This window comes from Oryctolagus cuniculus, chromosome 3, assembly GCF_964237555.1.
Source record: "Oryctolagus cuniculus chromosome 3, mOryCun1.1, whole genome shotgun sequence".
NCBI lineage: Eukaryota > Metazoa > Chordata > Mammalia > Lagomorpha > Leporidae > Oryctolagus > Oryctolagus cuniculus.
In genome coordinates, this window is record NC_091434.1 from 95130745 (window position 1) to 95274923 (window position 144179).

The following is a 144179-nucleotide window of genomic DNA, read 5'->3' on the forward strand; positions in this document are numbered from 1 at the left end:
TTCATCAGTGAATAAATGCAATGATTTTCTCATAGTATTAATAGTTTGTGGTTTTTCATTAACTTGAAATATTGAAAATTGAGCTTGTTTCTTCATTTATTACAAAGACAATTTGGTCTATATAGTGTTAAGTCATTGCCTTCATGAAGAAAAAGGCCTAAGGATTCTTATTCTGCCACTTTGTTGACATCACCCTCTTGAGTTCTGTGCAAATTTTAATATTTCCTGTGTTAATATATCCTTTTCTGTCTCTCTTTTTCTAGCATAATGGTGGTCTGGTAACCACCGTAACCATGAAAACCAGAAACCTAATGAGTCTAGAGCTCCCAAAGTCCTCATTCCCGGAGAATTTTTTTTATTTGAGATGTAAGGCAGTTTCTTAGAAACCACCACATGAAGAACTTGTCTTTATTTGCATTGCCTTGCTTATTACTAAGTGAAAACAGCCTTTTATCAATGAAATTTGTTAAGAAAAAACATATCAGCAGCAATTTTTGAATATTTCAGCTGCCTGGGGTAGCATAAACAGTTGCAGTAAGTAGGAAGTTGACCAAAAAAACGTAAATTGTGGGCCAGCGCTGGGGCTCACTAGGCTAATCCTCCACCTGTGGGGCCGGCACACCGGGTTCTAGTCCCGGTCGGGGCGCCGGATTCTGTCCCGGTTGCCCCTCTTCCAGGGCAGCTCTCTGCTATGGCCCGGGAGTGCAGTGGAGGATGGCCCAAGTACTTGGGCCCTGCACCGGCATGGGAGACCAGGAGGAGGTACCTGGCTTCTGGCTTCGGATTGGCACAGTGTGCTGGCTGTGGCAGCCACTTGGGGGATGAACCAATGGAAGAAGGAAGACCTTTCTCTCTGTCTCTTTCTCTCACTAGCTAACTCTGCCTGTCCAAAAAAAAAAAAAAAAAAAAAAAAAAAAGAATTCGTCTTCCCAATCATTAGCTGGCTATGAACTTACCAAAGAGACTTCTGTGGCCACAGGTTGTAAAGATTATAGACTTTAAAGAATTATTAGAGAAATTTCATTTAGCAAGCAAGTTTCAGCAACAGAAACAACTTAAATATTGGTAACAACAAAGAGCATCAACAAAACATCTTACGGGAATCAATCTGATTCCAAGAGTTGACACTGTTATTTGCATTCCAGTTTTCAACAAAAATGTCTGAAACATACAAAGGAAGAGGAAGATATTTATAATATCTTTTTATTATAATATTTATAATACTTTTGTAAAGTAAATATAAGCTCATATGTATATTTAGGAATTATATTTTCATAGGAAGAATGGATTGGGAGTCTGATACCTGGCCTGAATAGAGATTACCATAGGAGGCTGATTGTTTGTTGGGACACTTTATGATTTGTACAAAAAAACAATCCTTGCTGGTTGTGCACCTCCTTCTCTCAGCTTTCCATAGCATGTCATTACTTTTCTCCCAGAAGACTGTACCTTTGCTTAACACTAGGTAAGTTTTAGCCCTTCTGTCCTGCCTTTGCATCTTAAACTGAATGTGTATGTTTCCCATGTTTTCATTTTTCAATCTGTTTTCAGTTTATTTCATTAACTAAAGCTACAGCCCTCCAGAGGAGAAAAAAAAAAGTAAATCTAAAAATTCTCTATGGTGATCGCTAGAAAAATAAATAAAAAATAAAATAAAGAACAGAGGAATTTAAATTGTATACTACAAAACATCTATTTAATATCAAAGAGGAAAATAGCAGAGAAAATGATAAAAAGAAGACAAAATGACAAATGCAAATTTATGTTATCAATCATTATATTACATGTAAATGGATTAAACATTACAATCAAAAGTCAAAGATGGACAAAATTGATAAAGGCACTAATTTCTAGCTACATGTTGTTTATACATGTTTTATAATCAAATATACCAATGAGTTGAAAATAAGAGGATGGAAAAAAAGGTATATCATGAAAAGAGCTAGAGTAGGTAAGCTAATATCAGAGAAAATACTGTTTATGACCAAAAGTACTTAAGGAATTTTATATGTATATATAATTATAAATAGATATCAAATAATCAAATGTCAAATAAGTTGGAAAAAATAGCAAGTATAAGTCTATATGTAACTAACAAGAGAAGTCAAAAATATATGAAGGAAAAACTGACAGAATTGGAAGGAGAAAGAGATCATTTCACAATAATTGCTAGAGGCTAAAATTTGATCCCTTATTTTCAGGAATGGAAAAGAAAACTACATAGATCAAATGAAATGATGATCAATGCTCTCAGTCATTATACAACTGTAAACAAAATTTGCATCAAGTTACCACTTAATACTTCAGAATGGATAAAATAAAAAAATTATCAAGTGTTGGTAAGGATGTAGAGAAATTGAATTCCTCATACAACGTTGGCAGGATTAGAAAATAGTACAATCACATTGGAAAACACTTAATTCCTCAAAATGTTAAATAGAGTTACTATATGAGTCAGAAATTCCACTCTTAGTCATATAATCAAGAGAATTGAAAACATTTATCCATACCAAAATATGTAGATGAATATTCACAGAGACATTATTCATGATAGTAAAAATTGAAACAAGCCAAATGTCTACAAATAAAATGATATACAAATGACACACAAATGTGGAATATCCATATAGTGGAATATTACTCAGCTATAAATAGAAATGAAATACTGATATATAATACATTAGAAACAAACTTTGAAAACTCTATGCTAATGAAATAAGCCTTCTCAAATGTATGCATGTTGTGTAATTCCATTTATATAAAATGTCCAGAGAATGAAAATAGAAAATAGATGAATGTTTGTTAAGGGATGGAAGGGAGGGGAGTGGGGAATGATTCTAATAAATATGAGAACTTTTTCTTACAGTGATAAAGTAATTTGAAATTAGATAGTAGTGATGGTTTCACTACAATGTGAATACATTAAAATATCTAATTTTACACCTAAAGGTGTGAATTTTGTGGTATTTAAATTATGTTTAAAATAAAGCTGTTCCTAAAAATTTTTCATGTGAGACTGAGACTTTCACTGCTAACTCTTGTACAAGGAAACATTAGCTTATGAAATAAGCAAATTTCTCTGGTAACACAGTAAGTACCAGTACTTATTTTCTATTAGGGAAATGATTACAGTTATAGCAATTATACTGTCAATGGAATAATAACATAAGGTATTAAAATACTTTCTCCTTTTTGCCCCCAAATGTATTTCAGTGATGGCTTTTGTTGTGTAACTGAGTAGATTTGTATAAATTATACGACGTAAACCCTTTCAACCACATTTGGAAAAAGGCTTGTAAAAAGCTTTAGCTTATCTCAGTCGATCACAAAAATGAGCCAGCTGTACCTCTTGTTTGATATCTACTTCTCCCACACCCATTTCTCAATAGACATCCCCAAAGAGTCAAGAGAGATATTTCTGTGAGTCAGGCCCAATAAGCAGAACCAGGCCAAGTTCATGCTGCCCAGAAAAATTATCTGAAATTCTCTCTTTTTTTTTGGCATCTTTGTATGATTCCTATCTTGGGAGTATAAAACTATGTGTTCCAAATTCTAAGAACTTTTATGTTATTAAGGAGAAAAACGGTCTTGGCAAGAAAATCTGCAAGTATGACGATGAATCCTGAAAGAACCTGGGTGGAGCTCAAGGAAGGGAAGAGAAGTCGAAACCTAAATGTAGGTCTTCTTGCCACCGAACTACCACACACTTCTTGGGCTTCCTGCTTTGAATAGACTTTGACTCCCAAGCAGACTCAGCATCTGCTTCAGCAGCACGAAAGCACAACTTCGTGTCAAAGTTGGTTTGGGTAGCATTTTGATGCAAGTATGTATTTGTTTTTTAGGTTTGTGTATTTTTTTCTTAATCATTTCTGAGTCAATTGTTCAATTAAAAAGTTGAAATCACAGGGACTGGTGTTGTGGCATACTGAGTTAAGCCACTACCTGCAACACCGACTTCCCATATGGGAATCAGTTTTAGCCCTGGATGTTCCAATTCTGATCTAGCTCTCTGCTAATGCGCCTTGGAAAGCACTGGATGGTGCCCAAATGCTTGGTGCCCTGTCACTCACACGAAGGCACAGATGAAGTCTGGCCTAGCCCTGGCCATTATGGTTGTTGGGGAATGAACCACAGCATGGAAGATACCTCTCTTTGTGTTTCTTTCTCTGCCTTTTAAGTAATAAATTAATTTTTTAAAGTTGAATTCACAATGAAGTTTTTCTAGAATTTTTGTTTCTCCATGATCCCCATAAAATCAATGATAGAATTCAGTAGATATAGCCAACGGCCCCTCTTCCTTATGTGTTTTATCTGCCCTCTCAGCATGGGTCCTGGTTTTGCTGCTGATCCATAACATACAGTCTTAAGCTGTGACCCAAGGTTAGCCAAAGTTAGTTTCTAATTATATTTTGATTCTTCACATCAATTTCTCAGCCTTAATCCTTTCTCCACCAGCGTGCACAGTGATCATTTTGGATTTCTATCAGTTGCTTTAGGCTTCTATGCTGAGGCCTCTCCTCATGGATTCCTGACATCACCCAAAACCATCTCTATTTGTTTTAATGCGTTACTATTAAAATCTTGTTTTTATATAGCTAGTTTGATACAGAATGCATATAGATATAATGTAATACATGTATATAATAATAAAATGTAAATTATATTTATAAATTATATATATGCATATTATATACATATGTTCAGAGTTGACTATAAATTTGAAAAATATCATTGTACCCTATAGCACAATAGGATAATTGGTGTTTTCTGATATGGAACTGAGCTGAAGAAGCAGTGCTGGCACTTTCCAAAATGTAAACTGACATTCAGGTTTATTTGGCTGAATAGAGTCCAATCACTCTGGAAGTTATTGTACTAATTTGCCACTGTATTAAACTTTTTTAAATTCCCATTGGTTTTCTTGTGAGATAACTGGGCACTCCATCTAGGAAGCAAAGTAAGGAACTAGAAATAAGAAGCATAATTGTAGTGAGGGTTGAGGAAGGTTAAGCCCTAGATTTCTTCTTTTGTAGCAACTATGATGTTGGGATCCTGAAGGTCTTGCAAGCTGGGCCAGTATCAGCAGGTAAAGAAGCAGACAGAAGCACAAGTGAATGAGTGCTAGTTAGGAAGATTCCGAATGGAAAGATGGAAGCAAAATGGTGTTGGATGATGTCAAGGATCCATGAGAAGAGAGGCCTCAACATAGAAGCCTGAAGCAACTGCCAGAAACCGAAAATGAGCACTGAGTATGCTGGGGGAGAATAGGATTAGAGCTAAGAAATCGAGGTGAAGAATCAAAGTATAATTAGAAACTAACTTTGGCTAGCCTTAGATCACAGCTTAAGAGTATATGCTATGGGTCAGCAAAACCAGGACACAGATGCTGAGAAGGCAGATAAAACACATGAGGAAGAGGGGCCGTTGGCTAAACCTACTATGTTCTATCCTTGACTTTATGGGGATCATGGAGAAACATGAACTTGCATGTAACAACTGGGTAGTCATGAGCATCATTGCCACAACCATCATCACCATAGCTTTCACTATTTATCAATATTTTATTTATGTTCCAGGAATAAGAACTTAGATAAACTGCTTCATCCTTTCACCAGAACTATGTATTTTATCATCTCAAATAATAATAATAATAATAATTATAGAGAAGTTAGACAACTTGTTCAAAGGCATACAAGTAATAAATAATGAAGATATATTAAAGATTGGCTGAATTATCTGCATTTTTTCTTTAAAATATTCACTTTATTTATTTGAAAGGCAGATTGACAGAGATAGAGGATAAAATGAAATAAAGAGATCGTCCATCTGCTGATTAAGTCCCCACATGGCTGCCATGGTCAGGACTGGGCCAGACTGACGCCAGGATCCTGGAATTCCACTGGGGTCTCCAATGTGGGGGTCTCTAAATTCAACTATTTGAGTGGTCACTACTGCCACCCATGGTGTGCGTGTGCATTAGTAGAAAACTGGAATCAGGAGCAGAACTTGTACTTGAACCCAGGACCTCCAATATGGGATTTGGATATCTCAAATGGCATTTTAAGTGCTGTGCCAAACAACCATCCTTAAACTTACCTGTTAATTCTGTTTCCCCTATTCTTTTAAGGTACTCTGTGTATATTTTTCTTATAAGCTACAAGGCATTCAGGGCTAGAAGGGTGGTCATAGGTTTCCCATCCTATCTCTCTTAATTTTTATTAGATGACCTCCAAAGTCAAATCCGTGCTGGGAAAAAACTTCTTTTTCCAAGCTTTCTCCAATTCCGAAGTTCTGAGGTGGAGGGAGTTTCTCTTTCTTTGGCATTTCACAATTTTTTTTTCCCTATGGATGTGAGGGCACTGGATATATTTTGTTATGCATTACTGTTCATAGCACTCTCCTTTTCCATCATTACTGAAATTGCAAGCAATTTAAGGACAAGAATTCTGTGGCAATCAATTTTTCTCTATATCTATTACTTAAGACAAAGGGATAGGTAGTTACCAAATTTATTGAATTGAATTTTGTATATGTGCAACTGAAATGCCAAGATATTAAGCAATTTGCTGAAGTCATGTGTAGATTCATAGTAAGGACAAGAAAAAAGATTTCTACCACTGATAATTTATAACAGTATTATTGCCCTTATCTGGAGTAATTATTTGTCTCTATCACTTACTATCAAATGTGTGAGGATGGGGTGGGGATGCCGACATTAATTTTCTATTGTGTTCTGAGTATATATGTTATTGCTTGTGGATTTTTGCTCAATATTTTTTTCTGTTTTGTTGCTGTGTTTGCACCCCCAGGACCAAGATGAAATTTAAAAATCTATTTAGCATAGTATCAAGCACAGGGCTACTTTATTGCAGTTTATCTTTTCTTTGAAGATGACAACACTAATTCAGGAAGAATAATTTGATTTTTGTACAATCTGCTTATGAGTCAGTGGTAAAATTTGTAATTAGAATCTAGGTATTTTGCTTTTTGTGTTTTTATCTCTAACAGTGTAAAACCATCCCTGAATGATCTCAGACAGAACTTAGAAAAAAATATATTGTGAATATAAGTGCTTTGAAAAGCAATATCCAAAAGCAAACCCAAAGGATCTTGAGTGTGTGTATAATTGAGCCTATATTTCTGACTTTGAAGAAAGACTTACAGATCACTGTATACTTTTATTGGTTCCTTAGAGGGAGACTGGAGGAAATTTCAATTGGAGATTATCAATTTTTAATTCATTTTTGTGGTCTTACACAAAAATTAGTTTAACACTCTTTAAAATGTCAATTTTTATTTATTTGAAAGAGTTACAGAGTTAGATATCTCTATCTATATTCATATATGTATATATATATATATATAGAGAGAGAGAGAGAGAGAGAGAGAGAGAGATGGAGAGAGACAGAGAAAAGATCTTCCATCTGCTGGTTCACTCCAAAAATGGTTGTATTGGCCAAGATAGGCTGATTTGAAACCAGGTGCCAGGAACCTCTTTCAGGTCACCCACATGGGTGCAGGGACCCAAGGACTTGGGCCATCTTCCACTGCTTTCCCAGGTGCATAAACAGGGACCTGGATTGGAAGTGAAGGAGCAGGGAATTGAAGGGCACCCTTATGGGATGGCAGAATTGCAGTCAGCAGCTTTATTGCTAACACCAGAGCCAGTCCCTAGTTTAACAACTAACCCAACTTAGCTTCAAGACTTCTTTGTCCCCTAATTAAAGCTTTCACTTTCCTGTGCATTTCTCTCACTGAATAAAAAGCTTAAAAACCTACCATGTTGTCTGGTCTATTTGAGCCAGTATTCAGAATTCTTCTCTGAATAAATGGCAAGAACCCACAGAATTATAAATATTGAAAATTATTAATAAGCAGGATGATATAATAACGACCCATATGGGACCCTCAGTAACAGAGGGATTCCCCAGGAACTATTTAACATTTGTTTGTTTGGTTTAAAAGGAATAAAATGGCAACATGCCCACTTTTTCTAACTTTGCTCATCTTTTTGCACTCCATTGCCCTCCCCCTCCACATCTGCACTCACAGCTTCTCCTTAGATCAGGGAGAGCACACTCACCCTGCATGCCCAACTATAGCTAAGCACCATGGCTAGAGGTGGGGTATATTCCTACCCTGGCGTGTGTGTGCTCCTCCAGCCTGGCTGGTTGCACTTTCTCACTGCTTGCCTTGCTCCTGCCCCAGGCAGCCCAGTCTCTGAGGCAGGTGCATCCCTGGGGGAGGGGTGGAAGCCAAGACAGAGGAGATGGGATGGAAGCCATGGATTCTTCCCTCTGCCACTGCTGGACCACTCAGGTGTACAGGACATGCAGGAGACTTCTGCCATTTTGTGGGGGCTGGGCCACTCATAAAAAAAGTCACCAGCAGAGTCACAACCAAGCAAATGCACTGGCACTGGCTGCCCTAGCCCACCTCTACTGTGGTGATGGGCTCTGCCAGAAAGAAGTGGGCTGCCTGCTCCACTGGCCCTGCCTGGGATGCACACTAGGTTCCCACTAGTGTGGAACTCTGCGAGGGAGTGGCTGGTGGGGCCTGTGCTCACCCTGCTGGCACCATGGCTCACAGTTCTAGCTAGCCCTGCCCTGCCCCAGCTGCCCCAAGAGCCTCAGATGCAGCTCCCACTGGCATTTTCATTCAAAATGAGCAAACAGAGCTTAGGTGATTTTTCTGGTTTCCCTTAGTGCTTGTGAAGTCAGGGATGACCCCCTAAAATCTATATGAAAATGTGGCCCCTTAAAGTTCCCCAGAAGCACCATCTGGGGTTCCACATATGCTACCAGAATTTGGGGTGCCATACAGTATCACTATACGCTTATTAATAAATCCCCAATATCAATAAGCCTGAGAGGGTTCTTGCCAAATATTTAGAGACGGATTCTAAATACCAGCATAAATAAACGAGGCAGCATGGTACATTTTAAGCTTTTATTTAGTGTGAAAGATGCTTAGGAGAGTGAGAGCTTTATCTAAGAAATAGAGAGAGGTAAATCTGGGTTCATACCAAGCACCAGAAACCAGCCACATGGAGGAGCATCTAGGCCAGGAAGCCTAGAGCATGTGGCCTGAAGCCCAGGTGCCTTGGAAGTGCAAGGCTACAGCAAGCCCCCTCTAGGCAAGAAGCCAGGGCAAAGAAGAGAAGGGCTGGGACACACCATGTCCCAGGCTTTTAACCCACTTCCAAAGGGGATTGGTTAATTAACCTAACCGGCTGATGGGAACCCAGGTGTGGCCAGGTCACACAGGGGCATGAGGTCATACAGGGGCGTGGTGAAGGTGTGGTCTTCCAGCTTACAAACCTAATCGATTTTAACCAATATGCCTGCCTACTTCACTTGTGGCTTTCAGAAATACATGGATTTTTTTTTTTTTTTTTTTGCTGTTCCTTGCTTTAAAATGTGCTGTCAGTGCTGATGGAATCCAGGCAGAGAGATGAGAAGGACTTCTGCAGAGGGTTAGTATTTTTGAGAGTTTATGAGAGCTTATCAATGTATATAAAAGTTTTCAAGTTGTTTGTAACATGTTTTAAAGACAATTTATCTAAGGTTTTCTAAGGTTGCATTTTCTAAGGTTGAAACTTTACTGAGTTTTTTAATTTTATGGACCAGTTTAAATGGTACTAAAAATTCTGCTTTGCCACATGCTTTGATTTTCAAATCAAGCATGCTTTCAATTGTTAATTTCGAGCTGGGGAACTGGTTTGTTTGCCTAGTAACCTGGTTGTGTCAGGGAGGCAGAACACTAAACACAGCAGATGTCCCACTTCCTGCTTCAGAAGGTATTCCAAGATGGTGGCCTCCATCAGAAACACAGGGTTTCCAAGATGGCAGCCCCCATGAAGGACATGAGGTCAGAAAGATGGTGGCTCCCATGGGAACTTCCACCCTCGCTAGAAGATGGGCAACAGAATCCACCCTAAGATAGTGGCCCCCATGGTCAGCCACATGATGTATGCCTAGTTAGCTGAGTGACTTTATTTTGGGTTTTTCAGTTTGTTATTTTCTTGGCTGTGTGCCAGAAAGTCTTTCCCCCTTTTTTATTTTAAGTATCCTCATGCTCAGACACTCTGATTTTTTATTTTCAGTTTGTTATGTTATACCCATGAGGCAGTTCTGAAACCATTTCTTTTTTCCTTTTTGTTATTTTCTGCAGTCTCATGCTCATACCCTTTTTGGATATGTATGTATGTACAATCCATATATATGAAACTGGACATGACCCCCTAAAATTCATACAAAAATGTGGCCCCTTAAAGTTCCCCAGAAGTGCTATCTGGGGTGCCACATATGCTACCAGAATTTGGGGTGCAGTACGATTTCACCATATGCTTATTAATAAATCCCCAATATCAATAAGCCTGAGAGGGTTCTTGCCTAATATTTAGAGAAGAATTCTAAATACTGGCACAGATAAATGAGGCAGCATGGTACATTTTAAGCTTTCATGTAGTGCATAGGAGAGTGAGAGAGAAAGGTAAATCTGGGTTCATACCAAGCACCAGGAACCAGCCACATGGAGGAGCATCTAGGCCAGGAAGCCTAGAGCACGTGACCTGAAGCCCACGCACCTTGGAGGCACAGGACTACAGCAAGCCCTGTCCTGACAAGAGGCCAGGGAAGAACAGAAGGGCCGGGACACACCATGTCCCAGGCTTTTAACCCACTTCCAAAGGGGATTGGTTAATTAACTTGATTGGCTGGTGGGCACCCAAGTGTGGCCAGGTAGGGGCGTGAGGTCACCCAGGGGCGTGGTGAAGGTATCGGGTAGGGCATGAGGTCACCCAGGGGCATGGCAAAGGTGTGGTCTTCCAGCTCACAAGCCTAATCAATTTTAACCTATATGCCTGCCTACTTCATATATACATATATATGGTGTATATGTATAGTGTATGTATACAACATATATATTACATGTAATAATATGTGTGGTTTGTATATGTAATATATAATATATGTAACATAGTATATATAAATGATATGTACAATATATGATATATATTAAACAATATATATATTAAACTCTATTATAGGTATGGTAACTCTGGGATGTCAGATTAGTTGTTAAGTACTTGTTCAGATATGTAACTGGGCCCAAGCTTAGCCCTATCTACCTTTTGTCCCCAGGTTATGAGGTGATTCAACCATGATTTGCTCTACATCTGCTCCTGTGGAGAATCCCTCAGGATCTATACTTAAAAATTGGGAGGCCCTTAGGCTATATGGTATTACTAAGGAAATTATGATTATTCTCTGCAATACTGTATGGCCTCCCTAGAGGGTGGGAAATGGTGTAACATGGCCTGCCACATGTCTGATTAATAGAGTAATTTTTTATTATTTTTTTAAATTGTAGGTTATTATTTTGGCCTCTGTGCTGGTCTTTATTGTTTTAACTTATGCTGGCAGCTTCCATGCTATTTTTTTCTTGTTTTGGCTTATGCTGACAGATTTAACACTGGTCTTTATTTTTTAATTTTTATTTTAATTATTTGTTTTGCTTTACTAAGTGGCATTTAAAAAATAATAAAAAGGAAAAAAAATTTAAAACCCCCTCACCAGCCTTGGTAAAATAATGGACCCCATTTGGTACACAAATAAAGACTCTAAGGTATCATAATTATAACTGATGCAATGCTTCCAAGTCACATGCTTAAGGATAATTAAGCTTGGGAAGAGCTGTGTCTGTTTTTATCTTCTCAGGTTGTACAGAAAAACTGTAATGCTCTATAGTTATACATACAGTCCTATGGGTTTACTTCTAAGTGTACAGTTTAAAATTTACCATGGGATCTCAAAACCCTTTAGGCTAGATGGTAGAAGTAACATCTTAAGTATTAAAGTGATCATATAAATAGGATTAAGTGCCTGGTAATAATAATAGAGAAGATTAAAGAGGAGTAAATGCTCCAGCATGGGAAGTAGTCCATATAGCAGATTCATAGAATGGCATAGGCTTTAAGTAGCACTCTGACCTGAGTCAGCCCATAAGGCATTCTGGTCAGGCTAAAAACCCACGAGAGCATTTCATTCATGCAAAGCCAATACTCATGCAAAAAGTGTCCCTACATGGAGAACCTCCCTGGGCGAGACCCCAGTGGAAAAAAAGTAGTCCTCAAAGGATGTGCTTTTATCCATAGGGAGGAAAAAACGCCCATTTTGCACATAGCCTTGCCTAAATACTGACAGAGTTTATGGATTCAAAAGGCTTCCATAGTCTAGGCTGCTCATATCAGAGCCTCGGGTGATCACTGACATCATACATGAGTGTTAATTGTTAAATAACAACAGGAGTCACTGTGCACTAACTTCCCATGCAGGACCTTTATCCTCAAAGAGTTACAGTATAAAAAGTAATGGTAAAACTTGTTCCCAAATATTTACCTTGTTCCAGTGTGTTATATTATTATGTTATATGTTCTAGTTATGTCTGAATGTTAAACTGCATTGCCTGTATTCTAAAGTATTTCTTGAAAGTTAACTATGTCTCACACATGGACTCTTAGGTCTATGTCTCCCTGTGATATTCCTATCTTGCCTGTTTTAACATCAGGTCAAATAAAAGGTAAAGAATGGTTCAAGGCCTGAGGGCTACTAATGAGACAGTTTCTTCAATGCATCTTATTGTGTGCTAAACTTTTTCCTACAGGATAATTTCTTCTGCATCCCACTAAACCCAGAATCTGGGAAAGTGAGGATACAGAATTTCGCAAACAAAAGCTTAGGTTTCTAAACAAGAAAGTAAATTACCTGGGATATGTTCTAACCTCCACGAAAGCACGCTCTTTCAGTCAAGAGAAAGGGAGCTATTCTATATATATGGTTACCACAGACTAAAAAGCAGCTAAGGATATTTATGGAAATGGCAGGATTCTGCGGAATATGGATTCCAGGATTTGGATTCCAAGTCTTTGTATGAGCTTAAAAAGGCCCTGACACAGACATACTGTGCTGGACAGGATGGCTACAAAATTTGTTTCAAAGAATTCACAAGCTTGTATCAGAAGTTCCAACATTGGGAATCCCTGATGGCAGGGTTCTATGGAATATGGATTCTAGGATTTGGATTCCAAGCCTTTGTATGAGCTTTAAAAGGCCCTGATACAGACACACTGTGCTGGACAGGGGAAATACAGTAGGTATTCCAAAGAGTTTAAGAGCTTTTTGGCCGGCGCTGCGGCTCACTAGGCTAATCCTCCGCCTTGCGGTGCCGGCACACCGGGTTCTAGTCCCAGTCGGGGCACCGGATTCTCTCCCGGTTGCCCCTCTTCCAGACCAGCTCTCTGCTGTGGCCAGGGAGTGCAGTGGAGGATGGCCCAGGTGCTTGGGCCCTGCACCCCATGGGAGACCAGGATAAGTACCTGGCTCCTGCCTTCGGATCAGTGCGGTGCGCCAGCTGCAGCGCGCTGGCCGCGGTGGCATTGGAGGGTGAACCAAGGGCAAAGGAAGACCTTTCTCTCTGTCTCTCTCACTGTCCACTCTGCCTGTCAAAAAAAAAAAAAAAAAAAAAAGCTTTTAATGGATGCTCCAACATTAGGAATGTCCTGAGCAAGCTACTCACAGAAGGATCCTCTTCAGGTCATTTACAGCTTAAATGGAAGGGACCTTACCATGTGCTACTGAGCAGGACTACCTCAGTGACATTAGGATTAAATTTCTACCTCCTAAATCTTCACAGGTGAACTCCAAAGATATGCCTGATTATTCCTGTAAACCAATTGAAGATCTTAGACACCCCTTCAAAAACAAAAAGAAAAGTAAAGTTTTTGCGTTCATCACATCAAGACTGCTGTACCTTAAGACATACATGCTGTAACTGCCTCTCTTGATTCTCTCTGGGAACTGTTATTTACAATAAAACCCTTAACAGTCTCTTCTATTATAATTTTCTATGCTCGAGCTAAATGGTTTTATAATCTACATAAGGGTAACCTATCACCACACACTCTCTGGGAGTCTGTAAGATATGTTCTTTCCATTATAAGGGGCACACCACTTGCAATTGGTTTGTTCCAGTTTTTCTTATGCTAATTAACAAACTTATATGTTTAAGAACTCAACAACTTCTAAGAATAACTGACCATGCTGGGGATACAACCATTGGCAGTGACTGTAAATTCTCCAGCTTATAAAGCAAACCCATTAGATGAGATAGGCGGAGACTTCTAGACCCAGGACAGGCAGGGCCCATGCTATGCCTTTCATAAGCAGGAAGCAACTATAGAAGATATGATGATTCTATGCCCTTCCGCATCCCTTAAGCTTAGGTCTGAAATTTCTCTGAGGGGGAATGATGCAGGCAGGCAGGCAAGATAAAACTGATTAGATTTGTAAGCTGGAGGCCATGCCCTCTGTGTGATTTCATGCCCTTATCTGATGTCCACCTGCCAATCAGACAACATAACCACTCCACTTTGGGAGTAGATCAGGGGCCTGGAACATGGTAGGTCTTTCCCTTGTTGCCCCGCAGGTGTGTGGCCTTCAGGCCATCTGCTCTCTGCTTTCCTGCCTGTATGCTTGCTCCATGTGGCTCCTGGCCTGCTCCTTGACTGGTATAGATGCAACTTAGCTTCTAGACTTCTTTGTCCCCTTATTAAAGTCCCTGCTTTCTTCTGCATTTCTCTCACTGAGTCAAAAGCTTAAAAACTTACCATGTTGTCTGGTTTATTTGAGCCAGTATTCAGACTTCTCTGAATAAATGGCAAGAACCCACAGGATTATCAATATTGAAAATTATTAATAAGAAGGACAATATCAGAGGGAAATTGTTGAGAACATTAATAAGGAAACAATGACTTCATGAGGATCAAGGCACAGGAGTGGAAGTACAGCCTGGCTTTATGGAAACTTAAGCCTGAAGCTGAGACTCTGGGCTCAATGAAACTCCCCAGATTTTGGGAGAACCATGGTGAGAATCACTTCGCGATTTTTGTCATATTAAGAGCCCACAGCCATACTTGCTGTTGTGCATACCATTCTTATCCCATTACCAAATGACAAATTCTTTTCAGATTTCTTTTTTTAAAGATTAGTTTATTTATTTGAAAGAGTCATACACAGAGAGGAGAGGCAGAGAGAAAGAGAAAGAGGTCTTCCATCTGCTTGTTCACTCTCCAATTGGCCACAATGGCTGGAGCTATGCCTAACAAATCTTTAGAGTTTTAACATGATTCTAAGTATCTTAGAAAATCACTACAACAAAACATCAGCAGTTAGCAAGGCATGGCTGGGCGAGCCTGAGGGGAGAGTCTGGGTAACCTGCTGCTATTGGTTGTATAACATAAGAAGCAACTCACCCATTTGGAAAGGCCAAAAGCAGGCTATGTTGATCATATCTGTTTCTATTACTGATCTAGGAAGCTCAGAAACTGCTGTCAAACCTTGCTTGTGACACATTTGTATCTTGCCTGTGATATGGATTTTAAGGGGCTGATAGCCACACAATCATAGCATTGTTCTAAGATGTACTGTAAGCTCTCCATGGCCTTGGGCTCTCACACATGTTTTGATGGCTACATAAAATAATTGGAGCTATGTGAGAGGACATTTTTCTCCACATAGTTTTTAGGCAACTTCTAAATGTCACCTATCGAAGTTTATTTTGTTCCCACGGTACCTACCCTGGGAAAGTGTTATTCAGAGAGCATTTGAGTGTGAGGCATGACGTCAATGTAAAGTCACAGACTGCCTAAAGGTCAACGACTCCCCTTTACCCTCAAGCTCTGGTTATGCTAGACCAGTCAATCTGCCTGTTAGGAAACATGTCAATGGCGTGAAAGAACACAGAGCTTACATCTGTTACAACCAGAATCACATAAAGGCAGCTCACAGTAGCTTAAGACAATGACATTTCAGGAAGTATTTCCATTCTATGAATCTTTCCCAGGGTCTGTCTATGCAATATGGCTTATATTATAGATGGGTGAGAAAGTTTCTCTCTTCATTTTATGAAGGATGGAGGTTAAAAAGAAGTGGTATTTTTTTATAAAGTCTGTACACAATTATTTCCAAGTGATGGTGAATGGCAATAATGATTTGGATAGTTTGAAAGAAAAATTCTTGCTTCAGAATTCCAGAAAAAACTAAGGCAAAAAGTTTCTCTCAATATCAAGTATTATGTATTTCTCAATAGCTTTGTGGGTAAGGGCAAAAGCTTCAGTGTCATAAGAGAATAGGTTTGAACCCAAACTTTAATACTTTCCAACTGTGGGGTCTTGGCCAAGTTAGTCCCCTAAGAGCCTGTTTCCTCATATGTAACAGGGCTAACCAAATCTCTCTCCCAAGCTTTTTTGTGAGGAGTAAGTACACTGAAGCTGAGTATCCTCATCATAAATTCTTGGGGTCAAAGCATTTTGGATTTCATATTATTTTGGATTTTGGAATATTTGCATACAAATAATGATGTATCTTGGAGAGGGTACTCAAGTATAAACATGAACATCATTTATGTCTTTTATACACTTTATACCCATAGCCTGAAAGTAATTTTATGCAGTATTTAAAGTGTACCTGAAGTTTTAACTGCAAACTGTCACATGAGTTGAGATTGTCAAATGAGTACTCAAAATGTTTTGTATGTTGGAGCACTTCAGATTTTGGATTTCCAGATTAGGGATGCTCAACCTGAAGTTTGGAATATAAATCCACTTAGAGAGTACTGACTTATCTAGGACTTGCCTGCCTTCTTTCTTAGAACTAGTAGGCTTTGTAGTACTTTTGATTGATGGGAATCTTCAAAGAAACACTGAATCAGGGCTTGCTCCTTAGAGAATATTATACAGCAGCATTGGCAAATAATCAAGGGAAATGGCAAGGCATTCTTGGTGCATGGCTGTTAAACTGCATCATGGTAGGTGTGTATTTACCCATGCTCTTTGCCTCAATTTGGCTTGGATGTTTAAACAGTTACACCCACAGAGATCTGTCACATTTGAAGCAGCATGTTACCACATGCCCTGTTTACCACTAGAAGGAACATTCTTGCCACTTGGATTTGCGTTAGTCGCTCTACATGTTTACTAACACTGGTATTATGAATTTACTCATCAACTTCAGGAAGTTCTGGCTACTGCTTCTCAGTTTTTCAAGGGTGAAATTCAATTGTTCAGCTTTAATCATCAACTCTAGTTATTTCCAATCCCAAAATGAAGTGACTCCCAATCTCTAAATTTCCTAGGATAGAAGACTACAGGTTATAATATATAAGACTACAGGTTTTAGGTGTGTGTAAAGTGATATATGTTACTAAAAACAACCTATTTTCAGGATATTGTATATGGAAAAGGATAGTGGTTGAGAGAACAAATACTGGAATATACTGTTCAGGTTATAATCCCAGAACCACCAGTTATGATAAATGACCCTACTCAAGTTAAACCTTTCTGAACCTCAGTGTTCTCGTCTTCATAGAATGCTCTTAGTCATTAGATAAATTCATATGTGTATAGACTGCAAAAATACGTTCTTGAAAAAGTAGTTGCTAAAGACATGTTAGGTGTTACTGTAAGCATATACAGATACTCTGGTTATTGCCTTCCTGAGGAAGTGCACTAACCAAGCTGTAATTACTGTCTTGCTAATATTCAGTTCTAAAAGATCAAAGTGGTTGGTATGAAGGATCTCTCTCAAGGCAAGATTGGAATGGCATCTGCATAGATGAGGATCGGGGAAGAACTGTCCTATACCTCGAGCTATGGATATGCTGGATACAAGGCACTAAGATACACTGAAAGTCACTGTAGTATTGGAAAATATGATTAACACAATTTACAAACTCAAAATTAGGGCATGATATATAAAAATATTTTTATGTATGGAGAAGGTGTTGGAGTGAGAATGAAGTCCCAGGCATTGCAACAGAAGACCATTGAATGAATGCAGGAGGGATTCAAAAGCATGGGTGTGTTGACTATATCAAAAAGATCAAGGACAGAGAAACAATGATGATCTAACAATTATTTTTCCCATTAAGTTAGGTTTGACATCTCCTTTACTTCACCTAGCAAGAAGCTAGAGCCTGTGCCAAAGTATTAGTGAAGAATTTCTTCTGGAAATTCCTATAGCCCAGTAAATAAGATTCAATACTTGACATGGTGTCTATGGATACCCACAATCTCTTCAGACAGTAGCTTAGTGGTTACAAATATATAGAACTTTAAATCATATTATTTATCTTAGTTGATTTGGGCTGCTAAAACAAAGTATCATAAATCAGGTATCTTATAAACAGCAGAAAATTATTTCTGACAGTTCTGGAGGCTAGGAAATTCAAGATCAGGACACCTATGGGTTTGTTATTTGATGGGGGTCTACTCCCTAGTTCATAGATGGACCTTCTGTCTGTGCCAACGTGGTAGAAGTTATCTCTCCAGGGTCTCTTTCATGATGGCACCAATCCCATTCACAACCCTCAATCCATTCCCATTGTCTGATCACCAATTGTCTGTCTACCATTGCCTTGAGAGTTAGGATTTCAACATATGAATGTTGAGGAGAAAAACATTCAAGCCAGAAAATTCTTCAATTTTGTCAAATATTAAAGACAGAACAAGGGGAGAAGGAAAAAGTTGGGAAGAAGAGAGGGATGGAGGAAGGGAATATCATTATGTTCTTAGAATTGTATCTATAAATCACAAGGAATCTGTTAAACTAATTAAAAATTAAAATTTAAAATAAAATATTAAATAGTTAATAATTAATAAACAGATTTGAGAAATTACATAAAGTTAATCTCTTTCATTTGCTTCTTGTATAATCGAAAAAATATATGTGGACTGTATTTGTCATTTTATCGATCCCTTAGATCAACCCAATAAAGGTAGAGATTAAATTAGCTTTATATGATTGATGTGCTGCTCAGAGATATTAAATTATTTGCCTCAAGATACCATCAACTGACCTAGGTTAGAGAGGATCCTTCTGGGGTTAGTTAGGGGTGAAAACGAAATTAGTGAGACTAATTAGACTGTAGCATCAGGCTAGATAAAAGGCAGTGGTATCAAAAAAGGCAGAAACAGTGGAGATGGCAAGAAATTTTCAGATTTTGGATACATATTGCTGGTAGAATAGCAGGAATTTTGAGTAAATGGATTCAGTTAAGAATAGAGAACAAAGAAAAAAAATAGTGACTACATTTGTTGGCTTGAGTAAATAGAAGGATGAAATTACCACAACTGGGACAGGAAAGGCTGTAGCAGGAAAAGATTAAGTGCAAAGGAACAGACAGTCAGTTTGGGACTTGATAAGGTGGATATGTATATGAGGGCTTTTTGAATCATTCATGGAAAATGCATATGATGAAAAATTGCATGAATTTTAAAACTTTTTTAAAAAGATTTATTTATCTATTTGAAAGGCAGAGTCACAGGGAGAGAGGAGGATAGACACATCTTCTGTCTGCTGGTACACTCCCCAAATGGCCACAACAGCCAGGGCTGGCTAAGGTAGAAACAGGTTCTCCCACATGGGTGCAGGGGCCCAAGCACTTGGGCCATCCTTCGCTGCTGTCTCAGGCACACTAGCAGGAAGTTGGATTAGAAGTGGAGCAGCGAGGGCCTGAAACAGGGCCCATATAGGATGCTGGCACTGCAGACAGGTTAACTGCTGTGCCACAGGCTGGATCCTCTATTTTTTTGAAAGAAAATTAACTTTTTTAAAATTCTAAATACCCTAGTAATATTAGACATCCAGCCAGCCATATCAAGTAGGCAGTTTAAAATTCAGGAGAAAATATGAGATAAAGATTAACAATTAAAATTCTTTGGTACACAGATTTTTAAACATTATATAATTTATTATTTTTAATGTTTACTTTTATTTCATTTGTATGGTAGAGTGACAAACAGAGAGAGAGAGAGGTAGAAAGAAACAGAGATCTTCTATCTACTGGTTCACTCCCCAAATGACCACAACATCTAGGGCTGGGCCAGGCCAAAGCCAGGAATCAGGAACTCAATCAGGGTCTCCCATGTAGGTGACAGGGACAGACATATTTGAGCTATCATCTGCTGCCTTCCAAGGGTACAGTAGTAGCAGGAAGTTTGATAAGAAGTTGAGAACCTGGCACTTGAGCAGGTACTCTTTTGTGGGATGTGGACATCCCAAGTGGAGGCTTAACTGAATGGCCCCAGTACCTGACCCCACGTAGATATTTTCAAAGGCATTGGATTTTAAGAAGTCAATCTGGGAGTGAATGTACACAGAAAAGAGAAAACCAATGATAGAAAATTAGGCTACACCTCTCAGATGTTGGAGAGGAATCAGCAAAGAAATAAGAAACAGTGGCCAATGCAACAGAAGGGAAATGAAAAGATTGTGGTGGCCTGGAAACCAAGTGGAAAAAAAAAAAGCGTGTTAAAAATAAGGGAGAGCTCAACTACATCAAAATGCTACAACAGAGAAAGATGAAAACAGAGTTGACCATTAGACTTTATAACATAGAATTCACTGGTGATCCTTAATGGAGATTTTGATGAAGTCAGTGTGTGTGGAAAGCTTCAGGAAAACAAACATCTGATTGGAGTAGATTTAAGAGAGAGTAAAAGGGAAAGATTTGGAGGCACCAAGTTGGGGGGAGAGTGGTCAGAGAAACCCTTACTGTGTGTCAAATTGTATTGTCTACCAAGGCTGGGAAGAATGTGTATGACAGCAAGATTTTGACTTTCATCCCCTGACCATTTCATTATGACACAATTTCTGAGGCTTTTTTTTTTTTTTTTTTGACAGGCAGAGTGGACAGTGAGAGACAGAGAAAGAGAGAAAGGTCTTCCTTTTCCGTTGGTTCACCCCCCCAATGACCACTGTGGCCTGCGTGCTGCGGCCGGCGCACCATGCCGATCCGAAGCCAGGAGCCAGGCGCCTCTCCTGGTCTCCCATGTGGGTGCAGGGCCCAAGCACTTGGGCCATCCTCCACTGCACTCCCTGGCCACAGCAGAGAGCTGGCCTGGAAGAGGAGCAACCAGGACAGAATCCGGCGCCCGGACCGGGACTAGAACCCGGGGTGCTGGTGCTGGATTAGCCTAGTGAGCCGCAGAGCCAGCCCTCTGAGGCTTTTTAAAAAAAGATTTATTAATTTATTTGAAAGGCAAAAATTACAGAGAGAGACAGAGAGAGAGAGAGATCTTCCATCTGCTGGTTCACTCTCTAAATGGCTATAATGACAGGAGCTGAGCCTGTCTGAAGCCAGGAGCTTCTTCCAGGTCTCCCATGTTGGAGTAGGGGTCCAAACATTAAGGCCATTCTCTGCAGCCCTCCCAGGCACATTAGCAGAGAGCTGGATAGGAAGTAGGACAGCCAGGACCTGAACTGACACCCATGATGGGTATCAGCTTCACAGACAGCAGCTTTACCTGCTACACCACATTGCGTCCTCATTTCTAAGGCTTTTATGGGTTAGGCCTGTATAGTTTTTTCCCCTTCTAACTGCCACCAAGGAAAGCACATTTCTTTTTTTTATTTATTCATTTTTATTTTTTAACTTTTATTTAACAAATATAAATTTCCAAAGTACAACGTTTGGATTATAGCGGCTTTTTTTCCCCCATAACTTCCCTCCCACCTGCAAACATCCCATCTCCCACTCCCTCTCCTATTCACATCAAGATTCGTTTTCAATTATCTTTATATACAGAAGATCAAATTAGTATATACTAAGTAAAGATTTCAATGTTTACACCCACACAGACACACAAAGTATAAAGAATGGTTTGAAAACTATTTTTACCATTAATTCTCATAGTACAACACATTAAGGACAGAGATCCTACATGGGGGGTAGGTGCACAGTGACTCTTGTTGTTGATTTAACAATTTACACTTTTATTTATGACATCAGTAATCACCCAAGGCTCTTGTCATGAGATGCCAAAGCTATGGAAGCCTCTTGAGTTCACCAACTCCAATCTTATTTAGACAAGGCCATAGTCAAAGTGGAAGTTCTCTCCTCCCTTCAGGGAAGGGTACCTCCTTCTTTGTTCTTTCTGCTGGGATCTCACTCACAGACATCTTTCATTTAGGTCAGTCTTTTTTCTTGCCAGAGTGTCTTGGCTTTCCATGCCTGAAATACTCTCATGGTCTTTTTAGCCAGATCCAAATGCCTTTAGGGCTGATTCTGAGGCCAGAGCGCTGTTTAGGACATCCGCCATTCTATGAGTCTGCTGTGTATCCCGCTTACCATGTTGGATTGTTCTCTTCTTTTTAATTCTATCAGCTAGTATTAGCAGACACTAGGCTTATTTATGTGATCCCTTTGAATCTTAATCCTATCATTATGATCAATTATGAACTGAAACTGGTCATTTTAACTAGTGAGAAGGCATTGGTACACGCCTCCTTGATGGGATTGAATTTGAATCCCCTGTCCCGGGAAATCACATTTCAATTGCATGTTATATCACTATTCCTTCCTAAACTGTGATACTACATTGTATGTTTGCCATATGCTGGTGGTGGCATGTGTGACTAGAGATGATGTGGCAGGAGGAACCAGTCCATTCTCACTGACTTTGGAATAAAAATAAATTTTCCAGAGAATAGAAGCTAAATTGGTTATCAAATGTTTATGTGTTGCTTGGTAGCCTATAAGACTAATATCAGGAAACAAGAGGTTGTATTCAGAGCATTGCGGAATCAAGAAAATAAGAATTTGGTATAGTTCTGAGTGTATCAGTGGAAGGGGAATATATGAAAAACATGAGCAGTTAAGGCTATTTCCCATGATTGTGCCTCACAAAATGAGTAAAGAGCTATGTGATATGCTAAGGGATATGTAGACCACTGTCCAGGAATTATTGTTGCTTTAGCAATTGTCTACTTCTTCCTTGATATGGCAAGTGACCTTCAAGGGCCATTGGTAGATCATTTTGCTAATTTTAGGATTAAAACTTCCTTTTGATCATTAACTGGCTCAAATTTAGGGAAGCATTGCCCTCTGTGTCTATGGGATCTCCATCAGATTATAAACCTGTCAAGAAAAGGCTAGGCTTTTTTTTTTTTTTTTCCTTTTATGTGTTTCCAATTTCCCTATTCAGGAGTTCAGCTTTATTATAGTTTCAGTCAACATTCCTTATCTGCCCTCATGATGTGTGAACAGCAGAAGGAGGTGGGTAGGTAGATGAAAAACTGTGGCAACTGTGCTGATCATTGGGAGTGGTTGGGCAGAAATTCTCAGTTGGCTGTTGTCTTAACAGCTATCAGGGAGTGTCATAAATGATTGTTAGGTTTTATTTTATTTCTTAAAATTTCCTCTTGAAGATTAATCATTGTTTATCAAGTCTCAACCTGAGGAAATTTCCCACTGAGACTAAAAGAAAACTCCTATTTCTTATGTGTTTCAATTTGTGATCAAGTTCATAATGTTAGTTCCTTTGTTGCTTAACAAGACAAAATAGCATTTATGAACCAACTTGAATTCATGATACTTATTTATTCTAAAGGTTCACAGTACTGTTACAGAAATGATAAAGTAGTAAACTAATAGAGATCTAATCTTGTTTAAAGATTGTAAACTTCTTCCATTTCCAGGGTATTGTTGATTTGATAAAAAAAAATGTTGAAATATTGAAAGAAATCAGCAGACCCTCAATAGTTGTGTGTATTTCACATAGTATAAATATTTAATTTTTTTGTGTCAAACTTTAGTTTTTTTCAAGATTTATGTATTTGAAAGTCAGAGTAACTGAGAGAGCGGGATACACAGAGACAAGCAGAGATACTCTATCTGCTGATGCACTGCTCAAATGTCAGCAACAGCCAGGGCTGGGCCAGACTGGAGCCAAGTGCAAGGAACTCCATCAGAACCTCCCGCATGGGTGGATGGCAGAGGTATAAGCACTTGGGCCTTCTTTTGCTGCTTTCCCAAGTGCATTAGCAGAGAGCTGGATTAAAGGTGGAGTGGTAGAGACTTGAATCAGCACTCAAAGAATGCTGGCATGTTATAGGCAGCTGTGTAACTCACTCTACCACAATTCCAGCCCATGTGTTAAACTTTTAAACCTATTTTCTATTGATAATTTTTATGACTGGCAACAGTGCTATAATGAATAACATGGTAAAACATCTTTTTAAAGGTATTATTTGTGTTTTAATCCTTTGTTATATGTCCTACAAACATTTTCTTTCAGACCTTTTGCCCCTCCCATCATGATTTGTCTTTTTAGGTCTTGCTAATAGTATAGACTAATCTCTGATATAACAAAATCATAATTACCCAAGCCAAGACTGCTACAAAAATTTATGGAACAACTAGATAATAATGTGTGATAAAAATAAATGAGAATATCAGACAAAATAGACTTTAACGTAAAATCTGTGAAAAGAGACAAAGAAGGACAGTATGCAATTATTAAGTGATCAATTCAACAGGAAGATACAACTATAATACATGTATACACATCCAATCACAGAGAGTTTGGCTATTTAAATAAATGTCAATGGACATAAAAGGATATATAGACTCCAATAAAATAGTAATGGGGTACTTCAATACCCCATTCTCAGCAATGGACAGATCAACCAGACAGAAAAATCAGCAAGGAAGCAACAGTTAATTGACATTATAGACCAAATGGACCTAATGGATATCTATAAAACATTTTACTCCACAGTGGCAGAATAAACATTCTTTTCCTCAGTGCATGGAACTTCTCTAGGATAGACCATATGCTAGGCCACAAAGCAAGTCTTAGCAAATTCAAAAAAATCAAATCATTCCATGCATCTTCTCTGAATACAATGGAATGAAGCTGGAAATCAACCACTCAAGAACCTCTAGATCATACGAACACATGGAGACTGAACATCACACTCCTGAACAAACAGTGGCTCATAGAAGATATCAAACGAGAAATCAATAAATTTCTGAAAACAAATGAAGATGAGAATACATCATATGAAAACTTATGGGAAAAAGCAAAAGCAGTGCTAAGAGGGAAGTTTACAGCAATTGGTGCCTACATGAAGAAATTGGAAAGATACCAAATAAATGAGCTATCAGTGCATACCAAGGAACTACAAAAGCAACAACAAACCAACCCAAAATTAGAAAGGAGGAAAGAAAAAATTAAAATTAGAGAAGAAATAAACAATATTTAACACAAAAAATACAAAGAAATCAGTGAAATGAAGGGCTGTTTTTTGAAAAAAATAAAAAAAAATTGAAATACCATTGACACAACTCACCAACAAGAAGAATGAAAAGACCCAAATCAATAAAATCAGAGACAAAAAAGGAAATGTAATAAAAGCCTCCACAGAAATAAAAAGAATCATCAGAAATTACTACAAAGAGCTGTATGCCAACAAATTAGGAAACCTAGAAGAAATGGATAGATTTTTAGAAACATAAACTCTACCAAAATTGAGTCATGAAGACAGAGAGAACCTAAACAGACCAATAACCAAGAGAGAAATTGAATCAATAATAAAGACCCTCCCAACAAAGAAAAGCACAGAACTGGACAGTTTCACTGCTGAATTCTACCAGACATTTAAAGAACTAACTCTAATTCTTCTCAATCTATTCAAAGCAATTAAAAGGGAAGGAACCCTCCCAAACTTCTTTTATGAAGCCTGCATCATCTTAATTTTTAAGTCTGAAAAAGCTGCTACAGAGAAAGAGAACTATAGACAACTATCCCTGATGAACATAGATGCAAAAAATCCTCAACAAAATACTAGGTAATTGAATCTAATGACATTCAGAAAACTCATTCACGCAGACCACGTGGGATTTATCCCTGGTATGCAGGGATGGTTCAATGTTTGCAAATCAATAAAAGTGATCCATTACATTAACAAATTGAAGAACAAAACCATATGATCATCTCAATAGATGTGGAGAAAGCATTTGATAAAATACAACATCTTTTCATGATGAAAACCTAAAACAAAACAGGTATAGAAGGAAAATTACTCACATAATCAAGGCAATATATGAAAAACCCATGACCAGCATCCTACTTAATAGATAAAGGCTGGAAGCATTCCCCCGATGCCCACTCTTACCATTCCTATTCAATATAGCCCTGGAAGTTTTAGCCAGAGCCATTAGAAAAGACAAAGAAATCAAACAAATATAAATCTGAAGGGAAGAAATCAAACTATCCCTATTTGCAGATGATCCTTTATATAGGGGTCCAAAACACTCCATTGAAAGACTATGGGAACTGATAAAAGAGTTTACCAAAGTGGCAGGATACAAAACCAATTCAGAAAAATCAAGTATTTGATACACAGACAATATCATGGTTGAGAGAGAGCTTTTAAAATCAGTACCTTTCACAATAGCTCCAAAAAAATCAAATACCTTGTAGTTAATTTAACCAATGATGTCAAAGATCTCTATAGGGGCTAAAGCTGTAGCATAGTGGGTAAAGCCACCACCCATAGTGCCAGCATCCCTGGATACCTGTTTGAGTCCTGGATGCTCCACTTCTTATCTATCTCTCTGCTATGGCCAGGGAAAGCAGTGGAAGATGGCCCAAGTCCTTGGGTCCCTGCACCTGTTTGGGAGACCCAAAGAAACTCCTGGCTTCTGGCTTTGGATCTGTGTAGCTCTGGTCATTGCAGCCATCTGGGGGAGTAAACCAGCAGATGAAAGACCACCCCCCCCACTTCTGCTTCTGCATCTCTGTAACTTTGCCTTTCTGATAAATAAATCTTTAAAAATGATCTCTATGATGAAAATCACAAAACACTAAAGAAAGAAATAGAAGAAGACATTAAAAAATGAAAAAATCTACCATGTTCATGGAGTGGAAGAATCAACATCATCAAATCTCCATACTATCAAAAGCAATTTATAGATTCAATGCAATCCCAATCAAAATACCAATGAAGTTCTTTGCAGATCTAGAGAAAACTATGCTAAAATTCATATGGAAACACAAGAAATTCCGAATAGCTAATCCCTAATAGCTAATACAAAAAACACAAACTTATACAACAAACACAAAGCTAGATTACAATACTATATTTCAAGACATACTACAGGGTAGTTATAATCAACACAGCCTGGTACTGGCACAAAAACAGACTTGTAGAGCAGTAGAACAGAATAGAAACTTCATAAATCAATCCATGAATCTACAGCCAATTTATCTTTGATAAAGGAGCTAAAATCAACCCATGCAACAAGGACAGTCTCTTTAACAAACGGTGCTGGGAAAACAGGGTCTCCATATGCAGAAGTATAAAACTAGATCCCTCCCTTAACTTTACACAAAAATCCACTCAAATATATCAAAGACCTAACTATGACCAAATGCCACCAAATCATTAGAGAACATGGGGGAAATTCTACAAGACATTGGCATAGGCAAAGACTTCTTGGAAAAGACCCCAAAAGTGCAGGCAAACAATGCCAAAATTGACAAATGTGATTACATCAAGCTGAGAAGCTTCTGCACTGCAAAAGAAAAACTCAGCAAAGGAAGAAACAACCAACATAATGGAAGAAAATACTTGCAAACTATGCAACTGATAAACAATTAACATCCAAAATCTATAAAGAGTTCAAGAAATTCAACAATGACAAAACAAACAATCCAGTGAAGGAATGGGCAAACTACTTAAGCAGACATTTTTCAAGAAAGGAAATTCAAATGGGCTGCAGACACTTGTGAAAATGCTCTGAATGACTAGCCAAAAGGGAAATTAAAATCAAAACCACAATGAGGTTTCACTTCACTCCAGTTAGAATGGTTCATGTACAGAAACCAACAAATGATAAATGATGGTGAGGATGTAAGGGAAAAGGTAGCCTGATCCGCTGTTGGTGGGAATATAAACTGGTGCAACCACCGTGGAAGACAGTATAGAGATAACTCACAAATCTGAAAATCCAATTACCGTATGATCCAGCCTTCCTACTCCTGGGAATTTACACAAACCAAAAGAAATCAGCACATGAAAGAGTTATCTGTACTCCCATGTTCATTGCAGCACAGTTCACAAGAGCAAAGATATGCAATCAACCTAGACATCCATCAACTGTTGACGGATTAAGAAATTTTGGTATACATACATTATGGAGTACTACTCTGCTGTAAAAAAAATTAAATCCTGTCTTACTGAATATAGTAAATATAATAAATCTTCAATGAATCCTTACTGAAATAAGCCAACCCCAAAAGAACAGATATCATATGTTTCCCCTGATATAACTAATAGAATATCTGAAATGTGATGTATTGGACTGAAACAGACATCTTGAGATTTGACGGTTGTTTATAGTCCTTTTCTCTTCCATCGAGGAACAGTGTTTTGTATAATTTTGTTCTGTTTTGTATTCTTTTCCTTCATGTTGTTTGTCTAACTCTATTACTTAAAGTAGGGTTAACTATTTGATCATTAAGTATGCTGAAAATAGATAATGGTAAAAAAATAAGAATGGGAATCCAAGAGGGAGGGGCAGGAAGGGTTGGAGTGTGGGAGGAGGAAGGGTAGGGAGGGAAATCTCACTATGTTCCTAAATCTGTACATATGAAACATATGAATGTTGTAAAACTTAAATAAAACAAAATAAATGTGTCTAAAAATAAATGAGCAATTAAGTTAATGGCACCTTTTCTTAATCAGAAGTATCTTACCTAACATTGTTTATTGTGCTAGTGGTGTAACTGAGTGGGGGAGGGGATCTTTTTTCATGTGTCTAATTCCACTTTAAGATAAGCCCAGGGTATATTAATCCTGAGAAATCATGTCTATCTCTTAAAAGTAGTGTTGATATCATTTACAACATAATGAGAGTTTGAAACTTCTAGGAAATATTGCATGTTTTAAAAAAATAGTGCATATTTCAAATATTAATATGATTATTATTTTCACATGTTAATACAATTTTTAAAGTTCAAGTCACCATTTCCCATATCATTACCCTAGTTTATGTTTAATCCCTCCATTTATAATTTAAATCTCAAGAGACTGAGGCTGCTCAACTAAAAATTGATAACGGTGGTCATTACTGAGTTATACTCTCATCCTCTTATCATTATGCCACTATTTCATCACTTGATGAAAAAATTTATGAAGTCAATAGAATCAAATATTCATCAAATTCCATCAGAAGCCAGTATGTGTGTCAGCAATTTGTTCTCTGCTTCAGATACAGAACTATCTTGGGTTAGCTGAGTACCAAGTTAATAAGAGCAGAATTATTTTAGGAATAATACCAAATATCCTATCTTCCCATTTTACCTACTCCAAATTACCATGAAAACATTGAAGAGTATTTAGATTATTTGTTATAGAAATCTTGTTTTCAAAATGAAGATAAACTGGCCAGTGCTGTGGCATAGCGAGTAAAGCCACTGCCTGCAGCAATGCATCCCATATAGGCTCCAGTTTGAGTCCTAGCTCCTCTGCTTCCTAACCAGCTCTCTGCTAATCTGCCTGGAAAATCAGTGGAAGGTGGCCAAAATCCTTAGGTCCCTGCACCCACATAGGAGACCTGGATGAAGCTCTTGGTTTCTGGCTTCAACCTAGCCCAGCCCCAGCTGTTGCAGTTATTTGGGGAGTGAACCAACAGATGGAAGATCTCTCTGTCTATCTCTATGCCTCTGCCTTTCCTTCTCTGGAACCCTGAATTTCAAATAAAAAAGGAATATAAACTGGAGCCTGAAAAAGGGCTCAAGAACAACTGGATTATGACTTTTCCTCCTGTTAACCCAAAGTGTGTACCCCAAGTACAAGTTTGGTTCAAAACCTCAGGGAGCCTCGTGCCTATAAATTTTCTCTGAAGTGCAAGAATTGAGGTCATAGATTGTGTAAATTCTTCCTCAATAGTGATATAAGCCTCAAATATAAAAGGACTATGTCAAAGCAGAGAAGGAAGCCTTGCCATATCCTGAACAGGCAGTCACACTGTCACCATCCATGTCTCTTTGGTTAGGCTCAGGGGTCACGGCAGAGGATGCTGCACTGATTTACCGTATTCATTCTTGCTCTTGGGCCTTGTCATCTGCACCAATTTTCTGAACCTGTATTGAATTAACCACAAGAATATTGAATGAATGGTTTCCCTTTTTTTTTTTTTTTTTTGAAGTCACAATTCACCTAAAATGTTGATTTGATGCTGGGGGAAGTTGCCTTGCTCCACCTGAGATAAATTATGAACTTGATTTTATTAAACCTGTGGGTTAGGTACTATAGCAGCAACTTTCATCTTTTTTGAGAAAAACTGCAGTGTAACTTGCTGTGCCATGAAAATCTTTCCCACCATATATCCCAGCTCATCTTGCAGGAGGCAGTAGTTACATGACGAAGTTTGACCATTGGGTGAGTCCTCCATGAAGTTTATTTGAAGGCACAGAAGCCAGGTTTTGCAGACATCTCTGTAATTCATTCTTGTGGACAGGCATGGGGGTTTAGTGACTAGAGCTCCAGCAGATACTCTCCATTGCCAATGGATTAGAAGTTGTGTACTGAGCATAATTGGGTAGAATGGCAGAGGGATCTGTGTCTCTGAAAACCACAGAGTTTTTAATCACCCTTGGGCTGTTTAGTTCCGGAGTTCTTTCATGGGATGGAGAAATAGATCTCTACCTTGTATAAGCTATTTTTAGGTTTTCTTTTATATGCAATTTTATTGCTATTTTTGTTGCAAAAAATAACACAATAGTCAAAAGATGAAAATGGATTTATTTAGAATAGGAGTTGCTGCAGTTTTCCCTTTAACGATTCATATAAAAAGCATTTTTGTTGAGTATACTAGCTGCTGCCTTATCAGGAAAACTGATTTGATGCTTTAGTACAATTCCGGAATAAAGGCAACTTTATCAGTCAACGTTTTAACTTGTGATCCTATATTTTTGGATGCTAGGGCATGTTCATTATATTTTGATTCTTTTTAGACTATCTACCACAGTTAGGGATAATATCTACTTTCTACATTAATCTTTAATTTCTCTTACCTTATTTTTATACGCTATGCTATCCAAGAACACATCTTCGGCTGTACCCATCTAGCCATCAGAGGCACATCATCCTCTCCATTGCTTGGCTGTGCTGTGGATGGAAGTGTAGAAGACCCCAGTGATCTACCTATTGATAGCACACAGGGGACTGGATGAATCAATGTTAAATGCAAAGTGAACATCTGGAAATACCACAGGGCAATTGCCTCTGCAATTCCTTATGCTTAGTACTGGATACTTTTGTTAATGTTAGCAAATCCTGCATCCGTTTGCATTTTCTTTCCCATTGGCAACCTGATGTTAAGAAAAAAATGTCCCACAGAGTCTAGAATGGAGAATAACAACAAAACCAAAGCTGAATTGATTTTCTGACAACTCTGAATTGGGAGAAAAATGAAATGAACTTCATGTCTTGGAAATTACTGATAAGCTGTTAAATTACTACATGGATATGGTGTACATATACATGAATGTGTGTGCATGAAAACACTGATTTTCCCCTTGCATCTAAAAATGTCTTTTTTCAATTTTCTCTTCTGCGTATGCCTTCCTATTTTGCCATGATTCTCTGGCTTCCTATGAGTTGCAGAGTATATTTATATTTCTGAATTATTCTTAGTCCTGTCTTGTAAATCCCTTTCTCTTTTTATGCATTAAAAATAGTTCACCAATTTTGTGTTCTCTTTGTCTATCTCTTACCACCATTTGTTTTTTATCTTCTGAACATGAGGTCATATGACTGTTATGCAATAAATATTATGTTGTCTTTTTTTCTATTCTTTAAAAGATTTGCAGTTCAAAGTAGCTCTCTGGAGATCTTACTTCTTGCCTCTCTCCAAATTTTATAAAACAACATGTATGGGGTCAGTGCTGTGGCACAGCAGGTTAAAGCCCTGGTCTGAAGTGCTGGCATCCCATATGGGTGCTGGTTCTAGTCCCAGCTGCTCCTCTTCCGATCCAGCTCTCTGCTATAGCTTGGGAAAGCAGTAGAAGATGTCCCAAGTCCTTGGGGCCCTGCACCCACGTGGGAGACCTGGAAGAAGTTTCTGGCTCTTGGCTTCAGATAGGCCCAGCTATGGCCATTGAGGCCATCTGGGGAGTGAACCAGTGGATGGAAGACCTCTCTGTCTTGATCTCTCTCTGTAATTATGTCTTTCAAATCAATAAAATAAATCTTTAAAAAAAATAAAACAACATGTATAAATATAAAACAATACTCCTTTAGCATCATGAGAAAAACTAGATAATATACTAGCCTCAGACCAAAATAATTGAGTCATTCTACTAAGATATAAGGAGATGAAATAAGTTTCAAAATATATGGATTTTTAAAAGGAGTAACCCAAGATGAGAGAAAGTAGTGTGTGAGAGAAGACGACCCTGGAGAATGGACTACAAAGCAGCTTTACCAGAATTGCCTAAGGATTAGTTGGATCCACTATTTTTTGGGTGTAAACTTGGATATAACTCATTTGCCAAGTACATTTAGTGGTTTTGATGGAAAAGATTTCCAGGATGTATATTTTGGGCTATCAAACCAAGGAAGTTCTCTATCCCACTTATAGCTGCTAGGAAGAAAGAGAAATTGATATATAGATACAATTTTCTAATACTTGTTAATGAGAAACCATTAAATTTATGTATTCATTTTAACATCCTATCCCTTCCTCCCATTGCCAACAAATGGAACAAAGCCCAGGTTCTTGCAGTAAGAACTGTAACTCACTACTAGTTGGAATCAGATGAAGGGACTTCAAAAAGTGGGTAGAGAAACAAAATTAAAGATAAGTCTATTTTGATGTAAAATTTTGAAACCCAATTTTTTGAATAATACAAATTTTCCATGAAGCTTTTGAATACCCCTTATTTTTCACCTGGACTTAGGATATATACATTATTTCCTAGCATCCACCAATCTCTATTGTGGATCAACCTAAGCCTTCATTAATTAAAATATTTTTTAAAAAAATTTGAGTAAAGAGCATGATAGAATCTCTACAGGCAAAAACAGAATGAGTCATATTAAGGAAAAAGTGTTAAAAATTAACTGAAATGTGATCCCTGTTAAACATAAGAGTGGGAATAAGAGAGGGAAGAGATGTATAATTTGGGACATGCTCAAGCTGACTTGCCCCAAATGGTAGAGTTAAAAACATACCAGGGGATTCCCTGATTTCATCATCATTTAAAAAAAAATCATCTATTATTTTTCACTTTATGTTTCTGTGTGGGAGCAAACTGTTGAAATCCATACTTAATGTATACTACGCTGATCTTCTGTATATTAAGATAATCGAAAATGAATCTTGATGTGAATGGAAGGGGAGAGGGAGTGGGAAAGGGGAGGGTTGTGGGTGGGAAGGACGGTATGGGGGGGAAGCCATTGTAATCCATAAGTCGTACTTTGGAAATTTATATTCATTAAATAAAAGTTAAAAAAAAAAAAAAACATACCGGGGATTCCAATTCAATCCCATCAAGGTGGCATGTACCAATGCCATCTCACTATTCCAAGAGATCAATTTCAGTTCACAATTGATCATAATGAAAGGACTAAGAGTCAAAGGGAGCACATAAACAAGTCTAGTACCTGCTAACACTAACCGATGGAATAAATAAAGGGGAGAGTGATCCAACATGGGAAGTGAGATACTCAGCAGACTCATAGAATGGCAGATGTCCTAAATAGCACTCTGGCCTCAGAATCAGCCCTAAGGGCATTCGGATCTGGCTGAAAAGCCCATGAGAGTATTTCAGGCATGGAAAGCCAAGACACTCTGGCAAAAGATCTCTGTGAGTGAGATCCCAGTGGAAAGAACAGGTCTTCAAAGAAGGAGGTACCTTTCTCTGAAGGGAGGAGAGAACCTCCACTTTGACTATGACCTTGTCTAAACAAGATAAGAATCGGAGAACTCAGAGGGCTTCCATAGCCTTGGAAACTCATGACTGGAGCATAGGGAGACTACTGATGCCATAGACAGGAGTGTCAATTGGTAAAGTCAACAACAGGAGTCACTGTGCACTTACTCCTCATGTAGGATCTCTGTCCTTAATGTGCTGTGCATTGAGATTTAATGCTATAACGAGTACTCAAACAATATATTTCACTTTGTGTTTCTATGGGGGTGCAAACTGTTGAAATCTTTACTTAATGTATACTAAACTGATCCTCTGTAAAAAAAAAAAAAAAAGAAGAAGAAATTGTCAACTCCCAACTTGACTCTCACTGGGATTAAACATGACAATAGGTCTGATCTGATTTCATCATCATTTAAAAAAATCATCTATTATTTTTCACTTTATGTTTCTGTGTGGGAGCAAACTGTTTGAAATCCTTACTTAAGGTATACTAAGCTGATCTTCTGTATATTAAGATAATCAAAAATGAATCTTGATGTGAATGGAGGGGAGAGGGAGTGGGAAAGGGGAGGGTAGTGGGTGGGAGGGACGGTATGTGGGGGAAGCCATTGTAATCCATAAATCGTACTTTGGAAATTTATATTCATTAAATAAAAGTTAAAAAAAAAGAATTCAGTAAATTTCTCAAGTATCAGAACCCTTTACCAAAAATCAATAACTTGACTGTAAATAAATGTCAATTATAAATTAATAGAAAAATGTAATTTTATTAATTTTAATAAATCCATAAAACATCTAAGGTGGAATTTAATATAATAAAAGCTATATATTAAAGACCTTGATGAAACTTGATTAAAAGACCAAACAGAAAACTCTAAATAAACGAAAGGAACATGAAATCTGGATGTAACATTGAGTAGCATAAAATAATCAGTTTCAAATTAATCTGTAATTTCAGTTCAGCTTCAATCAATCTCCTTGCAGTAATTTTCAAAATGATTTAATTTTTTATTGAGATCTTTTTAGGCTTACAGAAGAATTTGCAAAAATAGTGGTGAATTCTCATGTATCTTTCACTCAGCTTCCTCTTGATATCTTACATAATCTTAGAACATTTGTAAAAATAATATAAAGTATTGTGCTTCTTGTATTTCACACATTTTTACGTTGAATGTTCTCTTCTGGGATTCAACAGGAGATGCCGCACCTTGTCATGTCTCCTCCAGTCTGTAATTGACCCTCATTGTTGCTTTCTCCATCAGAACTTTGACACTTTGGAGGAGTATTCGTCACTTATTATTTTAGACTTCCCCTTGATCTGAATCTCCTTCAAATTTTCTCTTCATTGGATTGTGGGTAATGCATAACTGGGAAAGATACCACAGAATTAATCTGCATTCTCAGTGCGTGCTGAGGAAGTATATGCCATGGATTTGTTTTATTGGTGCTTGCTAAGCTGGGTTATAGTGGTATCTGATAGAATATCACACTCTAAAGTAACTATTTAACCCTTTGCAATTGCAAACTTGCAAAATGGAAGCTGTATTTTAGTAGTTACTTTTTCATACTCAAAACATTTCTCTTAGTTTATTTCTGCTTAAACTTTCACCCACAAATTATAGCATACATTCATGGATTTTTGCTTGCACCAATTAGTACTATTATGTTCTAACTGATTTTTTTTTTTTTGACAGGCAGAGTGGACAGTGAGAAAGAGAGACATTTAAAAAATAAAAAATTCATCTGCAGTATTTTTCACACTTTGTGGCTTATTGTTCTACGGGTTTTGACAAATGTCAGATGCATGTATTCATTATATTTCCCCCCAAATTACCTTGAGTAGACATCCCTTTTCCTGAATCCCCAGACCTGATCTGTATTGTGCTCCTATACTTTTGCCTTTTTTGATGTGTAATATAAATTGAATCATGAACCATATAGTCTTTTACATATGAATTCTCTCATTTACTAAAATGTATTTATGATTCATGCATTTTGTTGGATGAGTCAATTGGATGAGTCAATAGTTTGCTATTTTATTGCTGTGTAATACTCCATTGTATGGGTTTGCCACAAGTTTTTTATTCACTCATTTATTTCCTTATTGAAAGAAATAAAGTTTTAAAAATCTTTATTTATTTTGAAAGGGAGAAAGAGATATGGGGAGGGGCAGGGGATGGTGAAGGAGTTACTCCATCCATTGGTTCACTCCCCAAATGATTACAACAGCTGGGTCTGGACCAGGCCAAAGCCAGGAACCCACAACTCAATCCAGGTCTTTCTAGAGTTTCTCACTGGGTCTCGGTTCTCTAGTGGGCTTTTATTACTATTATTATTACAATGGGGTGAATGATTTTCTTTTACCTTTATGTCTTTTTGTGGAAACTGAAATTGTCTTACTATGTTTTTTAAGAAGCCAAATAAATAATTTTTAGTGAATGGAAAGGAGTAGCTAACAAAATCTTTAAAAAGAAAAACAAAAAGATGAGATGTTCCTTCCAAATGATATATTACATATTTGTATTTTAATAGTATTTTACTATATCATACAGTTGCCCGAAATGACCAGTATGATTTTGGTACAGAAATAAACACAGCAAATCAATGAAATGGAATTGATTTTCTAATAACCTCATATAAGATAAAGAAGATAATTCAAATCACTAGGGACAAAAATTGTTTACTAAATGATTCAGGGACATTTAACTATCCATTATAATAAATTGCATTTTCTTATCATAACATTATCAATGGATTTCAAGTACACTAAACTAAATATAAGGGAAACTAACAATAAAGATGTTATATGTATGAAATCACAGGACAGTGTTTGTGCAATCTTGACATGGGAATACCCTTTCTGAGCAGTACAAAATCTAGATGCTATGAAGAAAAAGATGAAAAATTGTAACCAACAAGTTAAAAAAAAACTCTACAGCACAAAACAACATTAATGGAGTTTTTAAAAGATCAATTTATTTATTTGAAAGGCAGAATTTAAAGAGAGACATAGAGAGAGAGAGAAAGAGATCTTCCATCTGCCAGTTTACCTCTCAAATGTCTGCAATGGCTGGAGTTGGGCCAGGCTGAAGTCAGGAGTTAGGAGCCTCCTCCGTGTCTCCTGTGTGGATGCAGGGACCCGAGGACTTGAACCATCTTTAGCTGCCTTCTCAGGCACATCAGCAGGGAGCTGGATCAGAAGTAGAGCAGCTGGGACTTGAACTGGTGCTCGTATGGGTTGCAGGTGTCGTGTGTGGGTGGCACCTTCTGCTACACCACTCTGCCAGCCCCAACTAAGAAAGTTTCAATAGCCAGATAAGAGTATTAGCAAAAGACACAAATTGAAAGTTCACAGAAGAATGGAAATGACCAGTAAGCAAAGGAAATGATACTAAACATTTTAACAATCAGTGATAAAAATAAAAACAGTGATGAGATTTTGGCTTGCATTTGCAAAAATTGAAATTTTTAAAGAAGCTTATACATGCATCATTCTTATCAATGACTGTGTAAGGAACTGAGCACATTTTAACCCTATGGAATGAAAAACTATGTTAAAATTGCTTTTTAGGCATTTAATTGAGTTGTATGAACTACACTTAAAATACTTCCTTGGTTCTTTTGGTCACAGGAAGCAAATATTATTTAAGCTTGCTTATGCAACTCAATGCAAATTATTCACTTTGTAAACTGATTTTAAAAGCTTTTAATTAAAGAAATTTCACCAGACATAAAAATTTTATATATTTTGGGACACAATGTGATGGTTTGTAACTTGTATAGCTTGTTAAAACTCAATCCATTTTTATCTCTTTCAATATTTAACATCTATTTGTAGTCAAAGCATCAAAAATCCTATTGTCCATTTTTTTAAATAGGGGAATCCACAATATATTAACAGTATCTAAACTCAAAATAGCCAAATGTTTCTTGAAGAAGAAAACTAAAGCAGGATACATCACACTTTCTGACTTCAAAATATATTACAAAGCTTTAGTAATTAAAATAGCATGATACGGGCATAAAAATGGATCCATAGGCCAATGGAACAGAATGGAGACCCTATAAGCAAACCCAAACATTCATAGCCAACTGACCTCTAACAAAATTGCTAAGAACATACATTAGGAAAAAGTCCTTTTCAATTAATAGTGTTGGAAATTGGATATTTACATGCACAAGAGTGAAACTAGACCCCTATCTTTTACTGTGTAAAAATAAACTAAAAATAGATTAAAGAACTAAATATCATAGCTGAAACTTGGAAGTACTGAAAAAAAAAAAAAAACCTAGGGAAAACACTAGAGGATATTGAAAAGTGCAAGAGTTTTCTGGATCAGATCCCAAAAGCAAAGCTAATCAAAGCAAAAATAGACAAATAAGATTTCATTAAACTCAACAGCATTTGCAAAGCAAAGGAGGCGTCTAAGGGAGTGAAGAGACAACCTGTAGAATTGGAGAAAATAGTTGCAAACCAGACATCTTACAAGTGGTTAGTATACTCCCCCCCACCACCAAAAAAAAAAAGAAGAAAAACCAATCAATAATCTGTTTAAAAATGGACTGTGGATCTAAATAGACATTTTCCAAAGGAAGATATACAAATGGCTAACAGGAGGTATATGAAAAAATGTGCTGCATCACTAATTATCAATGAAATGCAGCACAAAACTACAATGAGATGCCACCTGAATCCAGTTAGATTGTTTATTATCAAAAAGACAAAAAATAGCAAATGTTGGTGAGGATGTGGGAAAAGGACCCCTTGCATAATGTTGGTGGAATTGCAAATAAGTGCTGTCACTGGGAAGAAAAGTTTGAAGATCACTCAAAAAATTAGAAAAAGAAGTGTCATATGACCCCGCAATTCTACTTCTTGGCATATATCCAAGGTAAATAAAATCCATATGTTGAAAAGATATCTGCACTCTAATATTTATAGCAGCACTACTCACAATAGTCAAGAAACAGAAAGAGCTTAAGTGTCTATCCACTGCTGGATACAGAAAATATGGTACATACATGTAATGGAATATTACTTAGCTATAAAAAATGAAACTTGTCATTTGCTGCAACATAGAACTGGAGGTCATTGATGTTAAGAGAAATAAGCCAAGTACAGAAATAGAAGTGTCACATGACCTAACTTGTATGTGTAATCTCATAGCAGTTAAAAGTATAATGGTGTTGCTGGGCGCAGTGGTGTGGGCGTGTAGTCCCAGCTACTTGGGAGGCTGAGGCCGGAGGATCGCTTGAGTCCAGGAGTTCTGGGCTGTTGTGCGCTATGCCAATCGGGTGTCCGCACTAAGTTCGGCATCAATATGGTGATCTCCCGGGAGTGGGGGACCACCAGGTTGCCTAAGGAGGGGTGAACTGGCCCAGGTTGGAAAACTATAATGGTGTTGTGTTGTACAATGTGAATTAATGCTACAACTAGTACTCAAACAGTATTTTACACTTTGTGTTTCTGTGTGGGTGCAAACTGTTGAAATCTTTACTTAATATGTACTAAATTGATCTTTTGTATATAAAGATAATTGAAAATGAATCTTGATGCAAATGGAATGGGAGAGGGAGCGGGAGAGGGGAGGGTTGCGAGTGGGAGGGAAGTTATGGGGGGGGGAAGCCATTGTAATCCATAAACTGTACTTTGGAAATTTATATGTATTAAATAAAAGTTAAATAAAATAAAATAAAATTATCCTATTAGATAAAAAAGTATAATGGTGCTTACCAGAGGCTGGGAGAGAAAAAGGAGAGTAGGAGGAGAAAAGTTTCCATTTCAACTGACTTTTTGAAATGTAGGAAAAAATATTGGCTGCAAATGAGACTTGATCAGCAACAACCAGTTTCCTACCAACCTCAATACTATATTCTGTTCTCTTCCATCTCTGCCCTCACTTGTGATCCTGGGATGGTGTTTTGAGCTGAATTGATATATGTGTCCAAAGTACCCATCTGAAATTTTTATTATGCCATTCTTCACTATAAGGAGAAATTGGAATCAGCCTCATTGCCTGCCAGTAAAATAATGACTGGCTAATCTGTGATAAAGCCACAGAATGGATTAACATGTCTTCTAGGCAAATGTCAAAAAGATATGAATTGTATTTCCATGGAATTTGAAATGGAAAAATCTGCATGACCAATATGAAAAATCTGAGTTCTGTCCAATATCCTTAATATGAAAATAGTCACCCTAAAAACCAAACAAATCTTGTTTCTACATGTGCATGCAGATATTTATATATATTTATAAATGAATAGAAGGATATCCATTAACTGTTTTTTTCTTTCTTTTTTTTTTTTGACAGGCAGAGTGGAGAGTGGACAGTGAGAGAGAGAGAGAGACAGACAGACAGACAGAGAAAGGTCTTCCTTTTGCCATTGGTTTACCCATCAATGGCCGCCACGGCCGGCGTACTGCGGCCGGCGCATTGCGCTGATTCGAAGCTGTTAGCCAGGTACTTATCCTGGTCTCCCATGCAGGTGCAGGGCCCAAGCACTTGGACCATCCTCCACTGCACTCCCGGGCCACAGCAGAGAGCTGGACTGGAAGAGGGGCAACTGGTGCAGAATCCGGCGCCCCGACCGGGACTAGAACCCGGTGTGCCGGCGCTGCAGCTGGAGGATTAGCCTATTGAGCCGCGGTGCTGGCCAAATGTTAGGTTTTATTATTATTATACATGTGGGAAATTCTCAAATCAGATTGCTGCCAGTGAGGACATATTTGACCATGGAAAACACTGCTCAACGACAGGGCCATGCATCTGGATTACTTACCTGCCCTTGCTTTGTTTACCTGTGTGAATGTAGAGGCACAGCACAGCCGGGGCGGGGGGTGGTGGTAGGAACTCTCATGTCACACTGGTAGCTTTAATTTCCATTGTGTGCATGATAGTAAGGAGAAGGGAGGGAATAAAGAAGGCCTCAACTTTAATTCCACTTATTCTGTTCTTTTCACTTTTCACAAACATGCATTATTTTGCTACTATCTGAAGTGGTCAGACTTATGCTTAGGCAATGCCTGGTTAGTTTCTGCAATCTATATTCTCATTTACTTAAAAATTAATCTCAGCAAGGAAGCACAAGAACTCATCTGAGTCCTGTTTGTGTTGCTACATTCCAGCTATTGAAGGAGAATGAGAATTGTTTGTCAAAGCAGGACCAGCTGGGATTCTTTGGCTGACTCCCAGATGCAACTGTGAAGCAGCGGATATGGGGTGTTCTCCCACCTCGTCAGGAGCAGCGTTCTCCTGTCTGCTCTTGGCACCCCCTAGCATCCTGTGCCCTGCTAAGGTGTTAACTGACAACTGGTGGATTTTTACAAAGAGCCTACTCTTCCCAGTGGTATTTTCATTTGAAAAGTTGACTTAAAAAAAAAAACAATCCTGTGACAGGCAAGGCATAAAGTTCCTTAACTATAGCCCATAAATATGATCACAACTCTAAGGCAAATAAGGCAATGCTCCTGTGACATCTGAGATGGCATTAGCTACCATCTAGTGGTTATCAATTTTTAAGAAAAAATTTTAATATAACTGTTCATTGTCTCTTCTACTAACCCCCCAACCATTACAACTCTAATGTAATCTGGCTTTCATCTTCTCTGCTCAAATTGCTCTCTTTCAGGTCACCATTATTAAGATATAATTACCAATCCAAGAGACTTCAATTTAATTCAGTACTCTCTGGGAGAATCATGCTACAGAATTTATCATAGTTTTGAATCCGTATGTTTGTCTGTCTCCTCATCTTCAGGGTTTGCTTCTTTATGTCTCAGTCTATGCCTCATTCATCTTCATGTCACAATTGTTTTGCACAGGGCTTAACCCTTGATACTGCTTTTCTTATGATGTTTGCTACCTGATATCTGTTGAAAGATTTAGGAGGTCCAGTGGTTGCATAATAGGACTGAATACAATATGTACAAAGGCCTGAGAATCAGTGGAAGTGTTATACTGGAAGAAGAATTTAGAACAGGTTAATTGATCCATCAACGCTTCACTAATGCTAACCATGCACACTGCAGATTGCTGTGATAGCAAGAATAAGGAAGATGCAAAGATGTACATCTTATGGTAGCTCAAGAACCAAAACTCATTGAGGTTTGTTTGGAGAAAAGGATGAAATCACCATCATAATATTGGGTAAAGCATGAGAGAGAGAATGTCAGTTGGAGAGAAGACAAGACAGTTATTCTAAGATCACAGCAAGAATGTGACTCTTATGCCCAAGGTTTTAATCATACATATTGTTACCCTTACACCCAGGTTACATAAGCCTGGCTCTTTGATTCTGTAAATAGATGCCCAAAGCAACAGAAAAGAAAAATGGCCTTTGGCCATTTTTAATGACATGCCTAAGCAAGTCCTGAACTCTCTGTTAATGTGATAGGTACAGAATTTCAGCTTTGAAGATGGGCTTTCAAATTGCTATAATAAAAAAATACCAGTTCTAACCACCTGCCTACAACTCATGCATCTCTTCTTCTTACTGACCCAAGCTTCTGTTGATGAGAAAGCAGCAGAAGACAGGGCCCCTGCAGCCACGTGGGAGACCCAGATGAAGCTCCTGGCACCTGGCTTGGGTCTGGGTCAGCCCTGGCCATTATGGCTATTTGGGGAGTGAACCAGTGAATGAAAGGTCTCTCTCTCTCTCTTTCTTTCTCTCTCTCTCTCTCTCTCTCTCTCTCCCTCCCTCCCTCTCTCTAACTTTGTCTTTAAAATAAATAAAACAAACCTTAAAAAATTAGATAGCATACTTTTACGTAGAGGCTGCTCCGACTGTAGCAGAAATAAAGCCGTTGTAACAGAATCATGTCATAAGATCAGTGCCTTCCACTTCTAAAGCAAATATCTTGGCTTTGCTTCTTTGTTTGTTTTGGCTTTAGAAGTGGAGTCCTTTATCAAACAGTAGGAGACTATTATCTAGTGATAATGAATTTTGATTCTATTGTTGTTATCTTAAAACTGGTTCCTTCTGAGTCCATCCTTCTGGTATGTTTGCTTAATGACATGTGTAAAACTCTTTGTAAGAACTGTATTAAAATGACAGATATTTTATACTGCCAATATAAACCACAATCTTTGAGGCTGGTAATAAACTCCAGTCCTAGTCTCAGCTACTGTATTCTTTAAAGCTCTTAGCTGCTTTTCAAACGTTGGCATAGTTGTCAATCATTCTGTATCATACTTATAGTTTGTGTGAGGAAGCCATTTGTTAAATTGCAGCCTCCTAGACTCAAAGAACATTTACCAAATGCTTTCAGATAAAATGCCATCTTATTCTGTAAAACACCAAGAAACTTGCAAGCGGAAGAAATACCTAAGGGAAACAACGAACTGCAGAACAAAAAGTGATATAACACATTTCTCTTTATTGAACTTTTTATAAGAACTGAAAATAGCACTTAATTCCTCTTTTTCTGATATGTGTTTGTGTTATTCATTTGACTGAGTAACAGTCTTTGATGGGCAAAGCAAATGCGCTACACTGGTGATCTCAAGATAATTAAGGAGTGGTGACCCTACAGTGGTGACTCATGGTGGTGACCTACAGAGTTGAAGCAGAAATCTCTGTGGGTTGTCCTAATGTTACAGGATCCTTTCTATTCCTTTAGATAGACCCTACTCTTTTTTTTTAAATTTATTTGACAGGCAGAGTTATAGACAGTGAGAGAGAGAGACATAGAGAAAGGTCTTCCTTCCATTGGTTCACTCCCCAATTGGCCACGACGGTCGGCACTGCACCGATCCGAAGGCAGGAGCTAGGTGCTTTTTCCTGGTCTCCCATGTGGGTGCAGGGGCCCAAGCACTTGGGCCATCTTCCACAGCCCTCCCAGGCCATAGCAGAGAGCTGGTATGGAAGAGGAGCAACTGGAACTAGAACACAGCACCCATATGGGATGCTGGCGCTGCAAGCAGAGGATTAACCAAGTGAGCCACAGTGCCAGTCCCTGACCCTACTCTTTTCTAAGGCCAGATTGTCTTTCAAATTACAGACAAATGAATAGCTAAGTAGGGGGAAGGTCAATGAATACTCTTTACTTCCCCTAACACTTCTACTAGTATCCTGCTCCAACAACTGCCTGGTAGGTGGCCCCAACACTCCCACAATATTTCATAAATCCCATGTGTGCTTACTCTTTCCATCCTGTTACTCTAGTCAAATATGCAGAAGTAACTGACTGAAGTTTCTCTGTGAAGTGCCAAATCTGGTGTCTATCATTGCCACCTTTCTTTTAACCTGCATAATCTGTTAGTTCTTCCCAATGAGGGGGTACCATACATGCATTAGTAGTGTGAAAACTGTCTAGCAGTCCATAATATATTATGTGGGCTTATATATAGTATTATGTCAGATGATTTACTCCTGTCATTTTAAAATGTATGCTTGCAGTAGGTGAAACAATATATTACAAGTTAATCACTTCTGTGCTGATGTGGAAATGGCAAATTATCTTGGAGCAGAGTTCTGTGTTTATGGGAGGATTTATTTGAGTGATTCTTGTTAGTTAAGCAGTTTATAGACATGCAAGTCCCATTGTCATGAGAAATCTTAAAGTGGAAACACTTGGTCCCAGGCCTCTTCAATTTCAGAGATAGCAATTAAGGAGAAGTATAGTTAGAAATGATGCTGTTGCTGGGAGAGATGGGTGTGAGATTCCAAACTCTTACACCTATATTGGAAGTCAAGGAATCCCCAGTGAGGTGGACAAAGGTGACTCAGTCCAAGACTATCTGATGAAAAGGAGTTGAAAGTCCTGGATAAGATCTCACTATGGGAGAAACGACTGGCAATGTAGTTTCAATATGGATCCAAGGTAATTTAATGAGATTAGAGCTATCACAGCTCAAGTCTGAGACAGGATGTACCTGAGCATACCTATCTTGTGAGTAAGAATGATTGAATGTGCTAGATTTCTTTTTTAAAGAACTATGGCTGTGCTGACAGAAAACAGAGCATCAAGGGCATCATTGCACATCACATAAACAGTCCTCATATACTGTGTCACCATTCAATAGCACCCAGAATATGGCACTGGTTGTGAATGGATAGGATCTTCCACTTCTCTCTCTACCTGATGTTTAGAGGAATTTGATGCCTTTTCCCCAAGTAATCCCATGACATTATATAATAGAATTCAAAGGCATTTTGCTGATAGAAGCCAATGGAAATTTGATGGCTAAATTTCAAACAAAAAGAATTATTACTGCATATGTATCCCAATCTTATAAAGTGGGTCATACTCCTTGAATATGTATATTACCATGATTCTCAATATTCAATATTATTTAAACACATAACTGAATGTGGTATTCTTTTGACATTTTGTATTTTTTTAATTGTCAGATACCATGTGGGTGTTTGGCAGTTTTTCAGTTTCAAAAAGGAATTCTCACAAGAAGTCACTGAATTAAGAAGAAAAACAAATGATTTTGGACTTCATATGAATTTTCCCCATTGTTGTTACTGATCAAAACTCTTCACAAACACACCCCCACAAAAGCTGTGCTTTAACCAGGGGCAGTCATTAAGTAAAGTTCTGGGCTGCATTTTCCCCCTATGTGAAGCAATCAGAGGGAAGTTTCTAGTATTTAGAGCCCTTAAGAGAGTAGAAAGAGGTGACTAGTAGCTAGCGGCTTAGGTTTCTAGGGCATTTATAACCAAATACCAGACTGGGCAGTTTAAGCAAAAGAAAATTATTTTTACAAAGTTCTGGAGGCTAGAAGTACATCAAGAGATAGACAGGTTTGGTTTCTTCCGAGGCCTCTCAATGTTGGCTTGTTGATAGCTACCTTTTTGCTATGTCCTCACATGGTCATCCCTTTGTTCAGATTGTCTGTGTCCTTCTACCCTTTTCTGGTAAGGACACCAGTCATAGGGCCCACCAATATGACCTCATTTTGCTTCAACCATCTTCTGTACAGGCACTATGTCCAAATCCAGTCACATTTGGAGGTTCTGAGGGTTAGGACTTATCTATGTGAATTTTGAGTACACACATTTCAGCTCATAACACCAAATGAGACTGAGAAGGAATTCATAGTGATGACTGCAGCAATATCTCAGAATCTGTAATTTTTTCTCCTCTTGATGCCATTTTCTGAACTCCTTATAGCCTTTAAATCCTTGAAATTCTAACCTTGCTGTGCGGGGGCAAGGTTAGTCTGCGTCTATTTGAAGGTGAAGGAAGAAGGAGAAGATTTTAGACATAGAGAAGCCATTGACTCAGGCATCCTGAGTTTGAACTGGAACCCAATTTTAATGTAGAAACAATTCTCTATGTCATATCAGTTGCTTTTAGGTGATTATTTTTATGTTTCAGATACATTGGTTTAAATGGCTTTTTTGGGATAGCTGAATATTTGCCACAATAACAAGTAAATAATTTTATTATGAACTTGAAAAGTAGTTGTTAATGATAGCCTAGTCACAACTGAATTCTGTCTGTACCCTCTTAATTTTTCCCTCAGAGTCTATCATAGCTCTTCTGAAATAAGATTCATTACTTCTTTGGTACACAGAGTTTTTATATGAACTAAAACATCAGGCTTACTCAGGCTATATCTAAATGTCTGTTGATGATGGTCAAGTCACACTGAAAACAAGGCTGAGTCCATTTAAAGCAAAATTCTGATAGTCATGATCATTGTCAACCAGATTGATTGGAAACACAATCAACATATTGCCTGAATTCCTGCAGAACTACTTAGAAGAACTTGATTACACTTTTTCCCTTAACAGAAACATCTGGTGTCAACAATGTAGATGGCTGAAGTTGTATTTGGTTGACAATTGTTGGTCTTACAATTCTTCTGCTAATTACACTGAAAACACCCCATCTAGGTAGACACAGGTAACTGAGAGGAGAGCAATGCTCATCTCTTCCACTTGTAGGCATCGTACTCCAAAAGAAGCAGGAACACTGTGAAAGCCATGCTGCCATACTGAATTGAGTCAGGTTTTGTTTTTCTGAATTGTCAGTTGAATCCTCCCATGAGTTAACCATTTCTATGAAGACTTTGTGGAATTATAATGAAGAAGATCATTGTTTGTCATTTAAGTGAAAATAAGCAAAAAAAAAAAAAAAAAGAGAGAGAGAGAGAGAAAAGAGAAAAGAGAAGAAAAGAGAAAACCTGAAATAAGGGCTAGGCTAATCTTAATGAAGAATTATATATATATATATATATATATTATATATATATATTCAGAAGACAGAATGACAGAAAAGATGGAGAAGGAGGAGAAGAAGAAGCCGAAAAAAAGAAGGAGGAGGTGGAGGAAGAAGGGAGAGAGAGAGAGCAAGCGAGCAAGCCTGTATTCAGTGGTTCACTCCCCAGATTGCCACAAGAGTCAGGCCTGAGCCAGGATGAAGCCAGTGTCCAGCAACCCCATCCTGGGTTCCCACATGAATGGCTGGATTCCAAGTATTTGGGTCACCATTTGCTCTCTTCCCATGCATGTTAGCAGTGAGGTGGATTGGAAGCAGAGTAGCTGGGATTTGAACTAGCACTCAGATAAAAGATGCTGGCATTGCAAGTGTGGTTTAACCAGCTGTTACCCCAGTGTCAGCTGTTAATGAATATTTTTTTAAATCTACTGAATGCCGTTTATTTAATTGTTTTTGCAAGTGTATTCTACTTATATGAAATTTCTTGGAAACACTTATTTTAGGAGAATTTAAATAATTCCCAGTGTGGAATAAGAGCCTAAGTTATTAAAATCTAAAACATCCTGCCTTCTGGATCTTTTACAGATCTCTCCAAACAGAATTGGTACAATTTAATTATTGGCTAGACACAATCTTCTAGGTATTTTGTGTACATTATTTATCTTAATTCTTACAGTTCTCTACATGGAAGATTCTGAATTCCATTTTCATATAAGAAGACATATTAACAGGATCAGAAGAGTTAAACAACTTCCTATGGTCACAGAGCTAATGCAGGGAAGCCAGAATTTGAATGCAGCATCTCTGGTCCCAAAGTTTGTGCTTTTAATTGTGTCCTTAACTATTAAAACTTAATATCAAAGCTTGCCTGCAAAATGTCTCCCTCCATGTTTCAATTTAACTCTTCTCAGTCTGACTACTTAATAAATAGATAATAGGATGCCTTTGCCCTCCTTTGCCTACTTTTCCCATATTATTTGGCTCCTGTTCTGTGTATTCATTAGTTATTGTTTCATACATTCCTATTTTGAAAGGGAAAACTCAGCAAAATATAAGGATTATTAGTACCTGTTGAAAACCCAATGGATTCATTAGTACCTTCATTTGATATATATGCTTGCTCATCAGAACCATTTATGATAGCTAATTTGCCTTCTTCTTAAATACAAACATCCAATCCCGTAAGTAGCTATTCCTTTTCTGTTGTTTAAAAATATATATACTATAATTTATCCAATTAGATATTTCATAGAAAAAAGATCCATATCTGTCTTCATTTTAAAATGTGACAAATGGATGTGTCTTAGATGTTTTTTCCATTTTTTTCTGTTAGTTTTCATGATGACATGACTGAGAATAGTGCCAGATTATTAAGTGGATTATAAGGAAGTGAGATTGGAGTTTAACCACAGGTCTGTTTAATCTGGATGTATATAAAAAACATGACCAAGGCATGGGAACTTCTATCTCAAATATACAGGATATCTGTTCAATGATATTTTTCACAGAAAGTCACATATCAATTAGCTGGAAGGCTTGAGAGATGGAGGAGTGCTTGTTAGTGGAATCTTCTGACAGCTTCAAAATACTCCATCCTGCCCTTTGCTTCAATCTGATGATGTAACCGTGAAGCTTTTTCAGTCTTTTCACTTAGGACTGATACTTTGTGGTACACCAGGCTCATTCTCTGAATATAAAAAAGAAAATTGAACTAAAAATGTCAGTAACATTGTGGTGCAGCAGATTAAGCTGCCATTTGTGACACCAGCGTCCCATATCAGAGTGCTGGTTTAAATCTTGTCTACTCCACTTTTGATCCAACTTGCTGCTAATGCTCTTGGTAAGGCAGGGGAAGGTGGACCAGGTTCTTGGGTCCCTGCCACCCATGTTGGAGATTCAGATGAAGTTCCTGGCTCCAGGCTTCAGCCTGGCTCAGACCTGGTTGTTGTGGCTATTTGGGAAGTAAACCAGCAGATGGAAGATTTTTTTCTCTCTCTCTCCCTCTCCCTCTCCCTCTGCCTCTCCCTCTCTATCTCCCTCTCCCTCTCTTACACACTACATTGAAAATAAATAAATAAATTTTTTTTCAACATATCAGTAGCATCAGTCCCTAACAGAATAATATAAACGGAACTCATAGCACCTAGTCTTTAATTTATCCCTTCCTTGGGAGTGCCTATTTCTCTCAGTTGAAGACAAACAGTCCACAGCAAAAGAATAAAGGTGATTACAATATTATAGTATTATTGAAGTTTTAGTAGTACATGATATTAATTTTGAATAAGCACAACATATGGAGTTATCCTTTCTTACTATATTTATTTATTTTTAATAGAAAATTGACCCCAGAAGCCTTAGATGCACCCAGAATATTTAAAATAACAGCAGTAACTAAGTGATATACTCTCCTGGGGCAGCCAATTTGTGCAGCACTTAAGATGCCACTTGGGACACTTGCATCCTGTGATGGAGTGTTGGGTTCAAGTTCCAGTTCTGTTTCCAATTCCACCTTCCTGCCAACACACACCCTGGGAGGTGGGAGTGATTGCTCAAGTAATTGGGACCCTACCACCAACATGGGAAACCCAGATTGAATTTCTGTATACTGGCTTCAATCTGGCCTAGCTCCAGCTGTTACGGGTTATTTGGGAAATGAACCTACAGATAGAAGAGTTCATCTCTTCCCCCTCCCCCTTTCAAATAAAACATAGGCAAATATTTAAAAATAAAAGTATACTTTACTCATTAAGCCCTCCATGACTAATTTCTGCCATCACCTGTAGAACACGTTTTATTGATAAAGAGTTGGGGGAAATAAAAACCTTCAATTTTTCTGTAATTTGAAATGTTAAGGCAAACCATTAGTTGCTAGAAAATATAGAATCCTCCAAGCAAGTTTTAAGACCTTTTCTCAAAGTATTTGTGAGATTCATCTAACTGGAAGGAGTTCTGAACGGTTGTTGAAAACATTGCCTTGAGATCTTTTCCTAGCTACGTAGTTTTCAAAAGGAATTTAACCTCTCCAAATTCATTCTCCATCTGTAAAATGCGAATAATGATACCTATCACAAAATTGTAACATAGAACAGAACATAATCCCACTTTAGCACCCTTTTATTATAAAATGTTGGGTTATGAACTAATGAGGGGACAGGACAACAAATGCACAACAGTGCAGGCTTTGGTACATCAGGCAGAAAGACCTGATTTTGTTTACCTGGAGAGAGTGGATCTGTCTCTCAGAACAGTATTTACCTGGCTAGAATCCATATATTTTGTAAATAAGGAAAGATGATGAATTGACTTAAATTGAGAAAACCATCACTACAGCAGGTAAACCGGCTGTCCACTTTCACCTTGAAGTACAAGCCTTATAGGGATTTGAGTCATAATTAACCATAGTGATGGTTAATTTCTGGGACAGGAATATTGCAGAATAATTACAGATTATAGTACGATCCTTTGTACTTATCTCCATGTTAAGGGTGGCTTTGTTGGTGGGGCTGAGCAGACTGAAGTTTCTGGTTCTCTTCTCCATGGAAGAGTTTGTTAAATGGAGTCTTCCAATATTTTATGTGACTCACCAATCTCATAATCAATGGTTGTCTCTCCTCTTTACAGCTGACACTTTATTATTTAACTTTAAAAAGCTCAATTATTCAAGTTGTCATTGCATCTTCAAATTCAGGGACACATGTCTTATTATTTTGCATGTCTGCCTAGTTTCATTATAAATTAATTTCAAAAATTAGCCTTCCAAAGTTATATGACTTTGTTCTTCCAAATCTTTGGATCCGTTTATAAAAATACAAACTGCACACTATTATTATAAAAGCCAATTTACATAATGCAACTGAAAGCATATAGTGTAGCTTCTAGCACCTTTCAGACATTTATTAAACTATGTTTGTCCCTTGACTATGAGCATATGCTCTGAAATACCTTGTCACTTTATTATATACTTTTGTTGGTTATGAGCATCAGAGCATGCTAGATTTTCTGGATCATTTCATCCCAATTGCAAACAATTGTTCTCATTTTCAAATAGTCATTCCTATTTCCTGATAAGCCAACAAGCTATCCTAAGAACTATTTTTTTGGCATCTAAACTAAATCTTCACAATGTTCTTACACCTCTGACCCAAAAAACATTTTTATACTTTAATACCTGATTTTTAGCTATAGAAAACAACCATTAGGACTCAAAGTATATATAAAATAACTCTTCATTGTAAAATTGAAAGTGATATTTGTCATAATGTCACTTTATGACTGCATTATAGTTAGATATAGATACATAAGGATGGAAAGTGGTACTTACTAGTTTTCCACTTAGTATTACAGTTTGTTGTCATTGTAGATGTTTTGTTTTTCCTATTATTGTCTAGGTTCCATAAGGAAAGGAGCCATCTCTTACTCAGCTTTGTGTTCTACAGGTTCTTGGTAAAATGTATTAAAAATAAGAAACTATCCAAAAGAATAGCCAGGGTCTAACATTAAGGAGTAAACTTGATTTCAGAATGCTGCTTCTTTTCATAATGTATTTTTAAAAAACATCATATAAATCAATGTATTAGTAACAAAGATTCTATTCTATATGTATTTCCCCAGCTATTCTTCAACTATATTTCTGATAAACATCTACTAGTGGATTAGTAAAGCAAGCTAACTAAAATCCCAGAAACACCTGCTGACTCTTTGTTAGTCAAGTTAATTTTGATAGTTTCTGGGACATTGGATAAATGTTTCTTAGGCCCTTTGTAATTAATTAGGGTCCTTGTTTCAGATTCAGGGTAAAGAGTAGGATCCCTAAGGTCTCTTGAATTCTAGTCAGACTTGAAAACAGTCTCCAAAGAATAAAGCACAAACTTTTTTATCATAAACATTTATACCTACTTTTATCCTTAGCCCTAAGTAATCACATTATCATTAAACCTCTGTATTGCAATGTTTCCCTAGTGAATGAACCCATCTAAAGAGTTTTCTTATGTTCTGAATGACCACTTTCACTGATGAAGAATGCATCCCAATAGAAGCTTTGAGGAGCTCAGATTTGTCCCTCTATACTCTTCACACCATGGTTTCTACTCTGAAGTCATTCAAGTGTAACAAACATTGTCCATTTAAAAAAAAAAATATTGTATGGCTTGCTACAGTAAGGATGGCAGTATGCCAAGTGATAACTGTTTTCCTGGTCTCTGAAGTTTCATCAAATACCATCACCCCACTTAGTTCCTTTTCATATCTGATAACATAAAATGGCATTTTCTTGTGTTACACAATTTTTAGGTCAGTGACATTCATGACATTTCGTTTCCTAATTAGTGTTCTGTTGCAGTTGTGTCAAGAATATAGATGTGTTCCCTTGGTATTTTATTGATACTTAGCAAAGATCTTCCTAAGATCTTTAAAACATCCCAGCTTTCTCCTTTATCTTCTTGTTTTTGAATTTCCATTAGATTATTTTTGATAAAAAATGTAGCTTTACTAAAAGTCTGATCTATCCACATAGCAATTGATGAGAAGGGGACTTTGGAAGCTTTAAAACATTTCCCCAAATGCTTTGAAGCCACTCCATCAGAGCTGGAGTTCAATTTCTTTTCTGTCAAATATAAACAGAATACAGTGATAGTGCTTTTCTGTGAATTCTGAGATGGGATCCAAAATCTAGTGCCACTTCAACCTCTCCTCTCTTGGGGTTCTTACTCTTTGGAATCCTGACACCATACTGTGAGGAAGACATCTCTGGCCACATGGAGAAGTGTTAGATAGGTGTACTGAGATAAAGCTTCTTGTGCAGGTCCTGGCAGCAGCCAGTAGCACTACCAGACATATGAGAAAGCCTTTGAGAGGGCTCCTGCCCTAAGCACTAGCTGACTGGAACCTTAGGAAGGACTCTCAGCGAGAACTGAAGAGCTGATACCAGTCAATGCTTAGAACCCTGAGGGATGACACTGACAGCTGATTGTTGCTTTGATATGATGTTAACCTTGTAGTGGGTTTCCATGTATTGTGTAGAACCAGAAAATATCCTAGAGTCACATAGAGACATGACAAAACAAAAGCTAAAGGATGGGGAATAAATCACGGGCTAAGACATGAGCAATATCTAGTTTGTTAGCAAAGTTTAAAGAGCCTTGAAATTGTCACTGAAAACTTAAAAAAAAAAAAAAAAAGAAGAAGAAGAAGTTGGATGGGGTGTAGCAGGTAAAGCTGCAGCCTGTGAAGCTGGCATTCCATTTGTGCACAGGTATAGACCCCAGCTGCTCCATTTCCAACCCAGCTCCCCTCTAGTGTCCCTGGGAAGGCAGTGGATGATGGTTCAAGTACTTGGGCCACTGTCACCCACATGGAACACCCAGATGGAGTTCTAGGCTCCTATCTTTCGCCTGGACCAGCCTGGGCTGTCACAGCCATTTGTCAAGTGAACCCGTGGATGGAAGATCTCTCTCTCTCTCTCTCTCTCTCTCTCTACCTCGCCTCCTCTCTGCATCATTTTGCCTTTCAAATAAATGAATAGTTTTTTTTTTTAAAGAAACTGAAGAAATGTCTGATTTTTCCCTTTAAAGGCAAATAGAATACAGTGAATGTAATGTTCCATAAATTCTGAGACAAAGTCCAAAAAATCAGTGCCACTGCAGGCTGGTTTTCTTTTTGATATTTATTCTTCCAACTCTTGTTTCAGAAATTGAAAGGAATCACTTGCTAAGCAGTGGTGAGGAGTTTAGCAACACTATCGCTTCTTGTAATGTGAAAAATAAATATACCTAAAGAATCAAATGTTCTGCCAAAGGAGATTTCTATACAGAGTGCTAAACATTCCACTTGATTTCTTCTAGCTTCCTGTAATGCAGTGAGTGGGGGCAGAAATTTGGCCTTACGGTTAAGACATAGGTCATGATGCCTGTTTTATATTGGAGTGCATGGGTTCAAGTCTTGACTACACTCCAAATTCCAGCTTCCTGCTGATGTGATAGTTGAGTCCCTGCCATTCATGTGGGAGACCTGGATGGAGTCTGCAGTTTTCAGGTTCCCACTTCAGCCCCACCTGTTGTTGTAGGCATCAGGGAATGAACCAGTGGGTGAATATTCTCTCTCTCTCTCCCCCCCCATCTCAAATAAACAAATAAATGAAATATTTTTAAATGAGAGAAGAACTACAGAAATAAGAGCTTAAAATAAACTGTTAAATACAAAGAATCCAGGACTTAGGTTCAGAAATAAAACAGTTTCTTATTCCCAATCTCTCCAGATGGTAAACTATTTTCAAATTAGGAAATAGCTTTCAGGCAAAGATCAAATCCAGGGCACCGTCAGGGAAACATGGTCCAAAAATGATTTTAAAAACACTTTAAAAGACTTCAGAAAGATTTAAGACAGCTCTTCATATACGTTGCACACAAATAAAAGGGCTGGGCTATCAAAGGATCTTAAGAGCATGAGTCACACTTTCTCTCCACTAAAAATTAGGGATTTTTAAAAAAAAATTAGGGCATTATCTCAAAAAATTTACTGGGAGCTAAATGTATTGAAAAGTTATCTCAGTACTATTTGCAAGAATGACTTGTTTAAAGGAGTAAATTGTAACAAAGACTTATGAAAAAATCCATAAAAAATTTATGATAATGGTACAAGCAGAAGCAGTGCCAGGTTGGAGTAAGAGGGAAAGTAATGGTATGACATGAACAGAGTATCCCAAACTTGAATGAAAATAGAAATACACAGAGAAGAGTATTCAACTGGATTCAATCTTGGCAAAAGGAAAGACAATTCAGATAGTAGAACCTAGACCCACAGAATGGAGCCAAGAATCATAGAGAATTCTGTCAAGGCACTAAGTCTGAGACCCAATCAAGGAATTGGGAGTGTGTGCTTGACAATATTTCAAAATTATTGTGGCCTTTGGCGATTGTATATCTCCCACATTTCTGTTCCTTTCTTTCCTTTTTTCTCTGTTTACAATGGCAAGCATCTTGCGTCTCTCCTATCACTATACTTTGGATGTATGGAAGGCAAACAAAGTATAGTCAGGATGCTACACTTGAGAAATCATATCCCAGGTCACCATCACCTGGACCCAGTTTGGATAACATTTTGAACCAAAGATCTAACAGGTAAGATTTTATGAAGTGTGCATGTGGGAATAATGTAAATAATTTGGGTCCCAAGGTGGGAAGACAATCCTTCCATCAAAATGTGTAATCTAATTTCTTGTACTTAGATATGGATACATTTAGTGACAAAGAGAATGTGGTATGGGTTAGCAGCATGACTTTCCTTTGTCCCAAATACTTCCTAAGACTCTTAGTTTTGGAACCTAGCTGCCATGCTGTGAAAAAATAGGTGTTTTGTAGAAGTCAGCTGCAGGTGTTCCAGCCGCTCACCGCAGTTCAGGTCACAGCCACCAATGCATATATGTGAGGAAGCACTCCAGATGACTCCAGGTAGTTACCATCTTGAGAGCCACAAAAAAGAAATGTATAGCTGAGTGCAATCAATCTCCATAATTGTAAGAGATGAAAATTGCACATGTTTTTTTTTTGTTGTTGTTTTATGTTGTTGACTTGTGGGAAACATTTTTATTGCTATAGGTAATTGAATAGGAGCTGATATATATGAAGTGACTAAGAGAAATCTCAACATATAGAATGTTTTTTTTTTAAAAAGGGTACAGAGATGAGGGTAATAGTAGGTAATTATACTTTTTTTGCTATTTAAAGTGTGTAAATTGAGATTTTCCTTTTGCTTCAGAACTGGTGACTAAGATTAAAGCTGAGAAAAAAGGACTTTCATGAGTCTTTATTCAGAATATAGCTGAAAACAGGATTCTTCTCACCTCAGAGCTTATCTAATAGCAGCTGAGTAGCATAGCAGAGTGATTTCATTGATAGTTGGGAGGATTGGGGTAGGTATATAGACAATTACCTAAGATCTGCATCATTAGGTTAGAAATGAAATAATGGACTTTCATCCTTCTTTTCATGGGAGGAAAGAACAAGGTCTCTTCTCAAATCCCTTTTTGATTCCACATTAGGTGGGCTTTTTTAAAGATATCTGCTGATAAACACCGAGTGGTCAAAATAAGGGATGATTGGCAGGTTTTCATAAATTGAGCAATCTTCTTATGCAATGGAGTTTCTGGCCTGCATTTTTATTTTATTTGGAAAAACAGTTTTGGAGAGATGCAGAAGATTGGGGGGTGGGTGGGAATGGACGAAAGTTAGTCAGCTTCCTAGTGTTTATGCTGGCAAGGGAGTGTGAATAGCCTATGTAGATGAAGGGCACGTGGAACATTGAGCCATCCTGCTGCTGATCCATCACTGAAGTCCAGAACTCCAGTAGTGAGAAAATAGGAGAAACACTGTGCAGTTGGTAAAGGAAATGTAGAAGAAATTAGACTGACACCAAATCCACATTGTGAAAGTAGAGATGAAATAGCTGACACTCCTGCTTGTAGAATGTGTACCCACATACACATGCAAATTTTTAAAAATGTACCCACAAAAGAACCACAGATAAATGAATCTGCAATACAGAGGACTGATAATAAAGCCAGAGAAAGTAAAGTAACCAAAAAATTGACATCTGGTTGTTTACAGAAAATCATTGTTGATGCCTGACCTGAAAATACTGATACACTGTGTTAATGCTAGTGAAAAAAAAAAAAGCCAGAATAGCTATATCAATACCAGACAAAACAGATTGCAAAGAATAATAATATTTTCAGGGATAAGGAGAATCATTAATGATGATAAATTGGTCAATTTATCAGGATAATATAGGAGTCTCAACTGTTTAACTATCTAATAACTGAAAATATCTGAATAATTTTTTGTAGAACTACAAATAAATAAATAAATCTACAGTTACTGTTGGAGACAAATTTTTTCTCTCTCTATTTGATAGAAAGTACATTCAGAAAATGTGTGAATATATTCAAACTGAACAGCACTATCAACCAACTTAATCTAATTGACATTTATAGAACACACCCACCAACATCAGCAGAACACACATCTTTTTCAGGTACACATATAGCATTTCTCAAGATAAATCATATTTGGAACTGTAAGACAAATCTTAGTAAATGTAAAGCAACTTTTAAGTTGTGTAAAATGAGCTCTCTGGTCACATTAGAATCACATTATGAATCAACAACAGGATATTTGAAATATCTCCCAAGTATTTATAAAGAAATAAGGCACTTCTAAATATCCTACAGAATTAAGAACAAGTTAAAAACTCTTTTTCCCTAATTGAAAATGAAAATGTATCAAAATATTGATACAGCTCAAATGGTTTATAGAGGTAACTTTTCTAACGACATGAACACCAATGGTATGAGAAAACAAGGAAGGTATTTTACTTTGGAAAATAGCCAAAATATTTGAACAGACACTTTACCAAGGAATGTATACAGATGGCAAATAAAAACATGGAAATGTGCTCAACACCACTTGTCATTAGAGAATGCAAATTAATCTCCACCAAGTTAACATTAGAATGGCTAAAATTTCAAAAAGGCATGATTGTGGAGCAATTGTAAATCTAATATACTACCTCTGATGTATAAAATGATACAATCACTTTGGGTAAAAAGTTAGCATTTGTTACATTTGCCACACAATCCAGCTCTTCTATTCCTAGGTACTACCCATGATAAATGGGAATGTATACTCAAACAAAGACTTGTTTGTAAATGTTCAGAGCATCTTTGTTTCTAATAGTCAAAAACTGCCAACAACCCAAATGCCCATAAGCAGATGAATGATGAGGCAGATTGTGGTATATTCACACCATGGGATATTTCTCAATGATAAAAATGAAAGACCTACCTTGTTAAATGGAATGCTGTGGGTAAATCTTATAGTAATCGCCCCAGGTGAAAGAAATCAAACACAAAAGAGTACATACTCTACAGTTCCATTCATACAAAATTCTAGATCACATAAAGTAATCTATAGTGAAAGAAAACACAGTAAATCGTTGCCAGTGAATTTGGGTGAGAGAAAGGAAGGATGATTTACAAAGGCATATGAATAAACCTGAGTGGGTGACGGATGACTTTTCATCTCGACTGAAGTTATAGCTTCATGAATGTAATGCTAAATCTTACCAACTGTAGATTTTAAACATGCAGATTATTGTACTTAATATATTTGTAATTTGAAATTATTAACCTTATCAAAAGGCAAAATGGAGAGAGGTAAAAGGAAACTTGGTGAAGATATCTTCTTCATACATACTTTACTATAGGCTTGTAAGTAGAATATATAATGTGTTCCTAAAAATACATAAGAAAAAATGCAGTCTGTCCATTTTGAAACGTTACAGATTTTTAAATATGTGGTCTATTAAAAAGATAGTCAAGATTCTAATAAATGTAACAAGCTGCTCAGCCTTATTAATTATAAGTGAAATATGAGTTAAAACTTCAAGGATATGTCCATAGAGACAGCTAAAAATAAAATAATTGACAATACCCATTGTTGGCAACAATGTGGGACAATTGGAATGCTAATATAGTGTTATTTTATGTTTATTGTTATAATCACTTTGGAAAACTATTTCTCAATATCTACTAAAGCTAAACATGAATATACACTATGACCCAGTGATTTCAGGTCTAAGTATTAACCAACAGAAATGAATATTGATATCTACCTAAAGACATATAAATAATATTCATAGTTGTTCTATTCATCAGAGCACTAGTCTGTAAGTAATCAAATACCCAATAAACTTTAGGATATACTTATTATACAGTGATAAAAAAGAATGAACAATAGTTCATACAGAGTATGGGTAAGTTTCATAGACATGGTACTGAATAAAAGAGAAGGACTCAAAAATGTTCGCACTATATTATTCATTCAAATGAAACTTTTGAGAACTATTGATTAATGAAACTTTATGGGATTTACTTACATGACTGTACACAATGAACAAACATCATTAAACCATACATTTAGGGAATTTTTACCCTTTATTTTATGTTCATTATCTCATTTTTTAAAGATTTATTTGTTTAATTTGAAAGGCAGTTACAGAGAGGCTGAGGTAGAAAGAGATATAGAAAGGTCTTCCATCCACTGGTTCACTCCCCAGATGGCCGTAATGGCTGGAGTTGCACCAATCTGAAGTCAGGAACCAGGAGCTTCTTCCTGGTCTCCCATGTGGGTGCAGGGGCCCAAGGACTTGGGCCATCTTCCACTGATTTCCCAGGCCATAGCAGAGAGCTGGATTGGAAGTGGAGCAGCTGGGATTCAAACCGGCAGCCATATGGGATGCTGGCACTACAACCTGTGACTTTACCTGCTAGGCCCCTTTACAAAGCACCAGCCCCTCAATATCTCATTTTAAAAAGAAAAAAAAAAACTAATAGTGTAAATCTGCAAATGTAAATTTCTTTTTTTTTTTTTTTTTGACAGGCAGAGTTATACAGTGAGAGAGAGAGAGACAAAGAGAAAGGTCTTCCTTCCGTTGGTTCACCCCCCCAAATGGCCACTATGGCTGGCGCACTGTGCCAGGAGCCAGGTGCCTCCCTCTGGTCTCCCACGCGGGTGCAGGGCCAAGCACTTGGGCCATCCTCCACTGCCTTCCCAGGCCACAACAGAGAGCTGGGCTGGAAGAGGAGCAACCGGGATAGAATCCGGCGCTGCAACCAGGACTAGAACCTGGGGTGCCGGCGCCGCAGGTGGAGGATTAGCCTAGTGAGCCGCAGCAACGGTCTGCAAATGTAAATTTCTAAAATAATGAATTTAAATACATACCTACATACGAAGACACACACAGATGACTCATAGATGTAGACAGATACATGTAAGTATATTAATAGAATATTTTGAAAGAATAAACAAGTAACTCATTACAGTATGAAATGTAAGCTATACTTGCTTTTCACGTTCATACTCTTTTGCAGTTTTTGAAATTTGCATGCTGAACATGTATTTCCTATTGTAAACAAAAAACAAAGGAGAGTGACAAGAAAGAAGTGAAATAGTACACCCCTACCCTGGAGTCTGGCTATTTTAATTAATCTTTTGTTTTAATGCCCTAGTGATTAACCTAGTTCAGAAATTATTCTTAAATCACCTAATATAACATGTAGAAAGTTGTATAGAATCTTCTGATCTTTGGAGTAGGTTTTTAATCCTAAACTTTCATGAATTTAGAAACACAATAAGGTTTACTAATAGAACTGTTCCTCAATGTATTCATAGTAACACTGGGAGTCCCTTCTTCCTCCTCCTGTGATGTTGAAAGGAGGTAAGTAGACTACAGCGTATTGGTCCCATCATCCAAGGAGAAGCTGCAGAAAGCCCATACCCCTGTTGTTCAGCTGTTGCAAGACAAATAGGGCCAACTTTTGTTGTTTACTCACAATTCTTTAAGCTTTCTTCACTTCTCGCAGAGGCATACTGTGGAACTTCATTTGGTTGAAAATTTTAAAAAGTGGTAAGAATCTCAAGACACAAGTAGGCATAAACATCTCTGTTCAAGGCAAATTTGGAGATCTGAAATCACTGATGGATGTTGGAAAATTGTAGTTCATTGGCTTTAAATACATTCTCCAGAGAAGTTTAGATCAAATTGGAGAAAAGCATGTGAGTTTCTTTGCATTGGCTCCAACTAAGAGAATCGCACGCCTGTATGGCCTTTCCAGGGATGTTAGGAGCCAATGTTGAAACTGTACTTTAAAGAGCACCAAAGTTAAAATTCACAAGCTAGGGAACAACTTGTTTTCACAGCAATGAGAGCTGGCATGGCAAACACTTCTCTGTGGTGACTTACATACTTATTCAGTGATTTAGACTGCTTCTCTGGCACAGGTCAAATGGCATATTAACATGGGATATAATCCTTTCTCACTCTGTAGGCAATGGCTCAGTGTGATATTGGCACCATATTAAGCTTCATTAACCCTACAACACGTTGCCTTCTTACTCTTGGCACTCTCCTGCAGGCTGCAGGCAGTAACCCATGAGTAATCTGATTACCTACAACCGACTGTAGCCACATGGAATGGAGGCTGACTACAGAGTGGAACACAATTACAGTCTTTTGAGATTCAATTAGAAAGCTGTTGGTTGAGCTTCGTTCAGAATTCTGAAACCAGCTCCAATAACCCTTGTGAACCACACGTCTCTTTAAGAGCCCATAGTAAATAATGAACTTAAAAGGCTTCACCTGTTTCTCATATGCCTTTGTACAATTTGTTCCCCTGAAGTGCATAATAAACCAGGTTTGCTGTTAGGAGCACCAATCACTGTTTTCACTGACTCTATTGGGATATATTTTTGCCTTTTCCAAAGGGCAAATGTTATTTATCTCCTCCACAGAATTGTGCTGAGATCAGGTTTCTTTGTGAATGGACATTAAAAACAAATGCCACTTAGCACAGAGTGGAACATTATCAAAGACTAATTGTCTTTTAAGTAAAACCTGAGGTTAAATAAAATTAAGCTACTCATTTATAAAACCAAAATCTAGACAAAAATGCTCTAGACTGGGTTGTAGCATTTGATGACATATCATAAACACTAATAATGGTAGGTGCATGCACCTGTAAGTTCTCATTATTTGTTTGTTGGTGGTCTGAATATCTAATTGCATATTTAAAGCAAAGTGGTTTTAAAATACATGTAGGAAAATAGTCACATTAGTAAGATGCCTCAAGTATATTAAAGTTTACCTGATAATCAGGTATTTGTTTAATATTTTTGTCCCTAAACTTTATTCATCTTTTTTTAAAGATTTATTTATTTGAAAGAATTACAGAGAGGCAGAGGGAGAGAGAGAGAGAGACAGTCTTCCATCTGCTGCTGGTTCACTCCCCAAGTGCCTGCAATGGCCGGAGCTAGGCTAATGCTTGGACAGGAGTTGGGAACTTCTTCTGGATCTCCCATGCAGGTGCAGGGGCCCAAGGACTTGGGCGATCTCCTACTGCTTTCCCAGGCCATAGCAGAGAGTGGAGATCTGAAGTGGAGCTGCTGGGACCAGAACCAGTGCCCATATGAGATGCCAGCACTTTACCCATCAGCCCACATCATCTTATTCATTTGTTGTGAGATTTGTTTCTTTTATTCTCTCCTGATAATTACAGAATGAATATGAGTTTTTGGAGACAGACTTTTACTTAAATACTTGCTTTGTGACCTTGGAAGTTATTTAATATTATTGAACTTCAGTTTTTCTCTTTTGAAAAGGGGAATAAAAACCTTATGACATGCTCTCAGTCCTTGTACCAGGCTTTCTTTCCTTTTTTTGTTAGATTTATTTATTTGAAAGTCAGAGTTACAGAGAGAGAGAGAGAGAGAGAGAGAGAGAGGGAGAGATCTTCCATCTGCTGATTCACTGCCAAATGGCCACAATGACCAGGACTGAGCCAGGAGCTTCATTTGGGTGTCCCATATAGATGGCAGGGCCCTAAACACTTGGGTCATCTTTGACTTTTTTCCCAGGCTATGAGCAAGGGGCTAGATTGGAAGTGGAGCAGTGGGGACACAAAGGAGCACCTATATGAGATGCTGGGGTTGCAGGTGGTAGCTTTACCCACTATGGCACAATGCAGACCCCAGTGCGTGTCTTTCTTATAAAATTTCTAGATCCTACTGGAAATACCATAGGCTTTCTGTAAGTCCGTATCTTTATTTTTATCACTACATAACACAGTATTTGGTATTATGATGTAAGTTTTTTTTATTTCTATGCCGTGAAACAGGAGGAATCATCATTGATTATTGAAATACATTGATTTTGGGCATTTACATGTATTCCTGACTTTTAATAAGTGATGTCTGCATTTGAGTGATTATGAGAATCTCATGTTATTATCTCCTTTCTTCATAGAAAACGTGAGAATACAAATAGTAAATTAAACCCATGATGTTCCAAAAACCTCAACAATTCTGACTAGTTCCAATTGCTTGATCTCTGCAGATGTTTTATGTATCTGGTGAATCTCCACTGGCACTGTCTCCAACTGCAGGACTAGTATGCATCTGATAACTAGTTTGTGGGATAACATGCCCCTATTAGCATCCATGAATCAGATGAGTTACTTAGATGCAGCCATCACTCACAATCACTTAATCATACTTGCACTTATCTGTTTTGTGGTCCAGCATTACATACCTTCCTTTATCATTATCCATAATGAGTCACACTGTGTCAAGGGAACTAGCTAAGCTCAGCTTCCTTATTAATCACCAAGGTTTTATGGACAATTTTCCAGTTTTCCCAACACTTTCACTACATTTCTATTATTACAATAAACTGCGACTGGATAATTATTACAAGAAAGTCAAATTGAGCCCTGAGATTCCAAAGTGAATTTTCTTAAACAAGACATGCTTTTCAGAAAGAAATCCTAACAGCAGCAGAGGGTTTATCTCAAAGAGAAAAATTACTGAAGAGTAGAAAGCTGCTGTATATTATTTTTCCGTTTTTCAGTTGACCCTTAGGCACGTCCTCATCCCCAGTGGGAAATCTAGGTAAATGATACTTTACACGAGGGAAATGGAAGGTCTTATGCCATTGGTATATGCTTTTCAAACATTGGATAAAATGAGCTCTTTAAGAAAGTACAGAGGTGCCGGCGCTGTGGCGTAGCGGGTTAACACCCTGGCCTGAAGCACCAGCATCCCATATGGGCGCAGGTTCTAGTCCGGGCTGCTCCACTTCCAATCCAGCTCTCTGCTATGGCCTGGGAAAGCAGTAGAAGAAGGCCCAAGTCCTTGGGCTCCTGCACCCACGTGGGAGACCCAGAAGAAGCTCTTGGTTTCTGGCTTCGGATGGGCGCAGCTCCAGCCGTTGCAGCCAATTGGGGAGTGAACCATCGGATGGAAGACCTCTCTCTCTCTCCTTGCCTCTCCTCTCTCTGTGTAACTCTTTCAAATAAATAAATCTTTAAAAAAAAAAAAAGTACAGAATCTCCATTTGCAGAGATTGTTCGGTTGATATTTTTCATGACTCTTATGAAAGCATTACCACTCTTTTCTTAAACCCTCTCCTTTTTTTTTTTTCCTTTTTGTTTTCTTCTTTTCTGGATCTAAGCCTGCAGTAAAATGATCAAGAGGACAAAGCTTGGCAACAAATGTATATTCTTATTTGCTTTCATATTTTTCTCTTCATTTTTATCTATTTCATCATCCATAGAAAAAATCTTGTTTACAGTGTCTGGATTAGTAGGTTTTCTCTCTGCCTCCAGATTCTTGTTCTTCCTACCCAACTAGATTACTCCTGCCACTGCATTTTATTCCTTTTCATGCCAGTTTCTTTCCAGATCAGATCAGCACAACTCAGGGCATTGCTAGCATTTGCGGAATGAACCAGCAGATGGAAAACCTCTCTTCTTTCTGCATCAGCCTCTCTGTAACTCTGCCTTTCAAGTAAATAAATAAATCTTTAAAAAAGATATTACTTATGGGTATGTTGGTGAGAGTGTTACAGAAGGAGATAAGCATTTGAATTGGCAAATTGAGAAAAAAGTAGTACCCTCACCAATGTGAGCAAGCATCATTCACTTCATTAAGAGCTTGACTACAACAAAAAAGAGAGAAGGGGTGAATTGGCTAAAGCTGAGACATCATGTTCTTCTGCTCTTATCAAATAGCAGAGCATCTGGTTCTCAGGTCTTTGAGTTTGGACTGAAACTACATGACTAGTTTTCTTGGGTCTCCAGCTTGTGGGCACCCTATTGGAGGACTTCTCAATTTCAGTAATGACATAAACCAATATCTCATAACAAATCTCTATGTGTCTGTATATACCCTATTAGCTCTGTAGAATCCTAGCAGTATAGCAAAAAAGTCAGGAAGACTTGATTTCAAATCATACCACCTGCAGCTTCTTAGTTTTAGGACCCCAGACAAAAGAAATTTGAGTCTCCATGAGGATTATATAACATGATATTATGAGTGCAACATGAATACCTCATCTTATCCACAAGTCAGTATCTGTAGATACTTTCTGTTTCCAATTCCATTAAATAGTTTAAGAAAGTACAGTGAAGATTGATCAAAATGATATTAGTCTATTTAAACTTTGCTAGTGATTATTAGTTGCCATTGCATATAATTTGGGTACTACTCAAGGAAATAATATGTAATAAAAATATCCTTTGGCCCAAATTACCATAAGTTTATATCATTTGGGACATTTTTTGATGCATATAACAAAATGTCAACTCAAAGTAGTACTAGAAAAACAATTGAGAGGGAATGGAGGAGATTTTTTACTAATTTGTGTCACTAAAAATCCCAGGGGTTGGTATTTAGTTCCTCGGGTACACAGCTAATGTCTCTAGAGTTCTGTCTGTCTCTCTCTCACTCTTTTTTCCCTCCATGTTGGTGTCATTGTTAGGCAGTTTGTCACCAAGTGCACACAATCAGGTCAAACACAGTTCTGGGTGTACTTAAATCTTTCAACAAATGTCCTCAAGTGGGAGCTTCTACCGGCAGGTGTATCAGTCTCTAACGACTCTTAATGGCCTTTATTGAATTACATGCCTACCCCTGGAAATATCACTGTGTCCAGCTTGTTGGCTCACTCTGATTGTCTCACTGGCAGAGAGTTTGGTAGAAGAGACTCTGATTGACAGTCCTATCAGGTCCAGAAGAGAAAGGATGTGTAATAACACATACTCTCTCTAGAGAAAAGTGAGGCATAATGATCACATTCTAGGATTACAGTTGCGGAGGCTCTTTGTGCATCACTCAGACCCTTTAGCATCCACCATCCCAGTAAGATGCTGATTCCGTGCTACAGAAAATACTACTACTTCCACCTAAGGGCTTTCTCTTGCACAACATGCAGCAAAGCAAGAATTAAAGGACATTGAATGTGCCTTGACCAATGATGGGAGTGGGATGGAGTGTTGCTGGATTCACAGCTCAACTCTGTCTCCTCTCTCTTGGGGTATCTTAGATGTTTTTCACTTCATACTATAATTCTTTAGGAATGCTGAACATCAGTTATGAGAGTGGTAGCCCACTGGATAGCACAGCATTTATTGGCTTCTTTCTCTTCCTTGCTCCACTTCTTTTTCCCTAGGATAGCCTCTCACATTAATTCCTTTCACTTACCTCCTGATCTCAAAGGGCAGGATTCTTCCCCTCCTCCCAAACAGAATAACCTCTCATCAGTCCCAAAATTTTAAGGATAGCGTTTACTCATTGCGATTAATTTCATGAAGACTGAAGAATTACATTGGAATGATTATGATTATGTCATTTGTCTGTGATACATGAAAATATTTAAAATCTGAATATATGAACATCACAATAAAGGATGAGAATGTATTAGATAGGATACAAGTGAGGAGTAGTACAATTGTATCACATTTTTCACCTTTTTTTTCAACTGAGTCAATTAATTTCTACAAAATAGATATGTTGAAATATAAAGAAAAGACTCATACCTATGTATCCAGTAAATATTGTGCAATTTTTGTTGTTACCAACTATGAAGTTCTAAGAAGTAGATAATTTCAATTCCCTAGGTCTGTTTAAGCTAAAAATAAGAGAAGATTCAATGAAATAGGAGAGAACAAGGAATTTGACACTACAAACACACCTCAATATTCTCTAGAAAATTAAATTAAAAATTTGTTTTGTGTACAAAAAACCTGAAATCCACATACACTTAAAAAAACACATTTTCCATGGACTTTTTGAAGACTCCTTGAATTCATGGATTTAGAAATTTTGCAACAAAATAAACTTATCTTTTCATTCTTTTTTTCCAGGATCTTTTAAATTCCTCTGCATGTGTCAAGGTTAACATAATCAAACATTCTTTTGAAGCTTATGGAATGGAAAATTAAAATAGTTAAAAAGAGCAGGCCTGATGTGAGGACAGAGTAATGGGAAAAACATAGAACATGTTCTGGCAGACACCAAGCTGATGAGTTTAGCCAAGAAGGCCTAATTAAAAATGGCCTTCTCCAGATGTCCCTTAATCATGCAATTTGCATACCAGGGATTTTGAATTGTTGCTTTTCCATCATTGCATTTACTTGATAGGAAGGGATGAAGGAGGAATGGAGTTGAGTGGAGGAATTCACTTCAAGGATTTAGGGGAAAGATATGAGGTTGGTGACTTCAATGGTAGTGTCTTTTAGGGGCCCCCTTTGTAAGTTTGTTTTCTCATGGGCCTTTTAATGTTTAAATACTTCATAGTTCCACTATAGGTGCTTTTCTTTTATGTAAGCACAGTCTAGATGGTCTTGGTAATCCAAGTATTTTTAAATATTATCTACATGTAGTAACTCCCCAGTTAGCTCTTCAGTCCAGAACTCTCTCATAGGCTATAAAATCAGTTCATGCAACTGCTTAATCAAAATTTCCACTTTCCGTACAATAGATTCCTCCAATTTAACATACCTAAGACTGAATTTTGCTTCTTCCTCCTAAAAACTTTCTCTAGGTACAGCCTTTCCCATCCTAGTTGATGGCAACTCATCCTCCTAATTGCTCAGTCCAAAACCTTTGGAATTATTTTTGAATCTTCTGTTCTGTCAGAACCACACATTCAATCCCATGTGAAATCCTGACAGCTCTATCTGCAATTTACAAAGTGACTTCAAAAAATTCATGGAGAAGGAGAATTAGAAGAATGTGTACTTTGACACATAAATTTTGAATTTATACATGTTTTTTTTTTCATAATAAATGTCAGGAACTTTTTGAAAACCTTCAAATGTATGAGTTGCAAATATTTTGGCACCAAAATAAACTTATCTTTCAATTTTATTTTCTGTTAATTTTTTGAAGTACCCTCCTGTATACAAACCATTTCTCATCACCTTTATTGCTACCTTCCATGTCCAGGTCATCATCATTGCCCATATTGCATGAGCTTTCATTTGTTTGCAAGCTTTAGCCTTTTATTTTTAACCTTGAGTCTATCAGTGATTTTTTGAAATATAAAGAACGTAAGTTGTGTCACTTCTCTGTTCAAAACACCGCACTGGCTCCTTCATTCCTCTCTGAGTAAAATTCAAAGATTTAGAGATGCCTGCAAGCCTTTGTGTGATTCATCCCGTTACCTCTTTTGCTATTCTTCCTGTAGCCAGCCTGCTCTAGATTGTGGCCTCCTTTCTATTTCTAGAACCTGGCCAACATTGTCCTACACTTCAACTCATGCAGTCTCTTCTGACTTTCCTGTTCTTACTCCAAGTATTTGTTTGACTCAGAGTCAAACAAATGATAATCTGGCTATTTAAAGGTCAACTGAATAGTAAATTTAATTGCATCCATTAAGTCCCTTTTGTCATGTAATTTGACGTACTAATAAGAGTCACATCAAAGAGGGAAGGACATCAGGCCCAAATTATACCTACTACACTTTCCAAGCACCAAAAACTATGCCTTTCCAGAACATGGTTTACAGGAATGAACATGTTGCAGTAGATAACTGGGCTAGAAGTTTCATTTGCTCCAAGTTGACTATTTACCAATTGCATTTGCAAAGTTTCTCAATCCTTTCAATTTGAGTCTATTGGAATGCAAAGAAGAGCTTGAATCAGGAAGGGAGGGAAGAGAGGAGGGAAGGGAAAGAAGGAAGGGAAGATGAGAGGAGGAGAGATGAGGAAAGAGGAGGAGAGAAGAGAGGAAAAGAGAAAAGAGAAGAAAAGAGAGGAAAAAGAGGAGAGGAGGGGAGAGGAGAAGAGTGGAAAGGAGGGGAGGGGAGGGGAGAGGAGAGGATAGATGAGGAGAGGAGAGGGGAGAGGGGAAGAGAGGGGAGAGGGGAGGAGTGGGGAGGAGAGAGGAGGGGAGAGAGAGGAGACTAGGGGAGAGGAGGGGAGAGGGGATGGGAGGGGAGGGGACAGGAGGAGAGAGGAGAGCAGAGGAGAGGAGGGGAGAGGGAAGGGGAGAGAAGAGGGGAGGGGTGAGGAGAGGGGAGAGGAAAGGAGCAGAGAGGGGAGAGGAAAGGAGGGGAGAGGAAAGGAGAGGAGGGAAGGGGAGGAGAAGGGAAGGGAGAGGAGAGGGGAGGGGAGAGGAGGAGAGGGGAGGGGATGGGAGGGGTGGTAAGGGGAAAGGAGGGGAGGGGAGGGAAGATGAAAGGAGGGGAGGGGGGAGTGGAGGGTAGAGGAGGGCGGGGAGGGTACAGGAGGGGAGAGAGGAGAGGAGAGGGGTCAGGAGTAAGGAATGTCGAGCAACTATGCATAGGCAACTTTGTATTTCACGCAAACTGACTTTCTACTTTCTATGACTTTCTATTTCACACAAACTGAAAATAGAGATTTTCCACCTTTGTTAATATTGCCATTCCCAAGACTCTCACTCTTGTGTACCAGATGTGGTTTTCCAGGCTCTTAGAGCTGTAATTGCTTAACAAACCAGATACCCTTAGAGGTTTGCGGGTACCTACAGACACAAGCACAGATTTGTGCTTGTGATAGGAGTTCTGGTAGGTGCAGCCTGTTCACAGGGGCAACCAGGTACTATGAGACTTGAGATGGAACCAATGACTTTCCCTTTCTCGGCAAAAACATATTATCCTTTTATCTTTATTACATTTAAACACAAGATATTTGAACTTAAATATGAGAAATGACTTCATTTCCTACATGAATGCTTAAACTCCATAGGGAAATTTATTTGGTAACTATGCTAATGTTTGACTACCAGAAAATTCTGGATTAATTGAAAATGATAAATTAGTCATTTTTCAGCCTTGTGTCTGACTTCACTAAACCATGAATATACTGCCAGTTTAGAACCTACCAAGGTGAACTCTCTGAATTCACATTCAATCTACAGGGATCCAGCATGTCAATCTTTCTACTTCGGCAAACACTTTTGGCTCTTGTGACCAGCTGACTGAGAATTCTGCTCCCGGTTGAGTTAACAGCTTTGGGTGCCCTCTAGTATCACCATCTACATGGCCTTTTCACTTCCTGATGAAATTATGCTTCACATCAGAACTTGATGTTGAGAACCACACAATTTCTTCATTTTTGAATGGATAAGAATTTTTTTCTTTTCTCTGTTTTTGACACTTCTTCCACTAGCTTTTAGTCAGTGACTCTACAAACCTGAGTTGACTAGTTTTGTAGATGAGACATGAATTGTATATTTGAGAGAGATTGGGAATAACTTCTAATTGTCTCAATTTATTGACAGAATTCTGATGAGGAGAACTGGCTAATATGAGAGTTGAATGGTTTTTGGGGACTGGGGAGTGACTGCTGTGATTTAGAATGGGAATTGGCTAACTATAGTCTGTATACAGCTTGTGAGTTAGGATGTCTTCATTTTAAAATAATTATAAAAGCCAAAGGATTATAGAAATTTTGTGACACATGAAAATTAGATAAGAATCATATTTCAGTGTCTGTAAAGTTTTCTTGGGACACAGTAACATTCATTCTGCATTATCTTATGCCTACAGTGATAGAGATAAACAGAAGCAACACAGACAGTTGTGGCTTACAAAGCATAAACATATTCCCTTGCCTTTATTTTCCAACCACTGGACTCTGAAAAACGATGAAAAACAAAGTCTTGAACTTCTTCAATCTCCAGGAGCAGAAAAAACAATAGCCAACTTTAGAGCACCAGGCTGTGGTGGATGATTGAGGGAGAAGATTCAAGAGGGTGTAGCTTGTATTCTTAGGTGGTGAGAAAGAGGAGAAGGAAAATGACACATCTGGCAATGAGAATAAAGGGGTGAACATCCCAGGGATTCACTCCTGATAATGAATGGATGTCATTGGCCCAAGGGACATGTAGCCTGGGTGCTATTTCAGAAGTTATAGAAATTCTTTTAGCTATAAGAACAGAAATCCCACTAATTTAAACCACCAAGAATTTTGTTGGCTCCCACATCCTCTTTCAGGTGTAATTTTATTTTGCAAGCTCACTATTTCCTTGTGACTGGTAAGATGGTGGGTTCTAAACTGTTAGAAGAGTTTTTGTTACCAGAACAGTAGGTAAATGATAGACAAAGAAAACAGCTATCTATTTTTCATGAAGTAGTGGTGGAGAAGCAGTATTGTCTCATATCATAGACCAATGGATGTGATATTTCTGGGCAATATCAAAAGGGTAGACATTTGACCTAACATTTAAAATGTTATTTCAGAATTCCCAGCATTTATTAAAATATATATTTAGTCTGGGCACTTATGTAGATGTTTTCAATTCTATAAGTTGATGCTTAGCATGAACCCTAACTCTGTTTCCCATGAAAGTAGAAGACAAGATTGAGTCATCAAATGCATGTAGGATGATGAATGTTTCTTGTTTGAAAAAACAGTTGGAGAGTGATATTTGTATTGGTGGCAGAGATTAAAAGAGTAGACATCTGATTCGTAGAGGAGGTAGTAAGTTCATGTTTGGAAAATTGGGGTTTACAATGCCTATGCGATAATCAAGTGGCGGTGTATAAATGGCTTCTAAACAGACCTAGTCAGGGAAAGAGTCCAGGAATTTTTCATTCTTTCTTCTCCTGATATTCATGGGAGCATAATAAAAGCATAATAACTGGTCATTATGAAATCTGTGAGTTTCTTAAGACCTGTTTTCTGTATTTATGTCATCCATTGTTTATTCATTTGATGTGCTGGTGACTCATGCACCTCTAATATGTGTGGAAAGTATCTGAAAGACGATTTGCCCTTCTGGATCTGGTCAATAGCTTTTGCATTATCTACTAAGAGTGTTAGTTGCAATACTTTGCTTGCTCCTTGGATTTAACAACCAAATCTTTTGATTGGCCCCTGAATTGTATCCTGCTCTTCTTAAGATTCTGTTCTTGGAATCTGACCAGTGATCCAAAATCACCATGAAGATGAGAGCTACTCCTGTGCTTTTTTTTTTATTTTATTATTTGACAGAGTTAGACAGTGAGAGAGAGAGAGAGAGAGAGACAGAGAGACAGAGAGAAAGATCTTCCTTCCATTGGTTCACCCCCAAAATGGCCGCTACGGCCAGAACTACGCCAATCTGAAACCAGGAGCCAGGTGCTTCTTCCTGGTCTCCCATGCGGGTGCAGGAGCTCCAGCTCTTGTGCCATCCTCCACTGCCTTCCCAGATCACAGCAGAGAGCTGGACTGGAAGAGGAGCAGCCAGGACTAGAACCCGGTGCCCATATGGGATGCAGGCGCTATAGGAGGAGGATTAACCAAGTGAGCCATGGTGCTGGCCCCCTCCTGTGCTTTTGTTAGGCTCTGTGTATAAGAAAATAAGAACTCATATCATATATTGACTTCAAACCAATGGTGGAGTTTGTTAAAAAAAAAATGCAGAATCTTAGGGGTGACTTGCGCTGTGGATCACTAGGCTAATCCTCTGCCTGCAGCGCTGGTACCCCGGGTTCTAGTCCCAGTTGGGGCACCGGTTCTGTCCCAGTTGCTCCTCTTCCAGTCCAGCTCTCTGCTGTGGCCCGGGAAGGCAGTGGAGGATGGCCCAGGTCCTTGGGCCCTGCACCCACATGGGAGACCAGGAGGAAGCACCTGGCTCCTGGCTTTGGATCAGTGTAGCACATTGCCTGCAACACGCCAGCCGTAGCAGCCACTTAGGGGGTGAACCAACAGAAAAAGGAAGACCTTTCTCTCTGTCTCTCTCTCACTGTCTAACTCTGCCTGTTCAAAAAAAAAAAAAAAAAAAAAAAAAAAAAAAAAAAAAAGAATGTTAGCGGTGAAGATTCTGAATCTCCAGGGTCAGTAACTAGAATCTGTATTTTTTAAAATTACCACCTTGATGATTATTATCCCATTCTTAAATTTGTGAATATTATGACTAACAGGAAAGTTAAGGACTAAGCAGAGAGAAAAGGAACCATGGAAGATGAGACTCATATCCTCAAACAGGATGGTCTTCTGTGATGTCAAGTTATTTAGGCAGATACAGTGAAACACAGATGGTACTATCCTTTGCTAACACTATCCAGGTCATTCTACAGGAAGAATCCAATACATGGACCAGGGCCCTGTCTTTTCTATTACACAAACCTCTGACAACAGTTTTGTTTTTTAATCACCTAACCATCCACCCACAGGTAACTGGGCACTGACTCTCAACACAATTGTGAAACTGTAGAGTTTGTTTATTCTTGTTCTCAGCTGTTCTCCTCCTCCAGCTCCCACAACACACATTGATTCACAGCTGAGGATGCATGTGTGACCTATGATTTTGGCATGCCTCATTTCTCACTTTCTTCTCCATGTCTTCTGACTCTTCTTTTGAAACCAGTTTATTTATAAAATAGCAATGGATCAAGGAACTAGCTATCTGAAGGAGGAGAAGGTATTAGGGTTGAGTATAGAGTTGCCTAAGCAACATAACATGCACCAAAATCTATGGAAGGACAAGATCAGGAGGAAATTTCTCATGAGTAGTTGGAGTAATGATGTCATACATTGAGTGAGCTGTTTAGCTTTCTGTGCTGTAGTAATGATTCATATATCCAATAGTAACAGTTTTTAGGCACACACAAAAAAAGGATGAATGCAAGAAGAATGAATAGATTAAGGATTTTTCATTTACTAACTTGTTTTACTTATTTGAGAAAATTAGATTTTGCTTAAGTTTCCATTTATATGAAATTGCTATAATGACATTTACCTTACAAGGTGTTGTAGGCCCCAATAGATATTGTTATTCTGTTTCTTTCCTTCAAGCCCTTGGTATGTGATAGGTTAACTATGAAAGATACACCGAAGTGTTAGGCATGTATTGGCAGATGTAGTAATGATAATAATATTTACCAATTGTCCTGCTGGGAAATATTTTCAGTTTTATTATCTGGGTTGAGCATCTGAATTTGGAAGACTTCTTGCCAATTACAGGAGATTTCTGTTTTCTTTGTTTGTTTTCATAATGTGTTATATCTTGTGGCTTGGCTTGGCAGGGCATGACTAACTGGAAAGGAGGAAAGTAGAACTGCAGAGTCTAAGACCTGGTACCAGACCTACCTGATGGAGTGAAGCAGGTCATGATGAGAAAGTCAACTTTGTGTATTGGGGGAGGGGCCAAAGTAGAAAGTAAACAATATTTGGAAAGAGCAGCAAACTGCTCTTGGACATTCAACAGGAAGTACAAAATTGCCTTGGTAGTGGAGGGATCATAGTAACGAAGAGTAGCAGAAACCCTACAGAGCGTGACATTTAGCATTTAATCAGATGACTCAGTGACTATTTTCAAGAATATTTATCACCAGAAAACAAGCTTTTTGATTAAAGTGGCTGATAAGCAGTAAGGAAGCAGTAAGAATTCCTAGAGTGTCCAAAAGGGTGGACTTTAGGTTGTCAGCATGAGAACTTCATTCCTGAGCAATCAAAATAAGGCATGAATGAATATCTCATTGCAAGATATAGCTGGAACCTAGAGTCAGAGCTGACTCAGTAACAAGAATAAAAAGATTCTGAGAATTGTGTTGGAGCTCTTGAGAGCCTATCCTTTTCACATTTCCATTATCCACTACAAGTATGAAAATTTGAGGCCTTGTTTGGTCCTAGAAATCCTAGTGCAAGTGGAAGACAAATAATCAGTCCATTGTAGATAGCAGAGAAGGTTTCAAAGGTTGACAGTCACATGGGCTTAAAAAGCTGCTTTGATCTTCCCTGTACATCAATGGAAAGCCAAGATCTGGGAACGATCCATGAGAAAATATCAATTCTGTAGCTGGTTGCTGCATGCAGTCAACACACAGCTGTGCTGTAACCTGTCCTTTTGTGTCCAAACTCCTCACAATGACATGAAAAGTCCTTCACAACTCAGCCTATCCAGCTGCATCGCCTGTCTCTTCTTTCCCTGATGTCTCAGAAACACCTACTCATCCTTCAAGACCCATTTGAAATGTCATTGTCTCTATGGAACTCACCTAACTTCTCTAGGCAACATGAATCATCCTCCTGCATACTCACCCAGCAGACTTCATGGTAGCCTTTATAATCCACCACATTATATCATTTTCTCCTCTTACAGCTCCATCCCTCTCACTGGTTGGAACAAAGACTACCTTATTTATTTGAGAACCTCATTTTGTTCTTGCCACAATTTCATGTGGTTGTCCAATGAGAATACTATGGCCCAGAATGTTAAGATGACTAGCCCAAGGATATTCAGCTAGATTGAGCAGAGCTGGAATTAGAAATCAGGTCACCTGATTTCTAATCCAACACTGTTCCCACCACGTTGTTCTGCTTTCCATATAATGATTGTTGTGATTTTTTTTTAAATTCCACAGCACCACTGGAACATTTAAATACTGATTTGCTTATTTGATGCTTGTACCATTCCTCTGACACAAGCAGAGAGAATTTCATTGCCTTCTTTTAGAGGGTACTGAACTGAAGACGTGTAGTGTATTGTTCATTATCTCAAAGCCCACCACTGATAGGTCCTCTGATTTGCTCTTATGGTTTTGCTATCAGCTCACCCTGTCATATATAACAAGTTTTTGCCTGTTTGACATGGTTATGAAAGCAACAGCAACAAAATAACAGGCTATGTTAGTCACTGCTTAAATGATTATTTATTCCTTTTGTAGGAAGGAAAAAAGTCAAAGTTCTACAGAGATTCTACTAATGTGCATAATTTATCACTATCCTTTCTTTCACATATATGTCACAGGCATTAAAAGTAGGAAATCTAGAAGCAAAAGACCACCTAGGGCATTGTGAATTCTCTGTTTCTCAATCAGAGTCTTTGTCTAACTGATATTGCTACTTGCTGGCTATAAGAAAGCTTTTTTACTATGGCATATTTTAAAGAAAGGCATTTGCTGTTAGCAATCCTTTCCCTAAAGGAATGTTTTATTGGGAATCTGGGATGAAACACTATTCTTAAGGAACATGCCCAATGTGGCTAGGTCACATTTCATTCTTGTTTATAAGGACAGGGATCTGCATAAGACCATATGGCACCATGTGGACATTTTAAAGGCAACACTTGTTTCATGTTACTCTTTAGTATACTAAATAAGAATACCAGTGACTTGAAAGATTATGTCTTTCTCAATTACAGTGTAAGTGGTATACTCTATTCTTAGTTCCTGTGAAAGCTTTTCTTCTTCAGGGAGGACATGTTTGCTAACAACAGAAAATGCTCTCAAAACTATCTTGATCTCAGATATTTCTATGGTTAAGAATACATTTGGATAAAATATTTCCAGCCCATTTCCCTGACATACTGCATTAAAAAATACAATACTGAATCTAATTAGTTGCACGTGCAGGAAAAAAATGTGGGACTCAATAATTTAAGATTTTTGTGCAGTTTTATAATGAGAATAGGGAATAAAATTTCTCAGTAGGGTACAAGGAGTAGAGGTCTGTGAGGCTGCAATTATATAGAGTAGTCCTAGAGTTTATGAGCAGACAGAACTATGTGGTTTGTCCCAGGGCTCAGTGAAAGCCAAGATGGGCTAAAGAATTACTGTGTTTCCTCAGGGGGGAAATCCAACATGTATATTTTAAGTACACTCTTAAAAAGAATATTTTCTTCTTATATGAAGGTATTATTATATGAGCTTCAAAAACAAATAATCAAGGCATAGACAGATTTTTTTAAGGAAGATTCAAGAAAGAAATGTTTTACTTGGTTGAACTTCATGAGCTTTTAAAAGTTAATTATATTTGGAAAAGAGAAAATTAGGCTAGCCATTGTGAACCAAACAAGATGCACTGGAAAACTTATTTTTAGTTATGACAGATTACTTGTTAGGTTTAAATATATTTTACTTTCTTTAATGTAGTGAAGAAAAAATGTGCTTAAATTGGTCCAAGAATGTTTAGATATTACCCAAAAGATTGGTTTGACAGTCCTATTATAAGATGGCCACAATCATTTCTCTAAGTCTCATATATTCACCTCTTACAAAGTGATTTTTGCAGCTCCTCTCATCAGAAGATGGTTACTTTCCCCAACCTTGAATCTGGAATGGTCCTGTGGTTTGTTTTGGCCAGCAGGATATAGCCAAAATGATGTTGTGCCCATTCTGATCCAAAAGTTCAAAAACCTTGTGTCTCTACTTTTCCTCTTGCATATTTAATCCACTACAAGAGGATGCCTAAGCAGGTCTGCTGGAGGATGACAAACCAAGTGGAACAAAGTTCATTATCTTGACTGAGGCCTCCTACACTAGTGCCACTAGCCCACCTGTAACTGATCACAGACACATGAACATACCCAGTTCAAGTCAACCAATTTAGAACTACCCGGTCAGGGTAGACATTTGGCATAGTAGTTAAAGACACCTGTTGGGACACCTGCATCCCATATCAGAGTGAGTGAGTTTGAATCGTGGCTCTGCTCCTGATTCCAGTTTCCTCCTAATTTGTTCTCTAAGAGGTAGCAGGTGATGGCTCAAGTAGTTTGGTCCATATTATACATGTGGGAGACCAAACTTGAATTCTTGGCCCCCAGCTTCAGCCTGGCCCAGCCCCAGCTGTTGCAGACATTTGGGAAGTCAATCAGCAGATGAGGAATTCTCTCACTCTGTCTATCTGTCTGTCTCTCTCCCTCCCCCACCCCATCCCCATTTCTCCCTAATCCCTCCCCTTCCTCTTGCTTTCAAATAAAAGAAATAATTAAAAACTTAGAACTACTCAGTCAATCCACAGACTCTTGAATCCACAGACTCTTCATGGTGTGGGTGTCCCTGAGATATATGTTTACTCACTATGCATGATTATTGTGGAAAATTTAAGTGACAAAAACGATAAATATTTACATATGTCAATACTTTCATTATGACACAGAAGCCCCTCTACTTATGAAATGTTCATTTTAAAATGTGCATAGATAAGTGAAATGTTGTATTCCAAAGCAAAAAAAAAGTGTCAACTTTGCATTCCACTGACAGATGGTATGCTATGCCCAATGGTATGATACACCCAACACATGAACTTACAGATAGACTTTCAGAACCTAACCTGTTTGTGGCCCTTCTTACATTAGCCACGACTTAGAAAAAAAATAATTTGTAGATTAGCTGGTGTTTCTTTTTGGTCAAGACATGAACTTCTGGAGCTAGTACCATGGCATAGTAGGCTAAGCCTCCACCTGCATTGACAGCATCCCATATGGGTGCTGATTCACATCCCAGCTGCTCCTCTTCTGATCCAGTTCTCTGCTGTGGCTTGGGAAAGCAGTGGAAGATGGCCCAAGTGTTTGGGCCCCTGCACAAGCATGGGAGACCCACAAGAAGCTCCTTTCTTCTGGCTTCTGATCTGCCCACCTCCAGCTGTTGTGGCCATTTGGGGAGTGAAACAGTGGATGGAAGACCTTTCTCTCTGTCTCTTCCTCTCTCTGCCTGTAACTCTACCTCTTAAATCAATAAATCAATCAATAAATAAAATCTTTTAGAAAGAATAAGACATGAACTTCTGTGGAGTATTTTTGACCCACATTCTCTTTGCCTCTTAAAGAAACATTTTCTCTGCCTTCTTGTTGAATTTTGATAAACTTTCCTCAAGGAAGTATTTATCCTTTGATAAAATGTATATTATAATCTGATAAACCATCCAATTCCCTCTAGTGCAAAAACATACAAACAAGGAGGTCGATTTTCAGGAGATAATAGTTTTAGAGCAACATGGGGCTGATCTACCTTTCTGGAAGAGAGAGGATGTAACTTCTCAAACAAGTGTAGACAGTGATTTAGCTGGAAAAGTAGGAGCCAAGAGAGTCTCAAGTAGTACCTCAATTCCAGTAGTCACTCAAAACACAGGCATTCATAATGAGCAAGTCGCTTCTTATTAGTTATCTTACAGATTATTTATGGAAAACCTGAGAACTCAGAATTTGATGATTTTATCTTATTTTTTAAAGGTGGTAGAACTATGATCAATCAATTACATTAATTGCAGTAACTAGGATTAATATTTGGGTCCTGTTGGGAAAATAGGAAACACTGGCACAAGGCAATGTAAAGAAGTCTACCTAGTTTTTCAGCAACTCAAGCGTATAAACACTGGGAAAAATCAAATCCATGGGACTCCAGAATAAAAGAGTTATCAGGGAGATATAACCTTGTATTAGGAAGTCTAACTGAGTTGGAAAAGCCAAGTTCTGGTTTGTTTGTAGGGAGGAATCTTAAGGAAACGAATGCCAAAGACTGGAAAAGAGGTTGTCAAATATTTTTCAGTAGATAGAGGCACCTCAAATCCCTAGAATTATACATAGTAAGCTAAAGAAGCTATTTGCAATTTACACTCAGTTTCTTGGCCTCAGGAAGGAGTTTATGCAGCTTTCAAAAGTAAATAATTTAGACTCACGGGAAAGCTTACACATTGAGAGGATCTGCTCCAATATTTGAGATGCTTCTGGGAACATCACTTTCTGAGACAGAGAATACTAAGAAGTCAATAGTAAGAAAATGAAAATACAGATGACACTGGAATTATCAACTTCTTTGCTTCTTTTAATTTTTTCTGTCTTCTTGAGAAGATGAATTTGGTACATGGTAATTAGCTGCTCTGCTTTGCTTCCTCTTTGCAACTCCATGTGCCCCAGCTTATGGAACAATGGGTGTTCTGTGCTGGAGATATTTTCTGACAAATGAAGAAAGCATGCACTCACCCAGATGGATGGGTACCTGACCAGGAACGGCAGGAAGCAGCATTTGAGGGCAAGACTGCTGCGGATGCGCAGTCCTTCCAGCTCAGGTGTTATGGGAGGAGTTATTCTTTTTTCTCAACTCTTTTGGGAAAGTGGATACAGCAGTTCAAGAAAAGAGATGCCAGGGTTCTGACAAGTTAATTAAGCTTTCACTTCTGAGTATTATATGTATAGCAAAGGAGAAAAACCTTAATTTTCTTTGTACTGTCTGACAAAAAAGAAACACAAGATAAATGCAGGGAGATGCTTTCAGAGTTATCCTTATAACGGATTCACAGTCTGCAAGAATAGAGGTTTTAAAAGCCTAAATCAGAACAAATGAAAAGTCTCAGCATCCTTTCTCTTTCTGTAATTTACATATGTATAAATCAATAGACATAGGAATGTTACTAAAATGTGCAAGCTGAAGAACCCACATTTGGGTTCTTCCCTGTGGTGTGTTTCCTTCACGTCCACTGGATTTTATCAGTGTGGGAAGTGAAACTTAGCCAGCATGGGATGCAAACTTTGGCCTCCATAGTCTTCACTCCCTTGTGTTAAACCTGTGGTTATGTCACAAGGCAAATGGAAATTTGCAGATGCAATTAAGCCTACTGAAAATTAAATCTTGAAAAGTATCCCAGAGTATCCAGGATATAATCATAGGAGCCCTTAGGAGCAAAGGAGGTAGTCACAGAGACTCATAGCATAGAAAAGATTCAGTGTCTCTGCAAGATTAACTTTAATATTAGCTTCAAAATGAAGGAGACCATATGTTAAGGAAGAGAACCTAAGTCCAACACCTGAGGGAATTGACTTCTGTCATCTACCAATGGAAGATGATCCTGAAGTCCAGATAAAACCACAGTGCTGGCAGATGCCCTGATTGTATGCCAGTGAGACCCTAAACAGAGAATCCAGCCAGGCTGTGCGAGAATTCTGACCTACAGAGACTATGAGCTAATAAATGGGTGTTTCAAGTGCTAAGATTGTGGGGATTTGTTACAGCAGCATTAAAAAACTAGTTTGTTCAGGTTTTACCCTAGTAATTACCTTGCATTTAAAGTGATCTTGTTATAAATTGTTGCTTATTTTAAAAAATAGTATATACCACATTTTTTATATTCATGCTGTTAGCAGACATAAGTGATCCATCCACTTAGGGCATCATGGTATAATCAGTCTCAAGAGGGAGTTTTCAGAGGAAAGCTTTATTTACTGGGAGAACTAAAGGACAAAGGTATGATTCCCTAAGGAAACTGTCTCTGTGAAAAGCAGTTTGCCAGGTTTTCATTTCACAGGTAGAGTTATAGACAGAGAGAGAAAGAGAGAGAGAGACAGAAAGACAGAGAAAGGTCTTCCTTCCGTTGGTTCACTCCCCAAATGGCCACCACAGCTGGTGCTGCGCTGATCTGAAGCCAGGAGCCAGGTGCTTCCTCCTGGTCTCCCATGCCGGCGCAGGGCCCAAGGACCTGGGCCATCCTCCACTGCTCTCCCGGGCCACAGCAGAGAGCTGGACTGGAAGAGGAGCAACTGGGACTAGAACCTGGCACCCATATTGGATGCTGGTGCTGCAGGCAGAGGATTAACCAAGTGAGCCATGGCGCCAGCCCTGCAAGGTTTTTCATAGCAAGGCTTAGAAAAGTGTCTGGGATGCAGAAAAAGGGAGCAAGAGGCCACTGCTGCTCAGCAACATCCATCATGATGCATTACATGTTTAAAGCTCTGACTCCGTCTGTTTTCTTGCAGCTTTCTTTGGTTGACTGGTGATCTGGCCCCTTCAGAGTAGAATGTTACAACATAAGTTTTCTTGGAATACCTGTGAAAAATAATCTCTGATGACTAAACTCGCAGATTTTCTGTCCTAGTCTTGTTCCCCCTTTTTGCCTAAATACTACGTACTTGGTTATGATGCATGAAATAGGTGTGTGTGTGTGTGTGTGTGTGTGTGCAAACATGCATATTTAGCCAAGCAAGCATCCAAAAAATAATTTTCCTTCCTCAAAAATATTTATTCATGTAGGCTTACCAGTGAGTTCTGATTTATTTCCAATTCACATGAATCAAGAAGATAATTGAGGGGCTGGCACCATGACTCACCTGGTTAGTCCTCCGCTTGCGATGCCAGCATCCTATATGGGTGCCAGTTCTAGTCCCAGCTGCTCCTCTTCCAGTCCAGCTCTCTGCTGTGGCCTGGGAGTGCAGTGGAGGATGGCCCAAGTGCTTGGGCCCTGCACCCTCATGGGAGACCAGGAAGAAGCACCTGGCTCCTGGCTTCGGATCAGCGCAGTGCCAGCCAGCCGTGGCGGCCATTTGGGGGGGGTGAACCTACAGAAGGAAGACCTTTCTCTCTGTCTCTCTCTCTCACTGTCTATAACTCTACCTGTCAAATAAATTAAAAAGGAGGATAGTTGGGGCCTCTTGCAATGGGATTCTAGTTAGATACTTGGAATCAAGGACTGAGGATATAAGGAAACAATCTACAATGGGCATCATTGGTTTGCTGCAGTGCTGTCTCTGTTTCTTCCCGGTACTGAGTCCTTGTCCTAGCAGAAACTACCACAATCTATACACACATCTTGCCCTCATTGTTAATCATATGGTAGGATTGGGACAGAACCCACATTACTTTCAGGAATGGACCTGATGGCATTAGGCCAATTTGAGCACCCCCTTCTGTAACCACAGTTAATGATTTAGGAATGTGCACATAATTCAGGCTACATCTGCCAGTCATACATTGCCCTGAATGTATTAATTGGTTCAAGGATATTGGCTTGTGTTCTAAACTGGCTTAATAAAAGTGAACTAGACAGGTTTTTTTTTTTTTTTTTTTGAGTTTGACATCAACTCCTCTTTCTTGTCAAACACAAATAAGGAAGCACACAGCCCTGCTGTTGCCAGCAGCCATCTTGCAGTCACAAAGTGAGAACCCACTTGCAACGCAGGCCATCGTCAAGGATGTAGAGCAGAGACAATAAAAAAATGTAGAAGCACCATCCTGAACACTTGTCTGTGCCTGGAGTGAAGGCTTTTGTGTCCTAGGCTTCAGTTACATGAACTAGTTCATTTTGCTTTCTTTCTTTTTTCCTCCTCCTCCTCATCTTCCTCCTTCTCCTTTACCTCATCCTCTTCCTTTTAGTAAAAATTTTCTGGGTTGAGTTTTCTGTTGCTCACAAGTAAAAATCCTCAAATCACAGAAAGTAAAGGGAAAAGATAAGAGTAGAAAAGACACACCTCTTACTGCCTTAGGTTACCCAGGACTACCTAGGACTATACTTCCCCTTTAACAACTTGCTTCTTCCCAGGATCAGGGTCCAAGTGGTAACCTCTCTCTGAGTGCAACTTCCCAGTCTTAGATGGTTGCTTGTGCTTGTTCCTTTGACTGCCTGCCTTCTCCCTTTGATCATGATTTGTGTTTCACATTCACAGAACTTTTCCTTTACCCAGTGACTCTCAAGTGTTTTTTCTGAGAAAGTGGATGAGAGATGAGGGTGAATTAGTACAGGGAAGGAGTTGTTGGGCAGACTTCTCAACTGGGGGCTGCACTTCTATGTGGTCTTCACAGAACGGACCATTCCAATCATCTGCCTTTCTTGCATCTGTTCTGCATCCACCTTTCCACCTGATGCATTTTCTCCCTCACATTCACAGGAGCTTTTGCAAAATGGTGAAAGAAAAATCTCAAATGTAGGAGTGCTCACTAAAAATAAAAACAAAATATAATCTTGGCCTGCATTTGTACATCCTCTTGACAATTTGCCCTGAAGTAATCCACTGAGGTGAATTGAGAAATCTGTGTCACCCATGCACATTCCTGAACACAATTGCCAAAGCCTGTCTCGGCAAGTTTTCTCACTAGGTGAAGTCTGTTTACAACAAACCCTTGCTCACTTTTTGTCATTATTACTTCCTGCGAGTATGTGTATTTATTCAAGTGAATTGTATATACTCCATGCCAAAAATCCTTAATTATGGTGTAGGTCTATTTTCCTTAAATTATAAACTGTAAGGAGTCTTTTGTGGGTTATTTTCTATTAAAAGGAAATTATAAAATAAAAATAAATCAGATGGATAGTAGACCCATATATATTGTAACTTTCTGTTTCAAGACCCTTATCTCACTTTTAATGAAACCTAAAATCCCTTTCCCTTGGAGAGAAATTTTATTTTGTAAAAAATAAAAGACAAAAAATACATGAACCTATGAAAACACAAATACACACCTTTTTTCACACAGGATTAATTCTAGTTAAAATTCCTTTCTAAGCAGAAGGGTTAGCAATGAATATGATGACAGAGATCTACAGAAAGAAATATAAAACTACAGAAAATGAGTCTTTCAGAGTAGGGAATAAATTTAAATTTTCATATGATGATTTTTAATATCCTTTAGTCCAAGACTGCAAATTGAACTGTGACTATTTTTCCAAGAGAAATCATTTGTCAAAGAATCGAAAAGATAGCTGAGTATTCTTCTCGTATATTGTGGCAACTGTTACATGTTCCCCTAGGTACTGCCTAATGGAAGATTGCAAATGATGAAAGGAGGGGCTAGATCTTGTGTCTCGGTGGGTTAATCAGCCAGTTGGGATGTTCACATCCCACATCAGAGTGCAGATTCAAGTACTGGCTTCTCTGCTTCTGATTCAGCTAATGCACCTGGAAGGCTAGATGTCCTAGTATCTGAGGTTCCTACCACACATGTTGGAGACCTAGACAGAGTTCCTGGCTTCTGACCTTGTCCTGGCACAGTCTTGGTGCTTGGGGAGTGAACCAGATGGTGAAAAATCTCCCTGTCTTTCCCTCTCTGTCACTCTGCCTTCCTTTCCTTTCCTTTCCTTTCCTTTCCTTTCCTTTCCTTTCCTTTCCTTTCCTTTCCTTTCCTTTCCTTTCCTTTCCTTTCCTTTCCTTTCCTTTTACAGGCAGAGTGGATAGTGAGAGAGAGAGACAGAGAGAAAGGTCTTCCTTTTGCCGTTGGTTCACCCTCCAATGGCCTCCACGGCTGGCGTGCTGCGGCCGGTGCACTGCGCTGATCCGAAGCCAGGAGCCAGGTGCTTTTTCTAGTCTCCCATGGGGTGCAGGGCCCAAGCACTTGGGCCATCCTTCACTGCCTTCCCGGGCCACAGCAGAGAGCTGGCCTGGAAGAGGGGTGACCGGGAAAGAATCCGGCGCCCCGACTGGGACTAGAACCCGGTGTGCTGGCGCCGCTAGGTGGAGGATTAGCCTATTGAGCTGCGGCGCCGGCTCACTCTGCCTTTCAAACAAATATTTTTAAAAAGAAAATGATGGAAAGAAGGTGGACTTTCCCTTAGAACCTGTTTATACTTTTGTATTGCAAATCATTCTTTATATTATTAACTTTCAATACTATCATTTTCACCCCTTCCACTTTCCCTAATAAATCCTCAAGCCCGTGTTGGAATAGCTTTTCTTCAGGGTGTTTACTATGTTAAAATCACACTGTGAGTCTCAAAGAGGGATCTAGTGTAAACAAAACTTGTAAACTCAAAGAATCTTTTTATTTCTTCCAGAACACACATATGTGGCTCAAGTGGCAAAGTGGCATTGGTGTTTCCTTTTAAATAAATGACTTGTTTATTGATTTTATTTTATTTATTTTCTTTCTTTCTTTTTATTGGGGGTGGGGGGGAGAAATGCTATCTGTTGATTCCTTTCCCAAAGACCTGCTGCAATCAGAGCTTGGATAAGCTGAGTCAGGAGTGGGGAACTCCATCCGGATTTCCCACATGGGTGGCAGGGACCAAACTACTTGAACTAGCACCTATGACCTTCAGGGTGTACATTACCAAGAAGTTGAATCAGAGCTGGAGTAGCTAGGACTTGACCTACCTACTCCAATTTGGGAATGTGAGCATCCCAAATGGCAACTTCAGTTAAACTAAATGCCTGGGCTGACACTAGTTCCTAAAGTAAAAACTAGAGAAATGTTCTTTAATAGTAGGAGGAAAAATTGGGCTCTTGTCATTAACTCAATGGCCCGATTTTAAGTCTACATGTGGACCAGTTTCTCCAAAATCTTGAGCTTTTGTCTAGCTCTTTTCCACCTGCCACCACAGTTCACTAATGAGATCAGAGGGCATAGTGCTGTGATATCAGTCTAAATTGATCTCCAGTTTTGGAGACGATAATCCAAAGCATATATCAGACCCAAACAGGCTTGCTAACAGGCCTGCTCACATCTGAAAGACTTTCATCATTCAATGAAACCATTAGCTTTCTCCCTTTATGATTATTTTCTCTATACAGGATGGGAAAAGAGCCAAATTTGGAGTAAAAGAGAATTTAAAGTGGAAGCAAAGAGTAACATTTTGATTATCACAACAAATACTTTTTCTCATATTTGAATAAAGAATAATAATGAAACTACTACAAGCCGGCGCCGCGGCTCACTAGGCTAATCCTCCGCCTAGCGGCGCCGGCACACCGGGTTCTAGTCCCGGTCGGGGCACCGGATTCTGTCCCGGTGCCCCTCTTCCAGGCCAGCCCTCTGCTGTGGCCAGGGAGTGCAGTGGAGGATGGCCCAGGTGCTTGGGCCCTGCACCCCATGGGAGACCAGGAAAAGCACCTGGCTCCTGGCTCCTGCCATCGGATCAGCGCGGTGCGCTGTCCGCAGCGCGCCAGCCGCGGCGGCCATTGGAGGGTGAATCAACGGCAAAAGGAAGACCTTTCTCTCTGTCTCTCTCTCTCTCTCACTGTCCACTCTGCCTGTCAAAAAATAATAATAAAAAAAAAAATAATGAAACTACTACAAGTGAAAAATTAGATTGTTTGATTTAGTAACCTGATAAGTGTTTAATTTCAGACTTTCCTTTGCTTATCTTATTGTATTGGCACTCCTGCCTTTTGGCTTCTTACTCATTTCTTTGGAACTCTGTATTTTCATGTTTTAATTATTTTCTTGTTTTTCTGGATTGCTATTAGTGCTATTGTTAAATCAAGTACATAGCTTTTTAAAGAAATGAATGCACAATTTACGATTTGAGTGAGTAATATATGGTCAAAAGTGTGCAACTGCAATGATCAAGTATTTATAAAACAAAGATTTACAGGCCAAAGGGGACTGCGGTTGTGGCATCACGGGTAAAACTGCCTGCTATACTGGCATCCCATATGGGCACCAGTTCAGGTTCCAGTTGATCCACTTCTGATTCAGCTCCCTGTTGAGGCCTGGGAAAAGCGGTGGAAAATGGCCCAAGTGTTTGGAGCCCTGTACCCATATAAAACTGAATGAGGTTCCTGGCTCTTGGCTTTGGCCTGGGCATGTGGCCATCTGCTGAGTGAACCAGCAGATAGATCTTTCTGTGTCTCTGTCTCTCTTTGTAACTCTGTCTTTCAAATAAATAAATAAATCTTTAAAAATTAGTCAAAGAACTTTAGAAAAATGAACCCACAGCATCTATCATGGTATACAAGAAAAATTGACTTTTAGGAAGCTTAAGACTTAAAAAGTGCATGTATGTGTACTTGTTATAGATGTGATGGAATGAAAATGAGAAAAAAAAAATACTACTAGCCACCTAAAGGGCAGAAACGTTTCTTTACTGCCTGCCTGTTCTCAAAGCTGTCTATGTCACTATATGTGAACTCCATTAAGTACGAGTAATGATTGAGCCTGGATCTTCTGATGACTGTCCAGGGCTCAGGATGAATGTCATAATAGTCTTCCTTGCCCTGATTTTATGTTCTTTAATGTTAAAATTTTAATTCCTCCAAATAGATAAGGTCTGTTAATTGTGCTAAGGGTTATCTGTCATTACCATCATCATAAGAGAGTTCTTGGTACCCACAGGTTTACACTAACAAAGACCTCATGGAGTTTGCTCCTTCTGTTTTCCCAGTTTTCAAGGTAGCCGCCTCAGTTAAGCTTGCACTCTTCTTATTTCTAATTGTTCTGTATCCAAGACATCTTCTTGAACAGTGACTCATTGTTCGCTGTTGTATTTTCCCAAGTTGTTTTACCTTGAGTCCTCAATTCACCTAAGAATCATTTCATTTCTATTGAAATGGGACTGTTTGGAACATAAACAATAACTATACACTCTTTACCACTGACAAGCTATTTAAGCAGAGATGGAAAGGTCCCAGAAGTAAATATATCCCATCTGCCTCCACCACTTCCCTTTGTTCCTGACCTCTCTCTCCTTCAAAGATGGTCGAAGTATTCCAGTTCTCAGCACTATGTCTATGGCTCCATGTCATTCCCAGCTGTGGTTTTCCAAGAAGGGCCTGACCCAGAAGTTTCAAGGTTTAGGCTATTGTATAGAGAAGGATAATGGAAATGAACCACTTTGGGGAGGAGATTTGGCTAATTAATGACATTAGACAATTCATGCAATTTTTAAATACTGTGTACTTTAGCCATCAGCTGAGCATTTGATTTGAGTGTGTGGAGATCTCTGTGCTGGTAGCACATTTGTTTCCTATTTATGCAAAACATTGGATTGCATTTCGGCCAGTTCCTGAGGTCTTGCGGGACTTCCCTAAGTCTTTCAACACATGCAAAGTGAAGAATTCAGGATTTCTAAGCCAGGTCAGCAGAATCTTCATCGTTCTGTTACAAATTCTGCTCCCACCAAAACCAAGAAAAGGGCTCTCTGTTGATTTTTTTAAAATTTCCAGTGAAATTAATATGGGACACATTACCCTAGATTTAAAAATAAATTACTAAAAGCCCTTCAAAGCCTGAAGATTCTCTGAAAAAGCACAAATAATTATATCTAGTTGTCAGAATGATTGATACTTTGACTAATAGAACAACTTAAATATGATAAGATTTAGATTTGGCCAATGTATTGAGAAACATTTCTTATTTTAAGTTATCAAAGGAGAAATGTTAGTAAGAATGGAAATACTAAGAGGATAGTCAAAAATAACAAGCATATAAGGGACTGACAACCAACTGGTAATTATACACCAATTTTTATACATAAAACTTTTTCTTATGGACCTGGCTCTCTGTTGTGTAGAACTGTCCTTCTCCCCTCTCCACCATATCTTTTGCAATAATTTGTGTGACTATTATTTTCAACTTTGAAAAGGAAAAAGGCTATAAAACAAGGCCCAATAGAGCTCTGCTACAAATGAAATGGTCTCATTAGTGTAGTTAAGAAAAATGGCTCATAAGTTATAAAATAACTCCTTTCTGGCAATACCTTAAATCAGATAGTCTAAAAAGGTGTTTCTGGTGGATCTGAAATTGCTGTTGTTTCCATCGTGACTGGTCCCACACATAACTTTCAGACATTCCTGTTTGTTTGGTACCTCAAAAAATCTTCTGTGCCATCTAATGGAAGCAATGCAAACTGCAACTTGCTTTGGGAGAAAGGAGATTCCAGTATAGCAAAGATGAAGGCAGAATAGATGGAACTATAGAGTTTAATACATCAAATATGAGCCTCTAAATGTAATGACTTGAGAGAATTAGCTCATGGTCTTACAGTACACACAATTAAAACCTGCCCAGGGTATTATGATTTCACCATGCAAATAAGTTAAAATACAATATATTCATTCATAGCTGCAGACATGGAGTTAACACATGTTTTGCCAAACCAAGATCCAGAACATTCAGGTTTTATAAATATTTATTTTATTTATTTAAAATTCAGAGGGATATAGAGATATCTACCACCTGCTGGTTCACTCCCCAAATGGTCACAACAGTCAGGGCTGGGCCAGGATGAAGACAGGAGCCAAGAACTCTATTCTGGTGTCCTGTGTGAGTGTCAGGGACTTAAGTACCTGGACTTTCTTACACTGCCTTTCCAGGAGCATTAGCAGGAAATTCGATCAGAAGCAGAGTATCTGGGACTTTAACAGGCATCCAAATGGGGTACTGCAGCAACTCAACCTGCTAGGCTACAATGCTGGCCACAGGTGTTATTTTTTTAGCTAAGTATTTTGGAAAATTAGTGCTTTCTTTCTTTCTGACGTCTATGCTGCAAGCACAATGTCATTTCATTTTCAAGGAATTTACCACTTTCATAAAACATGAATTTCATGTCAGGATCTCTACCTAAAATTGTAAACTCAAATATACATTCAAACAAGGAGGTAATTTTAGTTTAAGCAGAAGAAGGCTTGGTGCAGTTAAGTAGGGAGTCGTGTCGAAGTGTAATTCACACTCACTGTCTACAGTGTGTGCTACTGAGCAACAGTGAATTGCTGTTTAGCAAGAAAATCCGACAAAAGTCTGAACTCTGTACTTTTATGCAAATTTCCTTATTTTGTAATTATTTGTTCAGACCCCTGAACACACCATGGTGCAGATATGAGTGCAGCCAAGGAGCCACCATTTGTGATTGCTGGCTTATTATAATCCAAGGAAACACAATGAAAATATAGTAGTAATTATCACTTGAATCATTTGGGAAATAAATCCTTTGAGCAATAAGGACTCATATTCTTTAGTTAATATGCATAAATTTACTTTCACTCTACTTGGGGATATAGAGTATAAAATTACTATGCTTTGGGCTATCAGTGTAGCATAGTGCGTAGAGCTGCTGCCTGCCATACCAGTATCCCATATAGATGGCAGTTCGTGTCCCAGCTACTCCAATTCTGAATCAACTCATTGATAATGGCTTGGAAAAGCAGCAGAAGATGGCCCAAGTACTTGGGCTCCTGCAACCCACATGGGAGACCTGGAAGAAGCTCCTGGCTCCTGGCTTTGGCCTGGCCAGTCCCAGCCATTGTGGCTATTTGGGAAGTGAACCAGCGGATGGAAGACCTGTCCCCCGCTCTGTGTCTCTTTCTCTCTCTGTGAGACTCTTCCAAATGAATAAATGAATAAATGAATAAATAAATAAATAAGTATATATATTTAAGTTACAGTGATATAGTTTGAATGTGTCCTCCAAACATTGTGTATTGGGAATTTAATCCCTAATTCAACAGTTTGACAGAGTGCCCTTAAGAGATAATTAGGTCACAAGTGCTAGCTAATGAAGATTGAAGTAATTTTTACTGGGGTGGTTTCGTTATTGTAGGGATAGTTTCCTTACATAAGGATGAACTCGGTTTCCTTCCCTCTCCCTCATCTGGGCAAGATCTCTTGCCCTTCTGCCTTCCACCATGGCATGACACAGCATGAAGGCCCTTGCCAGAAGCTCAAGCTTGAACTTCCCAGCCTTTAGAACTACAAAAAAAAAAAAAAAAAATAGATTTACTTTTTATAAATGATCAAGTCTCAGGTATTTTGTCATTATTTACACAAAATGCACTAAGACATATGGATATTGTCAACTCTATTTTTCCTGGTCAGGTAGGTCTAAGTCTGAAATGCACTGAATCCATACTCTTTACTTGTAGGACCCTGGAGTATAGTCAGCTGTCCAATTTTGTCAAATCACAACTCCTATTATTCCCAGTCCTTAGGTTGAGACAGGTTCACACAACTGACTGAGAAATGGACATTTGATGGATAGCATTTGCAAAAGTGTTTTTAAGTGATTACTGAGAAACTTTCACATTTTTTGCAAATAAGGAGAATACCGTGCTAGGAGTTAGAATTCAAATTTGAATAAATGGAAAAAATAATGAAAGATCTAAGGGATTTGGGATATGAATGAACTCAGCATTTTCCTTAAAATATTTTGGACTTCAAGTTTTTTGTTTGTTTTTACAGACTTTCCCTGTGCTTTTCAGACTCTGATGATCACTGCCTCACAATTTTGAATTATTTCTTTAGATTTAGTTTCTCTAGATATAGTGAATTTCCCCCTCTTATGTGCTCAGGGACCCTGGAAGAATGTCTTTCACTAGTCGTGGGGCAGGTGAGTGTCTAATCCACATAGTATATTTTAAAAAGGTTAATTTATTGATTGATTGGCAGACACACACACACACACACACACACACCCCAAATGCCCACAATAGCTGGGGCTGTATCAAGATAAAGCCAGGAACCTCAAACTTGATCAAGATGTCCCACCTGAATGGCTAGGACCCAACTACTTGAGCCATCACCTAATGCCTCCTAGGGTTTGAATTAACAGGAAGCTGGAATTGGGAACAGAACTGGGACTGCAACCCACAAATCCCATCACGGGTTGTAGGCATCCCAAAAGATGTCTTCCCAGTCATGCCAAAAGCCTGCCCCTCCATATACTTATCAAGAATGCCTTTAGCAACATATTAGCATCTGACAGATCAGAATGTCCCATTGTAATAGGCAAAACTGATTTGCCTCTTTATCAACCAATTTTTCTTTCAAAGGACTAGATCTTGAGTTCAGCAAACACTTATTCATTTGATGTGTATTAAGTACTTATCTTAGGGACCGGCGCCGTGGTGCAGTAGGTTAATCCTCCGCCTGCAGCGCTGGCATCCCATATGAGCACCGGTTCTAGTCCCAGATGCTCCTCTTCCAATCCAGCTCTCTGCTGTGGCCTGGGAAAGCAGTAGAAGATGGCCCAAATGCTTGGGCCCCTGAACCTGCCTGGGAGACCAGGAAGAAGCACCTGGCTCCTGGCTTCAGATTGGTGCAGCTCCAGCTGTTGCAGCCATTTGGGGAGTGAACCGATGGAAGGAAGACCTTTCTCTCTGTCTCTTCCTCTCTCTGTCTGTAACTCTACCTCTCAAATAAATAAATAAAATCTTTATAAAAAAGTACTTATTGTAGCCCTGAGTATATAGTAAATCTTCAATAATTGTAGGTAATTATTATTCTCATTTAAGGACTATCAGTCGAGCTACTCTTTTGTACTTTATAATAAGCTGATAGGGCTTCAATAATGAAAAAGAAAGTAGCAGGACTGGGTCTACATTTCTGTATGCTCCGTTTTACACAATTCACGGGATGTTTTGTTGGAGCGCTGGTAGAGGGGTGTGCTTTTTCAGGCAGTGAAGATAAAGGAACAATGGTGATGAGGACATTGTAACAGAAAAGGACTTAGTGTAGCCATTACTACTTCCATTATTAAAGTATATTTATTTCTTTCCCATTAAATTTGAGGTTTTTGTGGATGAAAATGATGTCTCTTTTGCATTGCAATTTTCTTCTGTACTCTAATACCACATTAAACAAGGAAAAAGTTTATAGAAGTGCATGTAAATGAATAATAAACTTCAGGTTCATTATAAATGTTTGCTTTGAGAATGCAGATGTTAACAAATCAACTGTGTATAGTATTTTTGTTTTTATAAATTAATATTAATCCCTCTGCATGGAGGTTAGGGTTCACTGATGGCAATGCATTACAATTTAGTACAGTGCAGACATCTCCATGACTTAATGTTTGTCCCCCCAAAATTCTTTTTAAATCCTTGTGTTGCCCATTCTAGTATCGCTTATTTGGTAGCAAATTGAAAGAATAATCAAGTAACCTAAATAAAATTAAATCATTAGTATTTTTCTTTAATACTCATACAGGTGGCCTGCAAAGATTATAAAGCACATTATTAGAAATGAGTATTTTCAAGGTATAAACTCAGGATTTTGAAGTGGGGTATATACTATATATTGTACACTCTGGCCTTTAATCTTATCTGACTTCTCACTTTTGCTATCTCATAACTGAGGCTCCAGACAGCAAATGTCATTTTTAATCACAGCCAAGGAATGGCTGTTTACTAGCACTGCTTCTACTAGGAAATATGTCAGTGCCAACTTCACCTAGTTCTCAACTCTCTGGTCTGCTGTCCCTCAACTCAGGTGCTGTGTTTGGGCCTTGTTCATTTCCCAAATTTTGATTCTGAAGTATTAGTTTCTCCACATACATTCCTGGCATGATCTCTCCTATACTGTTCTAAATGTCTCCAGTTTATTTTTAAACATTTAATCTAACTTCTCTCTATCACCTTCAACGCTGTGAGAACTCAGTTACCATTCCTGACCTAAGAAATAGTCACTCAAAAAGAACTATGTTAATTGGATGAAAATACATTTTCTGAACTTGAAAAACTATCGTTTTATTTTGTGCAAGGTATTCTATGAGGTTCACTGTTGGGAATTGAGTAAAGTTGAGATTTACGAAATCTGTTCATTTGAATATGTCTAAAATGCCAAAATATTATGAGATGATTGTTCCCAGGAGTGACTGAGCTGATTTGAAGGCCCGAATGGTGGAGATTGCTGGGAAGAGAACAGGGAAAAGCCATTTCTCTCAGCTGAATCATGGCACTAGGGACTGGCTACGTGGAGTGAAGCATTTCTATGGAATGAGCCTTGGCCAAGAAAACACAATGATTTTGCACAGAGGAAATGTGTTTTCTATGGCTTCAGATTTGTTGAAGCAAAATCTTAATTATCTTGAGAGTCTCCCTTTGGCTTGTACTATCACACTGGCAAGAAAATAGGTTATGAAAATTAACACCTATGTGGCTGGTGGCATAGCAGGTAAAGCTGCAGCCTGAAGTGCTGGAATCTCATATGGGTGCCATTTCAGGTCCCAGTTGTTCTGCTTCCTGTCCATCTACCTGCTAATGTGCCTGGGAAAGCAGCAGAGGATGCCCCAATTGCTTGGGCTCCTGCACCCACATAGGAGACTCCCGGTTTCAGTCTGGCCCAGCCTTGACCATTGTGGCCATTTGGAAAGTGAACCAAAGGATGGAAGAACTCTCTCTTTCTTTTTCTCTCTCTCTCTGTGCATCTCTCTAACTCTGTGTTTCAAATAAACAAATAAATCTTTAAAAAATAAATTAATTAATACCTAAAATCCATTTTTCTCCCTTATAGCTGAGGGTACCTTCTTTTGTACAGAAGAAATTATTAATTCACATTAATTCTGATAAGAACACTGCATATTTTCCTAGGGCAGCTGGAAGGCTCCAAACATGGAGGAAAGGTGGGTGGGTGGAGATGTGGATTCCTGTTTTGATCAGTTTGCACCATATATGATTGTCAAAATGTTGCACTGTGCTCCTTGCAGATGTGCAAGTTACTATGTTAACCAAAAACTCAAAAATATTAGATGTGCTTTACACAAAAATTTAGGAAATTTTAAAAGTATAAAGAAAAAAATTACAGTTGCAAAATTAGATAAAATGATTGTGAAATTTTTGGTTATTTCTTTTCAGTCCCTTCTCTGTGTTTCAACCTATGTTTTATTATGTTATCCTATATTTTGTTGCTTAAAATGCAATATAAGTATTTTCCCATTCATTTTAAGATGCTGTTTGAGTATATTCTGAAAGGGCCTACAACTTACTTAACCCTGGGTTACCTATTGTGACTGCAATGGTTTGCAATTATATTTTGTTTTCTCTCCCTCATAGATACTCAGTGTAACTTCTAAAACTAAAAGTATATTTTCCTATCCTGTGAGGTCACTAACTTGGAGTGAAAATAATGTAGGAAGAATTGGGACAAAAAGTTTTGTCTCTGATAAAAGTTCAAAGATGGACAGTGAAATGCTTGGCTATTAAACCAAATATCTATTGTCAAGTCTACCTTTCAACTTACCACACAGAAAATTGTCTTTATTCATATGTTCTGCTAAGAAAAATTTTGGGAATTGAAGAGGTTTGCTATATGTTTTTCATTTGCAATCTCTGTTAAGTGCTTTGCAATGTCTTCTTATGGATTTCAGTAAACAGCTACTCTGGTGCTCTTCATTTATGCACATTTGCTTTTATGTAAAATACTCTTAACAAACGATTCTTTTATATTTATAATATGAATCCAATCTTATATTTTAAAAGTAGAGAAATAAGGAATTTATATATTTTGTGTTCAGCATATTATTCATACTGAATTCTCCAAAGACAGCAATAAGAAAATAATATAAACCCATCAATATTAAATACCAAATCTTAATCACAAATGAGTTGTAACTGAATTCAATTGTAAATGTTTTTCCCTCACAGCAAATTAAAACTCACAGAATTTTTCATTAGATAATAAAATCAGCTGCTTAGTTCTAAAAACGCACTGTGCCAAGAACAAGAACATTTTCAGTCTGCTGGTTGTGCTTCTTGGAGGCCATGATACTCTTGCTTTCAATACTTGGGTATTGGTAACCTACACTGCAGAAGTTAAGTACTCTTGAAGGTAAAATAGAATGCAAGACATTGTGCAGAAACAGTATATTAAACTACGTTAGACTGCAGTTGCCCAGGGTGTCTTCATTTCAAATATATCCTGGGCTCATAAATGTTAAGACTAAATCAAGAGCAAAATACAATGGTGGTTCATGCTGGTCTCAGTCTATTCTTCCCATGTGGCATTGTGTCATTGCTGGACACAGGAAAGTATTAAAGCAATTTAGTTCCTTCATTTCTACTATCACAGAAAAATGAAGATCTCAAAATCAAACCACAATTCACTTCTCATACATTCTGATTAAAGCCAGATTGGAAAATCATACCAGTGAGAGATAGACCGGAGTCTGGCAAAGGTGAGACAGAAATTTCTCCATTTCTGGTAAGAGAAATTCTCATTTTGCTCTCTTGAGAGGGCTTGTCTAGACACTGATAAATGTTGTCCAGGATGATGAACTAGTTAAAATGATTTCTTGGAGTAAGAATTTTGAGTAAGCTTAGGGACTCAAAATGTATCTACCATTTTCATTCAAAGTTATCAGTTACATGTTTTTCATTAGTCTGGTGTTAGATTTTCCTATTCTTGATTTTTAAATCCTGTCTTCTTATGGTCTCCTAAGTAGAATCCAGATATTAAGAAATAGTTAACTTATAACTCTTAAGTTTGATAAAATGTTTAAGAAACTTCCTTAGATTGTGAACATCAAAAGACCTGAAGGGAAAGCACATGTGTGTGTACAACAGGTGTGGATTCATTGTGTTATAACTGCCAATAAATATGTAGTATTTCAAAAACTGTTTAACTGGGAATGGAGAAATTCTAATAGTGAATGTGAAATGACACAAAGATCTGCTTGAGAGGTGAGCATTCTGAAAAGGGAGCTGTCAGTGCTTTAGGTCAATCTTCTGATCTGCTTTAAATATTATCTTCCAATAAAGAACAATTTTTCTTAGTTTTAAAAATAGTATTATAATATTAAAGAAGAATATTTGGTTCTTTTGTGATGTGTTTGAAGTGAAGATCTCAAAAGCTTTAGAAGAAACTGATGTATACTTTATTGAACTCTGAAAAGAAGAAAGATCCTAAGCTTTTAAAAAGAAAGAAAAAGCGTCCACCTTTTTCTGAAGATGATACTCTCAGTTGTGAATAAGCACAGATTTAATTTCTAAGTATTAACACTCCTCCCCTTCCACCACCTTCTTTTCTCCTAGTCTCTCCTAGATCCACTATCCAACTAAAACTGTTAATTAAAAAAAGGACAAAACCTGGGATAACCTGAAAAAAAAAATGATCGAGAAATGGGTTATTCTCAAGGCTCCCCTACAAATCTTGAATCTCCTGTACGCCATGGAGGGAAATCTGTCCTGTCACATCAATGAGAGATCAGTGCCTTTAGTATCTCTTAGACCAGGTTTGGATGCATTGTAACAAAATTATCTGTGGTAATTGTAGACTTCACCACACAAAGTGAAGATTGACATTATGCTCATGGTTCAACTCACCTGGCTGTGTAGGCTAAATATATCCACAATGCTTTCCCACATGGGTTTATCATCTATCTCTAGGGACAATATTCAAGAAGTTTGTATTTTTCTAGTGGAGGATTTGGATCAATTCCTTTTGGTTAGTGTCTAAATTTGTCATTTAGAGATGCACAAGCTATTGTTGCTATGAAATTTAAGGTTATGTCATGAATGGTCTAGATGATAAGCATATGATACTCTCAGGAAGACACAGTCATTCATACTAGCATAGGAGCAATCTGACCAAAGCTAAAAATGCAAGCAGTCATGAGCAGGTTCTGGCTCTTGTTACCTACAAGGAAGAAGAATTCTAATGTGAATTTGTTCATTGTTGAAGAGGCAGACTACACTTTTGGAGGATGATATCTAATTTAGATGTGCATGAGAATACAGAGTAAGATAATTGGCCCAAGTTTCCAGTGTGAATGCATCTAATATCTTAACTTCTTTCTCTCTTGTTCCATCCAAATGGATGAATCTTATAGTGAAATCATTTCATGGGAGAAACAAAAATACAATTGAGTATCCCTTATATGAAATTATTAAGCCCAGAAGTGTTTTGGATCTCTCAGTTTATTTTTGAAATACTTGCACATATATTTTTGGGGATGGAACCTAAGACTAAAAACACAAAATCCATTCATGTTTCCTTTATACCTTAAATACATTAGTTGAAGTTAATTTTGTACAACATTTTTAGTATACCTGTGGTTTGACTACAACCCCTCACCTGAGATTAGGTGTGGAATTTTACACTTGTTCACTTTTGATAATCCCCAAAATGTTTCAAATTTTGGAGAATCTGTATTTTCAGATTAGGGCTTCTCAACTGTGTGATTAAGAAGTCCAAGGAAAATTTTTTAAAATGTGCTTTAATATCAATCAGAATTGAGTTGAACTTCCTCTTAACCATTCCATCTGATGATAACAACATGCCAGCTATTGAAAAAGATGTGAGTTAATGTACAGGAGTGGTACCTTGGTGAATATATTTACTGAAATCTATTGTTTACACTATCTGCCACAAGGAATCTGCTGCTGCACTGGCAATAAGTCCCCAGGGACAGAGGATGAAAGACCCAGGGTAAGGAGGTCTGGCAGAGTCTGGAAACAGAAATAGACTTTCTATCTCTTAGATAAATTGACAAGAGATTCAGAACAGGTACATGCACCTCTTCACCATGAGGCAGATAGATAAGGGGATCCAATAGGACTCAGAGCTGATCCTGGAAGGCAAAGAAGTGAAAGGCAAGGAAGAATTCTGGTTCTAAAGGGTAAGTTCAGATTCACTAGCAAAGCTCCAAGTCTTGCATTGTAGGATTCTTCTCTGGTTTTCCACTCCTAGCCTTTATTCATCTCCCCCAGACACACCTTTCCAGCCAGAATTACTGATTCAGTATCATCGAAACCTGACTTTTATATCCATGACATCCCTGTCACTTTTTTGGCAATGAGTATTTTGCTCACCATTAAAGTCTCTTCTTTTCAAAATCTTCTCAAAGATGACTCATATGGTCTATTTCTTCTATCAACGCTCAGCATATATTGTCTATGCCTCTCATTAGGTAATGACATTGGACTGTGCTTGGGATAAAAATTCAGATAATTTGCCCCTTAACTGTAAGATTTTATTTAAGTGAATCCCATTTTTCTGATTCATCTTGTGTAAACCTCTGCATGGCCAGGCACCAGCTACATCCAGTTTCTAGATTTTGAGCGTGTTATGCTACTTTCTACCTTGCAACTGTGGCATACAAGACTCTACTTAAGTATCGGTGTGAGACAATTAGCACTAGAATGGTAGGATGCAGAAAGCAGAGAGGGGTCAGGCATACAGCCATCTCAACCAAAGATGATAGCATTTGTGATTTATGAATAAAAAAGATATGAGGGCTTCACCTCTGAGACTGAGGAAGCAGAGGATATGGCAGAGCCAAGAGTTTCTGGGTCCTAATGGGAAAACAGTTGTGGAGGTTTTACCACTTGATAATAGACATCTTGGGTCTTCATGAACAGACATAGCCTGCATTTGGAAACAAACAAGTGGAACAGGAGAAAGGAAGAGGGAATCATTCTGCTCGTGATGAGCCTGAGATACATTTTGTTTCCTGATATTCACAGTGAAGATGGGCACGTTTGCTTCAGTCTTTGTTTTCTTGAGTTATTTTATCTCGTGTTGATGAATGTACCAAATATGAATAGCAAGCACAATCCTGTTTGAGAAACACTAAGGAAAACCAGAATTAAAATGTAAGAATTTTTATGTGTTTTACTTAGAGACCTAACATCATAACATCATTCAGTAGATGCTCAAACAGAGGCAAAATTAGCATGTGCCAAGACTTTATATCCTAATCCCCCTCATTTTAAAATTTGTGTCTGCTATAATTAAAACATATATAATTATAATAATTATATATGTATATACTCACATATATGTGTATCTTGGGTACATTAAGTTTTCAAATAATGTTTGTTGATATTATATGTAACCGTATTCCTTGAGTTACCACCAGCCTATGGAAAGGAATGATTGTAGTGGCATTTATAGTACCATGCACTGTTATTTCAGTGCCTTAATATACCTTGATAACTTATGTGCAATCTCAGATCCCTCCTCCTTTCCCCCAAGTCCATCTGATTCTGTGGTCCCAATAGTGTTTACTTACATTTCTATATAAAGGCAGACCTGCTGGGTATGGCTAATCTCTGGTCAGGTATGAACTGTACTTCATTAGCACCTACTCTCACGTTCTCTAGAGTTCTTTATCTATAGCTGTAAAAATGACCTGGTGAAATAGTACAAATATCATGGAGAAATAGGGGCCGGTGTTGTGGGGTAGTGGGTAATGCCACCACCTACAGCACAAGCATCTCATACAGATGCAATTTGAGTCCCGGCTGTTCCACTTCTGATCCAGCTCCCTGCTAATGGCCTGGGAAAAGCAACGGAAGATGGTTCAAGTGCTTGGGGGCCCAGCCACCCATGTGGGAAACCCAGATGAAGCTACCGCTCCTGGCTCCTGGCTTTATACTCGCTCAACCCTGGCTGTTGTGGACATCCGGGGAGTGAACCAGAGGATAGAAGATCTCTCTCTTTCTCTATCTCTTCCTCTCTCTCTATAAGTGCCTTTCAAATAAGCAAATAAATCTTCTTTTAAAAAATAGAGAAATGGAAGCCAGCAGTACCCCAACTCTGCTGTCTGATCTCAGTGTAGCCTCAGTTCATACTCCTTTACATGTGAACTATTAAACTTCAAGGAAATAAAAATGTTGACTAGAGGACAAAATTTTCTTGGAACACCCTATATTGATGATCATTTTTAATTTACCTTGGAAAGGGTGTCCACCCTCTGTGCAGCTGAATTTCAAGGATTCTTAAAAGGCCAATACCTCTATTAATAGAACATATGTCCCACAAAATTGTGTAGAAACCCCTGGCAGTAGAATTGTGGATTCATCTCATTCTTTACTGTTGACAACCATTACCATAAGAAGATTATACTCTATGTTAATAACATCTTAAAACATGAAAAAAAGTAACTGTAATAGGAATTTAAACATAGTCTCTGATGCAATTACAGATGATCAAGTGATACACAGCAATTAGGACAGTTTTATCACTTCTGTCAATGAAAAGAGAATGAGCTTGGTTATGTGCCATACTCTTGCATCATCTTGATTCCCGCAGAATGGACTAAATCAATTGAAAGATAAACTCACTGTAGTCAGGCATATGCTGACATGTTGGCCCCTTCACAAAAGCTCATGGACAGATTTCCTCTAGACCCAAACAAACTATGTAAAGAGTCTGTTTTGATTCTTGTTAGCTTTGCACTCTCTCTGCAAGCTGCTAGGAAAATTCAAATATGGCTACTCTTTTGGAAAGAAATGGCATTCCAGGATCTTTCAGAATTTTTTTAAAATATAAGACAAAGTTATTTTTACAGAACAGTGCTACTCTACAAAGCATTCTTGGAATGGCATATATCTCTAGCTGTTTTGTTAGTCTGGAATTTGGGCTCAGTGTGTGGTTTGAAAGGCTTCCACTCGTGAAAGTTTTATGTGCAAGTTAACCCTTGGTGTCATAATGATCCTGTGCTCACTACCTGTATCTAAAAAGCCATACCACCTCATCAGTAATGTGGATAGTGTGGTTTGATTGTCACACTTAAATTCACACTAGAATGTCAATAAGTGGGTTAAAATTCCCAGCATTTAAAATTCACCCTTGTGTTTAAAAATTAGAAGTACACAGTTAATACATATTCATGAAATGAAATAATAAACAAAATATGTATGTGTGTTGGAAAACAAAAGGGTGAATAAAATGGTTTCAACAGTTCCATTGTTTATTTGAAAGTATATTTGCATATCAGAATGTGCAATGGCTATGGGGCTATCTGATAGCATACATAGTGAGACGGAACAGTAATATAGACAGCACTACTCAGTGAAACACTTTGTTTTGTCTCATTAAACCTTACTATCCTGTGAGGCAGGTGTTAGCTTCCTCATCAGTGAAATTGAAGCCATACGAATTGGGCTAAATGATTTTCTAAAGAAGACACACAATTAAGTGGCAGAACAAAGACTCCAGATAGTTTTCCAAATTTAGTTTTTTTTTTTTTAAATCAATAACTTTTTCTAATGAGGTATTAAGGTTAATAAAAGGAGCAAGTGGAGTGGGTCCTTGGTGCATTGGTTAATATGCTGCTTGGTAGGCCTATATTCTATGTCAGAGTTCTTGATTCAAGGCCTGACTATGTTCCTAATTCCAGCTTCCTGTTAATGCACAACTTGGTTGGCAGCAGATAATGGTTCAAGTAGTTGGGACCCTGTCACTTGTGTGGGAAACTTGAATTGAATTTCTGGCTCCTAGCTTTAGCCTGGGCCAGTCTTGTCTCTGTATTTCTCTCTCTCTCTCTCTCTCTCTCTCTCTCTCTCTCCCCACCCATTCAGAATGTAGATAAAAAGACTTTGTGGTGGGCATGATATAAGAAACCATGGTTTTCCGGATTTTTTAGGGACTATTTTTATATAACAAGCTGTGAGATAACGCAGTATCTTTAGAGAGTACAGAAACATCATTCACTGCTCCTGTCATGGTGTAGGGGACTTATACACTTTAACAACGTTGTTGCAAAGTGATAATTTTTACTCAGAAGAGTAGTGAAACAAAAATTCAACAGCTTGCATTCATTCTGCTGCCTGCTTAGAAAGAACTCAGCTTTGGAACAAATTAATACATTTTATGTACCATCTTAGCTTTCCCATTGTGATTCCAGCATAGACGAATAATGCAATGGCAGAGAGTCCAGTTATGGAACATACATAAGTAATTCTTCCAGTATTGCCTAGGACAAAAATATTGTTAGAGAAGAGTACAATTTTCTTAATTCAGGAAACAAAACCCCAGAAGACTGAGATAGCTTTCCGGAGGCTAAGCAGTAAGCCAATTGTGTAACTCTTGCATTCTCAGTCTTAGCCTTTGACTTCTCAGGTAGAAAATATTCTCCTGATGACCATCCTGGAAGATGGTATGGTTTGATTATTATAATTAGGTTAATAGTTTTTGCGTTCCCCCAAAGATCCACGTACTGGGGCTTGGTCTCAAAAGTCTTGTGTTAACTGTTAATGGATTAACATTAATGCTTAATGGATTAAGGGTGGAGACTTGTCTCCATTATAGTATTTAGGATATAGGCCCTGTGGTAGGTTTCTAGACCTTTTCCTAAGGTCATTGGGGTATGCCCTCAGAGGGGGTTTTATGAGAGGATTGATTATTTCCATGTGATTGTTTTTCCATACTGACTCCAACACTGGCAATCAGACAGCAGACAAATGGGGCTTCCCAGTCTTGGATGGTGATCTTCCAAAACTGTAAGCTAAAACAGACCTTCTTCCTTCCTAAGTAACTCCTCTCAGGCATTTGTGGTAGGAATGAAAATCTGATGAATACAGATATGTAGAGCACATTGGAAATAAAAGGTTCTATTTCTCCAAGAGACATTTTAATCACACAGATGACTATCATTATACTCATTAATAGAAACAGGAAGTTAAAAGAACAGAATGGATACTCCAAGACTGTCAATAATTTAGATATAACTTACCTTTGACTTTGGAGCCTAAATTTATACTTATAACATGAATCATAGAATTTATAATAGTTCAAGAAATAATAAAACCTTGCAAGGAAGACAATTTATCAGTGTTGGTAATTTTCCCATCATGGAACTCTATGCAAAGCTACTTGGAAAACAATTAACCAGAAAGTAATCGTCTTCAGAGCTCTTCTTAACAGTCCAACAAAGATATGCTGGATGCTTACTCTAAGCTATCATCTGTCTTGCATACTTAAGATGATTTAATGACCAAAAGAAGCTTTAAATTTAAGGAACCAAATATTAGCCCATAATTAAAGCATGCTGATCTGATCCACAGCTGCTGTCCTGTCACCGTCCTGTGTAGTCTTTCTCCACAGGCTGAATTTGAGGCTAAAGTGTCTCATCAGTGTTTTTCACTTCAAACTTCTTTCTAGTGAACAAGTCTAGCTTGTTTTATTATCTCAGTAACTTAAGCCAGCTAACTCCTAATCATACTATAGCTCTCAACTTAAATATACTTCTTGCAGGAGTCTTCCTTTCCAAAGCCTAGCCTCTTTCCTGGTTATATCTCTGCTTAGATGACCATGGAACCTGGAGGATAGAGCCCACATCATGTTTATCAGTATGACCTCTGCAGCTAACACGGCGCCTAACAATTGCTAATAAATATTTGTTAAGTGAAAGGATAAGTAAATAATGAATGGGGTGGGCATTTGATACAACTGTTAAGTTGCCTCTACATTCCATATCAGGGTGCCTGGATCCATCTTCTGGCTACTCAGTTTCCGATCCAGCTTCCTACTAATGCATACCTTGGGAAACAACAGATGATGGCTCAAATACTTGGATCCCCACCACACATGTGGAGATCTCGATTGAGTTCTGGGCTCTTGGCTGCAGCTTTACCCAGACACGGCCATTGGGGGCACTGGGATAGTGAACCAGCAGAGGGAAGAACTCTCTGTTTCTGTCTCTCTCCCCATCCTCTCTTTTTCAAATAAAATAAATAAATAAATTTTTTTTACCAAAGGAATTATAAATGGACATCCTATTTCTAAGTAAAATAGTAATTCTGACCACCAAAGAAAAAATATTCTTATGAAATCCTAACTCAGCCAAATAGTTTCAACTACGAAGAAGAGAACAAAGAGAAAAAAATAACTGGATTCATTGTCAGAAGGACACTTTGTTTGACTTCTTTAGTGTTTTCTGTATGTGATGTCAATCCAAAAAGAATAATATTTCTGACTTCATTCCTGCCTTTGAGATAGAGATTATTTTATTATTGATACTTTTCTTAGAATTTATGGATTATATTCCAGAAACCTAGGAAATATGTTTGCACCATTCTAGAATTTCAAAGACGTGCATATGCTAGGCTATGCATATTTTTATAAATCATCATTCATTTTATCTTTTTAAAATTTGTTTTATTTATACAAAGGAAACAAATTTCATGTATTTCATATATATAATTTTAAGAGCATAATAATACTTCCCATCTACCTTCTCCACTTCCTCCCTCCTTCCTTTTTTATATTTCTTTTAATGTTTACAATTGCATACTTTCAATTTACTTTATAATAACAAGTTTAACCTTTACTTAATAAAGAATTACAACCAGGTAAACTCTCAAACTTGGCCTGGGAATTTTTTAAACTCTTATTTATTTATTTGAGAGGCAAAGTTACAGAGGGAAAGACTGAGAGAGAGAGAGAGAGAGAGAGAGGTCTTCCATTTGCTGGTCGCTCCCCAAATGGCGGCAACAGCCAGAGCTGGGCGTATTTGAAGGCAGGAGCCAAGAACCAGGAGCTACGAGCCTCTTCCAGGTCTCTCACGTGGGTGAGGGGCCCAAACACTTGGGCCGTCTTGCACTGCTTTCCCACATCATTAGCAGAAAGCTGGATCAGAAGTGGAGCAGCCGGGACTCAACTGGTACCTGGATGGGGTGCCAGCACAGCACGCAGAGTCTTAGCCCACTATGCCACAGCACTGGCCCTGGCCTGAGAACGTTTTAAGCTGGCTTCCTTGGATTCTTCTCTTTCTACCCTGTAAGAGGCAGAAAGCTGCGTAAGCTGGGTGTCATGAAGATTTTTGTAGGGTTCCAGTAAGAGAGGTCAGGCATGACAGAGATGTTGGGAGAGAGAACATGTTGAAGGGATTTTATAGTAGGGCTGCTCTAAGGTCACACACCACTTGCCTTTTCTGTGGAGAGAATGTCCAAATCTTTCATCACATTTTCAAAAGGACATAATGATCCAGAAATGTTAAGAATATTGCTACAAACTGAGTCATAATAAAGTGTTCTGATCTCAAAGAACTAGTATTAGGAGCTCCAGCCTGCTCAAAGAGATATTATAGCACAAATGTAGAAATGTTCAGCTTATGAAAAAAATGAAGGGGCATTTGTAATGAAGAACATTTTTATTAGAAAAGAAAAATGGTCTTGGATGATACATGGCTTAGCTGCCTGAACTGTATCGTTCACCCTCCTGACTTGCTTTTTGTAGAGTAATGGGGCAAAATAGAAAATAAGATTAATGAGTAGCTACTACATTATAAACTTAAGCTATCAAGAATGTGCATATGTATTAATCAGTTTTTAGATACTATAATGAAATATCTGAAGCAACTAATTTATGAAGAAATAAAAACTTTATTGAACTCATAGTTATGGAGGCTGGAAGTACAAATAGCATGATGTGGGTTACTCCACAGTGCATGTTGGGGCTCATGAAGAGGGATTGAGCCAGGAAGCAACAAAAGGCAGGACAGGACAAAAGTAAAGTGTTTATAATAGCCTTCATGAAGAATTATCCTCTGAGAGCAAGAAACAAGGACCTACCCTGGTCTCTACCTGCTAAAGGTTCATCACTTCCCAGTAGTGCCACCCCTGGGACCAAACTTGTAGCACACAAGCTCTTGGGGGACACGTAACATTCAAACAATAGGAATGCAAATAAGATCATGTTCAAACATCTGCAGAGATTTCAAAAAGTTTGTAAAATGATAAATATATTTTTGGTGAAAATTTTGTTGAACTCCATGTACAATTTTCATAATATTCATTTCACATGAAGATTTTGCAAACCTTTTGTATATGCCAATGAATGGACCCAAATCTCATCTACTTTTCTAGTAAGATTTCGGGGGGCTGGCACCGTGGTGCAGTAGGTTAATCCTCTGCCTGCGGCACCGGCATCCCATATGGGTACCAGTTCTATCCCGGCTGCTCCTTTTCCAATCCAGCTCTCTGCTGTATCCTGGAAAAGCAGTAGAAGATGGCCAGCTCCTTGGGCCCCTGCACCTGCATGGGAGAGCGGGAAGAAGCACCTTGCTCTTGGCTTCGGATCGGTGCAGCTCTGGCTGTTTCAGCCATTTGGGGAATGAATCAGCGGATGGAAGACCTCTCGCTCGCTCTCTGTCTCCCTCTCACTGTCGGTAACTCTACCTCTCAAATACATAAATAAAATCTTAAAAAAAAAGATTTCTGATTTTTTTCTGATACTTTTCCCCTCAAATTTCTCAAAACCTTCAGGGTTTGAGACCTATGCCCACACAACGGTTCTCTGTTTTTTTCTACAGTTAGATGGAAGTTGAGCTGTAGTTATAAAGCTGGAGCTGCTGCAACGTTGATCTTTCTGAAAGCCATGTGCAGACTTCAGGATCTCAATGGCCAAAGCCTGCTAACCTTGGTTCTATCATGAGTGCTCCGGCCTGCTGCTGCCAGTGTGAAGCTTCCTCTTTCTGACAGACCTGTAGAGTAGTCCTTCACTGTGTCATTGTGATACACATTTCATAAGCGATGGCCCAACATTGCTCATTCTGCAATGTTTTTAAAAAGTAAGAGATTATTACTTCTGCCTTTTTGTTAAAGAGTGTCCCCCAACAAATTTGCTTGAAGTGCAAATTGTTCTAGCTTTTTTAGTGGGGCTCTTCTCTACTTTGTGCACACACACACACACACACACACACACACCTTTTTCCAATGATGCAACTGAGACCTAAGATGACAGTGCCAGCATCACATATGGGAGCCGGTTAATGTCATGGCTGCTCCTCTTCATATCTAGCTTTCTGTTTGTGGCCTGGGAAAGCAGTGGAACATGGCAAAAGTGCCTGGAACCCTGTGCCTGCATGGGAGACCTGGAAGAAGCTCCTCACTCCTGAGTTTGGATTGGCTCAGCTCTGGCCTTTGTGGCCATTTGGAGAGTGACCGCAGATGGGAGACCTTTATCTCTGTTTCTCCCTCTCTCTGTCTGTAACTCTACCTCTCAAATAAGTAAATAGAATCTTTAAAAAAAGAAATGAACATGTCTCTTGGAAATTGCTGAAAGGATAAGGATGAATTAAAAAAAAAGTTTGCAGAAAAATAGAATTAAAATATGAGTTTATTTTGTTGCAAAATGTTTGAAATCCATGCAGTTTTCTTTTTCATAATACATACTTTCATATTATTATGAAAAAAAATTTGCACTGAAATAAGCTAATACTTTTTTTTTTTTTTTTAATGACAGGCAGAGTGGACAGTGAGAGGGAGAGACAGAGAGAAAGGTCTTCCTTTGCCGCGGCCACCGTGCTGCAGCCAGCGCACTGCGCTGATCCGAAGCCAGGAGCCAGGAGTCAGGTGCTTCTCCTGGTCTCCCATGGGGTGCAGGGCCCAAGCACTTGGGCCATCCTCCACTGCACTCCCTGGCCACAGCAGAGAGCTGGCCTGGAAGAGGGACAACCGGGACAGAATCCGGCGCCCCGACCGGGACTAGAACCAGGTGTGCCGGCGCAGCAAGGCGGAGGATTAGCCTAGTGAGCCGCGGCGCCGGCTAGCTAATACTTTTAATTCAGTTTTCCCACAAACTTTTTCCTCTACCTCCTCATCCTATGGATATTTTAAATTCATGGTCCCCATTATTTGCTGCTGTAAAGGGTGCCCTTTCTCTGGAGCCCATTATTCTTTTCTTGCAGTCAAAGCCCTATCAGATGAGCCTTCCATTACACATGTATTTCAATATACACAAGACTTGCCAAGGAATCTGGAACCATGCTTTCTCACAAGGATAGGGAACCACTTTTTTTCTGTCAAGGGCTATTTGGATATTTATGACATCATTCATAGGCCATACAAAATTATAATTTTAAATATTAGCCTGTGATCTACTTACTGTATTTTGAGTCCCACCTGCAGTTACCTTGGCAGGGCCAGACCAGTGATTTTGCAGGTTTTCTGTGGCCTGCATTCCATACATTCCCCACCCCTATAGACCTAAGAGCACTGAGAGAAGGAATTCAAAGTAGCTTTACTTCCAAGATTCCTGGGTAAAGCAGTGGCTGGAAATCAACACTAAGCAGGATTAACTAAGGATCCAAGTAACAGTACAAATGGAAGCTAGAGAAGCACCCAAATTCCCTGAGCCAACAGTCCTCCCGTATTAGCCTCCTGGTTAGGAAAGTTTACAAAAGCATTTCCATAAATGGTAACAACATTTATTCTTTTTTAATTAACAAAATTATCAGGTGCTTGTTGGCTTCTCAGTCTGTTAGGCTAATTGTTTTATACTTTTATCGTTTATATTTATATTTGGGAAATGCACTCAAAATTGTATTTGAACATTTAAATAAAGCTTATACTTTTTAATAATTTTAGTCAAGATCCAGATTTTTTATTTCTTTATATATCACAATTTCTATTTTCATGGAAAAAAAAACAATGAAACAATCTTTATTCATCTTAACATAAGGGACAAAGGGAAAAATCAAATAAATATACAAAACTTATAAGTGGCCTAATATCTAATATTTTAATAAACTAATACCAGAGATTTTGATGTCAGAAAACATACCTAACAGCACATACATCTTGCTATTTCAGTGAGTGAACGTTGTGAAGTTACTCACAGGGAGAATATATTTGGATATCTAAGATGTGCGCTGGTGATAGCAGGGGATATTGTGGGACTCAGGGATGCTGATGTGTAAGGGCCCATTAAGACAGGCTGAAATCTTTCAGTGAAACATAGCCTCACCTCTGGGTTTTAGCTTAAAAATTAAGGACTTATGTAGGTTCTATACACATGCTGCTGGGAAAATAGCAAAGTATATCTTGGTAAGTTATTTAAGTAGAATTTTCTGAGACTAATACATGAAAATCAGGTGCATTTGATTTCCTGTGGTGGTCTTAGGATATACAGTGAGTTCTGAAGATTAACGAAGCTGTCACTTCGTGCTTTTATTAACAAACGTTAAGGAAGGCTTGTTGTCTTTATCATCTGCTCCCCATATTATCTGCTCCAGGATTATGAGCCATAGTGTTATGGGTGAAGATGAGTTTTGAAACTATCTCTGTTTCTGGGCATGAGACCTAGTGCAAGTTCTGAGAACATTTTTTTTTTTTTTTTTATTTTGGAGGAGGTAAAAGCAATTTATTGTCCATCATTATGTTGTACAAAAATCTGGAAATGATAAATTAGTACAGAAAAAAGTGATAAATGAGAGTGCAACAGTAATTATTTGAATTTACTATTTTTCATGGTATAAGGATGGTCACCATTGCAGTGCACGGGTCTCTTGGTGTCAGAGCAGGTTTTGTTCACCTACCATACAAGTTTCAGTGCCCTCCTCTACCGGCTCTTGACTTTTGAAGTCCTCAAGGAAAGTAATGCACTGCTGGTGCTCACGCGCAGGGCTAAGCTGCACCAATTTATCCGCAAAAGTATTGTCCTCCCCTCGGTCTCTGAGGAAATCCATTAGGTGGTTGTACAAGGTCCAGTCCAGGGAATCTATATTGAGTGTGTAGTTGGGGTTCTTCCACTCAGATTCAACATGGCCTGAAAGCTAACTTCCCAGACAGAGAGAAAATGTCGCTCTCAGTGTCTTCTTGTCCAACCTCATCCTCTGGAGAGCGGCAGTCCAGTCTGAGGGCCTTCTCGCGGTCACTCTTGGTAACTTCAACCATGAAATTCAGAGCTGACCTCAATTCAGGCCTCTGTTCCTGAGCCTTCTGTCCTTGTGAGGGCTCCTCACCACCATCAAAGGTTGGTGAGATGCTGTTGTTAATGCTGATAGTAACAGTGGTCTTTCCCCCAGCCACTTCCCACATGAGTTTAGCTTCTGTCCCATTCACTTCCGGCTCCCATCCTCCAGATACTTTGGGGAGAGATTTGTGCTCCTGGATTTTCTCCTCCTCCTTAGTCTCATTGGTAAGGACATCCTTAAGAGCTTTGTCTCCTCCTCTGTGCAGCGCGCAGCAACAGCACATGGCAACTCAGGGCCCATGAGGGTGCAGGAGGCGCTGCCACCACACACAAAGGGCTGGGTGCACTGCCGGAGCTGGGGCTGGAGCAGCTGCATCAGCCTATGCCCAGGACGTCAGAGCCCAGTGCGTAGGGCGCAACCAAGCAGAGGGAGCATGGCAAGATGGCAGCAGCTACGTGCGTATGCAAAGAACTACCCCAGCCAAAGTGTTCTGTGACCGCCTGAGATCAAGGAACATTTAGGGCAGGAAATTGAGGCTGAGGAGCCCCTCATGATGAATGGTAGATGCTTGTCTAATTTCTTCCTCACATGTTCACCCTTTAAGCATCCTCTTACAAGCTTCAGCTTTGTTGTTGACTAATTTGGTAGCACACTTGGATACATATTGTTGATGTGGTATTATTCCTCTAGGGTTTTTTTTAAAAGAATGTTGAGAGAGGAGGAGGGGAGACAATGATCATGATGCAGATATCCACAACTATTCCCTAAATACATCACTAATCTCTGTTTAGAAGCATTGACTTTCTTTCCCGAAACTGGCATTTACTAGTTATGTTATATTGAATGAGGGACTTGGTCACCCTGAACTCATTTCCTGATTTTCAAGCAAGAATCATTTTTACCCTACAGAATTATTCTAAGACTCAACTGAAATAGTGGCTTACAAAGTTTTACACTCTTAAACAAGTCTTGATTGGGAAGAATCCAGGCATTCAGCAAATGGAAAGGTTGTTACAGAGATTGAGCCATGGAAACCAATGCTCTGAGAATAGTAGGACTACTGGGGCCAATGCTGTGGCTCAGCAGATTAGTGCCCTGGCCTGAAGCACCAGAATCCCATATGGGTGCCAGTTCTAGTCCTGCTGCTCCTCTTTCGATCCAGCTCTGCACTGTGGCCTGGGAAAGCAGAAGAAGATGGCCCAAGTCCTTGGGCCCCTGCACCCGTGTGGAAGACCCAGAAGAAGCTCCTGGCTCCTGGTTTCAGATGGTGCAGCTCTGGCCATTGTGGCCATCTGGGGAGTGACACAGTGGATAGAAAACCTCTCTATCTCTCTGTAACTCTGTCTTTCAAATAAATAAATCTTTTTAAAAAATGAATAGTAGGACTACTGTACACAATTTTGATTTTATAACTTATGCTTCACAAACTGCAGCAATGTGTTAATTATAATTGAATTCACTTCGGCCGGCGCCGCGGCTCACTAGGCTAATCCTCCGCCTAGCGGCGCCGGCACACCGGGTTCTAGTCCCGGTTGGGGCGCCGGATTCTGTCCCGGTTGCCCCTCTTCCAGGCCAGCTCTCTGCTGTGGCCAGGGAGTGCAGTGGAGGATGGCCCAGGTGCTTGGGCCCTGCACCCCATGGGAGACCAGGAAAAGCACCTGGCTCCTGGCTCCTGCCATCGGATCAGCGCGGTGCGCCGGCCGCAGCGCACTGGCCGCGGCGGCCATTGGAGGGTGAACCAACGGCAAAAGGAAGACCTTTCTCTCTGTCTCTCTCTCTCACTGTCCACTCTGCCTGTCAAAAAAAATAATAATAATAATAAAAAAATAAAAATAAAAAAAAATTATAGAATTCACTTGTATGTTCTTTGCAGGCTCATCCCATGAGGCTTGTGCGCTCTCAGCCTGTGTGGGGTCATGGCGCTCTTTGGCAATAAGCACTGGAGAAAAGTTTTGGTGACCATGTCTGCTTTATTAATGGCCATGCACACTTTTTAAAGGGCAGACAGAGGCGGCAAAGGGCAGGCAAAAGGGGCATAGCTAGTTCAGGGCAATGCTATTCTATATGATAGAGCCGATATTGGCACCGCTATGCTTCTCAAATCAGCTTGAAGGTCACGTAGGCTACAGTAACTTTCCAGGTGGGCCTGGGCCACACCTGGGAGCAGTTTACCTGATTGGAAGAAGGCAGGGGTGGGAGGAATGTGCCCAGGGGTTCCTGCTGCCTGCCAGCAGTCAAGCTAACTGCATGGGCAGGGCAGGCAGTTTCAAAAGATCACCCACAGTTCTTATCTTGAAGATCTGAGATATGGATTTCTACAGCGTTAATGTGACTATGCTACATTCCCAAGGCAGTTGTTATGCTAGCATGTCATGAATGAATGGTGCTTAGAAAGTAGGTGACTTAACCTTAGGTCTATCTCAGTCTTCATCTCTCTGGATCTGTGTAGATTTCAGTCACATTGTGGAGCTCAAGACAATTCATACACAGAGATAGAGAGAGTAGTGAAGGGAGACCGTGATAAAATATTGGCTGAGCTACCAGTCATGACCCCAGGGAAGTCAACAGGAGGCACAGAGAGAAGGAGCTCCCCTGTTTCCCACATCTCTGTGATCCGTATAGACTTCTTGTAACACATAATAATTCATGTTTTCTTAATTTCATTAGGATATTTGTCAGGGGTCTGTTCATTTACCTTCCACTCTATACACCCTTGATGGCCTTTGGTCAAATAGTGCTTTGGGAGATGCAATTAATTTTTGATTCAAGTTACTTCAAATATTTTTCAGTATAAACTTTGATTTTGTATCTCCCAGGCATCACTTTTAATAGGATCATTCATTCCAGTATGTGAAAATCATAGTTTTTTGCTTCCAGCAACAGAAATGAATTCTGGATAAAGAATCAATTGGAAGGATATCAGCAGGAAAACCATAGAGCCAGGACAGATAGGATGTAAAGGAGGCAGATACAGGCAAAGTGGTGTATTTCATGATGCCATGCATGGTTCCATTGCCCTTGAAAAAATGAATTCCCTTATCACAATTGAGAGTTCTTTTATTTGACTCTGCTAATTTTTGTCACTCTAAAGATGTGGGGTCATGTGCTACATTCTAGCAGAGACAGGAGGGGCTGTCCTTACCTCTCACCTATCATGAAATTATTTGCAAGCTTCATTTTGTATGTTCTATAGACAGAGAAGCAAATTTATGCCACAGATGGAAGAAGAATGCTAGTGCAATTTAACATCTCTTCATACACCCCTACTAATCTTCCTTTTTTTTCCCTGGAAATGATCAGATTCATGAAAGAATGAAAGATCTATGAGATGAAATATTATTGTGGTAGTGTTTGGTTTATAATGAGTAAAAAGATGTCAAAACAGGAGATACAATTTGAAAAAGCAGAGAATTTGGAATCACATAAACCAATGTTTAAACCTTGGCCCTATCAGTCCCAAGCTTTGTGATCTTAAACAAGCCCTTACTCTCAAAATCTCCACTTCCAATCCCCTTGGATTAATGTCAGGATTTAATGAAAAAAAAAAAAAAATGATGTATCACAAAGCCTAACATATCGTAGGTGGTCCTTAAGTAGAATTATCACTATTAGTTCAAAGAATGAAGTAATTTCTTAAGACTTAATATTTTCAAATTTGTATATATATATACATATATACATATACACACACACATATATATACATATATGTGTATATGTATATATATATGAAGTTGTATACCTTAAACACAATAAAAATAAATAAAAAATAAACATTCAAATATCAAATTGACATTTATTTTTGATAAATTCTCCGGAGTTTAAAAAGCATATTATTTTCCTGCAAGAAAACTGTGCTCAACTGACTAGCAACGTACAGTAAAATTCCTGTCAACTTTAAAAAAATAAAAAGTTCTCAAATCTTGGGGCCAGTGCTGTGGTATAGCAGGTAAAGCTACCTCCTGCCATACCAGTATCCCATGTGGATGCCAGTTGGAGTCCTGGCTGCTCCACTTCCAATCCAGCTTTCTGCTGTGGCCTAGGAAAGCAATAGAAGATGACCCAAGTGCTTGAGCCCCTGCACCCGCATGTGAGACCCAGAAGAAGCTCCTGGCTGCTGGCTTCGGATCGGCGCAGCTCGGGCCGTTGCAGCCATCTGGGAAGTGAACCAGCGGATGGAAGACCCCCTCCCCCCCCCCGCTTCTCCTTCTCTCTCTGTGTAACTCTGACTTTCAAATAAATAAATAAATACATCTTTAAAAAAAAGTTCTCAAATCTTAATATTAAGAAGGGAATTGAGGGAAAGAAATGGAGAGGGAGGGAAGTATGATTATCTTCTTAGAATTGTACCTATGGAATACATGAAATGTATTTTTTATATTAATAAATTCTTTTTAAAAATAAAAAAAAAGAAATCTGTCTAGTGGGATTAAATGCTAAGTTAAAGGGGGGGGCATTTTCTCAGGTGTTTGTGTTTCCACATATTTTCTGCAGATACTTATCATGGAAGGTTTATATATTATGTGATGATTGTTTTTCATAATAAAATTACAGTTGGTTTGAATGAAATTGTAAACAGAAAGTAGAAATATCCAGTTTAAAGGAATTGGCTAGCTATAAAGAGTTTAGTCAATTTTACTCATTGGTTTGTAGTTCAAATATAAGCCCCAGTCAAATTCCAAACTCTTTTACATTAAATGCCCTTGGTTTGTTATAAATTAAAAAAAATTTCACTTAAATATTTTAGTTCAATGAATATAGTATGCATTGGGTAAAGAACATGTGAAATATAACTTCAAACACTTTAACCTACAGCTACCCTAGACAAGTATTCTGCCATTTTAGGCTTTATTTAAATTCTAGACTCGAGATTTCATTGTTTACCCTGAATACATTTGGATATTTCTAAGCCAAGTTGAACACTCCAAAATATCATGAAAGAAAGTCATTCTTTTTTAAAAATGAGAGCGAGAGAGATGAGAGAGAGAGAGAGAGAGAGAGAGAGAGAGATAAGGTGAGAACATTTAAGATCTACTCTAATAGCAACTTTCAGTAGCTAATATAGTATCCCTAAATATAATCACCATGCTGTACATCACACACCCAGAAGAAGAATAAGCTATTCTAATGAGATTTCTGCTTTACTAAGTAGTTTGACGTAGTGTTGGGGTACTAAATTCCTTAGTAATACTGAGATGAGAAATCGAAAGCTTGTAGGATCAAGGAAAACATATTCTGAGACTCGTAGTTGAGATCCTCCCCTCCCAATTTGAACTTTTTGAATTAGTTTCATCTACTTACTTTATGATATCATGAAATTGCCAATCTGCGTAGATACCTTGCTCTTGATAACAAAATATCTCTTGGAAATCTGTAGGAATGGGTGATACTAAAAACTGAGTAGAGGGAAAGTGGGATGATAATGAAGATTTTTAGTGTGCGTCATATCATATAGCAGTATTTCTTCTGCCTTGTTTTACAGTGACTCAAAAATGATTTATTATCTGCTCTGAAATAGTGCTGTTCCAATACAATAGTGATCTATAAAGGTTTTTTGTCATGCTCTGTCAATAAAATACTTCTGCCTTCTGGCCTTATCTAAGAGTATTAGTTTTCCATTACTATAACAAAATACCCAAGGCAGGCTACTTTGTAATGAATTTTATTTAGCTCACAGATCACAGGCTCAAGGGTATAACACTGACATTGGCTTGCTTTTGGTGAAGACTTCATTGTGTGTCACAATGGCAAGAGTGAGTGTGGAAGGTGAAATCTCAAAACAGCAAACCAGTGAGCATAAAACACAATTCCATCTGAGCATAAAGCTACAATACCTACTGGCCTCCTACCTGGTTCAGACTTTGGGAGGTCTCCCATCTCTTCCAACACATGAAATTGTGAGAGAAAAATCATATCCAAACCATAGCAACACACTTTTTATTTATATATTATACATAGATATATACATAGATAGTTCTATATTAACATGCTCTGTGCGTTGTTCAGTGTTTCCAAAGTAGACAGCAAAAAGTAAGAGATAAAGATATATATCTTCCTTTCACATCTGGCCCAATGGTTTATCTTGGTCACACCCCGTGATGATTGCATTCCATCTTGAAGATGACTGGTTTAGCAGAGGTGGGGAATGTCTGGTCTGTGGGTCATATAAGGCTCATGGGATCTGGACAGTGGTCAGCTCTTCCAAGGGAGGCCATGATCTCAAACAAAGAGCACTCTTTGATTGTGAAGTGTATAAACACATGTGGGTGAGATTGAAGCTAAGTCAGTTTTCCGTTTCCATATCCTCACCAGGTGCTACCTAATGGCTCTACCACATGCTGTGAAAGATAGTGAAGAAAAAATGAATTCGGGGGTCAACATGAGCATGGGAACAAAAATCTTAAGATAATTTAAAAATTTAGAACTCAATTCCAGGCAAATGAATTACCACCTTGGTTCAATTCAACAATAGGTAGTGGCTGGACAATAAGAGTGTGTAACACGAGAATCCATCATAACTGTTAGAGTCTCCAGTGTACCTGGCAACAAGGAGGAATGGAAACATGAATAGCACATTGAAAATGAGCCAGGTTTGGCCGGCGCCGCGGCTCACTAGGTTAATCCTCTGCCTTGCAGCGCCGGCACACCGGGTTCTAGTCCCGGTTGGGGCACCGGATTCTGTCCCGGTTGCCCCTCTTCCAGGCCAGCTCTCTGCTGTGGCCGGGGAGTGCAGTGGAGGATGGCCCAAGTGCTTGGGCCCTGCACCCCATGGGAGACCAGGATAAGTACCTGGCTCCTGCCATTGGATCAGCGCGGTGCGCCAGCTGCAGCGCGCTGGCGGCGGCGGCCATTGGAGGGTGAACCAATGGCAAAGGAAGACCTTTCTCTCTGTCTCTCTCTCTCTCTCTCTCTCACTGTCCACTCTGCCTGTCAAAAAAAAAAAAAAAAAAAAAAAAAAAAAAAAAGAAAATGAGCCAGGGAGAGGGCTGCTCTCAGATGTATGTATAGAAAAGAAGTCAGGGCTCTTCTCCATTCCAGCTGCTAAGTATCAGGCACAGGAATGGCAATAAGTGCTATGGGTTTCCGTTAACACTGGTCGTAAGAGAAGACACAGATGGCAGAGTTCTTCTTCCTCTATACAAGGTCTATGCCTCCAATTTCACTGTCTGAGGTTTTTATTAAGACAACGTATTTACTTTGCCTCCAATACAGACTAGGAACTGATCTACAGAATTCCACATACCCCTCCTGGATAAGCATTTCTGAATTTGAGATTGGAAGGGTACCTATATATGACCATGTGATGTTTATTGGAAATAGCTATCATGAAATTTGGACAAGAGGCAGGAACTGACATATAGCTCTGGGGACTGACCAGCACTTTGTTCACAAGGAGAAATGAGAAACACATATCTTTCATTTTGTCTGTCTCATTCTTTAGGTGTTTGTTTCATGCTTCCACACTCACATATGGCTTTCTTTTTTATGATCTCCATGGCCACTCAATTGGCATGACATTAGTGGTTGCTGGAGACTCCCCTTTACTCCACTCATCTGCGTCATGTACATTTGATGAAATCCTGAAGAAAACATTGTCCAAAATGATGATGGTCCTCCACTGATATTTTGAGCTGTGAAATCATAATATAAATTGGTAGGGTTACACTTCTTTTAAAAGAGTGATAGATATCATGCAACTGCTCCCTTAGTAATCCTGTTCATTAGTGGAAAAGAGTCACCATAGATAATGAGTTAATTATGTTAGGTTTAATTAAGGGAAAAGAGAAAAACAGGTTTTACATATAATTGAGCCCTATAACAAATTATCAATGTATGAATGGCAAGTTGGAAAACAGTAATGAAAAGACCATAGAAGAGAAAGTTAGGAAATCTGAATTCCACATTTTATTCTTTATTAAGCCATAAAAATTTTAATCTATTTATAACTTAGTTTTCTTCTCTGTAAAATTAAACATATGGACTAGAGGATGAGACGCTCCCTTAAGCATTAACATTCCGTGATTCTATAATATAATGGCATTGCATAGATAGTGCTGATATAAAATATTATAATTCTCAACTGTCCAGGGGGAAAGAAAATTAATGAGCTGTGCCCCAGCTGAAAATTAGTATTCACAAAAGCAGAAATATCTTAAGGCGTGCTCCAATAGAATCCTACCACCCCACCCCTGGAATAATAGCAGCTTTCTTTTCTTTGCATTGAACTTGTGGAGCCACCATTTCTTTCAGAAGTGTAATTAGAAGGAGATGTGTTTGCAGGAGAGTGCTGGGAAACATCCAGAATATGTTTATTCCAAGGGAAAACAGAAATTCGTGCAAATTAAGAAGCTTGTTGACTTTGAAAATAGCATATTACTAATCCAGAGTATATGCACTTAGCTTGTTATAACTTAATAGTTTCAGAAAAAGGAAGGATAGTACTTGCTAAAATACGTCATTATTTCTGGAGGTATGTTTTCAGAAATGCTTACAAGGACGAGTTGAAACGGGTTTACCTGTTTCTTTCGGCCCAGAGGGCTGTTTGGATACATTCGGAATTCAACAGGTTCTTACATGTCACTGGAATAACACTTGTTGTTTGGATAGATTTGAAATAACTCCCAACAGGCCACAGTTTGAGCACCTTTTTATTTTTTCTTCCAGCAAAAGTCAATTGCAGAAGTTCTCTTTTACCCCTTTCTCTTGTCTTTTGATTTCAGACGTCTCTTCAAATAGTTCTTGGCTCTAGGAAAGCCCATTAAGTTTTTGGCTTATTCTCAAACATCAGAGCCCAAGGTTGGAAATAACTCCCTTGTTTCAGAAAAGTAGATGCTATTGTTTCTAAATGATCCCTTTCACTAAAAGAACAGAATGTAAAGAATGACTGTCTTTCATTTTCCACTGGTAAGTTGTATGGAAATAAAATCCTAAATTCAGCATTTTTCAAATATGATTTTCAAAGAATGACACATGACATTTTAAGGGCAGCAAAAAGTTTAACCTTTAAAACAAATAAAACAGCATGAGCAAGAAGCGTGTAATTTCAGAATGGAACACACTGCTTTCTGGCACTCCTGCTAACACTTGGCTACTGTGAGTTGTGCAATTCTTTTAGTAATATGATGTCTATAGATGCTGGACCTGTTGCGGTTGAAGGACATAATCCAGGAACTTTAGTCATTTCTGGTAAATTTTCACTATTATCTGTATTTATTTTATAACTAGGTAAAAAAAAAAAAGATAGACACGTACACACATATATACATACATATCTTTTAAAGGTAATCGAGTAACAGAATTGTAGGTGGTTATAAGACTCCCCAGAGATGGTGCAAGTAGAATCCACATTTGGTGAATTCTCTTTCACAACCTACGTACACATGAATAGGGATAAAGTATATTGACTTTTTTATATGGTAGTGAAGAAAATCCCTCATGATTTGATCCATGCTGGAAACAAAACTAGGGTATTACCATGCTCTTTATAGATTACAGGCTAATAATAATAGAAAAATTACCCAGCAGTTATTATAGGCTAATGAGTATTACATTCATTACTATAATAACATATTTAATACAGCACACTGATAAGAATAAGATAGAGATTAGTGGTACCATATTTTACAATGAAGAAACTGTACAGCCAGAGTTGCTTGCTCAAGATTACACAGATGGAAGGGCTGGATATGTTAGAATCTGGGCCAGGCAATTTGGTTTCAGGGCCTCAACAGTTAACATAACCCTTCTTGAATCTGAACCTGAAAAACACATTAAAAGTCATGTATTCGGGGCTGGTGCTGTGGTGCAGCGGGTTAACGCCCTGGCCTGAAGTGCCAGCATCCCATATGGGTACTGGTTTGAGACCCAGCTGCTCCACTCTCAATCCAGCTCTCTGCTATGGCCTGGGAAAGCTGTGGACAATGGCCCAAGTCATTGGGCCTCTGCACTCATGTGGGAGACTCAGAGGAAGCTCCTGGCTCCTGGCTTCAGCTCCAGCCATTGAGGCCATTTGGAGAGTGAACCAGCAGATGGAAGGCCTCTCCTCTCTCTGTGTAACTCTGACTTTCAAATAAATAAATAAATAAATCTTTTAAAAATGTCATATATTCAAGGGGAGGGCATTTGGCAGCTGTTTAGAAGCTGCTTGGATCACCTGCCTCCCACATGGGACTACCTGATTTGAGTTCTAGCTCCTCTGCTTCCAATCCAGCTTCCTGCTAATGCGGACTCTGGGAGGCAGCAGATGATGTCCCTGACATCCAGATGAAAAACTGAGTTCTAGGCTCCAGATTTTAGCCTGGTCCAGGCCTTGTTGGTTTGGGCATTTGATGGAGTAACCAGTGGATGAGAAATCTCTGTGTGTCTCTATATCTCTCACTGTATATGCTTTTCAAATAAAGGGAAAATAAGTCCCCTTTTAAAGCTTTCCCTATTTAATAGAGAAAAAAAAAAAAAAACTTCTAGCTTAGAGGGCTGAAAAATGTCCACATACTGTAAGTAAATTATCAGCTGATCCAGGAATAATACCCTGATTCCATGAGTCCCCATTGAGAACACTCAACTCCAAGTTTTTCTTGGAAAAGCAAAGTAGCTAATAATGCCTTTAAACATTTATAATTAGGTGATTCTGTCTTTCTTCTGTCTAAATACAGTTAGTCAGTTGAAGAAAAACTAACTAGAGCTGTTATTGCCCACATAGCAGGAGATGAGGTATATAACAAAAAGCAGCAGGAAGCCTAGCTAAGGAGAGAGCTTGTAATACATCACAAGCAAAGCATTCCCTTCCTCAAGATCCATTGCTCCAGACTACATTTCCTCCAAGAGCTATGCCTTGAATTCGTTGTTTTGGAACAAAGAGCATGGCTTCACTTTATCATTTACTCTCCATCTCAGTATGTTTGTGGGAAAATAGAAAAGCTCTCAATCGCTGAGCTTCAAGAATAACTTCTTTCTCTTCCCTTCATGGCACTGTCTCACTTTTTTTTTTTTTTTTAATCTGAGAACCTCTTCATCAGAAAGGGGCAAAAAATATGAAGAGGATGTCAGACTTCTTTTACACTTTTTAAAGACGTATTTTATTTGCTTGAAAGGCAGAGCTAGAGAGAGAGAGAGAGAGAGAGAGGAAGAGAGAGAGAGAGAGAATCTTCCATCCACTGGTTCACTCCCCAGATAGCTGCAGTGGCTAGGGCTGGGCAAAGCCAAAGCCAGGAGCCAGTAGCTTCCTTCTGGTCTCCCACATGGGTGGCAGGGGCCCAAGCAGTTAGGCCATCCTCCATTGCATTCCCAGATCTTTCCAGACACATTAGCAGGAATCTGGATCAGAAATGAAGCATAAAGTACATGAACTGGCACCCACACAGGATGCCATCTTTGCAAGCGGTGGCCCTACCTGCTATGCCACAATGCTGGCCTCTTCTTCTGTATTTTTATGAAGGCTTTGAAACAGGATATGAAACTATTGATTTAAATTAAAGTTCTACAGAATACTTCACACTTTTGAATTCTTCACTTTGGTAAGAGGGAAATGGAAATGCCAAGAATAAATTGTAATCTTTATAAGCGTTGGAAGTTGTCATGATGGGCTGCAGCATGGACACACTGAGATTTGGTTGTGTGTGTGTTTCACTTCCATAGATATCGTTTCCCACTAGAGTGGACATATTAACACATAAATACTTGAATCATGTTATTACAAGGGCTACCTTGAATATTTGTTGTTTTTAAAGTAAACTGTTAGAACATTTAGAATATACTTAACATTTAATTTTAATGCCTCTCATAATGCACTAGAAAAGCCATTTTTGTCTCAAAACTACACACTCACTAAAGGCCAAAGACTTCATAAATCAAGGTCAAGCATATTCTCATTCACTTTTTCAACCACCTATATGGAGCTCCTGATGTGTGGTAGGCTCTGTGTTGGGAAAGAAAAGGTCCTGTACTCAAAGTTCACAATATTATGAGAGTGACAGAATGCATTTGTGTGGATAATTACAATATGACAGAGTGACACAATGATGGAGATCGGCACAGGCTTATGGGACAATTCAGTGAGACCATTTACCTGTGACCCAGGGGATGTCTGCAAACCTTCTGGACTTTTTGGAGGAGGCAATGCAATGTTTGAGGTCCTTAAATAAAGAGTAGCAAATGGCAAAGGGTAGTGGATCCTGTGGCAAATCATGTAGACTTCCTTTCAGAACTGAGAAATCTTTTTCCCTAGATGCTGGGAGTGTTCACAGCTGATGCAAACTGAGTCCCTTTCTTCATCAGGCATTTTGAGGAAGTGAACCAACTTATAGCAGATCTCTCTCTCTGCTTCTCTCTCACTCTCTCCATCTGTTTTTCAAAGAAATAAAAAATAAACTGAAAAAAATCCACATCCTGCAACCCAAAAGAGAGCATGCCTCAAAACCCTAACATGCTGGAACTATGGGTTCCTGAGCTTCTAGCCACAAGAACTGAGAGAAAGAAAGGTTTGTGTGTAAGTCTCCTAATCTATGATAATTTGCTATAGCACTTGAAGATAGACACACTGGCATCCAATGACTTTAAAATAGGAAAGTGGGTAATTAAAAGCCCAGTCCTCCTGCCTCAAGGAGGGAAAGTGTTAGAGGTTCATTCAAGCTGCAGGTCTCAATTTGGAATCATCTGTTGTTCCACTCCCCTCTGCGCAGTCCTACTGTTTAACTTGCTTATAGATTCATTATTTTTTTTTTGTATAAAGATAGAGAGATATACAGGCAGAGATATAAATAGAGACATATAGAAAGAGATCTTCCACCTGCTACTTCACTTCCCAAATGCTCACAATCGCAACTGGCTGAAACCAGGAGGCAGGTACATGAATAGTTGGGACCCAAGTAGTTGAAACATTACCTGTCATCTCCCTCTATGTGCATTACCAACAAGCTGGAATAAACAGCAGAGTTAGGACTCCAACTCAGGCATTCTGATTAGAATGAGGGTGTACAAAGCAGTATCTTAACTGCTGTTCCAGACATCCCTCCAACAGATATTTATTCTGAGGGTACTTCCCAATAAACTTTGTTGAGACTCAAAATGTGATACCTCAAACTATTACACATTGGCCTATGATGTACTTTAAACTGAAGGATATTGGAAGGATCTCAGAAGCAACAAGTCTTATCTTCTCTCATTATCCTTTCTTCTTCATTTTTTCCCTCTGAAGCAGGTCATAGAAATTAGAACTCCTCTTACCCAAAGCAAGACTTAAGACCTAGAAAGGTCAATCTCTGACCCACTTCCTGAAAACAAATCATAAGCCCCTCATTCTTAAGGAATCCTGCCCCATACCCAATGGGGAGGGATGTTATACAAAGAGGCCAAGAAGAATGTGGATGAATGAATCTTGCTACGTTCTCCTGGTATATTGCCACTACATTACATGCTTTTTGTCCAGTCACATTTGTACATGGCTTTTCATACTTCATCAAACCTAAGCATAAAAATATAGTATTTCCTGGGTCTTTATTTCATATTATGCAAAACTTCGTAATTAAATTTGCTATGTTTTTCTCTTGTTAACCTGCCTTTGTTACGAAGGTATTGGCCATGGCCTTTCTCTTCTGCCACAGAGGTATATCAGTGAAAAGGTTATTTTTGGGAAAAAGAATAGATGAAGCAAAAGCAGAGAGACCCCTCAACGATTTGTAAGCACCAGAAAGGTCTCCTGTGTTCTGGCACTTGCACAGAAGATAATTGGGGTAGTGGGTTGGACACCAGGGTTCTCTTCAGGAGATCTGTGATCAATGGGGGGACTTAGCACTGTGGAGGTTTCGATGAGCCACTGAAAGTATAAGGAAGAGAATTAATTTGGTAATGTGTCTGTTCTGAATGAAATATGCTGTTGGTTGTGTGAAAGGCACATTTCAGGGGCAAAATGTTAGAGGTAAGAAAACTAATTTAGAGGCTGCTGTGGCACTCCAAGGGGAAAATGATGAGGGTCTCACTAGCTGCCAAGAAAGATTATACCACAGAGAAAGGTTAAGGTAGTCCCCAGTTTCCTAACACAACAGGGCAGTTGGTGGTACTTAGAGAATACTGGGGAAGTTGAAATGTTGGGGGAGGGCTCTGTGACTTCTCTGTGGTGCAAGTGTGTTGAGGTACACATGTGGGCATTCAGATTGTGGTGTCTAAGGGTTAGATATGGAGACTCAAGATCAAAGGAGAGTTCTGTGTTGGAAAGGGAGAGTTGGGAGTGTCCTATGGATGATAGCTGAGATCTGGTTTGATGGAGGTGGCCTAGAGGAGTAAGTAGCATTAAAATAATTAGGTACCCAAAAGCAATAACTTGGTGAAACATTGTTTACTGGGTGGATAAAGGAGGAGGAATCTTCTCCAGAAATATCCTTACTTCACAAGAGATGAGTTCAATAAAACATGAAGACAGAGAAGGCAGAACTTTTCAAAAATTCATTCTAAGTTGAGATACTTTTGTGTCTATGATTTATTTTTTCAAGAAGCATGTTGCACATCACATTGAAAAGTCTAAAATAATTCCCTATGCCAGTTGTTGGAGTCTGTCATTGATTCATTATGGATTATATCAAATCACACCCTTGGATTTCCATACCTTAAATACCAAATAGAATCTAAATAGTACTTAGGTGTATTAAGTCACATGGGATTTTCAAAGAGTTCATGGAAAATCAATGAGCATTATGAAAAGACTATTCAAAAAGTTCATGGAAAATCAATGAGCATTATGAAAAGACTGTGAAGGGACTTCAAAACTTTTTGGTACTAAAGTAAGTTTATTTTTAATTCCATTTTTCACAAATGCAGTGACCTTGTAGAATCATTTCCATGTGTGTGATAGAGATCCTATGTGTTGTATACAAAAACACTGTGAATGAATTTTCTGAGATAATATCTTAGCACAATATGGGTATACAACTTCCAAGAAAATGCTGAGAACAATGTGAACATTTTGTGGAGGGTTTTCATCCTCACTTAATTTTTTTTATTATATGGCTAGATTATGATCAACATGGCTCCTAGCACAGCAGATTCACAAGCAAGCTGTCTGTATAACAAGGTTACAAATAGACAATGTTATTCCTCACAAAGCCTCTTCTCTGTTCTTGTCATAATGCTTTTGAAATTATGACTTCAGTAGCTAATCACATACATGTATATCATATTAGATATTTGGCATATCTGAGGGTATGTGAACACTTAAAATCCTGATTTTGGCACAACTGTGGTCACTGGCAGATAATGTTCCTGTGTTTTTAGGTGCATAGAGTTCGCCTGGAACTGGCCTCTTTAGCTTGTTTGTGTCAAATGTTTTCTATATAAAATTTGAAGTTCTTGTGTGAAAGACATGGGTAATTTCTGGTTCCAATACAAATGATACAAATATTTTTTTTTTTGTTTTTTTTTTTGTTTTTTTTTTTGTTGTTGTTGTTTTTTTTTTTTTTTTTTGACAGGCAGAGTGGACAGTGAGAGAGAGAGACAGAGAGAAAGGTCTTCCTTTGCCGTTGGTTCACCCTCCAATGGCCGCCGCGGCCGGCGCGCTGCGGCCGGCGCACCGCGCTGATCCGATGGCAGGAGCCAGGAGCCAGGTGCTTTTCCTGGTCTCCCATGGGGTGCAGGGCCCAAGCACTTGGGCCATCCTCCACTGCACTCCCTGGCCACAGCAGAGAGCTGGCCTGGAAGAGGGGCAACCGGGACAGAATCCGGCGCCCCGACCGGGACTAGAACCCGGTGTGCCGGCGCCGCTAGGCGGAGGATTAGCCTAGTGAGCCGCGGCGCCGGCCGATACAAATATTTTTAAACATAACGAATGAACTTCATATCTCCTATATCATCAATGACAATGTCATCAAACACACTCACATTACAAAAGGAAGAATTCTCAGAAAAAATGGAGATGGTTTTGAGCATGGAAAATACAGAAATTAAGTCAAATTTTCACAAGCACATTGTTGTTCAGTGTAATATCATCCTATCTTTTTTTTTTTTATTTTTATTTTTTGACAGGCAGAGTGGACAGTGAGAGAGAGAGATGAGAGAAAGGTCTTCCTTTTGCCATTGGTTCACCCTCCAATGGCCGCCACGGCCAGCGTGCTGCGGCCGGCGCACCGTGCTGATCCGATGGCAGGAGCCAGGTACTTATCCTGGTTTCCTGTGGGGTGCAGGGCCCAAGTACTTGGGCCATCCTCCACTGTACTCCCTGGCCACAGCAGAGAGCTGGCCTGGAAGAGAGCAACCTTGACAGAATCTGGCTTCCCGACCGGGACTAGAACCCGGTGTGCCGGCGCCGCAAGGCGGATGATTAGCCTAGTGAGCTGCGGCGCCGGCCATCATCCTATCTTTAGCCCTTGATATTAGAAATAAATTTCTCTGAAATCTTATGAAAATATGATCCCATTACCCTTACAGATGACCCACAACTTATGATGATGGCTCTACTTTACAGTGGTGCTAAAGGTATAATACACATTCTGTAGAAAGCTTGTTTCAAATTTTGAATGTTGATCTTTTCCTGGGTTAGCCTTGTGTGATGTGATCCTCTGTCTAGATCCTGGCATGTGGCAGCAAGCAGAACTCCCAGACAGCCATGCCATCATGAAGGGACACAACCTGACGCTCTGCTATGGCTGTGGTGCTGTGCTAGGATGTTTGGAGGTGAAGACTATTAACACATTTTTTACTAATGACATTTTCCACTGATAGTGGGATGTAACCCCAACATAAAGCAAGGAACATCAGTATTTTCAAATTTTCTATTTGCAATCTGCAGATAATTTTGTTATTTTTTCGTTAATTTTTATTTATTTCAAAGTCAGAGAGACCGAGAAAGATCACTCCCCAAACAACCACAAGAGCTAGGACCAGGCCAGTTTGCAACTACAAAATGAGAACTTAATATAGATTTCCTATGTGAGTGGGAGATCCATTAGACTGCTAATTCATGTCCTGGCTACCTCTACTTCACTTCTGATCCAGCTCCCTGGTAATGTGCCTGGGAAACAGCAGATGATTGCTCAAGAACTTGAGTTCCTGCCACCCACCTGGGAGACCCAGATGGAGATCCTGGCTCCTGTCTTCACTGACCCAGCCCTGACTGTTGTAGCCATTTGGGAAGCAGATTTAAGATCTCTCTCTCTCTCCCTCTCTCTCTCTCTCTCTCTCCCCCCGTGTGTGTGTGTCTTCTATCATGCTGCCTTTCAAATAATAAACAAACATTTTTAAGATTTATTTACTTGAAAGACAGCGAGAGAGAGAGAGAGAGAGAGAGAGAGGTCTTCCATCTGCTGGGTTCACTCGCCGAATGACTATAATGGCCGGAGATGAGCTGATCCAAAGCCAGGAGCGAGGAGCCTCTTCCAGTTCTCCCATGTGGATTCAGGGGCCCAAGGATCTGAGCCATCTTCTGCCGCTTTCCTATGCCATAGCTGAGAGCTGGATCAGAAGTGGAGCAGCCAGGACTCAAACTGGTGCCCATATGGGATGCTGGCCCTGTAGGCTGGGGCTTTAACCCACTGCACCGCAACTCAGGCGCCACCACATTTTCAATTTACAAAAAACAAACAAACAAACAAAAAACAACAACAACAAAAACAGGGCAGGAATTCTAGTACTTGGGCCATCAGCTGTTGTCTCCCAGAGGGCACATTAGCAGGAAGCTCAAATCAGAAGGACTCAATTCCAGTCACCAAGTAGTGTCTTTAAAACTGCCTCCATTGCCCACCTTGTAACCAATTTTTGCATGTCTATTGCCATTGGTTGGATGATTCTGTTTATGGATTTACAAGGGTAAACATAATGTTATATTATCATGAATGAGAACTAGACATTCAACTCTTTATATGTCAGTTTCCTTGGCTATAAAATACATTATCTATATTCTTTCATGTGCAATATGTGAAAATGCTTTGGGAAAATTACAAAGCAGTCCACAAATGAAAGCAGTTCCACTCTGTGTTTAATTAAATTGTCCCTGGAGTCCTCACAGATTCTGTGGCACTGTGTTCCTTGGACAAATTTTAGTAGAGAAGGAAGGAGGAATGGAGTGAAGAGAAAAGCTCTGTTGGTTTCTTAGAAGAGCCATTAATGCATTACTATAGCTTTGGATGGACCTTGATCTTGTATTTGCCTATGACACAGCTGTGACAATTTAGTGGGGCTTTTGGATCCTGCTATTTCAAGGAAAACTCCTTGGACACCAGTGCAAACAAATGCAACAAAATGGGGGATTCTTTTATGTCTTTACTTATAAAAAAACAAATGTCATTTGAATTCAAAGCAGTGTTGTGGATAAAAGAAAAAAAATCTTCAGATGAAAGCATTCAGTCAGACAGTGTCCTATTTCTGTTCAGAGCACCTCAGGCTGTCTTACCTGTCAAAATGATCAACTTATTTATTGCCTTCTAAGGACAAAAATTTGAGTAAACTCAAATTGTTCTTTCAAGTACTCATATTATAGTTGCAGTTTTGTTGGTAATATTAACTTGACCTACAGGCTTCCCCACCACCACAGGGGATCACTTATTTGATCCTTTTAAAGCTGTTTTTATTCTTGACTGAGAAACCTACTGGAAGGAGTTAACTTTTTATTTCCACAGTGCTATTCAACCACTATCCTCATCTCATAATACCTTCAGAGATTGGCTTCGTTTTCTTGTCAGCACCATCAAAGGGCTGCAAGGGTTAAGTGACTTTTTAAAGGCAGTGAAATATAGTTGCAAGAGTGCCCTATCAATCCTTCATTTCACCCCACGTCCCACGGGGCACTTTACCTTTTTGCTTGCAGAAATGCCTGCCCATTTACCTCAGAAAGTGTTTGGGGGCCTCACTTCTGGAGACAGGCTCCTGACCCAGTTTCAAATAACCACAGTGTTAATACTGGATGGGAGGTGACTGATATTCAATAACTGGCACTCCGTTTACTCTGAAGTCACTTGGAAACTTAGCCTTTTCATATGTCAGGTGAGAAATTTTGCATAATTAATATATTTAAGAACCATTTAGAGAGGACTTTAGACATAGCTGTAAGAAAAGTCAATTTGTGAAATGGAAATTGTTACCAATCTGAAAAGCAATTATAAATACTTAAAATATGTCCTTGGAAGGATAAATGGGTTAGGAGGATGATGAGAGCTGGTCTTCCAATGAGCCCAGGTTTTGGGTTTTGTTAGGTTTACTAGGAACAGTAGCAATGGATGAAAATCTTAGCTGGCATGCACTGAATGCCTAGATTATTCTGGGCACAAAGTGCTTTATGTAAGTTAATTATATAATCTATTTTTCACAACTTTATGACACTTGGATTGTTTGTAAGACGGGGTCATTGAGCTGGGGAGAGGTTATGCAACAGTATGGACAGGCTTTGCAATTGGATGCCTTTTGATTTGAACCTTACCACCATGAAGACGGCGAAGGAAGAGAGTGGGTTAGATTCTCACCAGCCATGGGCAGTAAAATGTATATATTCTAAATCTGTGTAATATGAACCTGCTTGTTCACTAGTTCTCAAAAAGAAAGTTTAGGTACTAAAAAATGGATTAAACTTAAATCAAGTACAAAATGTGGCCCATAGTTGGCAGTTGGTGGGTACAGAATTAACTTACAAATGTACCTGGGTAAGAATGGATGTGGGTAGTGTCTCTAAATTACATCTGATCCACCCTGTACACAGGTACTCTTTAGTTTACTATAGGGTTATGTCCAATGAACCCATGGTAAATTGAAAATACTGTTAAGATGAAAATCCATTTAATTCATGTAAACTGCTGAAACATAATGTAGCGGTAGATTAAACTGTAGAGTATTGGTTGTTTAGCCTTGCCACTGGGACACTGACAGGAAGCTACTGCTTCCCACCACTGGGAGAGAGCCTTGTGCTGAACATCAGGAGCTGGGAAAAAGAATCAGTTTAGAAATTTTGGGGTCGGTGCTGTGGCGTAGTGGGTAAAGCCGCCTCCTGCAGTACTGGCATCCATATGAGCACCGGTTCAAGATCTGGCTGCTCCATTTCCAATCCAGCTCTCTTCTATGGCCAGGAAAAGCAGTAAAAGATGGCCCAAGTCCTTGGGCCCCTGCACCTGCATGGGAGACCTGGAAGAAGCTCCTGGCTCCTGGCTTCGGATGGGCGCAGCTCCTGCGGTTGCGGTCATCTGGGGAGTGAACCAGTGGAAGGAGGACCCCCACCCCACCCCACCTCTCCTTCTGTAGCTCTGACCTTCAAATAAAAGAGATTTCAAGTGCAGTGCCTACTCAAGGTATATCAATTTTGCACCACCATAAAGTGGAAAAATCCTAGGCCCAACCATCATGAGTCAGAGACTGTACCTACACACGATAATTTCTGTTCTTGTACTGTGAATCACATGGTTTCCTGGGCACACGGGAAGAAGCAGAGTTTTCCATCTGAGTTTGGAAGGCTTTATTTACAGCTCTGTTTGTACCACTTCAACCAAGGAAGAGCATTTGGCTCCTTGTTCCAGACTCCACCCCTTTAGCAATCTTGGAGCTGCTTGCTTTTCTTTTTATGCATTCACTTTTCTCTCTTGATACCCAAGCCTGCGGTAGCATTCAGCACTGGCCTGTGCTGCGGTGACTGCTTTCAGTTCTCGGTTGCTGCAGCGATGCCCTCCCTTCTCAGTTCCCTTCCCTGCACTGTGCTTGGTTTGTCTCCCTTCTGTGCTCCACCTTGGTTTTTGCGGTATCACCTCCCTCTGGACATGGCTCCCCCAATTTCCATTTTTCCAGTCTCCAGCCCTCTGGAGTAGGGTTGGTGTTTGGGTTTTTTGTTTTCCATGAACAGCTCCTTGCTGCCCCCTCCTGGCTCAAACTGTAATTAAGCCTTCCTTTTGCAGACCAAGGGGTGACGCCAAATCCTGGCGTTAGATAACTGTCGATCTCCTAGTTTTTTTCCATTTGGAAGGAAGAAAAGATGCTTCTTCTCTCTTATCTCTCCTATATCCTCATCTTCCATATTTGTACACCTATATCTTTCCATTTTTTTCTTATTTCTTTATTCTTTTGTTTACAAATCTGCATTTTTCTGGATCCCATAAAGCATTAATGCTGATATTATACTCTTTTAGATTCATAATAACAAGAACTCTGGTTTCTGGTTTCTTTTGTAGACATAAAACCTGATGTTCCTTATTAATGCAGTGTTCATGCTGCATGATCAAAATTCTGCAAGCACTGAAAGGCATAGAAACAAGAACCATCATCTGTAACTCAACTACAATGAATAATAACCATTAATGCCATGGTGTTACTTGTGCAGGCTATTTACATGACCCTGTAGTCACAGTTTGTAGTCTTTTCTTCCTTTTATAAATGTGTGATTAGTTATTTTGGTCCTTTAAAATGCTGACAGAGCCTCTTTTTGTAAGCAATCACACACACAACTTCGTTGGGGTCTCACATCATCATCATATTATAACCCTTGCAAAGCAAAGTTTAGATACATGAATAGAAACTTCTCTATATTCCCTCAACACAGTGGAATATTGCTCTGATGCTTAATAAATGTGGTTGACTGGCTGTTTTGAGTTCATGATGTGTTTTCCAAAGTGGCAATAAAAATGGTAATGAAGTGTTAAGTTATTCTCAGCTACTAAATTCCTAGTACCAGGACATGATAAATTGTCTTTTTGATGATCAAAACTATTTGATCATGAATTTTCACTAAGTCACAATAACCTCTGAATTTCTCTCCAGCCACTTTTATCCCATATGTTTCCCAATTATCCACATCATGACTGAATTATCTTATAACTAATGAGAATATGAGATAAATACATCATATGTTAAGAAGGTAGTTTTGGAAAGTAGCCAAACTTAGAAAAATCTTCTAATGTAAACAGCATTTGGGGGGGTGTTTCACCCTGGATATCCTATTGTTAACAATTCATCTGTCTTGTGTCCTTTCTGGCTATAGAGCTAGAAAGTAATAAATAGGCTCAAAAATCAGAGTCAAATCCCAAAGGAATTCTCAAAATCAACCCTGATGGTGTATTTCTTGTGAATTTTTCTAACTTTCAGAAGCTGTTGAAGTTAACGGTCTCAGATAGCATGATATCTGAAAGCCTCAATAGAAATCCGTGGACAGATCTGACTGTAGATGTCATAGGGGTCAGCCTTGATGTGGATGGGGTCTCCCTTTCTCTCTTAGTAGTTACAAATGAGAAGCAGAATATAAAATGCCACGAAGATTGGATTGAAGGAAGCACTTACATCATCCACATTTCAATATTTACATGAGCTTTTACACATTTAAAGAGCAAGAGACATAAATATGCTTTTGAAAAATTAATAAACTTTATTTTTAGCGAAGTTTTAAATTTACAGCAGAAATCGAGCTAAAACAGTTTTCATATATCCCAGTCCCATACTTGCACAACTTTCCCTGCTATCAACATCCCACAATAAATAGTGCACTCATTATAACCAATTAGCCCACATTAACACAACACTGTCACCCAAAGTCTTTAATTTACAGTATGGTTCACTCATGGTTTTGTACATTCTATGTGTTGTGATAAATGTAGAACGACATATAGCCACCATTGTATTATCATACAAAATAGTTTAATTGCCTTAAAAATCTTCACTATTCTGCCTAATTCCCACCCCCCCAAACAAACAGCTCATCATTTGTTTCCAGTTTGACCTTCTTGACTATCATAGGGAAATCCTACAGTATGCAGCCTTTTCATATTGGCTTCTATCATTTATGCATTTATTTCTCTATATTGTTCCATTTCGTGACAACTCATTTCTTTGTAACAAAGAGTAACATTAACATTCCATTGTCTGGTTGGACCAGGACTATTTTTCCACTCACTTACTGAAGAACATCTTTTGCTTCAAAGTTTTGGCATTATGAATAAAGCAGCTATAAACATTTGCGTGTATGTTTTTGTGTGGACATATATTTTCAATTCATTTGAGTATGAATTGAAGAACACAATTGCTGAATCCTAGGGTAAGAGTACATTTAGTTTGTTAAGAAACTGCCAAATTGTCCTCCAAAGTAGCTGTACAATTTTGCATTTCCACCAGAAATGAATGAGCATTTTTTTTCTCCACATCCTTACCAGCATTTGATGTTTTGGATTTGGGCAACTGTAATGGTTGTATAGTGGTATCTCTTTGTTATAACTTGCAATTTCCAAATACATCTGATGTTGAATATCTCATGTGCTTACTTGTCAGCCATGTATCTTCTTGGATCCATTGTATATTCAAATCTTTTGCTCATTTTTAAAAATTTTATTGATCATTTTCTTATTTCTGAGTGTTTAAAGTTCTGCTAAGACAGTCCTTTGTCACATGAATCTTTTGCAAATATTTTCTCTGTCTGTGGCACGTCTTGAAGAGCATGCTTTTAAAAGAGTTTTCTATTAACATTTTTTTCTTGGGATGACAAATGCAGAGATATCCTCTTAACATATTTAGCAAATAATTGTTTCATCAGGGATAGTAGATAAATTGAATTTTCCTAATTATACTTCATTCCAGTTCAAGAAATTTAGAATGTGCTATGCTCTGTGACTATTCAATATCTAGTCCCATTTTCTTAAATTTTAAGTGGATATGACCTTATAAGAAAGAATACCACAAGACTTCTATTTGTCTGACTTTATGCCTAATACCTGTGGATGCATTGCTTTTCTGGTTACTATTTCCTGGTCAGGGATATTTTGTAGAAGGTGAACAAGGATTTTTTTTTATCCCAGCAATTATTAAAGTATTACCATGAGAGACCCCAAGAATAACTGAGATTAAAGATAAAAATGTGGTATTATATTTCAGTTCTTTATCCAACATTCTCAAATCTTATAAGTGTTGCTAAAAACAATTTGGTATAATATTCCCTTTAGGGCAAAATGTCAAAAATGAAATGTTCACTCTGTATTATATAAAATGTCTCCCCAAAATAGCTTTGTAATTCTCTTTAAAAATGCTATTTGTGTTATCACTTTTTCTTTTTCTTTTTTCTTTTCCATTCTTTCTAAGATATTTTCAGGATTATAGCTAAAAGTTATGTTTAATGTTGGAATTCCATATAATTCTCTGCCTGTTTTCTTCTTGGTCATGATGGAGAATGGTGAATATGGTAGGACTGTACTTTTATAAAATCTATATATGAGAGCTAATTAAATCATTGAGCACATTGTGTTGTTATGTAACTTCCCCTTTATACTTTGATTATATTGGAATACTTGCAGTTTCAGAAGTGCTCAGATAATATTTTCAGATGAAATCAATCAGGTTTAGTGGTGTGGTTTACTGGGTAAAGCCGCTGCCTGCAGTGTTGGCATCCCATATGAGCACCAGTTCAAGTCCTGGCTGCTCCATTTCAGATCCGGCACCCTGGTAATGTGCCTGGGAAAGCAGTAGAGGATGGCCCAAGTACTTGGGCCCCTGCACTTACATGAGAGACCACGATGAAGCTCCTGGCTCCTGGGTTTATCCTGGCCCTGTCCTAGCAATTGCAGCCATTTGGGAAGTAAACCAGCAGATGAAAGACCTCACTTTCTCTCTCTCTCTCTCTTTCTGCCTCTGCCTCTCTGTAACTTGCCCTTCAAATAAGTAAATAATTTTTTTTAAAAAAAGTAAATCAAGCAAGTACTTAGGCAGATTCAGATTATTCTAAACACACACACACACATTATCCTTTTTAGTTATGCAATGCTATAGAATTATTCTGTTATTATACACACAAGCATAGTCTTTCTCTCCCAAACCTCCCCTCTCTTCTCCTGATACCCCCACCCTTTGAAGTGTGAATACACACAGAATTCCTTGATTAAAATAAATTTGAGAAACATGACCTCTGTTACAAGCACAATTCTCAATAAGAGAGTTGCCTTTATATCCATTACATCTTTTTAATGATAAACATAACACTCTTTGCTCTCTTTGTAAAGAAAGCTATTGCAAGTTAGGGTAAAAAACTTAGGTAGACTTTTGGCTTCCCCTGAATAAAGCATTAGATAGCTTCAGAATCCTGCATGATTACAACAATTTGAGCAGGTATTCTTGTCAACTATTTTGTTTAAAGGTGTGTTGGAACTAGTACTACAAGATCTTCAACCTGTCAATAGACAATTAGATGTGCTACAAAACACATTTCTACTCTTAGTGTTTTCAGTATGTTTAAATTGGGTGAAGTCACAGTTATTAGCTTGATAGGCAATGATGTCATTGACTCTCTGGGCTACATCTCTCCCTATTAAACATGGCTGCACAGGAGGATAATTTTGGACAGCTATATTAGACATTGCTGAATTTTGCAGATCTGGCTAACATGGGAGCTTCCTCTCTATTGAATCTGGTGTCTCTGCCTTGGACTGAATTCTCAGAAATCATTAATAAAGTAATTAAAAATGCTCCTGCCATTTCTCTGATCTCGGATTACAGCAGTTCTAGTAATTACTGTTGGCAATATGCAATATACCTGGGGCCTATTAAGTAGAGTTTAATGAGCTTCTTTTTTCTTTTTCTTTTTGCAATCTTTGCACCTAAAAGGTTGTAAAGGAAAAACTGTGCTAAGGATGTCAAGCCTCAACACTTCCTATGCCATTAGTTTTTGTGATGTTTATAAAACTGCTTAAAAACTTTGTTCTTTTCTTATTTACACAGCTCTCTCCCAGGCCAGTCATGCTGCTGCCACTTCTAGGCAGTTAGCATATTCTAATTAGACTTAAAATTGACTTGGTGGGCCAACTACTACTCCTACAGTGGGAAGGACAGTTACTAAGATTAATCATTCATCCCCTGCAATAGGCTGGCTGAAAATCGTCTACTTGGGATACTTGTAATCATTTTTATGCCTCGGTACCTTGGGACATCATTTTTCTTATAAGATCTTTCTATGAAAGTAGCATCTAATTTTGGTCTTTCTACTTTTCTGCTCTATCTCAATTTATTGAACAGTTAGTCATTTTTGAACACTTTCTATGCGTAGGTGGATATTTTCTCCTTTCTTCCTTTGTCATATTTAATTATATGCAGATCTTTTCTTAGCTGAAGATGGATGTTGTTTCAGTCATGATTAAACCCTGTGTGTTTCCTTTAGATATTAATACAGAGATCATTGGAGTCTTAAGAAAGCAAGAACAATGATGATCACTATAAGGACAGGTTTACCATTAAGTCTTATTTACTCAAGAAGAGGCAGAGCTTTTTCCTTCAGTAGAAACTTGGACTTTGGAATTGATGGTGAGGCCAGGGCAGCTTGGTGTTGGAAAGAATTCAAAGAGGAGGGAAGAGTAAATAGGAGTAGTAGTGTTCCTTTCAAGTCAGTGAGTTGACTTTTCTGTTTTAGAGTAGGAAATGTAAGAGCCAGTTGAGAGGTTATCTCATTCAGTTTTAAAGACTTAAACAATGATTTCCACCTCAACCTGGGTAATATGTTATGCTTTTTGAATTGTCAAAGATATCCAGGTTTTCTTCAGGGCATAGTATAGTGATCAAGAACATGGACTTGGAAGACAGACTAGATTAGTTTAAAGTTTGCCTCTATATTGTGTCTGTGGGCAAACTTATTAACCTATCTATGGCTCAATTTCCTAATATATAAATTTACAAGCATACATAATTGGTTATTGACAGATGACTTAAAATCATGTATTTATTGTATTGTTATTTCCTGGTTGTTTTGGTTTCAAAGAGACACAACTTTTGAGTGACTGTACTCTATGTATTTAGGTTAATTAAAACTGAACAGAAATTATATTTATGTATTATATATAATACCACATAAATTGTAAGATTACTATGTAGATTACAAGACAAAATATTTGAAAAGCAACTAGAATGTTATTTTCCAAAAAGCATATAGTGTTTTCTGAATAAATGAAATGTTCAACCCTTTCCAATAAAATGGAAAATTTTAACATTAATATACAAAGGAGGAATAGCTTGGAAAGTAGCTTATACAGCATTATGCCAATATAAGATGACATTACTTATGATTTACTTTCCATGAAAAGAGTTTAGATGTACATTTTGTGGATGGCCTATAAATTCTATTGAGTGATTGAGCACTCTGCTTAGTATTTGGTCCACATTGCTATTTTTCATATAGATTTTAGTTTGCTAAAGCTTTTCATTAGATTTGAACAAAATGATGGCTACAGTAGTTTCTTTTCTCTACAGTATCTTTCACCATAGAATCTTGCTATACAAAGCACTTAGATAAAGGCATTAAATTATCATTTATTGATAAGAAGCTAAAGTTGGAGAATTAATTTTTTATTTATACATTAACCTTTAATAGTCATTTAACTTCAGAAATAGTCATAGACATATGGTCTTTCAATACCTTCCAGTTAAGATATTCTAAAATCAATCTTTTCATTTCCAGAAATAAATCCAATGTGATCACGTCATTTCCCTGATTAGAGCTATTTAGTATCTCTCCATCATCCGTGTAAGATAAAATACAAGTGCCTTAGTTGACATACAAGGACTTCCATGATGAGACCATAACCTTTTTGGTCCAAAGTTTTTTCAATTCTTCTCTTCCTCCTCATTTCAGCTCTAGAAATCAAGCTTAGCAGCAGTTTACAACTGTCACTTTTGCAGCTGACAAGAGCTGATCTCAGTGTCTGTGATATACTTTCTGACCCAACTTTCTACCTCTACTCCTAGTCTTTTTGTGATTCTTTGACCCAGACTTCATGTTTTAACTCTTTTTTTTTTTTTTGAAATTAAAGTACTAGGGGTACTTAAGCTTTTCCCCGTGGTATCACTCCAATAAAAATAAGCTGACTTTCTATAGTGCACTGTCTAAGGCTCTACATATACTAATTCATTTAATCTTCCTAATAATGCTGTGAGATACATATTCTTCTATTTTGCAAATTGGGAAACTGAGCCATCACATGTTTAAGTAAGTCATTCAAGGTCATATTGTTGGTTGAGTAAAGAACCATAATAAAATGAAGTGTATTGGCCAGTGCTGCAGCTCAATAGGCTAATCTTTGGCCTGCGGCACCGGCACGTGGGATTCTAGTCCCGGTCGGGGTGCCGGATTCTGTCCCGGTTGCTCCTCTTCTAGTCCAGCTCTCTGCTGTGGCCCGGGAAGGCAGTGGAGGATGGCCCAAGTGCTTGGGCCCTGCACCCACATGGGAGACGAGGATGAAGCACCTGGCTCCTGGCTTCGGATCAGCGTGGTGTGCCAGCCGCAGTGGCCATTGGAGGGTGAACTAACAGTAAAAGGAATACCTTTCTCTCTGTCTCTCTCTCTCACTGTCCACTCTGCCTGTCAAGAAAAAAAAATAAAAAAAGAAAAATGAAATGTATTGCCCTATACTAACATATGTACAATTTTAGATTTTTCCACTTGTCAAATTTTTGTAGTTTTTATGTAAATGTCTTTACTCTGTAAATACCTTAATAAAATATCACCATTCTCAACATCAGAGATTTGCTCTTGTCTTTTTTAATTTGACTTATCAACCATTCTTTGGTTTAACCATCTTTCCATTCTCACAACAACATTGTCAAACACTGAGCTTGTTTTGGGGTATAAACACACATTTCCTCTTCTTTGAAAGCATAATTAGCCCTGCTTTTTAAGCTATTAGCTAGAGGAGAAAGATTCAAAAATTTCTGTACTCTAAATGTCTTTCAGAAACATAGAACCAAAATATTCTGATTTTGAGTAAAGAGTCCACATTCCAGAAGGTAGAGAAAGATGTGTATGAGATGAGGGTTAACATCAACACAATACAGGAGGGGATGATTTAATGACTTTGTTCCAGTGATAATTCAATATTTTTATATTGTGTTTTTCTCCATGTCCACTTGATTTTGTTTCAGGCATTTGCCAGTTTATTCTATAGGTTTTTTTTAATACCCAACTGTACCTAACTGTACTTTCTTTAACAAAATTTGATAACATTTTAAGTAGGGTCACATAGTAAACATGACAACATATTTGTCATGATAAAAAGTATCCACAGCCATTTCTTTTTTTTTTTATTTTTGTCAGGCAGAGTTAGAGAGAGAGAGAGAGAGAGAGAGACAGAGAGAAGGTCTTTGACAGCCATTTCTATACTGATAAAAAAAAACCCTCTCAATCAACTTGCTTTAAATGTGGATCAGATTCACCATAGAAATAAGAAATTACTACAAAGAGTTGTATACCAGCAAACAAGGAAATCTATCTGAAATGGATAGAATCCTGGACACATACAACCTACCAAAATTGAGCCATGAAGACATAGAAAACTTAAAAAAACCCACAGCGAGACAGAAATTGAATCAGTAATAAAGGCCCTCCCAACAAAGAAAAGCCCAGGATGGGATGCATTCACTGCTGATTTCTACCAGACATTTAAAGAAGAACTGACTCCAATTCTTCTCAAACTATTCAGAACAATCAAAAAAGAGGGAATCCTCCCAAATTCTTTCCATGAAGCCAGCATCATTTTAATCCCTGAACCTGAAAAAGATACAGCAGAAAAAGAGAATTGCAGATCAATTTCCCTGATGAACATAGATGCAAAAATCCTCAGTAAAATTCTGGCCAATAGAATGCAACAACACATCAGAAAGATGATTCACCCAGACCAAGTGGGATTTATCCTTGGTATGCAGGGATGGTTCAACATTTGCAAATCAATAAATGTGATACACCACATTAACAAAATGCAGAAGAAAAACCATATGATCATTTCAATAGATGCAGAGAAAGCATTTAATAAAAATAAAACACCCTTTCATGATGAAAACTCTAAGCAAATTGGGTATGGAAGGAACATTCCTCAATACAATTAAAGCAATTTATGAAAAACCCACGGCCAGCATCCTATTGAATGGGGAAAAGTTGGAAGCATTTCCACTGAGATCCAGTACCAGACAGAGATGCCCACCCTTACCATTGCTATTCAATATAGTACTAGAAGTTTAAGCCAGAGCCATTAGGCAAGAAAAAGAAATTAAAGGGATACAAATTGGGAAGGAAGAAGTCAAACTATCCCTCATTGCAGATGATATGATTCTTTATTTGGGATCCAAAGAACTCTACTAAGAGACTCTTGGAACTCATAGAAGAGTTTGGCAAAGTAGCAGGATATACAATCAATGCACAAAAATCAACACCCTTTGTATACACAGGCAATGCCACGGCTGAGGAAGAACTTCTAAGATCAATCCCATTCACAAGAGCTATAAAAAACAATCAAATACTTTGGAACAAACTTAACCAAGGACATCAAAGACCTCTACGATGAGAATTACAAAATCTTAAAGAAAGAAATAGAAGAGGATACCAAAAAATGGAAAAAATCTTCCATGCTCTTGGATTGGAAGAATCAATATCATCAAAATGTCCATTCTCCCAAAAGCGATTTACAGATTCAATGCAATACGAATGAAAATACCAAAGACATTCTTCTCAGATCTGGAAAAAAATGATGCTGAAATTCATATGGAGGCACAGGAGACCTCCGATAGCTAAAGCAATCTTATACAACAAAAAAAGTCGGGGGCATTACAATACCAGATTTCAAGACATATTACAGGGCAGTTGTATTCAAAACAGCATCATACTGGTACAGAAACAGATGGATAGACCAATGAAACAGAATAGATACACCAGAAATCAGTCCAAACATCTACAGCCAACCTATATTTGATCAAGGATCCAAAACCAATCCCTGGAGCAAGGACAGTCTATTCAACAAATGGTTCTGGAAAAACTGGATTTTCACATGCAGAAGCATGAAGCAAGACCCCTTCCTTACACCTTACACAAAAATCCACTCAACATGGATTAAAGATCTAAATATATGACCCGACAACATCAAATTATTAGAGAACATTGGAGAAACCCTGCAAGACATAGGCACAGGCAAAGACTTATTGGAAAAGACCCCAGAGGCACAAGCAGTCAAAGCCAAAATTAACAGTTGGGATTGTATCAAATTGAGAAATTTCTGTACTGCAAAAGAAACAGTCAGGAAAGTCAGGAAAGTTAAGAGGCAACCAACAAAATGGGAAAAACTATTTGCAAACTATGCAACCAATAAAGGATTAATAACCAGAATCTACAAAGAGATCAAGAAACTCCACAACAACAAAATAAACAACCCACTTAGGAGATGAGCTAGGGACCTCAATAGACATTTTTCAAAAGAGGAATCCAAATGGCCAACAGACACATGAAAAAATGTTCAGGATCACTAGCCATCATGGAAAGGCAAATCAAAACCACAATGAGGTTTCGCCTCACCCCGGGTAGAATGGCTCACATTCAGAAATCAGCTAACAACAGATGCTAGCGAGGATGTGATGTGGGGAAAAAGGGATACTAATCCACTGTTGGTGGGAATGCAAACTGGTAAAGCTACTATGGTAGTCAGTTTGGAGATTGCTCAGAAACCCGAATAGAGCCCTACCATACAACCCAGCCATCCCAATCCTCGGAATTTGCCCAAAGGAAATTAAATTGGTAAATAAAAAAGCTGTCTGCACCTTAATGTTTATTGCAGCTCAATTCACAATAGCTAAGATCTGGAATCAACCTAAATGCCTATCAACAGAAGACTGGGTAAGGAAATTATGGGATATGTACTCTGTAGAATACTATACAGCAATAAAAAATGAAATCCAGTCATTTGCAACAAAATGGAGGAATCTGGAAAACATCATGCTGAGTGAAATAAGCCAGTCCCAAAGGGACAAATATCATATGTTCTCCCTGATCGGTGACAACTAACTGAGCACCTAAAAGGAAACCTGTTGAAGTGAAATGGACACTATGAGAAACAATGTCTTGATCAGCCCTTGTCCTGACTGTCGAAGAACAACTCATTATTTTATTCCTTTTAGTATTTTTTTTCTAATTAATACCATTGGTTGAACTCTTTTATTAACACACAATTGTTCTTTAATTGAAAAGTGATCCCTGTTAAATATAAGAGTGGGAATAAGAGAGGGAGGAGATGTACAGTTTGGCACATGCTCACTTGGACTTACCTCTTGTGGTAGAGCTAGAAACGTGCAAGGGGATTCCAATTCAATCCCATCAAGGTGGCATGTACCAATGCCATCTTACTTGTTAAAGTGATCAGTTTAAGTTCATAATTGATCAAAAAGATAGGATTAAGTGTCAAAGGGATTACATAAATAAGACCAGTGTCTGCAAATAATAATTAATAGAATTAAAAAGGAGAGAATGATCCTACCTGGCAAGCAGGATACACAGCAGACTCATAGAATGGCAGATGTCCTAAACAGTGCTCTGGCCTCAGAATCAGCCCTTAAGTGATTCTTATTTGACTAAAAAGCCCATGAGAGTATTTCAGGCATGGAAAACCAAGACACTGTGGCAATAAAAAAAATGACTTAAATGAAAGATCTCTGTGAGTTAGATCACAGCAGAAAGAATGGGCCATTAAAGAAGAAGGTATCTTTCTCTGAAGGGAGGAGAGAAGTTCCAATTTGAATATGGACTTGTCTAAAGATCAGAGTTTGTGAACTCAAGAGGCTTCCATAGACTTGGCAGCTCATGACAAGAGCCTCAGGTGATTACTGACGTCATAAATAAGAGTGTCAATTGTTAAATCAACAACAGTAGTCACTGTGCACTTACTCCCCATGTAGGATCTCTGTCCTTAATGTGTTGTACTATGAGAATTAATGATAAACTACTACTCAAACGGTACCCTATACTTTGTGTGTCTGTGTGGGTGCAGTCTGTTGAAATCTTTACTTAGTATATACTAAGTTGATCTTCTGTATATAAAGATAATTGAAAATGAATCTTGATAAAGAATGGGATGGGAAAGGGAGTGGAAAATGGGATGGTTGCAGGTGGGAGGGAAGTTATGGGGGGGGAAGCTGCTACAATTCAAAAGTTGCACTTCGGAAATTTATATTTATTAAATAAAAGTTGAAAAAACAAGAACATGTGGATCAGGTTGATTGGATATTGATGGAAGATGACTTAAATTCATGTATTAATTGTATTTTTTCATAGTTATTCAGGCTATAAGACATAACTCTGCAGGGCACTGGATAAATTGGACACAGACAAATTCCCGTTTGTCTCAAATACTCCTACTGTGTACAATAGGTATGGAAACACAACCCAGAAATTAACCATTGAATGTCTGGGATTTTAAAATTAAGATGTTTTCTGTTGAATTTGACAGTGTATGTCACGCATGTGTAGGTGCAGAATATTCTGCTAGAAAGACACTGTGTTCCTCCTTCCTAGTATGGAGTTTGATCCTACCTTACTACTATTTGACTTCTCTCTAAACGTTCCTGTAAAATTTCCTATTGCATCAGTACAATTCTTCCCATTGTACGTTTTGTTGGGCTGTACAGTTCTGGCTCTACAGAAATCAAAAATCATACTTCTTCTAAAATATTATATTTCCTTTTAATTATTTTTTTCTCCCCCAGGAATAAAATAAAAAAAAAAAAAAGGAATGTCTCTACTAAGCAACTGCAAACCTGTGAAACAAGACTCTTTTTTTTGTATATATAAATATTTATGTATTTATCTAAAAGAAATTGCTACAGAGAGGCAGAGGCACAGAGAGAGAGCCTTCCATCCACAGGTTCAGTCCCCAAATACCTGCAGTGGCCGGAGCTGAGACGATCCAAAGCCAGGAGCCAGGAGCCTCCTCCGGGTTTCCCATATGGATGCAGGGGCCCAAGGGCTTGGGCCATCCTCTGCTGTTTTCCCAGGCCATAGAAAAGAGCAGGATCCAAAGTGGAGCAGCCAGGTCTTGAACCAGTGACCGTATGGGCTGCCAGCACAGCAGGAGTTGGCTTTATCCACTACACCACAGTGCCAGCCAGAAGACTATATGTTTTTAAAAACTTGCTACTTTTGCTTATGATTACTGTCAGCTGAATCAGTCTAAAACTTCATCTAAGTGGTAAAGAGTAAGAAACAGAATAAGGTAGCCAGTATAGTATGAACACAAAGAAAGTAAATTATATTGTTTGTTTTGTCATATTTTCTGAAGTGTGTTGCTTGGTGTGGTAGAATTTTTTGCGAATTTTGAAACAACATATAAGTATGAT

The 144179-nt window shown here is 38.5% G+C and overlaps 1 pseudogene; it reads right to left on the reverse strand.

Moving 5' to 3' along the window:
• Window positions 1-48522: 48522 nt before the first annotated feature.
• Window positions 48523-110505, reverse strand: LOC100346447 (complement component 1 Q subcomponent-binding protein, mitochondrial pseudogene; annotated as a pseudogene).
• Between the last annotated feature and the right edge of the window lie 33674 nt (window positions 110506-144179).